General features: G+C 46.2%; 1 protein-coding gene across 3 annotated transcripts; it reads left to right on the top strand.

Moving 5' to 3' along the window:
* Positions 1-60,035: 60,035 nt before the first annotated feature.
* LOC135900157 (zinc finger protein 649-like) lies at positions 60,036-125,116 on the top strand. Of its 3 annotated transcripts, none has more exons than XM_065429607.2 (8): positions 60,036-60,145; positions 61,076-61,111; positions 65,900-66,196; positions 66,785-67,114; positions 83,252-83,587; positions 90,728-91,144; positions 110,076-110,528; positions 118,530-125,116. In XM_065429607.2, the coding sequence occupies exons 2-8, from the start codon at positions 61,100-61,102 to the stop codon at positions 118,815-118,817; spliced, it is 2,133 nt and encodes a 710-aa protein (XP_065285679.2). In that variant the 5' UTR covers positions 60,036-60,145; positions 61,076-61,099; the 3' UTR covers positions 118,818-125,116. The 3 variants fall into 3 exon arrangements, with proteins under 3 accessions (XP_065285679.2, XP_065285677.2, XP_070392973.1); XM_065429605.2 differs by having other exon boundaries at positions 66,785-67,118; positions 83,256-83,587; XM_070536872.1 differs by lacking the exon at positions 60,036-60,145 and adding an exon at positions 60,209-60,501.
* Positions 125,117-144,179: the final 19,063 nt, after the last annotated feature.

The raw sequence follows: 144,179 nt of genomic DNA, 5'->3' as shown, positions 1-144,179 counted from the left end.
AACGAGCTATGGAAAGAAGAACGATGGGCTTAATATTAAGGGGGGGGGGATAAGAAGAGAGCAGATTGTGTGAGGGAACAAACGCGAGTTAATGATATCTTAGTTGAAATCAAGAAAAAGAAATGGGCATGAGCAGGGCATGTAATGAGGAGGGAAGATAACCAATGGTCATAAAGAGTTACGGACTGGATTTCAAGAGAAGGGAAGCGTAGCAGGGGGCGGCAGACAGTTAGTAAGAAGTTTGCAGGTACAACATGGCCACGATTAGCGCATGACTGGGGTAGTTGGAGAAGTATGGGAGAGGCCTTTGTCCTGCAGGGGGCGTAACCAGGTTGATGATGATGATGACGACGATGATGATGATGCAAGGCATCCCTACCTTGCTTCGAAATGTATGAGCTTCCATTTGAGTTATCATAAATTGTTTCTTTCCTGATTTCGTTTTCCTGAATGGTTTTCCTGTACAGATACCTCAACAATCTCCCAGTCCATTTACTTTCTTCCATATTCCTCAGCCGTTCTACATAATCAATCTTACTGCGAGCTTCCCTCACCTCAGAACTAGTCCAGCCCACATCACCCTGCACAGCTTCATTTATTGTATAGTCTTCCCGTGAGCGCCCAATGCGAGGCGTCCCACTGACCTTTGGTTCCCACCGACTCCTGATTGTATCCCTTGTAAGATTTGGAGTCGGGCTTGTAGGACGGTCGGAAGAACTTTGGGCGACAGGACTAGGCGAGCAGGATTTATTTACATTATTTACAGTTTAAACAAGACATACATCGACAGTCCAATGTGGCTCCCAAATGGAGCCCGCAAGACGAAGCATACAGCAAACGAGCACACAGCTCACGAGTACATTTCGAGCACGACAACGAGCCCAGAGCACGACGACGAGCACACTCTAGCAGCCGACAATCGCTGCTTATAAGCGCTCCGTTGGACGTCATCGTTCGACGTCATCGCAGACTACACGCCTTTTTGGAGGAGGGCTCACACACACGTGCCGCACAGGTTTCAGTGCCGCTCTCTCGAGGGCCGACGACCTTTGCAGCGCAGTCGTCGTGGTATCCATTGTCTTGCGTCGCCATAGCCAGGTGGTCACGCCCGACCCCAGCCGGCGCCTCTAAATTCCAGAGCTGCCTTTTTTTTTTTCTAGTCGCCACGTGTGTCGGCAGACTGCGACGAATCCTGGGGCCCCCGTACCTCAAAGCGCCCTTTTGCCAGGGAGGCTCCCCCCTGCCGCAGAGAGACCATGACGACCCGGCAAATTAACCAACAATGCACGGGGCGCCAAACGTGGCCAGCCCTGCTGTTGTCAACGATCCTCCAAATGCCACGCATGGTCGCTTAGCGTTGTCGTCCTCGCTCGTTCTCTGAAGGGCGCCGCCATCGCGGGTCGGTCGAAGCACGTGCAGCGGGCTGAAATAGCCGGCACGTTGCCACCCCGGCAGGCCATTGCTAACACCCTGATTTAAAGCAAACAACCACATTTCCAAAAGTAAGGCCTGGAACCATTACACCTTTCCACATGCCTCGGAGCACCTCGTACGTATTGTATCCCCATAGCGTTCTGTGCTTTATTATGGCTGCATTTCTCTTCCCCTTCACTGTTATTGTTTTTTCCTGTGTTTCCATATATCTATCGCCTTCGTTTATCCGTATACTAAGGTATCTATATTCTCTTACCCGACGTATTTCCTGGCCCTGTATTGCCACTGTCTGTTCACTGTTTTCATTGGATACCATAACACCTGATTTTCTAACACTAAATTTCAAACCTAAATTATTGCATTCCTGTTCACTGATATTAACCAGACGTTGCAAATCACTTTGCTTAAGTGTTAGCTAGCAACACATTCTCATCCGCTTAAAATAAACCTGGAAGCTGCTGCTCTACTACTGCACTCGCCTGTTTGTATGAGAGATTAAACCCGATATTACTTCCTTCTAGCGTCCTCTCCATCCTCACCATGTACAGTACTCACGGATTGAAATAGGACATTCGGAGTGCGTGGCCGTCGCTACATGCAGCGCCCCCCGTGGATGCTCATAGAACCAAGGTGCTGCATTGTGGTATAGCGCGAGGGGGAGAACATCTACGGCGCAGAATTACTCCTTCCGGTCGCCAACGGGCCGGCCTGTGATTTACCACACTGCCTGCGTGGCGCTGCAAGGCTTGCGCGTTCGTGTGCCGACCGAAATGGTTCGGCGGTGCGCATTGCCCGTTTTGCGGCGGCGTCTGCTTGCGGATCTTGCTTGCGCGTTTTGGCGATGCGGCACGCATGCTGTGCAGTTAAGACACAGGATTAAGCTACGTGATAGCGCCGTACGTGCCTTCATTGACATGATCAACACGTGCACAAAAGAAAAGAAAGTTTATTTTGTCCGTTTTGTAACGACAAAAAAGAAAAGAAGCAGTCACAGGCCTGTCCTCGTGCAACATTTAAACGAAGTCTTAGTATTTTGTTGGTTCGCCACTAGCAGCGAATACGGAGGCAATTCTGCGTGGCAAGCTTTCGTAGAGGCTATCGCCCAAGGAAGAAGGCGCTAGCTTCTCCCATTCTTCTTGAAGAGCCGCGTACAGGTTGTCCGAAGAACACCTGTGGAATGGCCGACGAGACAGGGCCTTCTTTATTTCAGCCCATACATTCTCAATAATATTAACGTCCGCACCTTGCGGAGGCCAGTTTAGCACCATCACACACTTGTCTTCCAGCAGGCGAGTCACGGATGCTACGGTGTGAACTGGGCTCCGGTCGTGCTCGAAGTAAAACAAGCCGTCCTTAGATGGGCCAACCAGGGCGTACGGCATAAGGACAGTGTCGAGGAGGTCTAAGTATGCTGCGGCATCAAAGCGGCTGTCCGGGCGTACAAGCGGACCCAAGCTGTCTTTGCAAATACACCCCCACACGTTCACGCTACATCGACCGCTGCTTGCAACACGATGCAGATTTGGAGTGTCGAACCTGGCCGAAGGAAGCGGAAAGAACACAAGACATTATTTTACTTCACTGCGATTGATAACCGCGACAATAGGGGTCCGGCTCTTGAATGTTGGCAGAATGCACTGCTTTAGTGACCATTTCTACGAACTGCTTGTGTCCAACCCACGAAACAAGGCGCTCATGAAAAGTTTTTTGGTGTGCGCTCTGCTGACAGGCGCTTCTGCTGACGTCAGTACGACCAACAATGCCGAGTGTTATCATTTCGAGGCTGAATAAAGAAGGCAGTTTCTCGTCGGCTACTACACAGGTGTTCGCACGAAATAAGCTATTCTTTTGTGGAGATGTTTATCATATCTACGAACGCACACAAGGCGCAATCTCGCAGCTGGATTCCGTGTCTTGCTTGCACAGCATGCGTGCCGCATCGCCAAAGCACGTGCAATGAGAGCGTCGTCTGCTCGCGCAGGTGTGCACCGTCGAGCCATTTCGATCAGCACACGAAAGCGCGCAAGCCTTGCAGCGCCACACTGGCAGTATGTTAAACCACAGGCCGGCTCTTTGGCGACCGGAAGGAGTAATTCTGCTCCGGAGATGTTCTCCCCCTCACGCTATACCACAATGCAGCACCTTGGTTCCATGAGCATCCACGGGGGGCGCTGCATGTAGCGACGGCCACGCGCTCCGAGTGTCCTATTTCAATCCGTGAGTACTGTACATTATAAGCAGCAATGGGGATAAAGGCCACCCATGCTTCAGTCATGTGTTCATATAAACTTTCTTCTCGCTCCTCATCCCTTCCCATTCAACGCAAACGGCATTTTCTAGGTAAATCTCTCTCAAAAGCTGTAGACAATCGTGACCTAAGCCTTCCCCTTCCAGAATATCCCACAAAATCTTGCGGTCTACGTTGTCATACGCTCTTGTAATGTCTAAAAAGGCCACATATAACGGTCTGCTTTCTACTCTTGATATTTCAATACACTGAGTAAGAACAAATAAGTTGTCATCCAAACGCGTACCTATTGGGAAACCCTTCTGAAGTAATCCCAAAATGTCATAATTCTCTGCCCATGTTTGCAGCTTTAATTTGATTGCCTGCATTGCTAGCCTGTACATTACCGAAGTAATGGTCAACGGTCTATACGAGTGAATTCTATATTTCTTCCCCTTACCTTTGTAAATTAAATTCATTCTACTTTGTCGCCAACTGTCTGGTATTCGTCTATCTTTTGAAGCTTTTTCCACCGTTTTCAGCAGAGCTTCCTTACTTTTTGGGCCCAGTTCATTATTCAGCCTGACGGGAACCTCGTCTATCCCTGTGGCTGTGCGCTTAGGAATTTTCTCTTCGGCTTTCTTCCAGTTGAAATTTGTCAGCACCAGCTACTTTTCCACCTGGTTCTCTTTCATGCTCTTTTTTTTCTTCAAGTAAAACCTCGTCATTGCCTTGTAAAGATTCGGCTGTTATTTTTCGGGTGTAATTTATTGCCGCTTTCCCTTCCATTTTGTTTCCATCTTCGTTTAGGATATGTTGTATTGTTGTTGACATCCTGCCTAATAAATTTATGTAGTTCCAAAATATTCTAGGTGCGGCCTCCTTTTCCTCACGTGTCTCTGACAACCAACGTTCACTTTCACCTTTTATTTTTTGCATGCACCACTATTTGAACCATAGAATTTTTCTCCCCGTATATTTCCAATTTACTTGCTACTTTATCCAGCGGCAACTGCGCTTCTTTGCCTGCCTGTGGTCTCGAGATGCTCTCTGTCGTTCGGCGATCGCTTCTCGTATCTCCCTATTCCACCAGCTTTTCGGTTTCTTTTTTCCTTTTCAAGGAACATGTTGTTTCTCTTTCCTCTTTCCGTAGTCGTTATTAGACTGAGAAGCTCACTATATTCCCACTCTAGACAATTTGCCAAGTCCTTCCTCGACTCTAACTATATTTGTTATTTGTCCAGAGTTCAAATTTGGACTGATCATTTTGCATTCCTTGCTCTTTCCCAACTACATATCCCATTTTCAAAATGATGTGTTTATGGTCACTCCCTATGCTGCTATACTCTTCCTCATCAATGACCATTTCCCTCAACTTATCATGAATTCCTTCTGTCATCAGACAGTAATCAATAGTTGATTGCCGGTTTCCAACTTTCCACGTGATCTGCCCTTCACACTTAAGCCCTGTATTCACGATAACGAGTTTATGTTGCTCACAAAGGTCTAGCATTGACTTCCCGTTGTTATCGGTATAGCCATCTAAATCCTGTATGTGGGCATTTATGTCACCTAATAGGATAATTTCAGCATCATTCCCGAAACCCTTAATATCAGCACTTAAGCATTCCACTAACTCTTTATTATTCTCTGTGCAACTATTTCCTGCCTACAAATATATAACGCCCAGCCAAGTTTTTTCCCACTTATTGTACCTGATAACCACAGATGCTCTTGACATTTTGAATTTACTCTTTTCCGTTCGGCTCCCTGATGGATGAGCATTCCGACTCCCCCTCCCTTTCTTTACGATTTATTTCTGTTGCACCCTTCCCAAACATAATTCTCAATCACTGGCGGCTCTTCCGAGTCTCTGAGGTGCGTTCCTGTAACAGCATACACTTCTATTTGTTCTTTGTTTAACTCCTCCTCAATCTCTGCCCACTTTTCCTTTCTTCTGCCGACATGCAGGTTTATGTGGCCTATTGCATGGCGAGCTCTTTTTCCTCCTTTTTGTGTTATTGACAGCGATGCTATTCTGAGGTTTCCTTAGGGGACCTTCTTCATTACTACCTGCACTGGCCTCCTGAGTTTCTTCTGCCGACATGCAGGTTTATGTGGCCTATTGCATGGCGAGCTCTTTTTCCTCCTTTTTGTGTTATTGACAGCGATGCTATTCTGAGGTTTCCTTAGGGGACCTTCTTCATTACTATCTGCACTGGCCTCCTGAGCGCCCGTCGGCCCCTTAAAAAAGCAACAGCGCGACCGCAAGTTGCCAGCCCACTTCTCGTGCAAGCCTGTAACCGAAGTGAATCTCGTCTCGTTGAAAATGACCCCACCTTCTCACTTCCCTGCTTACTTCGACAACCTCGAAGACTTCCTCTCGGCTCATTTTCCATATCGCCTCATTAGCAGCCAGTACGGCTCTTTGTACGTGACTCACGTACAGGCACCTCCAGCACCGTGCACACCACGATCTGCACCTGAGGGAACAGGTCGCGGAAGTCGTCCATCCGCTTCGCCAAGTGCTCGGCTAGTCCTGTCCCTTTCTTCATTAGGACGTCATTTAGCCCACCTGCTACTATGACAAGGTTGCGTACCTGGGCATCTTCCGCGAGCTTTACTTTTGCTCGCGCCATGACAGAACTCAGCGTCCGCCCCGGAAATGTCCTTACCGCCACTCTTTTATCGCGTTTCACCCGCTCCACAATTGCTTCTGAGCATTTTGCCAGGTTTGAGTTGCCGGCGATAATCCCCATTTCACTCTAGCCTACCTCTCCCTGCTTCCCTTTGTCCTTTTCCGCCTGATTCGGACTCGACAAAGGGGTACTGACCCCTGCGCTCCTGCTTTTTCTGCGTGGCGGCCTCAACGTTGGTGCCGCTCTTTCCAGCTAACCCCTCACCACGTTGCACGCTTTCCACGTACTTTGCTGTGGCTCCCTCTCATTTCACGTCGGGGGACTGCGTTCCATTGTCAAGACCGTACTCGTTCACAATGGCGACCCTGTTCAGCTTTTTCTCGGCTACTTCAAGTATATTTTTCCACTACCTTCCGTGCATCACGCTCCTTATTTAGCTTATCAGGATGGATGGATGGATGTTGTGAGCGTCCCCTTTGGAACGGGGCGGTGGGTTGCGCCACCAAGCTCTTCCTATTATACTGTATAATGCCTACCTAAGTTAAGAAAGAAAAAAAAAACACTGTGAACTCCTACAACCAAATTTTCTGACTCCCTATTGCGAACTTTGCTTTTGTACGCCTCCGTTTTCTTTCGTTTCCCTGCTTTTCTTCCACCAGTCTTCCCATCGCCTCTTACTAATCTTTATTGCGGACATGTTTACTTTTCCACTGCCCTCGCAGAACCAAAGGGCTTCAAGGAGTCTAGTGGTGCCTAAATCGACCGCTGAGCAGACGTCTTCACATTCTAATTAAACATGCTCTATCGTTTCCCTATAGCTTAAACGCAGCAGGCACATGCTTCTTCTTCCTTCTTATATCTCGCTTTATAAGTACGTGTTCTAAAGCATCCCGATCTCACTTCGAAAAGTAATGAGCTTCTCTTTGAGTTATCATAAATTGTTTCTTTCCTGATTTCGTTATTTCCTCTTGAGTAGTTACTCATGGCAGGTTTCTTTTCCATTGCCGTCACCCATGAGATTATTCTGCCTTTCCGCTTGACGTTCTTTGTTGCTGTGTTTCCCACCCTACAGGCCGCATACTTGCTGTAAGCTTCCTAGTTCTTTTCCTAGACATGTGAATCAATGTTTTTGCTGTACAGGTACCTCAACAGACACTAGCGCCACAGGAGATCAGACACTAGCGCCACAGATCCCTCTAGTGACTATTGTACGAAATTATACGGTGCACATGCTCGGAACTCATGGAAAACAACACGCTCGCGATGGGATTGGTGCGGGCCCCTTATTTCCCCGCACTTTGCAGCACCCCCCATTTGCTATCTAGCATGACAGAGAACGCTGTGACCGTAAAATAAAGATGTCTGCATATGAATTGTTTTTCGCCACCTTGGTAAGTACGCTAGTTAACGGAAAAGCTTTAAGGCACAGTGAATGAGGTCCCGTTATGCAGGGTCCCTTCTCGCCTTTTTTTTTCTTTTTCGTTAACGTGTTGCTCTAATCGGCACGGGAATCGTCGATACCGCATAAAGGCACTCTTGTGTACACCGTCTAATTCCCCCATCTTTCTGTTTTGATCTCTTTCATGGAGATCGTGACTGCCTTCTGAGCCAGTCGTCGCTGAACGTTGACCGCGACCGGTATACAGTGGCCTAGAACGAGGGTCTCGAAACTTTTTTGGCCAGGGGCTGGAATATGGCGGCCATCTATTCGTAAACAAATAAATTCGTAAACATAACTAACTGTACTGGGCGTAGGACTGTAAGCATTAGTGCCCAATTAGTCGACATGCCTTCTTCAAATAACCTTTTATTTTAATTAGTTGCGTTGAGCTTCTGAGAAGGACCATATAACTTTTTTTAGAATTACAATTTCGCGTTTGCCGCCAAGTCTCCAGGGGCGTGTTGATTTGAAATAGGATTAGACATTTGCGGTGGCATACAAGCATGCTCACATTTCCCGGTGACACGCATTTTTCTTGCTTTTTCGCAGCAATCCTATGTGCACTACGCAGATATCTATCGGACGTTGAGGTTGTTTGGGAAACGCCACTATTCTTTAGAAAGGGCCCACATGTTCTGCTGGTGTGTCGGTGCCCCATGTTGCGTACTCCAGGGTAGCGTACCGTACTGCTGCCGAGAAGTAGCGGCGCCTGCCTAACGAAGCTCGACCGACATTACTTATTGGGTAGCGTGGCGTTGTCGGTGGACTGCAGGCATCCGGTAGACCATGGCGACCGAGCAAGGGCGAGACGTTTTGCTAGTGCGAAACTTGCACGGTTTATTCAGACGGTAGTTGAAAGAAAATAAGAAAAGCGTGAAGTATATAAAAGTACATTTCGGAGCCCCTTAAATAGGCTCTCTACAAGTGTGGGCGGGATCTTGCTTCCGTCGATGTCACGTGACAGGCACAGAGAGAGGGCCGCCAAGTCCACGAACGACGTGGACCGAAGCGGAAACTGTTTAGCAATATATAACGTGTTTCTATCATGACTGCGTACGTAAGGTCCCTCTATAATTTCCAAGGTAGCGCCATCTGCCGCGCGCGCCACCTAGGAAGTTCCTGTAGCAGACGGCGCCCACGCTAAGCCGCGGCATTCGGGAGGTGAAAAAATATCTGCATACGCGCGGAAATAAAACGTACTGGTGCCTGACTCTGGCGAAAAACGAAAGAAGGAGCCGAACTGCTAAATTTAGTCCTTTAATTTCAAATGAGCGCTCCAAGAAAATAGCTCAAGAGAGCGTAATGAGGGCTGGATCGCCTCGATTCTGCGTGTTTACATTTCGTTCGTTTGTGCTCAATCACCGCGCGAGCCTCGGTGACTGCTTGCGCTTAATCCCGTATGCACAGTGAAATCTTTTGCATGTAAGTGTGCTGCGTACATTTAGCGGTTGCACTGAACGAAGAAGTCGTGTAAAAATGAAGGCTGACAGTCGCTTGGACCGAAAAACTTTCGACATAACGTCGCTCAAACGCGCGATTATCAAAGCGCGCGACCCTCACGGCAACTAAACAACATCCTGTGTGTGTGTGGAAACGAGTGCGCCAACAGTCTTCTTGCCACTGAGTGTGTCTGTCGTGTAGCGATTACACGACGACTGCTGTGTCTTGTGGTTCAATGCTACGAGCCAGTGCAACTGTCGTGACATGATGAAGAGGCGGTATGGATCGTGTCAGCGTGTCTCCTCGATCGTGTTCTGGCTGCCAGGGCGATCTGATCTCGCGGCACACCAATATCAAGCGTAGTGTGTGCGCGTGTGTGAATGCGTTTGATTGTTCTCGTGAACCGTGCGACGTCGCCGCGTAAACTCGAATCATGACGCGCATTGTTGTCTTGATCCCTTTTCGCCTCCGTGCACCGCTAAAGCCCCGTAAGAATTAGAGATCCCTCATGCGAAACGGACGCGGATTGGCCCAGCTATTACTGCACTGTGTTTCGCTGGCAATCCGTGTATCGCTTGTGGCGTTTTCTTATGTTCATTTGCAGTTGTGTGTTTTTCATCAGTAAAATGGCATTGCCGATTACTGAAACATCTTCGAGTGTAAGGGAAACTTGGAACGAGCTCGCAGGCTGTATGTAATGTACTTTGGTATACTGTATTGCGCGTTATTATTTGACGGCCAGTAGCAGTGGCTATGCAGTATTCGTTTTTAAAAATAGCATAATGCAGGCACTTAGCAATATATTTATTCACATATGCAATGCACAAGATACGATTAGGATATTGGAAATTACTTTTTGGACATGTTGTAAAGCGCAGTTAACAACGCGCGCACAAACACAGGAAAGTGTAAAAGTAGAATTCGCTGCTGAATTTTATTTTTTATCGCACGTAACGCAATGCGGATATTTGTCAGCGAGTTAATGCGTTTCTGCCCCACTATTTACTTGTATGCTAGGTCATACTGCACTTGCTAAGTCAACGGGCTCGTAATGCACTAAAATCAGTAATCTCCACAAACTTCGGCCGTCAACATTCATGCGCGCGAATGGAATAATACTGCAGTTCTGCACACACAGGTATATATATACTTTCTCTCGCACCTTCATATCCCTCTACGTTACTTTCCTCGCATAGTCGTGCAGTTATATACCGACCGTTCAGTCTTTCCGTCCATTTCTATGCAACCAGAATTACCTTATGGTTAGGTTTTGTTTGCTGCGCGGAATGCAAAATAACTTCTTGTCGTCCTCCGTCTGATCTCGGCACCCATCCGCACAGCAACAAGGCATTTCGGTCCTTCGCATCCTAGGTCATACCGATCTATTCAGCGGGCTCACAGCGAACTAAAATAAATAATCTCCACAAACTTCGGCCCTCAACATTCATGCACGCGAGTGAAATACTATCACCGCTCGACACACGCACGTGTATACTTTCTATCGCACCTTTGTATCGTTGTATGTTACTTGCCTCGCATAGTCCTGCTGTTCAAAGTCCGATGGTTCAAAGTCCGACCGTGCGATTCTGTGTAACCATACTTTTCGTCTGGTTAGGTTGTGGTTGCCGCGCGCGATGCAGAATAACTTCTTGCCATCCTTCGTCCGGTTTCGGCACTCAACCGCACAGCAACAGGGCATTTCGGACCACCCAGAACGAAATTATCGCACCGATGTGCATAGCACAACAGCCTAGACGCGCGCACTTCGCCCGGCGCGCAGGAACTTTCATGGCGGCAAAGGGGCGGAGCAAGGTCACATGTCACCGATCAGCCTATCGCGGGCGTTGTCGGCTGGATCAAAGCCTGGCGGTACTTTTAAATGATTGAGGGACTTTATGCGTACGAAGTGAGCAGCGCCTAATGGGCTCCCAGCGGCAGCTTTCAAACGCTCGCTTATACGCGTCGTGCACGCCGACGGACGCGCCACTGGTGGCGGCCTTGCGCAGAACACGCGGGAGAGGAGCCTGGCGCGCGCCGTAGTTTGTTGTGTCGTTGATCGTGCTGCTCTGTCTTATTCACGTTTTCAGAGCAAGATAGGCAACACCATTCTCACGTGTGGGGTGTCCAAAGCTTGAGGGAATGTCGAAGAAGAATTGTTGCAAGGTGGGGGGCTCAAATACCGGTGAAAACGTGCCGGCGATACGGTTCTAATCATTCCCGACAAAGCCTCATCAGCGGGAGCAACGGTAGCAAAAATGGATCGTCGCTTTGAAGGGAAATTTCTTGTTCTCATCCTTTCCTTTGTCTCGTCGGTGTTTTTTTCCACTCGATCATAGTTAGACGCGTGAGCAACGAAATTCGTCTGCAGAGCAGCATGAGGTTTAAAGGCATTTCGCTAAAGTTCGGAATGCTGTTGGCCGCTTATATTGTTTTCCGCTTCTTATACCGCGTGGCGCTAGCTAGGCAGCACGACTGCACGAGCGCATTGCGTTGTATGTTAAAGCTACAGAAGTTTGCAAGAACTGAAATTGTTGGTTTCATTTGGCGCGGTAAATCCTCGCACCAGGTGTCACGCACTTCATGTTATTACATATATTTTATGCGTGGCTTCGCAAATGTTTAACTGCTGCTAGTTGCTCCATGCGCAACTCTTGTCGATTCTTTTGAGCTGCGAAGTTTGCACCCTGCCTTTTTTGTAAAGGGTATAAATCACGCTTTGTCTTATCGGAATGATACCAAGGAATTCAGTGCTTCTTTAAAAGCTTTATTCTTTTCGCCCGAGGGCATCTTAGATATTGTTTGCGTTTTTGGAAATGTGTTTAGAAAATAGGTAGTTCAGGGCAAGAATTGCTAAGAGCTGCTGCATATGGCATTTTTGTTCCACTTCTCGCTGAAAAGTTCGCGTCCCGTTGGGAAGTCATCACACCTCGATGTTGCCTGAGCAAACTTAACACGCCGAGTGATTTGTTTGTTTCACAACGTAGTCCCGTCTTGCATGTGAGTTTTGTACTCAACTGAATTATTTCTTATACTTACGCTGCAGACGACTAAACCGGGCCTAGCTTGCCGCCAGCGCTCATCTACTATGACTGGCGCTGCTCTGCGTTTAAATACATCATGTGGCACCTCTCTCTAGTAATATAAAAAGTACTGAAAAGTTAGTCAGTCTTTAGCTTTGTACGTTTCCAAGCAGCTCACTTGAAGAATTTAAAATTGCACAAACTGCAGCGGGAATGGTAGTTCATCGACGTATGCAGCAGAATTGCGTCGGCGGTACAGCACTAACACGCGCTTTTATTAACCCGTGTGTTTGGTGACTTCGTTGCCTAGTGCACGCGTTTCCATCAATAAACTGGCAATTACACTTCTTGAGGCGACTTCGACTGCACTTATTCGGCGATGTCACATGTATCCATCGGTAGAAAAATCACAACGGCATATGCAGAGATTGCACCGTGTGGATTGCACCGTGTGGATTGCACCGTGTGGAAGTCTGCACTAACGACGGGTGCTTATTACTCATGTACAGAAACAGCATTGCGGTAAGGGTAGAATAAAAAAAAACCGTCGAGAGATCGCATCACTCAACAAAATTTATCGGTTAGTGAACATGAGCTCCACGTCATGTAAATGGGGTTCATGGCGTTTGTCTGTTGGACACACCTTGCACGTATGTGGACCATGTTGTCCCAAACACCGGTAACATCGTGTTCATGCCCGCTCGCACAGAGCTCAGCATCTTCCCTACAGCTGTCACCGCAGAAAAAGCAGCCTGGCACCCGAACAAAGGAGAAATCGCAGCCGCGAACTTCAGCCATCCTTGCTGCAAAGGGTTGTCGTCTGCTACTGCTCCCGTGTGTACTGTTGGAAGCGTCCGCTAGGTGGCTTTCAGTGGCGCCTCTATAGGCGGCACACGAGGCGTATAGGCCGTGTGACATGGAGCTAACTCCTTTGAGGTGAAACTCCATTGCGGTCCTTTAAGGGAAGGACGGTTGAAGGAGATCCCAGTTGCCCGTGTGACACGGGTATAAGGCAGCTTAACTTGTTTAGATGACAACATAGAACAGAAGTATATTAACTTATCATCCGATATTCCATTCTCAACTTCTACAGACGCTCCCTCAAATATTTCACTAATAAATAAAAGATCTAGAATGGAGTTGCCACAAGTGTATTCGTGCACCGTTTTATCCAAGTTTAATGAAAACATGATATGTCGAAGTACATCGCTATGTAAGGAAGTTCCATAATTATTATGGTTCCAGTCCAATGAAGGCAAGGTAAAGTCGCCAGTTACTACAACGTTTTCCCCTGGTAGCCTCACAAGTTTGTCATATAGATTAGTCATGAACACAGAATCTACGTTAAGGGGACGGTATACCACGCAAAGGAAGAATGTGAATTCTGAATACCTGGCTTTCAATAATAAACTTTCGTATCCAGCGAATTCTTCACTTGAAGTAACTTCAAATAACCTTTTTACAATAACTGCTACACCACCAACCCGATAACTTCTATCACGCTGAAAGGTTTGTACCCGGGTGGCACAATTCCATCATCCCGTACAGATTCGTGAAGCCAGGTTTCAGTAATGACACAGAAGTGCGGATCGTACAAAAGAAGAAGTGCTTTTAAGGCATCTATATTATTTACCTGGTTTTGAGCGTTAAAAGAAATGAAGCGTAGCTGACTTGTTTTTAACTGCTATCTCTCGGTAGGGGGAGGACGGCTATAGTTTTGAAACATAGTTTCGTTATTCCACGCGTATAAGTGGTCATCTATGCACAGTTTGTCGTGAATGTGCCGAACTTTCTTTCCTTTCTTGTCATTTTTCAGTGCGCCAAAGCAATTTGAGTCTTCTAAGAGTGTCAGCGCTGTAATCGTTTTCGATGGAAATATCTGTTCCTTTCAGTTTATATGCATTGGTCAACACAGCTTCTTTTTCTCTATGGTCTTGAAAGCGAACGTTTATGGGCTGTTTCAGTGACGTTTCACCAAGCCTTTGTATGCGACTGACTCATGTCCAGCCGACGCCTATGATGCCTTCATAAGCCTCTGTAATAACCTTGTCACATAAGTCGGATTCAGATTCGTAACGGATATTCGGAATACCAAACACAACTAGGTTAGATATTGTGCTGTAGTCCTCTAGACTAATTATCTTGGCCAGATTTTTCTTCAGCATAACTTCTATGTCAGTGGTCTGTAGGGCTGCTACGTTTGTGTATATATATATATATATATATATATATATATATATATATATATATATAACTTGAGCAGTGCTACAAGGTAAACATAAGTATTTAATTTCAACAGTTCCGATCGATGGACCGCTCTTCATCAGGGTTTACAAGAAAATGGCACTTCGGCGCTGACAGTCGAGACACCAGACAGAGTGCCCGGTCGTTATCAGATATATCAAACAGAAAGGGACAGTTGTGGCAGTGATTGACTTTCTCTCGGCGCATTGGCAAATGTACGGCTGCCTTATTAGCAACGATGCAAAACAAAAGGAAGGCGGAGTCGCATGTATGTAGGACAAGGAGATCAGTGAAAAAAAAGAAAAAACATACAGGAGGAGGGAGACATAAGTAAGAGAGTGCAAGGGGGCAGGGTATAATGGCAGCTAGGTTCCCATTGACACGAGACAATTAGGGAGAAAACGGTCGCTGCGCTGCACCAGTGCGCGTGCCGCCATTGTAGCCGGAGAGAAAGCAATATTAATCGGGTGGCGGAGGGCACAATAGACAAGGGGCCCACAAGGAAGACATAAGAACAGCAACTTGTAGAAAGTAACACAGTGTCACAGTACACATATACAAGGCACTACCCGTTCCGGCAAATCTGTGGTACAGCTAAGGTGCGAAAAAAATATATAATTCGAAAAAGAATATATACATGGGATTCGCAAAGCAAGTGCGCCTCTGGGCTAAAGTTTAGGGAGCGAGTTAAGGAGCATCCTTGTGGTCCAGTTTTTGAACGTTTAACCGACAAATGGCATCACGTCAGCTCGTGCGAATTCCCAGAAGGGGCAATAGCTAGGTCACTCAGAATGACTGCTTGCGTAGCAGGGTCGAGGAAACTGATTAGTTTTCCGCTCACCCCCTTGAAGCGCACGTGGAGGGAGGAGCAAGCAGTGGCCAGCATCTCAGTTTTAGAGTAAAGAACATGTATTTGCGCTTTATATAGGAGGTGGTATAGAGGTGTATGGGTTAAGAGACAAAGCCTGCAAAATCATTACTAATATGGATGAGATAGCTGAAGTGGCTCAGGAGTTCTACAGAGATTTGTACTGTACCAGTGGCACCCACGACGATAATGGAAGAGCGAATAGTCTCGAGGAATTTGAAATACCACGAGTAACGACGAAAGAAGTAAAGAAAGCCTTGGGCGCTATACAAAGGGGGAAGGCAGCTGGGGAGGATCAGGTAATATCACATTTGTTGAAGGATGGTGGGCAGATTATTCTAGAAAACTGGCCACCCTGTATACGCAATGCCTAATGACCTCGAGCGTACCGGAATCTTGGAAGAACGCTGACTTAATCCGCGGTCAGCTTACTGTCCGTTACCTACAAAGTAATTACTAAGGTAATCGCAAATAGAATAAGGAACACCTTAGACTTCTGTCAACCAAAGGACCAGACAGGATTCCGTAAAGGCTACTCAACAATAGACCACACTCACACTATCAATCAGGTGATAGAGAAATGTGCGGAATATAACCAACCATTATATATAGCTTTCATTGATTACGAGAAAGCCTCTGATTATGTCGAAACCTCAGCAGTCATGGAGGCATTACGGAATCAGGGTATAGACGAGCCGTATGTAAAAATACTGAAAGATATCTATAGCGGCTCCACAGCCACCATAGTCCTCCATAAAGAAAGCAACAAAATCCCAATAAATAAAGGCGTCAGGCAGGGAGATTCGATCGCTCCAATGCTATTCACAGCGTTTTTACAGGAGATATTCAGGGAACTGGATTGGGAAAACTTGGGGATAAGAGTTAACGGAGAATACCTTAGTAACTTGAGATTCGCTGATAACATTGCCTTTCTTAGTAACTCAGGGGACCAATTGCAAGGCATGCTCGCTGACCTGGAGAGGCAAAGCAGAAGGGTGTGTCTAAAAATTAATCTGCAGAAAACTAAAGTAATGCTTAACAATCTCGGAAGAGAGCAGCAGTTTACGATAGGTAGCGAGGTACTGGAAGTGCTAAGGGAATACATCTACTTAGGGCAGGTATCCACGGATCCGGATCGTGCGACTGAAATAATCAGAAGAACAAGAATGGGCTGGGGTGCGTTTGGCAGGCATTCTCGGATCATGAACAGCAGGTTGCCATTATCCCTCAAGAGAAAAGTGTATAACAGCTGTGTCTTACCAATACTCACGTACGGGGCAGAAACCTGGAGGCTTACGAAACGGGTTCTACTTAAATTGAGGACGACGCAACGAGCTATGGAAAGAAGAATGATGGGTGTAACGTTAAGGGTTAAAAAAGAGCAGATTGGGTGAGGGAACATACGCGAGTTAATGACATCTTAGTTGAAATCAAGAAAAAGAAATGGGCATGGGCAGGACATGTAATGAGGAGGGAAGATAACCGATGGTCATTAAGGGTTACGGACTGGATTCCAAGGGAAGGGAAGCGTAGCAGGGGGCGGCAGAAAGTTAGGTGGGTGGATAATATTAAGAAGTCTGCAGAGACAATGTGGCCACAATTCGTACAGGACCGGGCTAGTTGGAGAAGTATAGGAGAGGCCTTTTCCCTGCAGTGGGCGTAATCAGGATGATGATGATGATGATGATGACGATTCGCGCTTCCCATACAGACTCACAGCATATTGCAGAGGCACGTCAGTTGTCTGGACTCTCATTAATTCCTTTAGCGTACGTTCAAGATTCTCTCTGGTCACATGCACGGGTGTGTTGGAAACCAGACTGCAAGAGCACAACGCTCACGCGTTGTGCGTTGGAGGAGGAGAAGGGTAAATTCAGGAGACTTTTCACATGCGCGCGGTGATTCTTGAACCGCAGTCGAAAAGGGGTCTCTCTTTGTCCGATACATTACTGCTTGCACACCTCACATCGAATTTTGTACACGATGTTACTGGAGTCAAAGTCAAGATTTCCGTTAATTTTGTACATGAAGGACGAGTTCCCTGGTGGAACGAAGTCGGAGGCGCGAAAGAGACAGAACAAGGCGTGAGGCGTATTGCGCAGATCGCCTAATGCCGAAAACCTCATTCAGTTTAAACAAATAAATCACAGGGAGGGCGGACACGACGTCAGGCAAAGAGAGAAGGCTGGGTGAGGTTCCTCTCCGGAATTAATTGATACACGCAGGAGGCAAAAGTGTGGAATGGCTTAAGAAAGCTAAAAGGACAACAAATCAATCCGCTGCCTCTGGTGAATGACGAAGGGAATACCTTGCAAGACCAGTCAGACTCTCTTGGGGAACACTTTAGGCGTGTGTCGAGCTCAATCCACTATTCTCAATCTTTCCTTAAATACTAATAAATAGAAGAACATAAGTGATTCGTAAGTAAATGTAGACACAACGAAGGATATAACCGGCCATTCAGTATTGCCGAGTTGAGAGCTGCCTTGATCTCATGCAAGAGCTCTGCACCGGGATCTGACAGAATCATGTATGAAATGATCAAAAACTTACAAAATGACACACAAGTTACCCTACTCGCACTTTTCAGCACTATTTGAGCGGCCAGATACCTTCCGCAAACATGGAAAGAGGCTATTGCGGTCCCTGTTTTGATACAGAAGAAATACCCTTCCATGGCGGCAAGTTATCACCCGATAGCTCTTACAAGCTGCCTGTGTAATCTTACTGAAAAAAAAAATGATTAATCGCAGACTCATACATTTCCTTGAACTCACCAATATACTTGATTCCTATCAGTGTGGTTTCAAAGAAGGCCGGTCGACAACAGATCACCTTGTGCGCATTCAAGGATATATCCGCGATGCATTCGTACATAAACAGTTTTTCTTATCGATATTCCGCGATATAGAGAAGACGTATGACACAACATGGCGTTACGAGATCTTTAGAGACTTGTCAGGAATGGGAATTCATGGCAGTATGCTAAACCTAATAGAAAGATATTTGTCCAACCGTACCTTCCGGGTAAAAGTCGTCAATGTACTGTCACGTCCTTTTATACATGAAGCTGGTGTACCCCAGGGAGGCGTGCTCAGCTGCACACTCTTTATTGTTAAGATGAATACGCTTCGTGCTTGATTACCACCTGCCATTTGTTATTCCATCTACGTGAACGACATTCAGATCGGCTTGAAATCAAGGAACCTCGCAGTATGCGAGAGACAGGTACAGCTGGGCTTGAAGAAGGTGTCCAAGTGGGCAGACAAAAACGGATTCAATATCAACCCCCCCAAAAGTTATTTTATTCTTTTTGCAAGAAAGAGAGGCCTGGTTCCAGATCGTTGTGTTCAACTGTGTGGAAATCAAATACCTATCAAGAAAGAACATAAATTTCTAGGCAATATAGTTGACTCTAGGCTTTCTTTCATTCCGCAATGAAATATCTTAATAAAGATGTCTAAGAACAATGAACATACCTAAAATTCCACACAGCATGGGGTAACGACAGGATGTGTGTGATGAATGTTTATAAGAGCCTAATTAGATCACGAGTGGACTATGGTGCCATCGTATATAACTCTGCCGCTCCGAGCGCACCCACGATACTAGATCCTGTCCAACATCTAGGTATCCGCATAGCCACTGACGCTTTCAGGGCAAGCCCTATTGAAAGTTTATATGCAGAATCAAATGAGTGGTCACTGCATCTGCAGAGAACTTACATCAGCCTCACATATTTTCTAAAAATACACTCTAACCCGAAACACCCATGTTTTAATACCGTTAACGATATAACTTGTGCTAGACGTTTCCGTAATCGCCCTTCTGCATGCAGGGCAGCCTTTCTAGCTGCGTGTGAAGGAGCTTAGCGATAATATGCATGTCCCACTCCTTGAGCTTCGCTTATTGCATCCAACCAAGCTGTTATAACCTTGGGAGTGGCAAGTGGTAGAATGTGATATATCCTGTCTAGAAATTACAAAGCACGCACCAGAGATTGAAATCCGATTGCATTTCCTAGAACTCTAGCACAAGTACTCCTGCACAGAGTTCTACACAGACGCTTCGTAGACAAGCCTCAAGGAAATTTCCAAGTCTCAAGTGAATCCGCAAGCCTCAAGCTAATCCGTCATCGTCTACCAAATCTGCAAACCTCCAGGGAATATGCAAACCTCTAGCGAATCTGCAAAGCTCTAGCGAATCTGCAAATCTCTAGCGAATCTGCAGACCTCTAGCAAATCTGCTAACTTCCAGATAACCTGCAAACTTCTAGCAAACTTGAAAACTTATAGCAAATCTCAAAACAAAGCTTACGGAATAATAAGTAGATACTACTTCTTCTGGCAGAATTATCAACCAAGATCCCTGCGCATTACACGCGTAACAATTGTTGGGAAGTGCCTTTCTTGTAGAATATGCTGAGCAGAGCGTTCGACATAAGCTTCCAGTTTAGCTAAACTTATTTTGTCGACAAGGCACTAATATTAGTAACCTCTCAAAATCCGATTTCTGCAACTGGTCAACACTGGTACAATGGCAACAATTTTTCAGGACATTATGTTGCGTTGACCGTTCATGTATTCATCTCCGTTCTCTTTGTTTCATTATAAGGTTGTATATATATATATATATATTGTACTGTAAAATAGGGAGCAGTGGGGCTGTGGCTAGGAGAGAGACAACGACGACGAGAAAGAACAACCTTGTTTAGGTGCTCGGTCGGCTGCACTACCTCTCGCTGCTCCAACGTTCTAGTCGCGAACGCTTAGTGCTCAAAGTGCTTCGCGACATTTGGTGGAAGGTGCTGGACTTATTACCAACCTGGAACTCCGAAGCCGGACGATCCCTGTCACATCTCCCATGCCTGAGGAGACTAGTCCTACCACGCCACCCCTGGCGCCGCCTCCAGTCGTCTGTCCTGGTGCGCCTCGCCAACGGGATCCTCCCATATTCAATGGCACTGATGATCATGACGTAGAGGACTGGCTATCATCATACAACCGAGTGAGTGCCCACAACAAATGGTCTGAAGCTGACAAGCTTGGCTACGTCCCGTTCTACCTTTCCGGGGTCGTCCATCTTTGGTTCCGCAACCATGAGGCTGACTTTTCCAGCTGGACAGCATTCCGAACGGCACTTCAAGATGTATTCGGTCGCCCTGCTGTGCGCAAACTTCGGGCTGAACAACAGCTTCGCTGTCGTGTCCAACAAAAGGGTGAAACTTTTACGAGCTACATTGAAGATGTAGTTGACTTCTACCGGCGTATAGACCCAGATATGACCGAAGATGCCAAGGTCTGGAACATCTTGAAAGGCTTAGACGATGACGCCTTCCAAATGCTCTTGGCAAGGAATCCTCAAACGGTCAACGACATCATAACGCTTTGCCAGAGCTATGAGGAGCTGCGCAAACAACGGCTTTCTACGCGCCAAGCACTCGCTCCGGACGTCGCGATTTCAGCTCTGAGTGATGGTCTCACTTCTACTCCTTGCAGTTCAGCATTTTTCGACAGAATCAAGCAATTTGTACGAGAAGAAGCGGCGCGCCAACTCTCTCTTCTACCTGTCGCTCCAGCCTCAGAGCCGCGCTTGTCTCCAGATCTCCGTCACATGATACAAGAACAAGTCGCTACCGCAGTACCACTTGCTCATCAACCACCTCCTACGCCTGTGCCACTTACGTACGCTGCCGTTGTCGCTAATCCAAGGCCTCCTTCTGCAGATAATCAATCCAGACCTACCAGCGGCTTTCCCTCACCTCCGCAAGCAGCTGCAACATATTCTGCCCCACCAAGCAGCTACTGGCCGCCACAGCAGCCCGTGCGCCCACCTCGGCAGTATTTCCAACAATCTCCGCCGGCTGTTCTCAATCCATGGCGCACCCATGACCATCGGCCTATATGTTACTCGTGCGGCCTACCTGGGCATGTGGCACGGCTTTGCCGCCGACGTGGATGGTATCCTTCTGATTCTCCGAGGGCACGCAGTAACGGTTTCGACTTTCCGTCCCGTTCTGCTACTGCCGCTCAGCCCTTCGAAGCCTCGCCTCCTCCTTCCCGACCCTTCAATACCCGTCGGTCTCCGTCTCCCCGTCGGCGTTCTCTGTCGCCGCTTATCCGTCGTCCTGAAGCTATCCGAGAGGAAAACTAAGGACCACAGTTCCGGAGGCAAGAACTGCGATCTCAGCCAACTCCTCAAGACCTCATTTATTTCCTGCGAACGTCCTTGAAGTTTATGCAGAAGACATTGCCGTTCATGCGCTTGTAGACACGGGAGCAGCAATATCAGTGATTTCGGATCAGCTTCGTCTTACCCTTAGAAAAGTCGCGACGCCATATTCTGCCATTTCCTTACGTACAGCAAGCGCTGCGCCGATTGAACCCTTAGGGAAGTGTACCGTGCGTGTTGTTATAAACGGCGCTTTATACAATGTTGAGTTCGTTGTTCTGCCTCGCTGTTCCCATGCCATGATTTTAGGATGGGACTTTCTGTCCTCTCATCATGCCGTTATAGATTGTGCCCGTGCTGAACTCGCGCTGTCGCCATTCGGCACCAACGTTTTTGAAGATACTGATGACACTTCTCGTCGTGTGTTCGTCACCACCGACACCGAGCTTCCTCCATACTCTGCCGCACTTGTACCCGTTTCCTGCGTTGGGTTTTCCGACTCCACAGTTCTTTTCACGCCGTCTAAGCTTGTTGCTCGCCGCCATCCTTTCTTGCTTCCTTTTGCCCTTCTTGCGATTCGACAAGGTTCGAGCGCACTTTATGTATCGAACCGGTTTCCTTGCCCTGCTAGGCTGCACCACAATGAGTGTCTTGGTTATGCCGACGAAATCGAACCAAGCTTTCTTTACGATGTGCCTGACGACCCGGCTGCTCCTCCGGTTGACGCTCTGGCCCTTCAAGTTTCTCCTCCCACGCCGCCGTGTGACCCAACATTTTACCAGAGTATTGATCCCAACCTCACTCCAGCGCAGCACGCCCAGATCGTCCATCTTCTAGACCGCTTTCGCACGTCATTCGACCTACAACAATTTCGCTTAGGCCGTACTTCCACTGTTGTCCATCACATCGACACCGACAACCATGCACCTCTACGCCACAGGCCGTATCGTGTATCCGCCACGGAGCGTAGCATGATCGCTGAGCAAGTTGCAGACATGCTCCAACGCGGTGTCATACAACCTTCACACAGTCCCTGGGCTTCCCCTGTAGTGCTGGTAAAAAAAGAAAGACGGCACAATTCGCTTTTACGTGGACTACCGGCGACTTAATAAGATCACACGCAAGGAAGTTTATCCACTACCCCGTATTGACGACGCGCTAGACTGCCTCCAAGGCGCTGAATTCTACTCCTCCTTAGACTTACGATCCGGGTACTGGCAAGTGCCAGTGGCTGAGTCAGACCGTGCGAAAACAGCCTTCATCACATCTGACGGTTTATTTGAATTCGCCGTGATGCCATTTGGCCTGTGTAATGCGCCTGCCACATTTGAAAGAATGATGGACAACATCTTGCGCGGCCTCAAATGGCAGATATGCCTGTGTTATCTGGACGACATCGTTATCTTTTCACCGGACTTTCCTTCCCACTTACTTCGACTTGAACGCGTCCTACAGTGCATCGCCGATGCTGGCCTCCAGCTTAACTTGAAAAAGTGTCACTTCGCTGCCCGGAAGCTGGTCATCCTCGGCCATGTCGTGTCGAAAGAATAAGGTGTACTCCCTGATCCGGCGAAACTACAAGCTGTTGCCCAGTTTCCCCGACCAACAACTTTGAAAGAACTGCGCAGCTTCATTGGATTAGCGTCATACTTTCGCCGTTTCATCCGCAATTTTGCCACTATAATAGCACCTTTAACGCAGCTTCTTCATGGTGGCCCCAACCTTTCAACCTGGTCACTGGATTACGATGCCGCCTTCACAAAGCTGCGTCGTCTCTTGACGTCACAGCCAATCCTGCGCCATTTCGACCCCAGTGCTCCAACTGAAATACACACGGATGCCAGTGGCGTTGGCCTTGGGGCCGTTCTCGCTCAGAGAAAGGCTGGCTTCGATGAGTACGTCGTTGCCTTCGCCAGTCGTGCACTCACTAAACCTGAATCGAACTATTCTGTCACAGAAAAGGAATGCCTCGCTATAATTTGGGCCATAACCTAATTCCGTCCGTATCTTTATGGCCGCCCGTTTGACGTCATAACTGATCACCATTCGCTGTGCTAGCTGTCGTCCTTAAAAGAACCGTCCGGTCGTCTTGCTCGATGGGCCCTTCGACTGCAGGAGTACGACATTCGCGTGCTGTATCGTTCTGGCTGAAAACACTCGGATGCGGATGCCTTGTCTCGTTCGCCCCTAACAGACGAAGCTAGCTTCCCGAGGGCCTCATTGTCCGAGTCTTCCCTTGCTGCCACGGACATTCTTGTACACCCACTAACAATCGCGCATTACGTCGCCAAGCACATCACTTCTCCATTCGCGACGGGCTCCTGTACCGTCGCAACTACTTCCCGGACGGCCGCAAATGGTTGCTTGTCATCCCGCGACACCTGCGTTCGGATATTTGCGCAGCGTTCCACGATGATCCCCAGTGCGCGCATGCGGGGGTACTGAAGACATACGCGCGTCTACGCCTTCGTTACTACTGGCGGGGGATGTATCGATTCATCCATCATTATGTCCGCTCCTGTCTGGTTTGCCAACGCCGTAAAGATCCCCCTCGTCGTTCAACCGCTCCATTGCAGCCTTTGCCTTGCCCAGCACGTGGTTTTGATCGAGTAGGCATCGACATTTATGGACCTCTGCCAACCACATCAGATGGCAATCGCTGGGTAATCGTGGCCATCGACCATCTTACGCGCTATGCGGAAACTTCCCCTTTGTCCAGCGCTTCTGCACGTGACGTCGCCTGGTTTCTCCTGCGCAACATCATCCTTCGCCACGGAGCTTCCAGGGAATTACTCAGTGACAGAGGCCGCGTCTTCCTCTCCGACGTCATCGAGGCTCTCCTCAAAGAATGCCGTATCATTCCTCGCACCACTACTGCGTATCATCCGCTGACTAATGGTATGACCGAGCGCTTTGATCGCACTCTTGGTGACATGCTGGCCATGTACGTTGCATCCGACCAAACCAAATGGGACCATGTTCTACCTTTTCTGACCTACGCATACAACACCGCCGCGCAGACTACCACGGGATTTTCGCCCTTCTTTCTCCTGTACGGACCCGAACCTTTTTCCACAATGGATACTATCCTTCCGTACCGCCCTGACTCCACGGAAACAACTACCCTATCCGAAGCTGCTGCACACGCAGAAGAGTGTCGCAAGCTTTCCCGTATATTTACATCAGAAGACCAGCAACGCCAGAAGCACCGTCGAGAAAGTTCCAATGCTCCTGTATCCTATGCTCCTGGCTCGCTAGTGTGGCTTTGGGTTCCGGCCTCTCCCACTGGACTGTCACCGAAACTCGCGTCGAAGTTCCAAGGCCCATACCGCGTGATCAAACAAACGTCTCCAGTCAACTATATTGTGGAACCCCTCGAGCTATCTTTGGATCATCGCCGTCGTGGACGCGAAATTGTGCATGCCCAGCGACTCAAGCCCTACTATGATCCGCCTGTGCTGTCCTACCCGTAGGTCGCCGGGACGGCTTCCTTCTCCGCGGGGGAGATAACTGTACTGTAAAATAGGGAGCAGTGGGGCTGTGGCTAGGAGAGAGACAACGACGACGAGAAAGAACAACCTTGTTTAGGTGCTCGGTCGGCTACTCCACCTCTCGCTGCTCCAACGTTCTAGTCGCGAACGCTTAGTGCTCAAAGTGCTTCGCGACAATATATATATATATATATATATATATATATATATATATATATATATATATATATATATATATATATATATATATATATATGTGTGTGTGTGTGTGTGTGTGTGTGTGTGTGTGTGTGTGTGCGCGCGCGTGTGTGTGTAAGGTGGGTTTTTGTGCTATTTTTCTCGTTTGCTACTTGTGTAGCTTTTAAAGTATGCACAGAACAAAAAGGTGCATGTGCTAGAATCAACTTTTTCCCATTTTGTTTGAAAGACTACTACGTTTGACTAAATGTTTTACTTGCCAAGGTTGCGGAGCACGCGATACATAACAGGATCACTGAACATATTGAAAACAAGGAGCTCTTTAGACACAACCTAATCGGCTTTAGACAGGCGTTGTCCACACAGGACGTATATGCTTTTGCTTAAGAAAGCAATCGTTGATAACCCTACTCGCGACGTGAGAGGAATCCTCGCACTGGACCTCTCCAACGACTTCGACAGGGTCGCGCATAAACACATCCTGACAGAGATTTAGTCTCTCAACCTGGGCCAGCGGTTTCATGATTACACCAGATCTTTCCTCGCGGATCGCTAGGCACACCTTCGACTAGGCATGGTCACGGGAGGACCCTACGAACTAGGCACCTGCGGCACCCCGCAGGTTTCAGTCCTCTCCCCACTCTTATTTAATATAGCCATGCACAAACTCTCCACTCGCCTCGCTGCAATCCCGAGCGTGGGTCACGCCATTTATGCGGACGATATTACGATCTGGGCGCTGGGCGGATCGCTGGCCATGCTCTAACGCTCGTTACAAAGCGCGTTGGAGGCTACCGAAGATTTTCTTTCAAACACGGGCCTTGAACTCTCCCCGCTAAATCAGAGCTACTGTTATACCGCCAGTCCAGACAGGGGCTAAGAAATCTTGTGCCTCTGGAAACTCTGCCGATAGACATTCGAGCTAAAAATGGGCATCCCATACCGAGGAAGGACTCGGTCAAGATACTGGGTCTCCTCATTGATGCCAAGGGCTGCAACTCGACGGCCCTCAACAGGCTCACTGGGGACGTATTCTGAAACGTTCGCCGCCGCGAATGTTTCGCTCTGGCCACGCCTCCGCCGTTGCGGCGCGCTCTGAATGGCTGTTTTGACAAAACCGGAAATTCAGGTGGCGCAAGTGAATTTCCGGTTTTGTCAAAGCAGCCTTCAGCGCGCGCCGCAACGGCGGAGGCGTGGCCAGGGCGAAACTTTCGCTGCGGCGAACGTTTCAGAATACGTCCCCTGGATAGGCTAGTAATGTCCTAAGACTTGTAGCCCGCGTCTCAAATCGGAGAAGCGGTCTTAAAGAGGATCATTTGCTGAGAGCTTATCAGGCATTCTTCCTGAGTCATGTCATCTACATCGCGCCGTACCTTAATTGGGGTAAAGCGGAAAAGGCCAAGCTCGACTCCCTGATCAGAACCGGTCTCAAGCGCGTGCTCGGCCTTCCGCAGTCCACAAGCACTGAGAAGCTGCTGGAGCTAGGACTCCATAACACCATCGATGATCTAATAGAAGCTCACACAGCGGCTCAGATAATGAGACTTTCATCCACTAAGCCAGGGATTGAGATTTTAGAAGAAGCAGGAATCCAACCCAGACATGAACCGGTGACCAAAGTTAGCTTGACCCGGGAAACCAGAGCTCGCATCATGGTTGACCCCGTCCCGCGAAACATCCACCCAGTGCATAACCAGGGAAGAAGATTCGCGAGAGCTAAGTCCATCCTTAAAAAGATCAATCAGCAGAAACTAGATGCCCTCTTTGTCGATACTGCCAGATATGACAGCGGGGATAAGTTTGCTGTCTCGGTGGTAGACGCGGGGGGCAACCTGGTCAATGCAGCCTCTGTTTATACTAAGTTTGCCCATGTGGCGGAGGAAGCGGTGATCGCTCTGGCTTTTCACAGCTCAAAAGTTCCCGCTATCGTCTTCTCGGAGTCGCGCACAGCGGTTAGATCCTTCTCGTCCGCCCTCATATCTGAACAGGCGTACAGTATTGTGATCAAAGCACTTCAAAGGACTAGGGAGAGTACCGAAGAAGGATACCAAATCTCGTGGTTCCCAGCCCATCTATATAGCTCAATTAACCCACTTGGATGTAATCCGAACGAGCAGGCCCATTGGAGAGCGCGTGATTTCACGCACCGCGCTGTCGCGGGTAGCCAGGCTTGGAACGAGGTCAACATCCGCAAAGATCCATTAAGTACATTCCACGAAATTGTTTCCCATTATCGACTAGGCAGGAGGACATTTCCGCCCTCTCACCCCAAATTGAACAAACCTCAGGCTACCACACTAAGACTCCTCCAAACCCGTTCATATCCCACTCCTCGGTCTCTTAACAGGATAGATCCTGAACACTCACAGTCGTGCCCCAAATGTGGTCATGACTCATGCTCCTTTGACCACATGCTCTGGCTGTGTCTAGCCCTTAACGCCTCTCCACCCATCACGAAAGAACAATTGCAGGAATCTCTCAAGAGCAGCAATCTCCAAATTCAACTCCAGGCTGTCCAGAGGGCCCAAGTCATTGCCGCGGGACTTGATCTCCCGGTTCCATCGTGGGCGGAACCACCGACTTGATCTTCGGGAGCCCTCGGTTTTGGCTCCCCGAGGTCTCAGTCCCTCAGGACTCAAATAAAGTTCTTGTCATGTCATGTCATGCTGTATGCCTTCTACAGGGGCCCGAATCTCTGTCAAGTGGAAACATTTCCACTTTTTGTTCGGGCCTTCCTTCATTCCCATTGAAATAAATTGAAGATTGAAGGATAAACCGACGGCTCTATAAATACCCAAGCATGTGACTTTGAAGCGTCTGCGTACAACTCTGTGCAAGAGTGCTTGGACTGTAGTTCAACGAATTGCAGTCTGGAAACGTGCAGCGAGCCTGAAAACTTCCTGCGAATCTGCATACTCCCAGCGAATCTACGAATTTCAAGCGAATCCGCAAACATCAAGCGAATCCGCCATCCTCAAGCGAATCCGCCATCCTCAAGCGAATGTACAACCCTCTAGCGAATCTGCAAACCTTTAGCATATTTGCAAATCTCTAGCAAATCTGCAAATCTCGTGCAAATCTGCAAAGCTCTAGCAAATCTCAAAAGAAAGCTTACAGAATAATAAGTAGACGCTACTTTTTCTGGTAGAATTATAAACCAGGACACTTGTGCGTGCCACGCGTAACATTTGTTGTTGGGAAGTGTCTTTTTGTAGAATATGCTGTGCAGAGCGTTCGACATACGCTTCCAGTTTTGCTGAACTTATTTTGTCGACAAGGCATTGGCAAGGCACCTCTGGTGCGTGTTTTGTTACTTCTAGAAAGGATATGTAACATCCTACCACCTGCCACTCCCAAGGTAGTAACAGCTTGGTTGGATGCATTAAGCGAAGGTCGAGGAGTGGGACATGCATTTCATAAATAAGCTCCCCCACACGCAGCAAGAAAGGATGTCGTACAGAGGGATGATTACGTAAAAGTGTAGCAAACATCATATCGTTAACAGTGTTAAAACATGGATGTTGGTCGTTGGAGTGTATTTTCAGGAAATATGTGAGACTGATGTAAGTTCTCTGCAGATGAAGTGACCATTCATTTGATTCCATGTATGAGCTTTCAATAGGACTTCTCCTGAAAGCGCCAGTGGCTACACGGATATCTAGATGGTGGACATGATCTATAATATTTGGTGCGCTCGGAGAGGCTGAGTTGTATACGACGGCACCATAGTCCAGTCGTGATCAAATCAGGCTCTCATAAACGTTCATCAGACACTTAATGTCACTACCCCATGTTGTGTGGGATAGAATTTTGAGTAAGTTCGTTGTCCTTAGACATTTTTCTTTAAGATATTGCTACACGTGTGTTTTATTTGCTTGTTTGAATGAGGCGCGTGGGCGCCATCACTCCAGAGAAGAGGAGGAAGAACAAACTGGGCTCGCGCTGTAAATCTTACTTAGGAGCCACACGTGCCACAGGCTACAACAACAACAACAACAAATCTTACTTGTTAGCGCTGCAACCGCTGTTGTAAATATAACCTGTAAATAGTTGCTCATCTTACTGACTTGCCCTTCGCGTAACATTGTAGTGGAGGTGGAACGTTCCCCGTCCTCGCCACGGAGCTCCGAAGCTGCCGCACCGTCGTCTTCTCAGCCATGGCTTCCAAAAGAACCAACCCGTCGCCACCTACACCTCTGGCGCCTACCACAACGTACGTTACTGTTCCTAGTCTCCGTGATCCTGGGACATTCTCCACCTAAAATGACGTTAACGTCGACGGCTGGCTCAGCATGTATGAGCGGTTTAGCCAAAGCAAACACTGGGCCCCTACCATCATGCTTGCCAATGTGACCTTTTATCTGGACGGGACACCACTTGTCTGGTTTCACACCCATGAGGACGAGCTCTCCAGCTGAGACATTTTCAAACAGCGGCTTCGCGACCTATTTGGCAACTCGTCATGTCGCCAACAGGCTGCGCGAAAAGAGCTTGCCACCCGTGTCCAGTAGTCGACCGAATCGTATGTCTCCTATATACAGGAAGTGCTCGCGCTTTGCCGAAAAGTTGACGAGCACATGACCGAGGTTGACAAGGTGGGCCATATCCTAAAAGGCCTCGCGGACGACGCCTTCAATTTGTTCGTCTATAACGACGTTTCTACCGTCGACGCCATCGTAAAAGAATACCGCCGCTTCGAGGTAACCAAAAGGCGCCGCGTCGTCCCGCACTTTTCCCGGCTCCAAAACACCCCTTGCTGCTCTCTTACCGCCACACGACCATTTCAAGAGAACGTCACCCGTATCGTTCGCAGTGAGATTGAAGCGGCGAGTCCGGCCCCCTTCATCCACGACCCCCTGAAGGCAGTGGCGTAGCCAGAAATTTTGTTCGGGGGGGGCTACGCCACTGGCCCTCTCTCTCTCTCTCTCTCTCTCTATATATATATATATATATATATATATATATATATATATATATATATATATATATATATATAACCACTTCACCAAATTTGAGGAGGTTTGTTGCATTTAAAAGAAAAAGTTTAATTCTCGTGACTACTGGCTTCGAATTTTTCATTTAGGTGGTCAATTATTTATGAAAAATTGGCCAAAATTGAAAATTTCCAGAAAACGAAACTATCAAGTTTAAAACTCCGTGACTCAACAATGAAAAATGATATCACAATTTGCTGCTTCATGATTGCACAAGTTGCTGCTTCAAAAAGTCTATCTGGTTCCGTTGAGCTGTTTTTTCGTTTGCCCCAAAATGTAGAAGTCGCATGGTGACAGGTCTGAGCTGTATGGCGGATGTTGCAACGTTTCCCACTTGAACTTTGCCACTTTTGCATTAACCACATAAGCGACGTGGGGACAGGCATTGTCGTGGAACAAGATGACCCGATTCGTCAATTTTCTACGTTGTTCGTTCTTGATTGCGGCACGCTGCCGTTCTGGAGTTTCGGAAACAATTGATAGCCTCTCAAGATTTAGCAAAGTCTATCAGTAATGGACCCTGTCGATCGAAAAAAAAAAGTCAACAACACCTTTCCAGCGGAAATGATGGCCTTTACGTTCTTTGGGCGTGGTAAATTCGAATGTTTCCACTGTAAGCTTTGCCGTCGTGTTTTAGGCTCGTAGTAGTGGCACCAAGGTTCGTCCCCGATCACAGTTGCAAACAAGAAGTCGTCATGCTCACTGTGATACCCGATCAGATGAGTCAAGGCAGCGCGAAACTTCTCCGTCTTCTCGCGATGGATAAAAATCTTGGGGATCCATTGCGCACCAAAGGGCTGATAACCGAGAAGCTCATGAATTATGGCGTGAACCGAACCGTGACTGATGTTCAGACGGTCTGCCAGTTCATCGATGCTTATCCTCCGTTCTTGTTTCAGCAGCTCATGAACCTTTGAAATTGTGTGGGGGGTGATTGCACGATGGTTTTGGCCCGGTCTTGGAATGTCTTTGCAATGTCCTTTGAACCGTTTGCTCCAACGCTTCACAGTGGTCAATGAAATGCAGTGTTAAACGTACACGGCAGTCATATGGTGATTAATTTCTGTTTTGGAAACACCTTCAGCTGTCAAAAACTTCGCGACACCGAGCTGTTCAGCTTTTGAAGTGTCCATTATGTGACGCAACCATATTCAACCCAGTGTATGAGAGCATCAAAGAACATTTATCTTCACACCTGCGTGTCACTTTTGTAAATGAGACATGCCGTTCTCCTACGCCCATGCCTCGCAGATAATGAACCGAACCATTATTGCGTGGTTAGGGTAGGCTCACTTTCATTTGACTCGCCCTCGTACATTAGAAATGCAAAGATACAATGGGATATGCAAATGCCAAAATACGGCTTGATAAAGGACAAAAAAGTGTCACTGGAAACAAAGTTCACTGCATGTATACACAAAACCTCGCAACAAGATATTTAAGTATACGTATAAGTCTCCAATGAGTCTATGTATGTAAGAAGTAACTGTACATAATGCGTCAAACAAGGCAAATAAACATGTTGCACAATCATAGATTCATTCAATCCCGGCCGCGGCGGCCGCATTTCGATGGGGGCGAAATGCGAAAACACCCGTGTGCTTAGATTTAGGTGCACGTTAAAGAACCCCAGGTGGTCAAAATTTCCGGAGTCCTCCACTACGGCGTGCCTCATAATCAGAACGTGGTTTTGGCACGTAAAACCCCAATTATTAAAAAAAAAAATCATAGATTCACAGAATCCTAGATTCCGCCCCCTTTCCATCCACTCCCCCCGATGTATTGCGCGCGACGGAAGGCGGCGCGCTTGCTCCCCGCTTTTCTTCTTTGCGCACACAAGACTGAGCCACCACCGTCGGCTCACCCATTCCACCTCCCCTCCTACGCTTTCACTCGCACATACAGCATGCAGCGCGTGGTCACGATGTTATCACCCTTGGACTTTGTACGAAACATCAGGGCGATGGCAGGAATGCGCCTGGAGTGTCCATATTATTGCTTTCGCAATAATGTAATAAACGTATCCGGCAACTGAAGCGTCCCGTCGCCCATTACTTTCCGCAAAAGAAATATCAAAATCGAACTTTCACCATGCGACAATTCGCTGCGCCGCAACAATGTATTTTTTTTTTCTGTGAGGCGGAGGCACCGAAATGAAAAAAAAACCCATAGGAAAGTATGTTGGCCAGAATCTAATGCCTTCTTCGGGCACTTAATGGGGCTACGGAAGGAATACCGAAGAAAACATGAGACGCTTGGTCCACTGAGAACCATACGCACACTGCTCAGTATCCTACAGCGGCGAAACAAGACTTTCCGGAAAGGTTCCGCTCAAGGAATGCGGTGCAATCCTTCGAGTCCCCACAATGATGGCGGCGAGCGACCATTGTTTTTTTTTCTCGTCTGCCAGGCAGAAAGCGTCCAAAACTCTGTCCGGTGAAAATCCACTCGGCCAGAGCAAACCGAACGCGCACCGAAGTGCACCGCACGGTGGTCGGGGCCATACGAGAAAAACGTATGCGCTCTGGCTGGCTCTGGCAGCCCGCGGGTAGGGTAGCGAGAACAAAAAAAAAATTGAAGAGGCTCAATGTGTCCTCGCGAATAAAAGTCAAAGTAGAAAAAATAAATAAGAACGTAGTTACTTTGGCTGGCTTTAGTGTCTTGACATGGATGTTCTGGCGTAGGTTAAAAAAAAATGTTGATATTTTTTTATGTGACATGAAGGCACAAATGAACCACCCCAACGCTTCGTCTCATTGGACCTCGCTGCCTGCTTTGTCAACTCGTCTGCTAGTGCGTTGATTTGGCTTCTCTCGTTGCATGTTCCGATGTAAGACTTTAGAAAAGTCAATATAGACCTTTGGCGTCAAATGTTTATAACAACATTAAACCCACAAAGTTCCGCAATTGAAAATCTAAAGCACAGCTTTGGAAATGTCAATGCACCTTTCACATCAAGAGCTTATGAGATTTATACCCATAAAGTTTCGCAATTGACATCCATGCGCTCCATAGATTCCGTGGCCTCAGTGAGATGCCGCGGCGAGCCCGCTCACCATCAAAGCGCCCTTGAAACTTTGTGCTCGGATGGGACTGCTTGGCGTTATGTGACTCTCGGTGTATGGGCGTTGCCACGAAATCCAGCCCGAGTTTGCAATCTTCGCGGTTAAATGTCTTTTCGAGCGTCAAAAAGACATTCTAGACAAAATCTAGAGTGATTTCCGTCGCTGGGGGTCGCTTTGGTCGGCGGTGCATGGACAGCACGAAAAAATTTCGGGGGGGGCTGAAGCCCCATAAGCCCCCCCCCTGGCTACGCCCCTGCCTGAAGGTACCTTTCACCAAGCGGCTCCCACTATTTCGGTTATCCAAGCAGTTGTGCGGCAAGAAATTGCACACCTTGGCATCCTACCACCTACGCTGCCTCGCGACCTGATTCGGCACTCATTCCTATATCCACAACCTGTAATGACCAGTATTTCGCTCCCATACCAAGCAATCCTACCGAATGGCGGACCCCAGACGACAAATCGATCTGCTTCCGCTGCCGCCGCATTGGTCATGTATACCGCTACTGCCGCACCACCTGGATGCTGCCGTACTGGAGCTCATTCCCTGCTCCTCGCTCATATGCCGACGCTCGCCGTTATTCACCTCACCGTCTGTACCCTACTTCTAATGCCCCTGACAGCCGCTCCTCCGTGCGATCGCCGTCGCCTCAACGCCGTCGCTCCCCGTCACCCCAGCCTCGCCGCTTTTCCTTGCCAAGCCGATTGACAGAAAACTAGGCCATGCAGTTCTTGGATGTAGTGCTGCATCACGTTCGTCGTGTCTAAATCCTCCTTTGACGCTCCTCACCAACACGAACCTAATTGAAGTAGACGTAGATGGTTTTCCGTTGACGCCATTAACTGATACTGGAGCCCAACTAATGAGCACTTACATATGTCGTTGCCTCAAAAAAGTTCTTACGCCTGCCATCACTCAAGCCGTACGCGTCGCAAAAGGCGCCACTGTAGCCGTCAGGGGTATGTGCACTGCTCGCATAGGAATTGCTGGCTGCCAAGTTCCAGCCCTGTTCACCGTGCTAACCAGTTGCCCTCATGACCTTATCTTCGGGCTCGACTTTCTGGCGACGCATTTTGCCCTCATCCACTGTTCCACCGGTAGGCTGTGCCTCGAGCTTCCTCCTCTTTCAGACGTTCGCCCCGAACAACCGAACACGCTCTGCACTACAGCGTTTGTTCGCTTACCTCCGAAAGGCCTAACCTTCGTCGAATTGGCCTCAACGGCAACCGTGCCTGATGGCGACTATGTTGTCGCACCTATTCGTGATGTCCTCCCTGCGCGCGACGTCTCTGTGCCACACTCCGTCGTAACCCCTGTCGCTAATCACATGTCTCCCCGTTATCAATTTTGGCTTGACGAAGCAAGTGTTACCTGGCCACGCTCCGGTCGTGGTGGCCACGCTCCGGTCAGTGACAGACAACCACGTCACTTCTTTCGCAGCCGACGCGTCTCCAGATCCTCCTGACTACCCGCAGGATGCCTTGAACCTCGACGGCCCATTACGACCCATGGTCGCTCCGGACCTCCCCCCTAAACAATCAGCCACCCTATATCGCCTTTTTGCTTTCCTACCGCGACATATTTGACACTGACAATCGATCACTTGGTCAGACTTCCCTTGTTAAAGGGCCCCTGAAACGGTTCGGACAAATTTTGTAGGCGCGTAGGGTACAGCTTAAGTAGAACATTCGCACCACAATTTAAGTGAAGCGTTACGTATTAATGGAGCTGCAAGCGATTAGAAGTTACCCTCCTCCCTAGCTATGCTTTTCCTCCTCAACTCGCTCGCCGAGCGAGCGGCTCTAAGCTCCGCCTTCACTGGTTCAGCGTCACGATGCGACGTCACATCGCTCACTTCCGGTTGTTTAGGAGCACGCCCCCTCTCGCGCGAGACCTCTCCGCTAGCCGCTTGGCCGTCGACCGAGAGCTATCGAAGCAGCGTGCGTTGCGAGCATTCTGTCGTAGCGCCGAACGTGTCCGGTACTCCGCTAAAAACAGGCAAGCTGGTCATTTCGGCAAATGACTGGAGGCATAAACTCAAGCAGATGAAGGAACTTTAGGGTAGACGTACGTGAGCAGCCTGATCGGTGTGCACGGTCCAGACACTTGCTGGCGCAGCGCTTAACCACTCAAACAAAGCGCTAATATTGCTCTAACCAAGTATAAAGCATTTTAAGCATTTATAAATCAACGTGTTGATGATTACACTCCTGCGAAAAATACACACCAGCAGCACAGAATACACTTCGTTGCTGCTACTGTGTATGGTTGAGCTCCGTGCCACCAGGTGGCTGCACCGTGCAGACCATTCACATTTGCCCTTCTGCTCATCTCGTGGCTCATCCCGGCACAGTCAAGCGGCCAGACCCTGTCCCCTTGCGCTTGCGTTTGCCCTAATACTGGACTCGCGGTTTGCAGGTCGATAGGTTTGCAGTCCACAAGGCAACAAAGTCGAATCATAGTGCTCGCGAAAAGACTGAGACCGACTCTGACCGCGGAGCTCTCGTCAAAATGGAGTACGTTGTAACACAAGCAGACGACACTTGCTGTGTGCCGGAAGTGCTGAAGTGTACTAAAAAACTATTCTTGTGTATTCTCTTTAAGTTATTTTCTTTTTACAAAAACAAAGTAACTAACATTCCAACTATTACGAGCATCATTTGTTCACCATAAAGTTGGAAAAATTATCGACCACGCGCCCTGGTCAGCCAATCAGATAGCTCGCCCATGTGACGTAATATGGGTTATTTGCATCATATGGGTAGGGGCGGCTTAAAATTCCGCCGAGCATTGCGCTGCAATCGGCAGCGATGTGTATTTTTAAAACCTTATAATAAATTACACGCTTTACGCAGAGCACTTAGGTGCATCAATTAATGATCAGAAGAACCTACTCTAACGACTCACTACGTTTGTAGAAAATCGCCAAAATCGTTTCAGGGTCCCTTTAAGCATCGGATAAACACTGGTGATGCTGTTCCCATTCACCGCCGACCGTATCACGTGTCCACGGCAGAGGGGCAAGTCATTCAGCAGGAAGTCAACAAGATGCTCGCCAGAGGCATTGTTGAGCCCTCGTTGAGTCCTTGGGCGTCGCCGGTCATGCTCGTCGAAAAGAAAGATGGCACGTGGCGTTTCTGCGTCGATTACCACCACCTAAACCGAATTACTAGAAAGGACATTTACCCTTTACCACGAATCGACGACGCTCTTGATTGTCTTCATGGTGCCAAATGCTTTTCGTCCATCGACCTTCGATCTGGTTATTGGCAGATTTCCGTCGATGAGCAAGACCAAGAAAGGACCACTTTCGTCACTCCAGATGGCCTCTACCAATTCAAGGTTATGCCTTTCGATTTATGCAATGCCTCCGCCAAGTTAGAATGGATAATCGACTCTCTGCTTCAAGGTTTCAAATGGTCAACTTGCCTTTGTTACCTTGACGACGTCCTTGTATTCTCTCCTACATTTGAGATGCACCTTGAGCGCGTCGCAGCTATCCTTGACGTCTTCCGCAAGGCTGGGCTCCAATTAAACTCATCGAAGTGCCACTTCGGGCGCCATTAGATTACAGTGCTAGGCCATCTCGTCGATGCTTCCGGAGTACAAACCGACCTGGACAAGGTTCGAGCGGTAACGACTTTTCCTGTACCTCAGTCTGTCAAAGACGTCCGGAGTTTTGTGGTGCTCTGTTCTAATTTCCGACGGTTCGTTAAAGATTTGGCAACAATCATTCGACCGCTCACTGAACTTCTGGAAACGTGCCTTTTACGTGGGGCTCCCCTACCGCATTTTTACGCCTTATCACGATTCTCACCAATCCACGGGTCTTGGCCCACTTTGACCCGTCCGCACCTACAGAGGTCCGAACCGATGCCATTGGTTTTTTGATCGGCGCCGTCTTATCGCAACGCCAACACGGACACGACTGTGTTATAGCCTACGCTAGCCGGCTCCTGACAACTGCAGAGCGCAACTATTCCATTACCGAGCGCCAGTATCCTGCTCTCGTCTGGGCTGTTTCAATGTTCCGCCCATTTATATGGCAAGCCCTTCTCAGTAATCACGGACCATCATGCGCTCTGTTGGCTTTCATCGCTCAAGGATCCTACTGGCCGGCTTGGTCGTTGGGCCCTCCGACTACAGGACTATCCCTACACAGGGACTAACAAGTCGGGACGCCAACACCAGGACGCAAATTGCCTCTGTCTCTACCCAGTCGAAGACGCGACCTCTACGTCTGATACTGACACCGACGCCTGTATTCTCTGTTCTTCCACTGCTCCATACTACCAACGAGCAGCGCCGTGACCCGTCCTTACGTGTCATAATTGACCGCCTGGAAGCGTCGCTCGCCGACAGTTCCGTTCGCTTATTCACACTTCAAGATGGCGTACTCTACCGCCACAACATTCACCCCGACGACCCTGCTGTTCTCCACGAACTTCACGACCTCCCCACGGCAGGTCACCTGGGTGTGTCACGTACCTACGACCGGATCCGCCTGCGCTTCTTTTGGGCAGGGCTCGCTCGCTACGTTCGAAGATACGTAGCTGCGTGTGAGAAATGCCAGCGACGCGAGACACCATCGACGCTCCCTGCTGGGTACCTTCAACCACTCGACATTCCCGCGGGATCATTCTTCCGGGTTGGTTTGAACTTACTTAGCCCTTTCGCTCTTTCTACCTCTGGGAACAGGTGGATCGCTGTGGCCACGGATTACGCCACGCGCTACGCCATCACCCGAGCGCTTCCTACAAGCTGTGCCACAGATGTCGCCGATTTTCTTCTATGCGACGTGATTTTATTACATGGAGCTCCGCGACGACTTCTCACTGACCGTGGTCGAACATTCCTATTAAAAATTATCGCGCACATCCTGCAGTCCTGTGCCGCGAGGCAGAAGCTATCCACGTCATACCATCCGCAAACAAATGGCTTCATGGAGCGTCTCAATCACACTCTCACAGACATGCTCGCGAAATCTCTTCAGACCCCACTGACTGGGACCTCGCTCTACCGTTTGTCCCATTTGCTTATAATTCCTCGTGCCACTACACAGCTGCTTATTCCCCATTTTTCCTCCTGTTCGGCTGAGAACCAGCGCTGCCCCTCGACACAACCCTCCCTACTCACGCGGCACCGACCAGTTAATACGCACTTGACACCATCGCCCGCTATGCCAACGCACGGGAAATTTTCCGTGACCGCCTTCTCAAGTCCCAAGAGAGTTAAAGGCGTTTGTTCGACCAGCGACAACGAGACGTGCGCTTCCCGCCTGGTTCTTTGGTGCTTCTATTGTCTCCGTCGCGTCAGGTTGGCCGGTCAGAAAAACTGCTGTCTCGTTACAGAGGCCCATACCGAGTGCTTCGAGTTGTGACTCCCATCACCTACGAGATCGCACCTGACGCCCCATCTGCTTCCCATTCCAGTGTATCGTGCATGTTACACGACTGAAGCAGTATCACCCTCCCAGTGATGACATTTAGACGCTCCGGGACGTCGCTTCTGCCACCGGGGATTGTGCTACACGCGTGTGATATTTGCTTGTTTGAACGAGGTACGTGGGCGCCATCACTCGAGAAATAGGAGGAAGAACAAATTGGGCTCGCGCTGTGAATCTAACCGGTCAGCGCTGCAACCGCTGTTGTAAATATAACCTGTACGTCCTTCGCGTAACAATATTTAATGTGCAGAATGAATGTACGCTTGGAGTCAAGTGTAATACCTAGAAATCTGTGCACTTTGTTGATAGGTATTTCATGTCCACACAGTGGAACACAAGGATGTGGAACCAGGCCTCTCTTTCTAGTAAAAAGTACACAAGAAATTTTTTTTGGGGGGGGGGGGGTTGATTTTAAATCCGTTTTTGTCTGCCCATTTGGGCACCTTGTTCAAGACCTGCTGTACCTGTCTCTCGCATACTGGGAGGTTGCAGGATTTGAAGCCGATTTAAATGTCATCCACGTAGACGGAATAAAAAATGGCAGATGGTAATGAAGCACGAAGTGTGTTCAATGTCACGATAAAGAGCGCACAACTAAGCACGCCTCCATGGGGTACACCTGTGTCTTGTGTAACAGGTCGCGACAATACGTTGCTGATTTTCACGCGGAAAACACGATTAAACAAACAGCTTTCAATTATATTCAGCATATTTCCACAGATGCTCATTCCCGACAACTCTCGCAAGATCCCGTAACGCCATGTTGTGTCATACGCCTTCTCCATATCGAGAATATTGATAAGAAAAACTGTTTATGTACAAATGCATCGCGGACATAATCCTTCAATGCTTACATGATCTGTTGTTGAACGACCTTCACTGAAGCTACACTGATAGGGATCAAGTATATTGTTGATTTCAAGGGAATGTATGAGTCTGCGATTAATCATTTTGTCAAAAAAGCTTACACAGGCAGCTTGTAAGAGCTATCGGGCGATAACTTGCCGCCAAGGATGGGTCTTTCCCCTGCTTCAAAACAGGGACCACAATCGCTTTTTTCCATGTGTGTGGAAGGTATCTGGCCGCTCAAATAGTGTTGAAAAGTGCGAGTAGTGTAACTTGTGTATCAGTCTGCAAGTTTTTGATCATGTCGTACATGACTCAGTCAGGTCCCGGTGCAGTGCTCTTGCATGAGATCAAGGCAGCTCTCAACTCGGCAATACTGAATGGCCGGTTATATGCTTCGTCGTGTCTGTATTTACGTACGAATGGCTGAAGTTTTCTATGTCTTTGTGTTTTAGGAAAGATTCAGAATATTGTACTGAGCTCGACACACGCTCAAAGTGTTCCCCAAGAGAGTCTGCCTGGTCTTGCAAGGTATTCTCCCTTGGTCGTTCACCAGCAGCAATGGATGGATTTGTTGCCCTTTTAGCTTTTTCAATACATTCCACACTTTTGCGTCCTGCGTGTATCAATTAATGCCGGAGTGGAACCTCACCCAGCTTTCTCTTTTTGCCTGACGTCGTGTCCGCCTTTCCTGTGATTTAATTTGTTTAAACTGGATTAGATTTTCGGCATTAAGCGATCTGCGCAATACGCCCTATGCCTTGTTATTTCTCCTTTGCGCCTCTCTACAGTCTTAGTTCCACCAGGAAACACGTCTTGTTAGTGATCCACCATTCGTCTGCGGGATAAACATTTCGGCTGCATCAATAATAAAGGCGGTAAAATATGCAACGGGATCATCTTTAGTAAAATTATTTATACAATCTGGTGGTAAATAAGATGACTCTTTAAAGTGCTCACAGTTATCAAGTTTAAAGTTACAGCAAAGTGTCACTTCCATATAATTTATTGATCACGGACCATTCTAGGTGAGGCAGAAGAGAAGAAGAACCAATTGCTAGATCTATTGCTGAATATGTGTTGTGTTTGACACTGTAATACGTCGGCTCCTTCTTATTAAATAGGCAGGCACTAGAGGTAAGAAGAAAATTTTCAATCGGTCGACTTCTCGCGTCGCATTGCGAATCTCCCCATATCGTGTTGTGGGCATTAAAATCTCCTACGACTATGTAGGAGTCAGGACGCTGATTAATTAGGTTATAGAAATCGTTTTTTTCTCAGATTATAGTTAGGCGGTATGTATATAGAACACACAGTCACCAGTTTGTTAAAAAGGATTGCCCGAACTGACACTGCATCAAGAGACGTCGGGAGGGCGATCTGCTGGCAAGCTACAGACTTGCCCGCAACTATCGCAACACCGCCGGAGGCGTTAGCCTCGTTGCGGTCTTTACGATAGATTATGTACTGACGTAGAAAGTTTCTGTGGGTTTCAGATGTATCTCTTGAAAACACAGCAACCTTGGATTACGTTTGTGTAGTAGTTCCCTAATGTCGTCGAGGTTACCTAGAAGTCATCGTACATTCCACTGTAGTATTTGTGTTTCCATTATAATAAATTTGTTGGCTGATGTGTGTTTAAGAGATTGAGATTAGTTCACGGGGCCTTTGGAGGCACCGGGATGCGAGTTTGGTCTTTTTTGGAGGGATCGACAGAGCCTCGCCGCTACTTAAGCACTGGTGGCGCCGCCTTGCTGGTGGTTGTGTCCATCGCCTCTTGCGAGGCACTGGACACGCGCTCTTCCGAGCGCTTTGTTTGACGTGAAGGCCTCGGCACGTTGGGCGAAACCTTTGGGGCCACCTGCCCGAAGGTAGATGGTGCCTTCTGCTGGGTTGGCGGAACAGCGCTAGCTGCAACCGCTGCGGGGGCAGATGGCGTAACTGCTCACTCACTCCTTGTGGGTCGGACAGCCGCCGGAAGCCGTTGTGTTCTTGGGTTGGTATGAAACCCACCTGCATGCCTCCTTGAAACTTATGTTCTCTTTTACTTTAACTGTCACAATTTCCTTTATTTTTCCTAGATGGGCACGACCGCGAGTACGCGGCGTGCTCGCCATCGCAGTTTACACAGTGGAGAGTGTTCTCTCAAGATTCAGAGGTGTGTTCATAAGAACTGCATTTCGCACAAGTTTGACGGCCTCGGCAGCTCTGCGAACTGTGGCCGAAACGCTGGCATTTGAAACATCGGAGGGGATTTGGCACGTATGGCCTAACACAGAGTTTGATGTACCCGGCCTCGATTGACTCGGGCAGGACACTTGAACCAAAGGTGATTGTTAGGTGCTTGGTTTGGATTTCTTTGCCAGGCCACCTCATCTTAATTCTTCTGACATTGATCACATTTTGCTCACTGAAGCCCTCCATGAGTTCCGCTTCAGTTAGCTCCAACAGATCATCATATGAAACTACGCCACGGGTGATATTCATAGTACGGTGTGGGGTTACAATTACTTGGGTTTCCCCAAATGATGCTAGTTTCGGAAGTTTCTCATATAGCTTCTGATTGCGGAGCTCCAGGAGGAGATCACCGCTTGCCATCCTCGTCGCCTTATAACCGGGACCAAAAACATAAGACTTTGATACAAGGAACGGTGAAATGGTGCGCACTGGTTTGTCGGGTTTTTCCGAGTGAACTACATAGAAACGTGGGAATTTGTGGACTTGGCGTCTGAAAAACTTGAAACCTTCAACGGTGCGCCCTCTTTTCGGAGGGCGGTCAGGGAGTGGAGGAAAGGAGCTATCAATAAAGGAATGTATAGTTTTCGGCAATAACGCTAGCCACCCACCGTGGTGTGGTGCCCAACAAGGGAATGCATGCTCTAAATGGACTGTAAAAACAGGTCTTGCTAACGCCAGCAGTACGTTATCACTATGACCAAATGTGAAATAATCTAGGTTGGCTTTTCAAACAAGGTTAACCCTTGCTGCCTGAAAAAATTGGAAGCAAAGGGAAGCCAGGAGAAGAGTGGAAAGGTGGAAAGTGAAAGAAAGACGAAGGTTGGAGAGAGAGAGAGAGACAGAGAGGGGAAAAGGCAACACCCGATTTCCCCCGGGTGAGTCAGTCCGGAGGTGCCTTCTATGTGAAGGAAAGGCCAAAGAGGTGTGTTGCTACCCCCCAAGATCCTCCTTTCCCCAGACACGGCTAAGCCGCGCACGGCTACACGCGGGAGGGTCCAACCCTCGTTTGCTGCTGGTGTCGTGGTGTCGCAGCACACCAAACGCCTGCTGACGCAGGTGCCCCAGCGGGTCATTCAGATTTCGAGCTCTGGAGCGTTCTTTGTAACTTGTAGAAAAGATATTTACAATCTACCACTTGCTACTCCCAAGGTGATAACAGCTTGTTTGGGGGTATTAAGCCATGTTGAAGGAGTGGAACACCACTTTTTTCGCAAAGCTACCTCACACACAGTGAGAAAGGCTGTCTTACAGAGGGGGGATTGTGAAAAAGTGTAGCACATGTCATATCTTTAACAGTATTAGAACACGGATGCTCATGATTACAGTGAATTCTGAGTAAATATTGTAACAAGCAAACGACAGTGTGCTATATACACGATGTGCATTTCGATCTCCAACAATAATGTATGGTTAAGGAGGTTTAGCGATGAGGCTTACAAAGTGCAAATTATGCAAAGCTTACAAATAATGAAATATAGCTTATTTCATAAACTATATTTTCACAATTTCTTCCTGCGCGATAATCTTATATGATATATCATCTCGTACCTACATTTCCTCTCGCATTGATCATAGCCATAACGTTGGAATCATTCAATGCCGCACCAGAGCCTGTAACGAATCATTTATTCCTAGGACCTCTCAGGGATGGAACCACCTTCCCGGCGCTGTTGATGCAATCAAGGACAACTCAAAGTTTCGTTTAGCCTTATCAGACATCATCACTCCCGGATACCATTAACTAATCAATTGCTGTAATAACTAACTATTTCCTGCTGCTTTGTTATTTACTTGTGTATGTTTTTACTCACTCCCCTCCGTAATACTTCGGTCTTGATGGTAGAATAAAATAAAAAATAAATAAAATGTCTGGTTAGGAAAGTTGATAATTAAAGAGGCTGTATAGTGAACATACGACGAGCAACATGTGAAAGATCACCGCTGAGATTGCAACTACCTCAACAGGAGTTTGGAGAAGTAACTGCTTACAAGCAACACCTTTTTCCTGTATGAATGCAACTCCACCCGACGAAGCGAGTGAGACGTCGCGGTCTTTCCAGAAAATAGTGTATTGCCTAAGGAAGTTTCTTTGTCTTCGTCTGAAGTGCGTCTTCTGAACGCACAGCACCTTTATATTGTATTTGTGTGAAGGTTCCTGCATGTCACGGGGTTGTAGATAACACCTCTCGCGTTCTGGTGTACAGTATGTATCCATATTTTTGGTGTTTTTGTGTTGTGTGTCAAAAGTAGTCAAGATAAAACCTCCAGGAATGCCCTGCCCAAACGTTAAGGAACATATTGAGTTTCATCAATGTATGATTTCTCGAGATGTTCATCGTTTCTTTCTTTATTTCATTATATCGCTTTTTTGTGAAGGAAATTGCAGCCATTTGTCCTGCTGCTCTTTTTTCAATTTGAATTGCTTGCGTCAAAATGAACGAGTTTACACACGTTATCCTTTGCGTGATCTAGTCTGCTCTTTACAAGTCGGCCAGTGCCGACGTTGCATGATAGGTACCGTAGTCCGCAACTTTTGGCATGATTTTAATTTTCGTTATTTTCTCGCTACAAATTATAAATTTATTTTTTATAGAAGCCTAATAGCGTCATCTCACTTGACTTAATATTTTGCTGTAGCATTCTGTTAAAAGTGCAGTGGAAGTTATTTATGGGCAAGTGAAGCTTTGGCTAAGGCTGAACTCCAATGCTGCCTATTCATATACCTGTAATACGTATAAATGCTTCACTGAAAAAACCCTAAATTGACTTTAATAAAATTTGCGGCATATGAGAGAGAAAGTTAAATTATATTGACTGTTAGAAGCAGAATTTCGATTAAGGGCCTGATCCTTTTAAAATATTTTTATTTGTAAGCGTGAAAAATAGAAGCAAGAGGTTTACAAATTTTTTGCTCTGAACCAATGGCAGATATCAGAGTCATGCAAACTTCATCCGTTGAATTATCTGACGCAGAAAACTTGATAAGTCAATTTTTATCTTGCGTGAATTTGTTACCTTGTTTACAAGGACTTTGCAAAAGCTCTACTCGCATATCAATCGTTTTTGTGAGAGCCGTGTGTAATATATCCATACTGTCTGCGTTAGATAGACTATTAGGGGCAATTGATAGAACTTTGATATTTTTATTGCTGAGGTACACAGTTGTAAAACATGCTAGTCTCGTCTTCTCAGAATTTGCGATTTTTTGCAATTTTTATTTTAAGGATTGATGACAAACAAAAAATTTCGAAGCAACTGTCACTAGATGGTATGCGCTTTCTTTCAAATGGAGCCAACCTAATCAAACTTGGTACAATGGTTCCCAAGGAAAATGATTTATCCTTTTCCATGTGTTTAGATGAGAGCCCTGTCCCCCCCACCCACCCCTCAAGCTAAAGCTTCCGCTTAATGGAGCCAGTTGCTCTTTGGGGCTCGGAATAATGTTACTTTGAGCTAGAGTACCATGTGGGTACTCTGTTAACTTGTTGACTGCTGCTTCTTGACGAGCGTATGAACGTCACTATCTTTTCGTTTGATGTGATCAATTCGCGATGTGCACCCGATGCTCCAACAGTAAGTTTTTTCCGTTTTGGTTCACTTTAGGCAGAGGATCTCTGCAATAATCACAGCTGTTTTGAACCGGATTCTGCGCACTAATGATGGTGTTACATGGGCCACTTTCGATCGTGATCAAGCCTGATTGAGACCAAAAGTCTCGGTTATGATTGGCTCCTTTCTGCAATATGGCGGGAGGGAGCCAATTTTGATTGAGAATTTCTATCAGGATGGGGCTCACTCATGATCAGAAATGGCCCTGTGACACCGGTGTAAGATTAGAGCCTCTCCTCTGTTTTTCATAATGTAAACACAGAACATGAGTGGCAGGGACATTTATAGAATGCAGTACCAGCTCTTTTCACGTAACATGTTGCCGTTATAATTGGTATTGTGGCAGTTGCTGATTGAAAGATTTGCTGCGTTTCAGTAAGGAAAATGGTTTCACTAACTTAATCGTATTTCCTCATGAAAAGACCTTACCTGTGTTACCTAGTCACACTGGTGTGTTGGTATAGATTATAGATGTGGTGCCACAACTGCGCGGGATTTGGCTAAACGTGGGCAGACTGCTTGGAAGAGCAATGTTTCTGGGTTCCCAGTGCTCAGCAAATGAACTCAACATAACAAAGGAACTATAAAGAAGCTTAATAAATTCAATTGTATTAGTGAAACTCACGTAATAGCAAAACAACCACGCTTGTGGGCTTTGCAAGGATGCAGGACGGGTGACTATACTGTGCTAAGTTCCATTACAATCAACTCCGATTTTGACACTGACTATGAGGATCTAGTTATTGTTTATGAATGAAAGGGTGCATCGCATTATACAAGGCAAACTAAACCCAACAACTGCACGAATATTAATGGTTGTGCTAGAGTGTCCTCAAACATTTTCTTCGTGAATTTCAGGCATCAAGCACATCACCAGGCCTCTACAAACAGTAATCTTAAATGTCGAGCACCTGGAAAGCCGACTAGACTTTATAAAAGAAGCTTTGTGACCGACAACTTCAGCCTGAAGCCGATTTGTTAGAAAAACCATTCTGCGACATCACTGTGTTCGAGCTGTTTTATCAAGACGTCTAAGAAAATGCTGCAAGGAAGACAAAGTTGGTAAGAATTTTCGTGGCGTACTGATAGGTTTTTATCTCTGCAGAAACAGTTATGCACAAATTTAATAAGCGTGAAGCTGACTCACATATCTCACAGTAAACAATTCCAGCTTTCTGCGTACTAAATAAGCAAGTATCCTTGCTTGAAGTATATATGAAGCACGTTCTGCGTGCACTTCAGTTCATAGTTCTACGTAGAAAAAGTGTTTGCCACCATTGAATCAGTGAAATGTACAGTCGCGAGCAAGAGTTTGGAGACCACAGCATCAACCAAAATTTTAATATATTCAAGCGCAGCTCCGCGGCCTGAAATCGCTTTATACATCGTATTTGTCAATGAAGCGCACTTATGCGTGCGCTTTGGATTTCAACCGAAATGCCCAGGCTGCAAAAAAAAAAAGAAAGAATTGTGTCACCTTCGTACCCTAAACTTTTGCTCGCCACTGTACCTTGCTTCTCACAATTAAAAAACAAGACTAATGTATAATGAATATATCTTAAAGGACTAATTTCGTGAACAGTGTACTTTTATATTGCTCACACACAACGAAATACTAATGACACAATACCTTTCAAAGCGAGCATTCTTGTCAACCGGTCTCTTGCAAACCTAGAGAAGGTTACTTCCTTGAACAGATGGTGCGGAAATTATTCATATCAGCACCTCCATGTGCGTGGACAATGAGCCCATTTGCAGAGCTTGTTGAGATTAAAGCATCTTGTGTTTGTCTTCATCATGGGCATCACTTCGTGTAGTAGCACTGAAAATGTGCTGCACATTATTAATTTTTGTCGAAGGTGCAGCAGTACATAATGTACGAAGTATCAATCTTTTGGAAAAATGGATGCAACAAAGGTATTATACGCTTGACACATGCTGCCACCTGCCCTCAGCTTTCCGTTATACCAAATATATTAGCCGATCGCTTCCTGTTTTTTTATGAGAAGGATGAAAGTTGGCCACGGTTGGGGAGAGTGGGTCTGAGGAGGGGATAGCAAAGACGTTAAGGCTTGTAATAGCATTATTGTAGGGCTTTCTAAGTGGATAAATGAAATAAAACAACACTACTTTGCCTGTCGTTTCCAATCCCATTGCACTTTTTTGTGAAATACTAAGCACTGATATCTGGGCTCTAAAACGCCTGTGAAAAGCATAGTACGACGCTAGAAACTTGTTGCATGCTGTTGGGTACAAAATTTGGATCTTGTTTACGATTTGTTATTCTTCTTTAAAATCTTTAATCATGTTTTACTGAACTTTGCACTGCAGCCTGAAAGTCACCATCAGTCAGTGGGTCGCTTGAAAATTCACTTGCTATAAAAAATTGCTTAGTGTTATCTGAACTGTTGTGATTCCTGTTAATGGTAAAAAACCTTGTAAACTGCAAATGTGGGAACCCCCTGCGTTAAAAGCGAGAAATGTTAGTTTGTCTACACAGCGCATTCTTGAAGCGCTCATGACCCAGGAAGTGGCTGTTCACTATAGTTGGCTCGGACAAAAAGGAGAAAAGAAGTTCTCGACGCTGACAATGTTGGCATATAGTAAGTACACTTGCTTGATTACGTCATTTTCATCGTCTTTATACCTGTACCTGGTGGTCACTGCATCCTCTTTGTCCACCACTGCAGTTATGTAAGCTACCACAAACATCTTTTATCAGTATCCTGTTTCCGCTTTTGGCAAGTTTCTGCCCCTTCACCCTGCAGGGAAATGAAGCTTGAGCATTCAACTGCACACATAATATGTGGCTTTCAGCAGGCTGCTGTGGTGAGCCTGAAGATAAGGATAGTTTTCTAATGCCCCAACCACTGGCACGCGTCGGAAAGCTTTGACACGCGCCGAAGCGTCAAAAGCGTCTGTCGACGACGCGCAGCCATTATGCCGTCTGCACGACCTACTGAACTCCATACCTGCACAGATCTCCCTACTCCAGCACGCCTCGTCTAGCTTGCCCATTTTGCCGCTAGGGTCAGAACGTATGAGCAGAGTGGCGCTAGTTGTAACCTGTACGCTGTCGTCTGCTTCGGTGATCTGTTCAGTGCTCGCGTTGCAATTTCGGCAGGCACAAAGCGCTTGTACTGGCAGTAAATGAATAAATTCACAAATATAGAAAGAAAAAAAATTTGCGAGTGCTTTGCGTTTGAATAGTGAAATTACAGGAGAAGGAGCGGGGCAAGAAAGGTAACAACGAGCATATAGGCGGCAGCTGCAATGCTAGACGGCCTAAATTTCCCTTTCCTAGCCTCCGTAAGATTGAAAAAAATTGTTTTAGAAGATTCATAGAATAATCTAGCTTTTGTGAGTTCATTACAGATAGTCTAATGTCGTAAATGACATTAGGATATACTGTGCCATAGGGAAAGGCAGAGGATCTGGTTAAAGTAAGTGCTGCGCCCGATATGTGCAACAAATTGATCGAGTATGTTCCAAGGAAAGGTGAGCATCACTTGTTTTTAATGTTGTTGGATGTCTAAATCAGTAGAAAGCTTTTAAAAGCGATCCCAGTGGTTTAAAACGTACTGCACTGCAGGCCTTTGTGTCACGGAACACTTTTCAAACTGCAAAGCTAGCTTTTCTGCGTGGTACGGCGGCAGCATAACGGTGGTGCGACAGATACGTAAGCAGTGAAGATGTATGCGCTATTCTCTTTTTGAACTCACGACGCATTCGCGGACAACTTTTGAGAGTTAAAATTAATGGTAATTGTTCTACAGTCGAACGTAACGGTGGTTTCCAGTTTCTAAGGGGCGCAGAAGTGAAGTTTAGAACGTACATACAAGGAAACTCTTGTGTACTCTATAACTCTATAAACAATGTGACTTATAATAATGTGCAAGATCTGTGCGGTTTGCTACTGTCTAAAAAAGGCTATAGGAGCGGCTATGTAACGCTACTTTAGAGAGTAGCGGACTACACGCACCGACATTTTTTCAGGTTCGGGCAGTCAACTTTTGCAACCAAGTGACTGACCAAAGCCTTGTGACGTCACTGTCACTGTGTTCGCAAAAATCATCAACTAGGCAAGCAGTTCATCACAACACAGCCTTTCTCTAGAGCGAGGCTGAAGACGACCAGCGCCGAGCAATTCGCCTGGCCGTTGAGGCCGTGAACACTCACCATCCTCAAAGCGCGGAGACTGCTTGCCCTCCCCCACTACCTGCGTGTAGGGTAAGAGGTGGGTACCCCAGTTCGGTGGAATAATAAAGTTTTCAATCAATCAATCCATCAATCAACCATCACAACCATCAGTCAACCGTAGAGTGGCAGACGAACAAGTTATAAAAGCGACACCAACGGCCAACGGTTGAACCAAAGTGGGCGCAAGCGGCTCCCGTAGAAATCGGATATCTGTGCAGGTCTGGAGTTCCAGTAGGAGGATTAAAGTTTACGAAGAAATTTCCTCAGCGACTCGTAATTCAGTTTCTGGACATTTCCTTGGTTTTCGAACAAAATCACGTTTGTTGGCAGTACTCCCCAAGATCTTCGAAGCCGTTGTTAAACTTTCAGTCCAAGCATTCCAAAGTAGTAAAAAATGGAATTGCCATGTCATGCCTTAAGTCTTCTCTCACCAGATCCTGCATGCACATTAAAACTTCTTTCTGGGCGAGTTGGTGCATACTTGACATAAAAATTGTAACAGAAAGCGCTTGTGTCCCGTCCTTCATATATTGTGGTTGCATGTGTTTGCGCTGTAACAATTTTTATGTCACGCCTGCATGCGCAAAATGAGCGCTAGTTTTAATGAACGGGTCTGGCGCCAATTAGAAGCAGGTGCGAATGAGATGAGATAACGCTATCGCATTCCACTCTTGAAGGCGAAGCTTAAGCGTCCTCCAATTTTTTTTTTTCGCACCGCGACGACGGCAGAGAGTTTTTATATGGCAACACATGCTGCACCAAAAAAAAGAATGCCCCACAGATAAATCCGACGTGTGTGAATGTCATGTTGAGGACGACGATGTATATTTTAATTCTTGAGAACAAATACATAATGATTCCTCACTGGAAACATGGACGCTTGTTCACGGCACGACGCCACGACTTATAGTTATTCCCGGTCTTCGCGAACACATCTCAAAGCCAATAAATGTGATGCAAAAGCTAAGTTCACCAACAGAAGCAGCTCGATCGAGTGTTGGAAGGCACTTCGGCGGAAGCTTGCAGGGATGCACTTCATGCAGGTGGCAAACCAATTGTACATGAAATGGTGTTGCACTTGCCTTCGAAATATGCACTACTGTGTTCGCGGCCGTGATCTTGCCTTCTGTACTCTGAAAGATTTAATTTATTGAAGATGACGCTATGCAGCAACGGTATGGGAATCGTTTTACGTGAATTCAGCAACCAGTTCTTGGGCTGAATCTTTTGAGTTATGGAAAGTATTGTCGTTGAAGAGTATCGCACCTAATTTGCTGCATGAAAAGCTGCAACAAAATCCACAAAATGCTATTTCAAGCGGCTATACTACTTTCAAAATCATAATTGAAATCATCCTTAGGGAAGCAGACGGCTTGACAATTAAGCACGGCCCGGTGTGCATAATATCAAGCCAAAGTAGAACAGCGACATACAAGATCATATGTGCACCACAAACAGTGTATAGTGCAGTACTTGGAAAAGCTTAAGCGTTATGTGTTGCAGAGGCAACTTTGTTCCGAGCAAGCCTCCAAACACAACCCTCAAGCGACTACAGAAACATAAGTATGGGCAATACGATGAAGAAAAAATGGCTGTGGCTTAGGTAAGGTTAAGCCCAGGATGCGAAGCATACTAGCCTTTATTTTAGTTGTTGAACCACTGTTTAGCCTGGTGAACTGCTGTTGCTTGGCTATATTTGGTTCGGCTAGACGAAGAAACAACTCATGCATTACTTCTTCGCCTTCAAGAGTGGAACGCGACAGCGTTCCCGTCGACCCGCCAAGGGGTGTAAGACAATGGGCTACAGGGCAGCGACTACGCGCCCCGCATTGGACGCGGTGAGCGTCGAGCAAAGCAGCGTTCGGCGCGGCAACGAAATGTGCGCCTGAGCAAGAGACGCACGCCTTAGAAACAGCGCGTTTCTAAGGCAACACCGCATTCACTAGAGGCGCTTTTGTACCGCTTTGAAGCGTTGTACTCGTGGCTCAGTGGTAGCGTCTCCGTCCCACACTCCGGAGACCCTGGTTCGATTCCCACCCAGCCCGTCTTGCAAGAGTTGAGCCAAAGCCACTTCTCCTCTGTCGTGACGTCACGGTGTCACGTGATTTCATGGTCACCGCCGCGCCTGAGGAGCTGGGTTGAGCCCTCGTAATATGCTTCGCATAAAATGCCTGAAGCTTCAAATGAACGTGATGCTGTACAGGCCAGTTCGTGCAAACGACGCATCGCAGCTAGAGCAGACGACGCGCGGCGCGTGAAGAAAGACGCGACTGCAGCGCCTGTAGTTCCCGGGACAGCCGCTGTGGCCACGTCGGCCAGTGGGAGCTGGAAAACTGAAGTGTGTCTAAGAACGTTGACTGGGGCTGGGGGCGGCGCTGTATTTAGAACGGCGAGTGTTCTGTTGTGAAGAGCTGCTTGCATAGTTGATGGTTTTTGCTGGTTTTTGCTAACACAGTGACAATGATGTCACAAGGCAGGCTTTGATCGGTCGCTTGGCTCCAAAAGTTGACTGCCCGTACCTGAAAAACGCCAGTACCTACAATCCGCTGCTCTCTAAACCAGCGTTAAATAGCCGATCCTATTGTCTTTTTTATTCAGTAGCAAACCGCACAGCTCTTGCGCATTAAGTCACATTGTTTATGGAGTTCACAAATTTCACAACAGTTTCATTGTATACATTGTAAAGATCGCTTCTGCGCTTTTTTAGAAACTGGGTTACCACCGTAACGTTCGACGACAGAACCATTACCGCTCATTTTAACTCTTAATTGATGGCCGTAAATGTGTCGTGAGTTCAGAAGGCTAATTACGCGTACAAGTTCACTGCGTACGTATCTGTCGCACCACCGTTATGCTGCCGCCGTACTACGCAGAAAAGCTAGCTTTGCAATTTGAAAAGAGTTCCGTAATACAAGGCCTGCAGTGTAGCACGTTTTAAAACACCGAGATCGCTTTTGCAAGCTATCAGCTCTCCTAGGCATCAAACAACATTTTTAAAAGGCTATGCTCACCTTTACTTGAAACAGACTCGGTCAGTTTCTTGCACACATTGCGCGCAGGAATTATTTGTCAATACTTTACCAGACCCTCTGCCTTTCATTACGGAACACAGCAGTAAACCCTAATGTCATCTCTGACATTAAGCTATCTGTAATGAACTCATAAAAGCTAGTTTATGCTATGAATCTTCCGAAACAATTTTTTCAATCTCTTACAGAGGCTAGGAAAGTGAAATGTATGCCGTCTAGCATTGCAGCTGCCACTTGTGCTCGTTGTTTACCTTTCTTGTACCGCTGTACTCCTCCTCTGATTTCGCTATTCTAACGCAGACAATTCGCAAATTTTTTTTTGCATTTTATTTTTGTGAATTTATTCATCCACCACCAGCGCTGTGTGCCTGCCGAAATGGCAGCACGAGCGTTGGAACAGATCGCGCAAGCAGACGACAGCAAATCAAATCAAATCAAATCAAATCAAACATGTTTATTTTGCACGAAGAATACAAAATTTCCCTGCGGGAGGCAAAGACTAAAGGCGAGAAAGCCTGACGAGGTCTTGACCCCCTGATCAACAAAACAGTCTACAGCAGTTGACATGACTCAATATACACTTCCTTAAGTACAATGCATCTGCTTCTCTACATCGGATCACATACGTATTTGTTTATACATGTATATGCGACACGCTCTACAATACATTATACATTTAAAAAAGATACATTGAAATGGAATCTAACAATTTTGTTAAAATTTTTGCGATTTCCAGCAAAAGAAAGACAGAAATTCATCTCAAAACATACAAAACATAATTTGACAACATTTATGGATCGACTATGAGGTTAGTAGTCAGAAGGAATGATTTATAATTGCGCTTGAGCTTCTTGGCTTGTAATGTAAGGTCAATATTCGATTCATGGAGGTTTAATAATTGCACTGCTTTATATTCAATGGCCTGTTTGCCATAGTTCATGCGTATTTTTTTAGTTTTTCGGCTAGAGCTTCTGAACTCATATTTCGTGGATACAGTGCTTGGGAAGGCATCCTGTAATTTGTGTTTATGTATGCGTTGCATCAACTTTAGATTATATACTTTTTTGCGGATAGGATTTTATGTTTGAGAAAAAGTGGTTCAGTGGCTGGGTACTTGGCATGACCTTTATATTTATCCAGGATACGAAGCACGCGCTTCTGCAGGATTATTAACCTATCATAATTTGTTTTAGTTGTCGTTCCCCACACCAGCATTCCGTATAGTAGTTTCGAGTATAATAACGTATAGTAGAGTGATTATTAGAGTAGTAGTAGAGATTAGAGTAGAGTAGAGATTAGTTGAGTATAGTGAGTGAGGCAAAAAGGAGGCTGGAGACAAGGCAGAGGGGGAATATGGCATAGGCACTAGGAATATCAGGGGGGAGTTATTAGTAGAGTTTGCGGAACAGAATAATATGAGGATAATGAATACCTTCTTCCGCAAGCGGGATAGCCGAAAGTGGACGTGGAGGGGCCCGAACGGCGAGACTAGAAATTAAATAGACTTCATACTCTGCGCTAACCCTGGCATCATACAAGATGTGGACGTGCTCGGCAAGGTGCGCTGCAGTGACCACAGGATGGTAAGAACTCGAATTAGCCTAGACCTGAAAAGGGAACCGAGGAAACTGGTACATAAGAAGCCGATCAATGAGTTAGCGGTAAGAGGGAAAATAGAGGAATTCCAGATCAAGCTTCAGAACAGGTATTCAGCTTTAACTCAGGAAGAGGACCTTAGTGTTGAAGCAATGAACGACAATCTTGTGGACATCATTAAGGAGTGTGCAATAGAAGTCGGTGGTAACTCCGTTAGGCAGGATACCAGTAAACTACCGCAGGAGACGAAAGATCTCATCAAGAAACGCCAATGTATGAAAGCCTCTAACCTTACAGCTGGAATAGAACTGGCAGAACTTTCGAAGTTAATCAACAAGCGTAAGACAGCTGACATAAGGAAGTATAATATGGATAGAATTGAACATGCTCTCAGGAACGGAGGAAGCCTAAAAACAGTGAAGAAGAAACTAGGAATTGGCAAGAATCAGATGTATGCGTTAAGAGACAAAGCCGGCAATATCATTACTAATATGGATGAGATAGTACAAGTGGCTGAGGAGTTCTATAGAGATTTATACAGCACCAGTGCCACCCACGGCAATAATGAAAGAGAAAATAGTCTAGAGGAATTCGAAATCCCACAGGTAACGCCGGAAGAAGTAAAGAAAGCCTTGGGAGATATGCAAAGGGGGAAGGCAGCTGGGGAGGATCAGGTAACAGCAGATTTACTGAAGGATGGTGGGCAGATTGTTCTAGAGAAACTGGCCACCCTGTATACGCAATGCCTCATAACGTCGAGCGTACCGGAATCTTGGAAGAAGGCTAACATAATTCTAATCCATAAGAAAGGGGACGCCAAAGACTTGAAAAATTATAGACCGATCAGCTTACTGTCCGTTGCCTACAAACTATTTACTAAGGTAATCGCAAATAGAATCAGGAACACCTTAGACTTCTGTCAAGCAAAGAACCAGGCAGGGTTCCGTAAAGGCTACTCAACAATAGACCATATTCACACTATCAATCAGGTGATAGAGAAATGTGCGGAATACAACCAACCCTTATATATAGCTTTCATTGATTACGAGAAAGCATTTGATTCTGTCGAAACCTCAGCAGTCATGGAGGCATTACGGAATCAGGGTGTAGACGAGCCATATGTAAAAATACTGAAAAATATCTATAGCGGCTCCACAGCCACCGTAGTCCTCCATAAAGAAAGCAACAAAATCCCAATAAAGAAAGGCGTCAGGCCGGGAGATACGATCTCTCCAATGCTATTCACAGCGTGTTTACAGGAGGTATTCAGAGACCTGGATTGGGAAGAAATGGGGATAAAAGTTAATGGAGAATACCTTAGTAACTTGCGATTCGCTGATGATATTGCCTTGCTTAGTAACTCAGGGGACCAACTGCAATGCATGCTCACTGACCTGGAGAGGCAAAGAAGAAGAGTGGGTCTAAAAATTAATCTGCAGAAAACTAAAGTAATGTTTAACAGTCTCGGAAGAGAACAGCAGTTTACAATAGGCAGCGAGGCACTGGAAGTCGTAAGGGAATAGATCTACTTAGGGCAGGTAGTGACTGCGGATCCGGATCATGAGACAGAAATAATCAGAAGAATAAGAATGGGCTGGGGTGCGTTTGGCAGGCATTCTCAGATCATGAACAGCAGGTTGCCATTATCCCTCAAAAGAAAAGTGTATAATAGCTGTGTCTTACCAGTACTCACCTACGGGGCAGAAACCTGGAGGCTTACGAAAAGGGTTCTACTCAAATTGAGGACGACGCAACGAGCTATGGAAAGAAGAATGATAGGTGTAACGTTAAGGGATAAGAAAAGAGCAGATTGGGTGAGGGAACAAACGCGAGTTAATGACATCTTAGTTGAAATCAAGAAAAAGAAATGGGCTTGGGCAGGACATGTAATGAGGAGGGAAGATAACCGATGGTCATTAAGGGTTACGGACTGGATTCCAAGGGAAGGGAAGCGTAGCAGGGGACGGCAGAAAGTTAGGTGTGCGGATGAGATTAAGAAATTTGCAGGGGCGACATGGCCACAATTAGTACATGACCGGGGTTGTTGGAGAAATATGGGAGAGGCCTTTGCCCTGCAGTGGGCGTAACCAGGCTGATGATGATGATGAAGGGAGAAGGGAAGCGATTCTACTGAGACATCTTACAGAGCGAGCCAGATCAGTTAAGAGATATTTCACGTGTGGTGTCCATGACAGGTGTTCATGGAACCAGACTCCCAGGAATTTCTGTGTGTTTACTTGTTCGATGCGTTGGTCATTATAATAAATTATTACATTACCGCGGATGTGCTTGTTAATAGGCCTGAACATAACAAATTTAGTTTTCTTGTGTTTAGTTTTAGTTTATTTTTTGTTAGCCAACCTGAAAGTATAGAGAGGTATAGTTTTGCTGAAGCTTCTACTTTATGAATTGTAGATCCTGCGAAGAACAGGCTATAACTAACAGAAAGGGTGTTAACCGAAGGGCCAGATTTTTATCAATCATACTACGAGAAGCCAACAAACAAAGACACCAATGAAAACACAGAGGAAATTACTTGTACTTGCTAATTGAATTAAAGAAATGATAAATTAACGGCAGCGAAAGTGGATAAATAACAACTGGCCGCAGGTGGCGAACGATGCCACGTCTTCGCATTACGCGTGCGAATCCACTTTCATTGCCATAATTTATCATTTCTTTAATTCAATTAGCAAGTGCAAGTAATTTAATTCGCATGTGTTCCTTGGTGTGTTGGCTTCGCGTGATAAGGTTATAACTAGCGCCACTCTATCCGTACATTCTGTCCCTAGCGGCAAAAGTGTTGAACTAGACCACTGTGGAGGTCTGGTGGAGTTCAGTAAGGAGGTCGTGCTGGCGATATGATCTGTGACAGCGCGCGCGATCTCGGAAGTCGCGCTGCATCGCGGCCATGCCGCGGTTTCTCTTCCTTGAATGCGCACTTCTTGGGCAAGCGCTTGGGGACTGACCTAATGATGCTGACAAGAAAGCTAAACAAATGCCGCTAACGCCAACGTAAACACACCTGAATCAACGCGAGGTGCAAGCGAGTATCGAACGAAAGCCGTGTGTGCATCAACTAAAAAAGTATATGGGGTAAAAAGAGAGGTGACGTAGAGTGTAATGCTAAGCTGCTGGAAGTGACGCGGATCGCTTCTTGAGCCGCGGTAAAATAAACCGAGTAAAATATTTAAGCTGTCACAATCGACGACCACCGCAGCGAATCATTTCATCGCGCAAGTAGACATGCAAGCGCATGCCTTGCATTCTACGCCACCACCTAACAGTACTGATGCGCTCAAAGGTGGCTCACGCCGAAGCGAACAACGGCCCGTCTGGATCTCACGAGCGCAGCGGTCCTTGCGGGCGACCACTATTGGCGGCGAGGAGTTACGGAGTCGCCCTCTATCGGAAGCGCCTCGCTGGCGTAGTATGAGGGATCACGTGGGGCGCTCCTCATAGGTTTTGCTGTCAGCGCTCACTGAAAACACCACGCGTGAGCTCTCCCGGACATTTCTGTGAGTACTTTCGAAACGAGAGAAGTTTCTTACTGTCTAAATAATAATCTTGGGCAAACTGAAAACACACAATCGTTTACAGCCGCTATCTCTTTACCGAATACGTACAGTGAACGCCACTGCGCGCGGTCGCCGCGATGGAGTCTCCCGAACCGGCTTCTTGCGTGAAAGGTAGGTAAACGCTGAGAGCAAACTATGTGAAATATGTTCTTATAGTGTTTGTATAACTAAATGGAGCGTAATAGAATGAAGCCTCAATGCAGCGATCGCGCAGATTCGCAGCGACCGACTGCGCGTCTGCATGCTTGTCCGCGCACTGTTTCGCTTTCTGCGCGCGCGCGTTTTCGCACCGTGCCATGAGCTTAAGGCCGCAGAATATGAGCATTTGACAGTATACAAGCAACCATTGTTGCGTGGGCGCTATCAGAGCTGTTCAAAAATAATTTCATTGTAGAGACTTCGACGCCTACGGGACTGTGATGTGCCGTCGCGACGATTCAATCTTTTTTTCTTCTAAATTCTTTGTCCTTTCAATACTATTTCTCTAGTTGCGTCGCACTGTATGTTTATCGGCGTTCTCAGCGTGCAATTTCCCGCTGCTCCTTTTTTTGTAATCCAGCGCATTAATTCATAACACAAACATGACCATATGCCATGCTTTCTTTAAATGTGCTTCTTACCGCTGCCTTTCCACTCCACTGAACTTGCCAGTATCTATAGTATCGACAAGTTCATAGACTAAACCGTCATGACATTAGTCGGGCAGCGGACTCGGGCGAGCGTCTCAGTGCGCGTTTCCAGAACATCGCAGGCCCGGCGCCGTAGCAGAAATCTTCCTTGCGTCTGTGCTTGCTGCATACCCGAGTTGTAGCCGATGTCTGTTTGCCGGTTTTATGTTTCGCGAGCCAAGCTTCACACAGCTTCTTGTCCTGCGGCTACGTGCGAATAAGGTTGACACCGGCCTCCGTTACGTGCGTCCGGCTCTGCGGCACCGAGCAGTAGCCCACCATGTCGCGCGCCTTCAAAGGCAGCCACTACCTATTGTAGTGCTTTCAAGCGTTGTAGAGGAGACACTCGAAGCGTGAAAATTTCGCCACTAAATGAAAACCGCAGCGTACGAGGGAATTTAAGCTCGTTTTCAGCTCGCTTCGGCGCGCCCGAAGCAGACGACGTGGCCGCTATGCCCACGTGATCCCTCCTAGCACGTCACGCCGACGGTGGCGCCAGCTTTTCCAGTGGTGGAGCTCGAGGCCAATAGCCGTTTACGAGGCACGAGGGAACGCGTCCAAGCGTGACCGACTGTTGCGTGCGTCGAGCGCTGTCAGCTTTCCTCGCAATGTCACTTCCCTGCAGCGAGCTTCCTTCTACAGGAAAACAAACCGAGCAGGGGACGGCAGCAGACTCTAACCTGCGCCGGTTATCCGCTCTATTCTAGTGTGGGTCAGCTTTCCACGCAAATTTCAAATTAAGAGGCTGTCAGGGCGTAAGTGTTCCGATGTACACTTCAGATGTCTGTCATTTGACACGGCACTGGCGCAAAAGTAAGACCCACTCGCAACCATCCGCTGCCGATAGACCACGGCAACAGTGACCCGAAATCCGGTTTTCGTGACGAGGTTTGCACCATACCGCCGTTTAGTACGCTGCCTGCCTTACCGTACTGAAGCTCATACAGAAACGAATAAGATGTTACTGCTGCGGGATGGAGGCGGACGCAAATCCAGAGCGAACTGATATTCCGATTAATCTTCCATTTTCAAACACATCACTCGTCTCTTGCAGCGTCACCACCAGCTGAAGTTTCAAGTGAATGAATCTGACTATTAGAAGAACTGCGGCAATAATTTCGAGGCCAAAAATTACGAAGGAATAATTTTCTGATTCTCTTGAGAAAGCGACCAAGCTAACCAACATTTCGCGACAAATTTAACTGCGATGTTCGTTAACGACTTCTAGGCACATAAGGAGTCCTAAGTTGTTCGCTTAACACATTCTTAAAACCATCGGACAATTTTTTTTTGTTTGGACGTTACGGTCCAAACAGTCGCACGGCGACAGAACCACCCAGAAAATTGACACGGCCGCGAAAGCAACGCAGGGACTTTCCTCTAAAAAGCCAGGTGGTCGCCATGGTTGCTTACAACCCAGCAAGCAAAACGTGGCTATGCTGGCATTGACGTGCAACTCAAAAGTACGTTCGCAAATAATTTGGCTTCAGAAATAATTTTGACCGAGTTAAATTAGAAACTAATATTTTTTCAGGAATAAAATTGTAAAATAAGAAGTAATAAAAGGAAATTTGTTCTGCCGAAGGGGGCCTCGACTAGGTGCGTGGCGGCGCTGGAGGTCACGCTATAAAGTTAACTTTTTTTTTTTATTATTCCTTGTTTTATTTGTTGTGTCATTATCGCGTTAGGACTCGTATATAGGGTAAGTTTGGACGCCACTGTTTTAGAAATTTCACATTAGCGCCGTAATTTCGCGACATTCGTGGGATAACGATCGTTGGTTTGCCGCGAGGAGCGGGTCAAGTTTTTAGGCTTTGCACGCTCTCGTTCGCGTTAGCGGAGCTAGGTCACAGGGCGCATTGTCCGTTGGCTTCGAAGCTTCCCAGGAAACACGGTTAGGCGGGCGCGGGAGAGATGCTTTAATTTAGCACTTTGCGTCGTGTGCGCGCGATCTATTCGTATTTGTCGGCAACTGTAGAACTCGAGTCCAAAGCTACGCGAACGGCGCCTCGTTGTTTTGCACTGACGAAGCCGTGGAAGCCCCGTCAAAAGCGACCGGTAAACATCGCTGCTTCTCCCTACGGCTTTGGTGATATGGTGGAATGCCTATCCCAGCAGCCACAGTTCGGTGATGGCGGACGAGTGTTTTTTTATCATCGTTGAGAGCTTGTTCGGTTCTGATTTGCCGCTCTTGAAATTCGATTTCGACGAAAAAACCGTGCATCTCGGTCCGATTGTTGTAGCTGTATTTGCGCCGGCTAGCGTACCTCGCCAATGTTTGCATGCCCGGGTCGCGCCAGTTTAGGAAACAAATTTTCCCCGTCTAGGCGGTTTCAGCGACGCGTTAGCCAATGCTTATTAACGCTCGACCTGTATTCTAATCAGAATTGGCGCCGATTCCGAATGTCCGCAACTGATTTCACAGAACCTTCGGGCGATACTTTTTCTAACGAGCTGCAGCTTGTACCGTGCCGTCTTAACGCGGTGTTTGCCCCTCTGTATCGCTTTGTTATTACATTGCTCGATTGCTTTCTTTCGGACACTTATTATTGCGTACCGTTGCTGTTTATTCCTTATAAATCTTGAGTTATGTCTTGCTTACACGCCTTACTTTCTTTTGTTTTCTTTGTAGAACCGAGCCACTTTTTTATTAGCCATGGATAAAAAGGTAACGCAGCCACTTTTGTTCGTTACTTTTCGTTAATTAATTTTTGTACTTTCATTTCTGCACATTTCGTCTTTTTTTGTCGCATTCTCACTATTTTCACATGTGCCTGAGCGGCGAGGTTGACATGCGTGTGTCGTGGAATTCTAACTCTCTGGAGGGAAAGGAAAAAAAAAAGATAAAAAGCTTGCAACATTTTAGTGTCAAATGCGTCACCGTATATCTCCATTGTGGGCTGCTTTTCTTGATGCTATAGTTGGTAAGACCGCGTGGAGAATAAAAGAGGCGACCGTCTTCCGAGTTTCGCAACTCTTCCCATATGTAGTTCGCACCTGCACTGCTTCTCTTAATGTGCAACACGGTTGCTTGGCCTACGTGGCTCTTGGCTTCATTGTTCAGTTAATGTGATGAATCGCCACTCTACATTAGGCAAGTGTTCCACAACTAGGTAGCTTTCAATCTCCCTCTCCTTCTCTCTTTTTAATAGCTTGTCTAAAATCCTTAATATGCTGTACTGTCACAGTGATCAGGGATTGCACACAACTAAGTATATAGCAGCTTACTTAGTGAATGTAATAGTTTGGGAAAACGTGTGTGACAGAAGCAAGTGTTTCGGTTTCAGATTTTGGTCTTTTGCTTAGAAAAAAATCTAAATGCAGTCGTTAATCATAGAGCATAAAATAGACTTCCACGGCACACCCTCAGGTTGTGACATTTTCTTTTCACAAGCTGGTTCGCTTTTGGTTTCCCAGAGTTGGATGATGTGCATAACATCGCAACAGTGTAGACAACTTCTGCATGGTGATCATTGAAGCTAATCATAACCTACAAGGACATTAACAAACAGTCACAGTCAGCCACAGGAACAAAAAAGGGCTAAAGGAGCAGAAACTTCAGTGCATCTGTTAACCCCTTCAGGGATCTTGACAACCTGAGATTGTCATGAGCATTCGTTACTTTTCCACTTATGATGATCTCGTCATAAATATTTTGCCACTTTCTGCCCCACTTGTTGCATCCATAGGAAGCAGGGCTCCATTTTTTTTTTTTCAAAGGGTAGATAGTGGCAGACGTTCTATAATTGCTTTTATTTAATTACATTTTTTTCAGTACTGCAGTCATATCTCTGTGTTCGATATTATTCAGCATACTACTTCAAAAAAAAAGGGGGGGGGGTATGTTTTTTGTCCTTCTTTATGAGGCAGAGGTGCTGAAAAAATCTTTAAGAGGATAATGATAGCTGGAGTATAGTGACAGTTGTCCCCACCTTTGGTGCATCTCTGGTTACCTTATTGCTGTGATGACCTTATGCATAGCTTGGTCGGGAAGCAGCTTCGCCTGTTAACAGCAGCATCAAGGTTCTGGTCCGATGGCGCTCAATCACTTTTATCCACTCTAGCTTTTTACGATGTATTAAATGTGGTACAATTTATTTGATGTGTTCTACTTGTAGTGTAGCCGCGTTGTTTGCAAATATTGATAGATATATTTACATTAATTTGTTCTCGGGCAAGTTGATTGATACCTGAGGAAGCCAGTGTAACACAAACAAAACACGGAAGACAGGACACCACAGTAGCACTTGTGGTGGCCTTTATTTTTATTGCACTTCCCATTACTTTGAAATCACTCTTTGCTTTCCCTTTGGGATTGCTTTTACCATGCTACTGCTTACAATATCAGTCGTAGAGCCAAGCTGTGTTTTAATTGTGACATTAGATTAAAAGAGACATGCTTATACTAAAATTCTTTGTTATGGCTGTTAGTGTTTGTTACCAGCGTCAAAGAAACATTTGAACAACCTCGACGCAGGTAACCGAAGCAACAATGTAGGTTGTGTGTGTGTGTGTGTATGCCCGTATGACTTGGCACAGTCACCTGATACAAACATGTAAAGATATGTACTGTTGTGTTCATTTAAAAAAAAATGATCTACAGTAGCTTTGCTGTGTTTGAACCCTGGTGTAAGATACTCTTTAAGTGTGCACAGGCACGCCTTGCAGGAGGTGCCGATAATGTTCTCAGGTGCTAAATGACGCCACAAGATGACTCTGATCATAGGTCTGCGAGAGGCGGTGATGCTTTTCTATGGGAAATGTGCACTGTTTTGGAGTCTTTTTCATACAAATTGTACACAGTCGTGTGGTATAACTGTCAGTGGGCACATACATTGTTCCAGACAGCAGCGGAAGCTAGAACCATGGTGGGCAGAATGCTGCCCTTTCTCTGCTGCCGAGTCAGCCGAGTGAAACATGACAGTGGGTTCACTGGGCTTCTTGCAGCCAAGCTGAATGCTCATCACTTGCGTTGCTCGCGTCTCTGGGAAATGCGCTCATGAAAAATGTGATGCATGGTGATACTGTGATCACTAGTCTGGGCAGCATGAAAGAGTGTTGTCTGTATCCTCTCCTGGAGATATAAATCTTATGTCATGTCCTGAGCTTTACCATGCATCTTTACCAGATAGCTTAGTGGCAGAGCCTTTTGTACTAATGAGAGTAAGTACAACTTTCTCGCTCTGTATTGGCACATGCTCTCACGCAGAAATGCACATGTGTTTCACAAGGCGCAGGTGTCACAACTTTCAGGTGTTTTGCAAACGCGATGCTTCAAGTACCTATTTTCTAATTCGATAGTTGCACCAGTTTATAGTAGTGCAATAGCTAATGCTGTGGTTATACTATCCCTAGAAGAAAACTGCTCATTGCGTGAATGTTCTAGTGAACACTCAACAGCCCGAAACTTGCTTTTACTTTTCTTTTTGTCTTGTTTAGACTTATTTGTGCCAGTGAAGAATAGGTTACGTAGTAATGATTGTGCCTGCAAAATATTACCCTTGTGCACATAAGCAGTTGCAGATTTAAATAAAAGCATTAACACTATAATTCGCTGAGCTACCAAAACATGAAATCACATGTCCTCTCTTCGGTCGCCATTCCCAGCAACAATGTGAACCACTCGCGGATTTTTGGGGAACACAACAGCTTGCGAAACTGCCTCTGGATTTGGGCTGTGTAGCAAGAAGAGAGGAGGCACCCGCGACATAATCTTTGAAGGGAATTGCACGAAAGGCAGGACAAGCAAGTGGTGAATGCACATGCTCAGCACTCAGCACAATGTGTTGGCGGGCTAGTTGGTGCGAATCCATGAATACTTTGTTTAGCGCTGAACAACAGACACAAGAAAGACGACAGGACTTGTCCTGTCGTTTTTTCTTGCGTCTGTTGTTTTGCGCTAAACAAAGTATTCATGGATGCTCAGCACTGTTGAGACAAGCGCATTCTTCATGATGGCGAATGAAAGAGTGCGTTTCACCAGCTTAGAATGGTGCAAGCTGAAGGGTTATGGTTTACGCTCAGCATGTGGCGAGGGTTGAAGGCACGCTCCAGTTCTAGCCGCATTATTTACTTCCTGTCGTGTCTCCAATTGAGGTAAATCGTAGCTTCAGTGGGCTCAAACAAATAAGACAACACAGTCGTGTAGGCTCCAGCATTTATTACTAAGAGCTGTAAGATAAGCAGTAAACACTTGTAGAGGGAAGTCAACTCCGTAATAGTTACGAGCTGGCTGACATCTTGTCTCACGTGGTCGACTGGGTGACAGTATCACTTGCAGGACAGGCATGCAATCTTTCCCTGGAGATGCCTTTTTATTTTCGTGAGAGGGCATTCCTGCTCATGGAAAGATGGGCACCTTCTGACAAGTGGGAACCTTCTGACAAGTCTGGTAAAAATGCATGTTGCAGTGTTGCATAGGTGGTCGGAAGGGGGCGTAGTGTGCTTTCTCCATACCTCCCACCGACTCCCGGTGGGGGTCACAAAGTGCCATCATGAAACAGCATGGTACGCTGGAGAAAACAAATGTGTGTGCTTCCTGTAGGGCAGAAGGCATTTCTTGGAATGAGCAGCATACATCTAGCAGGAGTGTGAAGTGCAGGTCAAAGCAATGACGTGATTGTGCTTTTTAACAGGAACTTCCTTAATAAGAGTCAGTCCTGGGAACTTTTTGCAAAAGTTTGATATTTCTAATTCTAAGGAAAGGTGCATCTCACAGGTACGCCTGTGAGATACACATTATTTCAATTCTCTTTTGCGGATTTACGCATCTTTATGGTCAATGGTGGGCATTATTCATATTTGTACAAGTAAAAGTACCCCCCCCCCCCCTTATTTGCATAGAAAAGTTACCTTGGGTCGCTCCCCCCCGGAAATAAGTCCAGCATGCATGCCTGTTGCTGACGATGATGATGCCTTCTACAATACCTAAAACCCTCAATGTGAAAGCAGCTCTAAAAGCCAGGAAGCAGTCAAAAACAGAAAATGGGCAATGACACCACGTTCTAGTATGTAAACTTGCAGCTTGCATACCAGGTCATCGCACCTTTTAGGTGTGGTTAATTATTTCGTTATAAACATGGATCACACTGCATTCTAAAGGAACCTAATTGCTTTTTAGGAAGCTTTTCAGTGCCAACTTGGCATAAGTGTGAAAAAATATTTAGAAATCCGTCCTCACATTGAAGTAATGGCACTGAAGTTTTCATTGCAAAATTCAAGAAAGGAAAGTTCTACCTTCATCTTCTCAGCTAGTGACATTTTTCTTTCTAAAGGACTGAAAATTTAGTGCAGCTCCTTGGAAAGGGACAGTTTAGACATGTTGTATTCAGTGGAAAGGATTCTTTCACTCTGTGTCTGTTCTGGAGTGCTACCAAGGCCTCAGTATCTTAGTTGTTTGTCCGTGCGGGAAGCAGTGATGGGATATCTGGGCACTCATTGGCTGTTCATTGTCTAGCGGAAGGGCCGGCCCCCCAAGGCCATTGCTGCTGCAAAGGCCAAAGCCGTGAGCACCACTCCTGCAAAGGCCGCAACTCCTGTCAAGCGAGGCCGGGGAAGGCCGCCTGGATCGGGCAAGAAGAAGTTGGCAACAGAGGGCAGTGCCAAGAAATCCTCGCCCGTGTTGCCGGTTGCTGCCGCCACTCCCCAGAAGAATGGCACTGGCGGTCCCGAGTGTGACCGCTGTTTACGGACATTCTCCACCGAGCGAGGTCTCAAGGTGCACCAGCGCTGGCCCTGCAAGCTGGATGCTGCCGTGAGTGTGTTTTCACGGCTGTGCACTTGAAGCACATTCCTTTCTTTCTTTCTTTTCTTATCTTTTCGACCACAAGTTTTTGTTTCAGTTGTCATGTGTGTACACTGTCCTTAATTGAAGGACACCTGCAGCCAAATTTACCTTTACTATATTGGTTACAATGGAGTTGTACAGTCCACGCAAGCCTGTTACAACAATTCCACGTACAACATTCTTTCAGATGTAACAGACCACTCTTCTCACCTGGTTTGGTCTGCCTATAATTTTTCCTGCAGCAAATTACCCTTTTAATGGATACAACTAAAACAGACTTATCGGGTACGACCACAGGATAGATTCTCGGCCAGATTTAGATTAGGTGATATGCTGATGAGCCAGTAGCTTCAGGTGCATGTTAGAGAAACCAATATGTGGTCAAGTTCATCCAGAGCCCTTCACTACAGCATATATCTATAATGTTGCTTTGTGACATTAAACCCCCGTGAATCAAACAATCAATCAGTAGAGATAATTACTGCGAGTCCCTAGTATTATATATCTATCATCTGCTTACCATGTGTAAAAGAAACCATCGTATTTGCTTTCTAGAAAGACGATGATGATGATGCATCAGGCGGACTTCCATTGGATGATGTTATGGACTCTGATTCCGACTCCGACGTGCCGCTGGGTAAAGTGGCAAGCGGCAGAGGGATCCAGGTCAAGGCTGATCTCGAGGACGAAGTCGAGAGCAGTCCGGACCACCCCAAGGGCAGGCTCGCCAGCAGGCTCGCCAGCAAGCTGGCTTCGGGCAAAAAGCCGCAGCTCATCTGCCAGCGCTGTGGGCTCAGCTACGACCCCAAGCGGGACGGTCCACGCTGCAAGCACTGCACGCGGGACAACGAGCACAGTGACGAGAGCGGCGACGAGGACGACAAGGCAAGTGGCAGCCGCTCTCCGCGCTCTTGGCAGGAGGAACTCTATGGGTGGAGTCAGCACAACGATCCCTCGGCCTTTGATGGCCTTTTTTCGTTCACAGCGGGCAAATTCGCACCACTCAACGTGTTTGAGTAGTGGTGCTATTGGCCTCCTTTCATTTTTTATTGTTTTTGTATTGCATTCTGACTAATGTATCATCGGCATCTAAGGTGAGGCCTCGGGATGGCACCTGCTATTGAGGTGTCACATTCCCCGTGAATCAAAACCCTTTTGGCTGCAGCTTTGCAGGTCACTAGTAAAGTTCCTCTTTCTTTAAGGGCTGAGGTGGCTCTTTGACCAAAAGTTTTTTTAAATCTTTACTCTTCGAAGTATAGCACTGAAAAGGTGTGCATGTATGTAATGTTATGTGCTTATTTTGAAAGTAAGATCTATTTTCGTTTATCTCGTTTGGTTTAAACTTTATGCAAGCTTCCTTTAATTATATTCCACAAGGAATTGCAATATATGTGTTCATTAGGTATTGCTGAATAAAGTATGGGTGGCTTCTGTATGATACAAGCAATGCAATAAGACCAACCTTATTGCTCTGCCATACCTAGAACAATATCATAAGAAGACCCTCGGTTACCCCCTCTCTTCTCGTTCATACCTAGAACAAGGTTTTCTAGACTTTTAGACGTCTAGAAGTTTTCTAGAAGTTAGTTAACAGAAAAACACTTTTTTGAGCCTCAAATTCAATACCTCGCAACTCGTGTTCTTGGTTAGGCAGAGAAACAAGGTTGGTCTTATTGCATTCCTTGAATTGTGTAGAAGCCATTGATACCCTATTTAGCAATATCTAAGGAACACATATGTTGCAAATTTTTGCAGAATATATTTAAAGGAAGCTTGCATACAGTTTTAACCAAACGAGGGTAAACGAAAATGGACCTTATATTCGAAATAAGCGCATAGCATTGCATATATGTCAAAGTGTTCAGCACTATACCTCGAAGAATAAAGATATAAAATATGTTTGGTCTAGGGCCCACCTCCCCCTTGAGGGGTCTAGTCTTCGGCATTCTGATGACATTTTTTTATTTAAAGTTCAATACCATTGTTTAGTCCTTGCTTCTTATGAAGAAATTATTGCGCTCACTGACCAAATGTAGGTGTTAACTCCATAACTGGGCATAATTTTTCTGACTGCCTTTGTCCAGCGTAGGGACCAAGAAAATTGTAAGTGCTTCAAACATTTCTTAATTTGTAGAGTTTCTACAGAAACTACTGGAGGGCACACAAATGCTGGAATTGCTTAGCTGCCGTGTAACTGATAGTTGACACATGGATTTATCTGATTTATCACACTTCGTTTGTAAATTTCGAAGTCCTCATAGTTTTGTAAACGCAACACTGCAATAAGTGCTTGTGCATAATCAGAGCTATTTGTTACATCTGTGACGTAATATTGTGAAGAAAATGACCAATTTGCAAAGTTGCAAAACTGTATGAGGCCACAAGAAAGAAGTTAAGGCAAAATCCACATACTAACAGTGCCGGCTAAACCACCAAACTTGCAGCTCTTATCGACAGTAGTGTCCGAGTTACGTTTATTCATTTCTGTAAGAAACTGTTTTCATTAACAGTGTCACTTAATCATCAATTGCAATAATTTCTTAACAACATCTGACCTAGTGAATTTTTATCAGACCCTACATTATATTTAAAAAATTGGTTGAAGTACGTACAATAGGCATTGCCAAGTCATGCCCGGCAGCTTACCGCCATCCTTGAAGAGATAAGTGTTCAATGATTGCATTCTGCCGATACCAACACATAGGGCAGAAACTCGGAGGTTAACAAAGAAACTTAAAAAACAAAAGGTAAGGATCACTCAACAAGCGACAGGGAGAAAAATATTTGCAGGATTTGCGAAATAGCTGAATTACTGCAAGGCATGGGCACACAGTCCCAAAATCAGTTTCAGTCTGCTATTAGCTCTTGCAACTGACATAGTGATCCACTGATCAATTGGATTAGAACGGCCATGCTTTAGGAGAGGTTCACATTTCTCATGGAACCAATGCCCCGTAAACTTTTGTGGCCGACTGCATATTGCTGGACATCTGGAGCAGTGTATCTCTTTTCTATGTAACTAACAACTTCATTAATGCACAGGGCTGAGGTAAACTGTCTGTAAATGGGAGCCATTGACAGTATTATTTTGTGGAGTTCTCATGCCAGTTGATGTGTGATCATTTGAAGGTTATAGTGTGAGAGACATTTTGTAGGGCAAGCACTCAAGTTGCTGTTGCCATCCTGAGGCCCATCCTCATTTACCACTTTTTTTTGTTGTTGTTGTTCCCCTCGCGGTAGTCATTTTTGTCGACCGCACCATGCATTGTGCCATGCATACATATCATTGTTCCAGAATTTGTATTTTGTGCGGTTGAAGACACATGGCTGGCTTATAATACGCTCGTTTTATGTTTACTGTCCTTGTTTGGCTAGAGTACTTGAGCATTTTCTTTTTGTTTTATTGTTTCTTTATGATTTCATTGTGTGCAAGACAGAGTGCTAGACATTTATCTTGTAAGAAAGTTTTTTCTTAGTTGACTTTAGCCAAGAACGTGGTTGCATTGAAATGGCAAAAGACAAACTTGCCGCTCTGGATAGATGACCATTAATATACTGTTGTTGCAGTTGGTTTGTTCCTGTTAGAAAAGAGATTATATAACACAGTTGTTACAGAATGCTTTCTTCTAATCCTGAGCACCCAAACTTGACTGTGGCTTTTTTTCTTTTTTTTTCAAGCCAGGTTCTTGATCAACTGCTGTATGGAATAGAAGAATAGCTAATCTTTAGATGTTTACGCAGTCAGAACTCATTTACACACGCAGTCAGACTTGCTTATAATGAACCAAATAATACAGACAATTGATTTTTGTGTGGACAGCTTATAGTGTCTGAACTTTCAGTCTCAAAGTATGTGAAAAGCAAAGATAGGGCAGCTGATAAGAAGTCGAGCAGCTCATGGGGGAATAACATCCTGAAATTATTTTGTTATAACCATTGCCATTGCTTCATTATAACCATTGTCCAGCTCTCGTGGCCAACAAGGACGGGTGTTACCACCAGGTGAGCCAAAGCCAATGCAAACGCCTTTTCCACCCAATGCTGAAGGACTGCAAAACAAACGAAAAAAAATAAAAGAAGCACCCATGGTCATGCACTTTGAGTGCAGCCTCAGCGAACTGCCATAAATGCACAGTCATGTCAACGAGTTCATGAGTTTGCGTCCTGCTGTCGTGCCCTTACAGCTCATTTCGTGAGTGCATTGGCAGAGCACTCCAAGCCTCCGATTTCGTTCAGGGCTCGTCACGGAATGTGAAGACGCGCCTTGACATCAGCAGTAAAAAAACTTTTATGCACGTTTGCGTCATAATGCAACTTTGTTCAGTGCAGCCAGTAGCTATATGTGGATTGTTATAAATTGGCTTAAACTGCACTGAGTAAATGAGTTGTGACTGTGAAACATTACCTTCTATTGCCATAGTTACTGCATTTTTATAGTATATTGGTTTCTCACTTAAAATTGCATAGCATCAGCAGGCGGTGTGCTTGACGAAAGACGCAGCGGGATACTTGTGAGAATCTTAGTGCTACGGCGTGCCTAGCACACCATAGTGCATGGCTTGCGCGTGGTCCAGATCGAGCATCTTTGGTGGTAACTGAAGTGTAAATTGCAGGTGTGCAAGTTTATAATGTGGCGTGCTTTGTAATTGGATATTTAACGGCAGGTTCCACTCGGCACATGCCATATTCATTGCTAGGTCTTTTCATCTTGTGCTGTACATCTGACCAAAACCTGTGATATTGCATTATGCAACACTGTGTGCAAGATAACTACGGTCACTTACAAGCTAAGAGTCTAGCAGAAGGTTGCAGGCTTGATTCCCGACTTCTGTAGCTGCACACTCACAAGGGTGAAATACGAAATCACTTGCCTGGCATTCGAGCATTGCATACATCTTAATGAACCCTAGGTACAGTCGCATAGCCAAAAATTTTTCTGGGCAGGTGTCAGGCCCCGCTTGTACAGCTACAAAAAAAATTGCAGTAAACAAACAATTTCAGTTACTTATAGGCCTCAAAGCTTTCGTGTTATTTTTAAGACATAGTAAAAAAAAATTTTGGCGGGTGTTCGTTCACCCGGACCCCCTCTAGCTGTGCCCCTGCTTGGGTGGTCAGAATTGTTGTGTAGCCTTCCACTATAGCATCCATCATACCCCAAGTACAGTAGACTCTTTTTAAACGGAACCTCGAGGGACCAGGGAAACTGGTTCCATTTATCAGTTCCATTTACCGAGAGACAAAGCTGAATACAATTGCATGAATACAAAACCAACCGACCATGAGATGGTGTTCTATTTAAGAGGCAGTTCCATTTAAGCGATTTCCATTTATTGAGGTTCCACTGTGTTCTATAAACAATAAACCCCGTAGGTGAATCGCTCATCCATCCTTCCTAACAATCTATCCTTCCGTTCTCTTTGTGTGACGTGATGATCGGAATGTCCTGGGTACAGGGCGTGCCATTTATTACCGAGGACATTTATTTATTTGTACTGAAATCAGGATATGTCTGTATGCTGTACTTCATACTTCACATCATACATGTGCTGCCTTCATCGCACATCCACCATCTGCTGTTCTGCTCCTCTGTGTGTTGTAAGGATTTTTCTAAGCACGTCGTGTTAGGCAACAGCTATAGCATGCATTGGCTGGCAGTAAGAGCTGCTTGTAAGTGGCTGTAGTTTATTGTTGAGTCTGAATGCCTACGTTGTGTATAGTACAAAATTTAATATATATATATATATATGCGCATGCTTGTGTGTTGATGTAGCTTTTTGTTTGTGCATCTGCACTTATGTAGATGAGGGTAATGCCTTTTCCCTATTCGTGTTTGGCAGGGTACTTGTAGAAAAGTATGTCAGCATACTCCTTCTTTAGGTTTATTGCTTTATTAGCACCGTTCATTCTTTTGAACTGTGGCAACGAATCGTCTATATTGGTGTTCCCTTGGGGCTTGGCTTGGGAACTTCAAGAGTGTTGCAGTTGCGGATGAGTGCTGCAATGTGTTTAAACTGTCATTGTTGCCAAGAGTAGAGCTTATGTGGTAAAATTATGTAAATGTAGGTTAGGGTTGACATTGCCACTGGTGTCGACTCCCTTGACATTTCCCACTTGTAATTGGTAAACTTAACAATTGGTGTGCTTGAACAAAGCAGTTACTTCGCGTTTCGTCATGAAAAGACATGCAAGTTGGAAAATTTAACTGGATTTGAACTCGCTGGTGCTACCTGTTCACATTGCTGTGATGGCATCTTGATGATGATGATGCTGATGATAATGACATCCAGTGGCATCCCCTTTGTATCTAAATAATGACAAACATAGTTACTGAAGTGTGGTGCCGTCTCTGTGTGAACATGCGACTAAAAGCAGGTGGGAGAACCTGGTAGAGCATGGCCTCAGAGATAGCCAACAAAGAAGGTAATTACATAGCAATTCAACATGCAAGTGCATCTTGGCTTATTTTACAGGAATGTGGTGCCCTCTGTACATGAGCATCTGACTCGTAGCAGGTGCTAGCAAAGATTGCCAAGGCAGCTATGTAGCGATCCCATTCGTCTCGGGCGATTTGAGTCGTGGAATTGTGCAACCGCCTTCAGTCGCGACTTTCTCTGCGACCATGTCACTCATAAAACAAATGTTGCAGCATTTCTAGAACTGTAATCCTACAGTCTAGATTGACCATTGTTTGCATTTAGTGCCTCCTTAAGAAAATATGCACTCTAACAGACAAATTGGGCACCCAGCACATATGAATTAGTTCTGATACATTAACTAATTTGTGAACCAGTCAGCCCATCTAGTCAGTGGATGTTTAGTGCCATTACTACTTGAACTAGTTATTGTGAGATGTAAAAGAAGACTAGTCATTCCTAATGTCACTTGGGCATTACGAGAAACTAGAAAAAAGGCTTTAGTTCCACACGACATAGTTACTACCGGCCACTGAGCATGAAAAGATGATGACATGTCTTTTGGAGGATGAGCAATACTAGTTAATCACTATTGTGGTAGTGGTGAAGCAAACACCTGCAATATTGTCATGCTGTCCCATATTATTAAAAAAAAATTATGCACGCTTTTAGTGTGCTGTTTGTGGTAGTTAATACTAACAGCATCATAACTTTCACAACAGAAGGCAATGAATGCCGATAGCAATTTTTTAAACACAGTGCAATTAGTGGCATCATCCTAGATGTCACTGGTTTCTGTTCCTAAACATAATATGTAGCTTGCCTACATAACATTTAGTGAACATAAGTTATTTTTGTATCACGGCTGCAGTGTACTTATTACAGTCATGTCACATATCACTGCCATTTCAACAAGTCCTTTGCCTGTTAAACGAGACATTGACGATATTTGAATGAAGTTGTGTATCCAGTTGTTGTGGTGGCAGTTTACACTTTGTATTTCGGCCTTGAATGTTTATCTATTTAGATTTTGCTTTCTAGAAACTCAGCTTGAATTCATATTGGTGTTTACCAAAGTTATCTTTGAAAGCTCGTGTGCCATGCACGTTCATGTTCATTGCCTTGAAAATTTTGTTGTTTCTGAGCATGAAAAATTGTATGCATCCTGTTCTTGGAACTAACCGATGCCTGAGCTACTAACTCGCGTGCGCCTGCTCTTCTCTAACCTACACTGATAGCTTGAAATGTGAAGGGACTCATATGTGCCTTGGATCTTTTGTCATTGGTGTTGAAGCATGTGTTCTTTTTTTCCCCCCATTTTTTTTCCCTTCTCAACATGTGAAATTCGATTCACGAATCGAAATGCATCACGTAGTTCAGCAAATCTTGCCATGCATCACTGTGCAACACCATCCTGTTGCTTGACATCAACTCACACTTTTTCCAACACTAAGTTTTTCTTGTTTTTCTGGGTGGGGGGAGAGGAAGAAGGAACGGGGGTGTGCAAATTTGCCAGCCTACCTACCACAGGGTGAAAGAGCGCGAGTGCAGGAGATATGGTGTCAGTTCGATTCGAGAACCGAATATTCACTGTTGCCAAATTGGGCTCTGTAATGCAGCGGGTCGGGAGATTTGCCATGTGTGCTCGAATTTGTCACGACGCCTGTGTCATGTTCGTGCAAGATTAGTTGTCAAAACATTCGGGGATGGACCTACTTCATGTAGCAGACGGCTTGTCAACATCGCAAGCCGTGCAAGGGGCCAGTGAGTGTTGCTGCCTCTGGACTCTATAGGAGATGCCGCGTACTGCTTGATGAATTCAAGCGCTTGCAGTGCCGAAGCATAAGTTCTCGTGCACACTCGAGAGGGTGGACTGTCAAGCTTCTTGTGTAGTGCCCGCAACATTTCTCAGTGACACACATCAGCTCAGATTGTGGGAGAACTTTGTTGCGGTGCGAAGAATGGCGGGACAGGGAGCTGGCGAACTCGCGCACGCACTGTGCCAGGAACCACTCGGCCGCACGGAGGGCCTGAGCAAAATGTGGTATGTCTCACCGTAAACATATATATTTTTTTTCCTTAAATCTTTTTTTAAGCCTTGCTTTGTTAGTTTTTCATTGACCGCTGCATGCAATGGCACAGATACTGTAACTGACAGGTTGTACGTAAACCACGTGAATTTGCACACCCCCGTATCTTTTTGGGTTTCTGCCTGCATGCTGTGCAAGGAGGTTCATTTGATGCATTGTGTACTTCTCACAGTCAACCTGACATTCTCCACGCTGCGGTACATCTGTTCCAAGTGACCTCAGTGGCACCAGAAAGGGTGCTCAGATGCATTTTGTGCTCATTGTCCCGAAGACGAAATTCTCAAAGCACCAAGTACACAAACGTACAGCATACTGTTGCACATGCTTCGATGGCCAATTCTTTAAGCACGAGTTTTTTTCCCTTCATTTCTCCTCATGTGTCATGTCTATGTGGTGTCCTCTGTCTGCTCTGCAAATTCCTGGCCTTTGCACCATCTTTCGCATAGGCTTATGCTTTTTACAGGACTGTACATTACTGGTTCTACGATATCTCAAGCGTTGGCACATCACATAATGTTGAAATGAATTCCAGGATTATTTTCTACCATGAAGCTAATTTGTTACGAGGTCATGTACAGCATTACGATTATGATGCAATACCGCTGCTGCATGCAGCAGTGGCGATTGCATTGGTCGTGGTGTGGTAACAGCGTAATAACCTTAAACTTAACATTTAGGTGCTCAAGGCACTGATTTTCCATTGACATGGATTGGTTTATTACCACTTAGTGTCTTTCATCCTAGGTATAGCAAAAGGATGGTCAGGTGAAAATGTAGTGGCACTTGCAAGAAATTGTCCTTGCCTGCAAATGCATCTTTGGAACTTGCTTTTTCAATCCAAGCCTCACTATAAGTGCATCAAGGATGAAAGAAAGAATGGTCTGAGCATTAACATTATTTTATGCACTTATTTCCTTCGTATTAGTGATATCTACAACGCACCATCTTTGCTCATAGGATATTTAAGATCCTTTCTGCTTTACTCAACACATTCTTTGTCCAACTGTTCATGATTAGTCATGTTAGTGAAATACCAGTGCCTGGTGCAGGAATTCTGCAAGGTGTGTGTTGACACAGTAATTTCATTTATAGTTGTTAGCATAATATTCAGTTCTCTTAGTGCTCATTTCCATGTATATTGTCAATTCTGAATACTTTATATTGCCTTGCTAGCAGCATGCCACCAAGAAGTATCTCGGACTAACCTAGCTGAGATTATGTGGAATTTCGCCAACTTTACTTGAGGTCCTTGTTTATGCTGCATAATTGATAAGTTTATGTCTCTAGACTCTTCATTGTTCAGTGTGCTTGTTCTAGCACTCGCCTTTGGGTTTTAGCGTAGTCGGTCAAGTTTTAGCATGTGGAGTTGGGTTTTGGCACTCTCAAGTTTTAGCAGTTGCTGACAATTTTTGACATGCTCCATCAATTTTCAGCGCTTGCTGTCAAATTTTAGCAGTTGCCATTGATTTTTCTACATTTGCCATCAAAATTAGCATTCTACTCTGAGCTACTACCAGTTTTCTTCAAGTTTTTGCACTGTTATCTTTTAGTGCTAGCTATCAAAATTTAGCACTTGTCAGTTTGGCATTCACCATCAAATTTAGCACTCTACATAAAATTTTAGCAGTTGTCTTCAAGTTTTGTCACTCCGAGCCAAATTTTAGCGCCTGCAATCGGTTTTTAACATTTACGGGCAAGGTCAGCAGCTGCCATGAATTTTACCACTTTGTGTGCCTAGCACTGCCACAACGATGACTGCTAAACTTGGCTTGCTTTTCCTTGCTGAAGCCAACTAATTTATCCCTCTCTACAGTACCTACTTTGTAAACCTAAAATTATTGTGTGTGGATTGTTTGTCCTGTGTGCTCTATTCAGTCATTTCATCTTTTTTTCTTTTCTGCTCTTCCGTTTGCGATTCTTTCTTGTGTTCCCTGTTTTCATATATCATAAAATTGCAAAGGAAAAATCTTGTGCTTAATAATTTGAAAATAGTCTAGATTTTTTTTTTAGTATACCTTGCTCAGCGGAAACTGTTTTCTCAAGTTTTCTGTACAATGAGAACATTTGGAAGCTGATCTTAGAAAGTCAAAATTAATCGATTTTGCTTTTGTGGAGCTATTAGCTGTGTTTATTTAGTATATTTATACCATTCGTCATTTTTAGTTCACACGCTCAAGTTGGTTGAATAGATGTTTATTAAATGTTCTTCTTTGTTGGGACAGAAGCACAATTTTCTTTAAATTGACCAAGTACCAATTTTTAAAGGCCTCCATTTTCTAGCACAGTAGAAACCATGTTATCCAAAGAACAACTTGAACTGCATCACTCTTGCCTCGATTATGGGTGCATAGTATACAACTCAGCTCGTTCGTCCTACGTGAAGCAATTACTAGATCCAGTACATAACTCAGGTCTGCACCTTGCAAGTGGGGCATACAGGACATCACCCATAAACAGTCTATATGTCGAATGTAACGAACCAGCCCTCGCAGATAGAAGAGCCATGCTCACATGTGCATATGTCCTAAGAACCCGTTCACTACCAAAACATCTCTGCTACTCCATAGTTACGAAGTGCCCGTCTAAACAGCTTTTTTTAACAACAAACCGAATACGACGAGACCCCTTATTCTCTGATTTGAAGAAATTTGCCAGGAATTAGGTATTCTAGACACACTGCCTGATGTTGCCCAGAGACCCGAACCACTGCCACCTTGGCACACCTTTCCCAGTGCAGATGACTACACACTGACACAATTTCATAAAAAGCAAACTCCACGTGAACATATAATACAAGAATTTTCGGCGCTAGACGAAAAGTACAAAGAATACACAGCATTTTATACTGACGGTTCTAAAACATCACTCTACGTCGGAAGTGCTGTAGTGCAAGATAAATGGGAAAAGGTAGTCAGGTTGCCTCAGTGCGCATCAATTTTCTCAGCTGAATGTTATGCCATTTCGGTGGCTGTATCAAAAATAGTCGAGATGAACATTCAAAACAGCGTTATCTACACGGACTCGCTGAGTGCAATCACAGCAGTGAAAGCCAGAAACGTAAGGGAACCTTTAACAGGAAATATAATCCATGACATAATAACTGCTCAAACTCAAGGGCACAAAATTAAGCTCTGTTGGATACCAAGCCATCATGGAATTAGAGGCAACGAGAGAGCTGACGCGTGCGCTGCTCAAGCCTGCCATAAGGATGTCAGTACTGTAAATATACCCTATGCAGATTGCTTGAAGTTAGTAAGAAATAAGCTTAAAGAAAAATGGCAGTGTACATGGAATAGCGAAGAAAATAACAAACTACATTTAGTAAAACCTATTCTGGGAGAATGGAGCTCATGCAGGCATCAGGAACGTCTTATAGAAGTAATTTTATTACTTGTATAAATACACACACACACGTAACACATAACTTTCTGCTGACAAAACAAGACAAACCCTTATGCGAAAAATGTGGAGATGAACTCACTGTAAATCACATTTTATTCTCATGCACACAACTCGAACGGCTAAGGAAAAAATATTTTACTGTATTTTACAATGAACGCATTCCCTTCCATCCCAGTCTACTTTTAGGAGATAACCAACCTGTAGGAACTTCATCTGTTTTTAGTTTTTTGAAAGATGCAGCGCTCTTAAACGAAATATAATACATCACAGAACTGCTAATTCTAAATATTCTTACCCAGTTTTTTCATGCATCTTATGATGCACCTCACCCACTTTCTCAGTTCTGAGAAGAAGGCTGAGGTCTCCATTTGATTTATTGGGCTCCTCAGAGTCCTTGTCCGGACAAGGACCTTCGCTAAGGATACCCAATTTGAAATAAATTATACCATGTGTTTGGCGCATGATAGCCTGAGTTGCTTATGCGCCATAAAACCCAATACAATACAATAATTATCTTGCAAACCATGTACAAAATACTACCCTTATTTCTTCCTTCTCCCTCTCTCTTATTTATCTTTGCAAACATTTTCAGTTTATTCGTATGTGTATAGCTGCCGGCAGCACCGGCAAATGAGCACAGTGGTGGTACCACCGTGCAAAAAAAACAAATTCTGGAAGTGGGCGTGATTTTACAGCAAGAAATTATGTATTTATTGAGGACTATGTTGTGACCTTGACAACAATATTTGTTATGTAGTGGGCTGCTACTGCGATTGCTACAACAACAGACATTTCTCTTGTTAAACTGTGCTCTGGCCCCCACCCGCACTTTCTTTTCTTGGGTCTAGAAAGAGGCCAATGCCTTCAGGACACCAACAAATGTTTTTTAATAGACCCTGCAACAGCCTTAACAAAAGTTGTGGAATGCATCTAGTATAGAATCATACCTCCTCCAAAATCTTATTCGAACCAAAAGTTTTTAATGTAGCTTGTATTGTCAAAGTTGTCCGCAATTGAGTGCTGCTGCTACCGCAGCCTCACAGCCTCTCCCATCTTTCCATCATTCCAACTGCACTCAAATTTGTGTGCCATGACATATACATGGAACAATTCCAGCCGCACTCTGTCCATTGTTGCATTGTGCTTTTGTATTGGCCTGATCCAGAAATTGTGTGGCATGGCCTTTCATCATGTTGGCCATCTCCGAGGCCATATTATTGGCTCATTGGTATCGTTCCCTGCCACCAATTGGTGCCACCAGCCCATTACTGATGACACATCTTTTTGCTCCTACTTTTTCCGGGGGCACTGCTAGGAGAAGGGCATGTCTAGGAGAAGTCTGCCAAAGAGCCTTTGTGTTTAGTGTTCTGCAAGACTAAGGGAGAAAAGTGGAGGGTTCTTTTCAAAAGCTGAAGGATAGGGCAGGCAGCCTTTCAGGTATAATTTGGGCTTGTAGCTGCTCTATAGGAATATTACGGAGCTCAAGTGTTGATGATAGCATTGCCTTGATGGATGTGCAAGTTCGTCATGTTCATTTAAGTGATACTGGGCTTTTAAAGAGAACCTAATGGTGAGTAGATAACATGATTCCCAGTGAGTACAGAGAGCAACAGAGAAAGGGAGCATTGAGGGAGTAGACAGCTGCAAGTGAATATCAGGGAATGGTTACTAGGCGATGGAAATGGTAGAGCAGACAGTAATGCATTATGTTTTCTTTCTGTATTCGAATGAAACACCATTTTTCAGCACTTACTATTTGTAGACCACAAAAACTCGGTTAGAAGGGCCATGACATTGTATTTTCATTGTGAAAATATTTGCATCACCATGCTCTTGCGATATGATAACTCTGTCATATTTGAGTCACTAATCGCCAACTAAATGTTCTTCAAATGTAATTTTTTTCACTTGCTAGTGGACGCCCTAATAGTCTGGCAGCTCTCGTGAGTTCACAGCCACTGTGTACAGAGTAAAAGAAGAAAGAATGGTTGATGCAGTGCATGCCCATCTTTTGGCGACAGTCATTGTGGTGCTTGTGACCACTGCAGGAGGTGTTCTCACCACACACAGCTGACATCACAGCTTTGACATGACATGAAAGCTTGACATGACAGCTTGCATGAATCGTTTGTGATACGACAATATTTACTCGCTTAATTCTTGTACTCACATAATGCTTGTACCCCCTACATTGGCCATAAAACAAATGTTGTTTTTTTTTTTCATGAGCAATCATTGCACCCTCAAAAATTGCTGCAGTGACTGGTGTCTGCTTGTTCCAGCTGGTGATAACAATAGCACGTGGCAGCCGATGTGTGGACTAGCAATCCAATCCAACTTAAGCCACTAGTGGCAAGGTTTCTGCAATTTTGTAAGTTTCTGAGTTTCACATGGATAGCTAATGCCAGCATCATTTGTCTTCGTGTCACTTCGCCATAGGGCCATATGGAAGCTAAGTGGCTGGTTTCAAGATGAAGGCAGACATCAGTGTTGGCAGTGGCAACACAGCCACCTATACAGAAGCAATACGTAACATTAATGTTGACATTGACCTTGAATAGGTCGGCCCAGAATAACATTATTTACTGATTTAGCAACTCCAGGTTCAGCTGCTGCCTGCAAATAAGTGGCCTTTGCAAGCCCTGCTAGTGTAGAACTTGCGTTCTTAATACAGAGGTGAATGTTGCCAGATGGTAATATTTTGTTTGAACTTACAGTGGCTGGCATAGGAACCGCAATTTAAAGTCATCACAGGTCTCATTTTCCTCTTTAACACCTTGAGCCTTTCCTCTTAAAAATTTCTTCGTTTGATTAATGCACCCCCAACTTCGGATCAATTCTCCGCTAAAGGAAGTGCTAGCATTATGTGAGTAGATATGGCACCTCCGGTTTTCATAATGTAGCAGGGCACTCTTAGTACTAACAAGAGCGTCTCGTTAAGTTGTTGGCACACCCTACAAAACGAAGCTGCACTGGTTCTTGCACTGATCTTGAAGTGGTCGTATCAAAAAGCAATAAAGTATGAAATATTTGCTGCGCATTCAAGGAATTCCAGCACCTTACTTTCATACAGGGTTGGCAACTGTCTAGCTTAGCACATAACGCTAAATAAAACTACTACTTTCAGTATTTCTTTAGAGGTCACTTGGCAACATTGTCGGTGTAGTGTAATGATTACCTTGCGACTGCCTCTCAATAGGCAGTTTTAATTTATTATTAGCATAATATTGGGGTTAAGGGAAATGCCATTACTGTTTCCCAAATGCGGATTGCGAGTTTTAGCATAATGTGCTAGTGTAGTTTACGTGCAGGGTGCTATTCGATTACACTTTGAATTTCACATACATAGTGCACCTAAGTGACTCTATCGATTCACCAAGCTTTGTGCGTGTGTCCAAAGAGTGTGACAAGCAACACAATGACACCAGGAGCACGTTGTACAGTGTATTTTCCATGTCTGCCGATCTGTTGCCAAATTGGTACAAGCAGTACAAGCTGTCAACCGTGGCCTCCAAGGTCTCCCAAACTCGGAGGCCGTACGCCAAGGTGCCTATCTCCCGACTTTTCCGATAAATGATGCTACTATTCAGGCAGTTTCTCTCGTTAGGCCTTGACGCGTTCGAAACAAGAAGCGATCTCCAAGGCTCTGCAAGGTTATCCATAATACTCTGTCGTCTGAGACTCTTAGACTAAGCGAAAGCCATTTACAGAGTCATTTGCGACAAACGAAGTGAATTCCACAAAAGTAAAGCCAAGTGGGTGGCAGGAACCACTGCCATGTTTTATGTAAACTATGCAAAGATGGTAACATTAAATCTGAGAAGTAGCGTGTGTACACTAAACGCTGCGAGTCATTTAACATTCAGCACATGTGAATTTCACACCCACTATTATACTAAACACACCAAACTAAACCTTTCTAATGACTCCGTTAGGTGTGGACTGGCGTTATCTATACATAGTGTGATGAGCATTAAATACGACTGTGCCTCCTTGAGTCGTCCCTGTAAGTGCTGCAAAGGTAGTTTAATATTGCACCAGCAGCTCATTGTGACCTGTTAGCATTGCATTGGAAACACTCGGAGAGATGCAATTTGTGATGTCACACACTGAGTGTTGTCGTGACAGTCCTGGTAGGACGATATGGCAGGTTGTGATCTGAGTCACTCGATTTGTGGTTAACTAAAGTGCGTAGAGTTGCGAAACATTTCAGGCCCCTATGCGTTTCACTCTCGTGTCAAGCTCCAATATGTCTGTCTACTGTGTCATGGCTCCTCTATGAGTGCAAAGATGTAATTGGTAGTGAAAGTTTCTTCCATTGATATAAATGCATTTGAGGTCAACTAAGGCATGCACATTAATGTGTGAGGTCACCTGGTCCGACATAGGGTGTCTCTCCTTGTTCAGTTTCTTTCTCTACTGTCTTGGGCAGTTTTAAAATGCTACAGCTCATTTATGGTACATCATGCTTGTTTTCATAAATGTTAGACATATCCATCTGCTCCATAATCTCTCTAGACATTCTTTTTTTATTATTATTGTTTGTTGCTTATCTGTTTGCATACTTGTGGCCACTGTGTTACCATAAATCAAGTTAAGTGGAGGGTGGGGGGGGGGAGAATGTTATACCATCCACAAATGCAAGTTAAGAAAAAGTAAACTACTGTGTTATACCAGTAGATAAATTGTGATGGGTGAGTTAAGATCCGTGTACGAGTGTGATATCTAAGTAGTGTAGAAGCTGAGACAAACACATTATTGTTAATTTAGTTGTTTTTTCTTCCTTCTAATGATAGACATTGGTGCCACGACATATTTGGGCACACACATACAAACACTGTTCAACTCCAACACGCATGCCAAAAAACTAACGCAATTGTTGAAAAAACTACCTGTAGCATGAATGGAGTGAAAATGCACAACATTCTTGTGTGCTCTTTAGCAATGCTTCAGTGTGAGTGGTACTATTGTGCTCAGTATGAGCTACAATGTGAAAGCGCGTGACAAGGCAGTTGTGCATTAGGTGTTGTATGGCGTAGTGCCAGGGGAGAGATCCACATATGGGTGAATTCATGGAGAGCCTGACATAGTCCTTCTGTGTGGCTGGTGACTTCTAGGAAGGGGAAAATGAAGACTCTGCTCAAGTCAACGGTGGCTCCCCTGAGAAGGAAAATGAAGCAGAAGGGGGCGAGGACGGCCCAGTGAAGAACATCCAAGCAGTAACAGACGTCATCAAGGCTGCCAAAGCTGAACAGCGTCTGCAGCAGCTGAAGCGTCGAAGGCGGGGGTCGCCTCCGGACGACACCATTGAGAAGGACCTGGACTGCCCTGTCTGCGGCAAGCAATTCACCAAAAAGTACTACTTGCAGCGCCACCTCCAAATGACCGTCTGCTCGGGCAAGCCCCCTCCCTCTCATCCCTGCGAAGTGTGTGGAAAGGTCTACTCCCGCAAGGTGAGTAGGGCGTGGCACAGCTGACTGCATGCACTGTTGTTTTGGCCACTGCAGAAATGTGGTTCCACTGGTCAATGCAGGTTTCCTAAGAGGGGGTTGTGACATTGTGGGAGTGTCGGGATGTGGATACTTTGGCTCGTCTTTGATTGACAAGTGCCTTGTTCTGGAACATGGGTCCTGTTAGGTGTAAATACAGCTTTCTTAAAGTCATGTCTTAGTGGCAAGTCTTCATTCTCTCGTGGTACACGTTGCAATAATGTTTGCTCACATATGACGTAGAAATTAATGAACACGGAAACATTTCACTGCAACCGGGTGCACGGTGATCGCAGGACTTACCCTTTTTCCGGACTTGGCAACCTGTCGGTGAAGCTGCACATACAACATAACTCTGGAGCCGGTGCTTGTGTTTTAGTTATGAATGCTTACACACACTTATGCAGCAAAGAAACCACTGCACTGACCATCGTAAGCTCGGAGAGCGAGCCATTGAGACGGATCACCAGGCGGCATATCTCTGGGGCGTCCTGGCACCCCAAAAAACAAGCCAATCCAAAGCCCTTTACATCCTAGCATTCCCATGCATGCACAGCACCGAAGTGGTACTTTTAGGTAGTTTTTGTAAAGAACACCAAAAACCTAGCCTAATGGCATAGCATTACAAGTTGCTTTGAGGAGTTCCTTTTATGTTGATGCATGTTGATGCTTGTTAGACGCGATGAACGAAGCTTGATTGCAGATGCGCTTTACATCAGACCAGCTGCGGTGCCTCACTGGCCAGGTTGTGGGTGCGGTCAATCAATCAATCAATCAATAGAAGTTTATTCAAAATAGGAAAGTACACAGGAAATGTTGTACAGGACATCTGGATCCCTAGCTCAAGGCTAGTTGGGATCCATGCTAGTTATTAATTCACAATCTCGCTGCTGCAATGGCATTTTGATGGGGGCAGGATACAAACTAATGTGTACTCATATTTAGGTGCACGTTAAAGAGCCTCAGGTGGTCAAAATTCTTGTACTCATATCAATGCGACGATTTGCCGACTGAGCTTATGACTAGCAATAACATTTTCTTTTTAGATAAAGGGAGAGCCACTGCTAGACCAAAATTTGTTTTGACTATACTGAGATCGGTTCAGTATTCACGCTGATGCATAGTTAAAATATTTGAAAGTAGTATTTTGTTTAATTTATTTTCTGCTGTGTTAATGTCCTGCAAAATTTATTGCAAGCATTTTTGTTTTAAGTGCTTTTAGATCGTGCTCTTGCTCTATGTTCTTAAATTGGGTAGCATGCCCACTTGCTTGGTAGTCGCACTGCCGTTTATTTTGTATTGTTAAATTCATCTGGAGTCCTTTCACTGTGGCATCTCTCACAAGTCACTCAGTCCCTTTCAATTGCTTTTGATTTTCGGTGTCGCTCTTGTCAAGTGCTTTGACAGGGCAGGCAACTAGCACATTGTGTCGTAACAAGTGGCCGTCAATATAGTTACATAACTTATTTAATATGCATTGCAGGATCCTGGAAGGGACAATGAGTAAACAAGCTGTTAAAGCAAATGCAAGCATAAAAGTGCAACTTGTGGTAGTAGGAAAAGAAAAACATATGTTTATGAGCAAAAGTAATTGTACAGGTCAAACTAACTTTACGACATAAAAAAGCATAGTTTGACATAATAGTTGTGCGGAAACCCACAAGGGGGAGAGAAGTAATTAAGGGAAAATGAGACATCCACCCAGTCATAGTAGTTGTTACAATGGAAACCCATAGGGGTTCCTCGAAAGAAAAGCCTCGCGATTGAAGAAAAATTCGTCCTGGTCCGGGACTCAAACCCACGACCACGGCCTTTCTGGGGCAGCTGCTCTATCATCTGAGCAAGCGGCTAGCAGATGGCAGGGCGAAGTTGAATTTGTCAACAAATCAAAGCAAATGCAAGAGGTTGACGTAATAGTTCTGTGGAAACCCACAAGGTGGAGAGAAGTAATTAATTAAGGGAAAGTGAAACATCCACCCAGTCGTAGCAATTGCTACAAAGGAAACCCATACAGGTTCCTCGAAAGAAAAGCCTCAAAGCTGAAGAAAAATTTGTCCTGGTTCAGGACTTGAACCCGGAACCACTGCCTTTCCGGGGCAAATTTTTCTTCACAGCACTTTATTCTCAAAGGTGCAGTGGTGGCGTAGAGGTAGAACACCCGCCTCGCGTGCAAGAGATCCGTGGTTCAAATCCCGGTGATGGCAATTTTCCACCGGATTTTTTTTAAAGAAAAAAAGAAAGAAATCTGGTGTTGATAAAATTGCATAAACAGGCCTGGAGTGTGGCCTGATCCCGGTGACCAGAACCTGTAACGCACTCCCTCACCAGAGCAGGATTGGCCGCCCTGGTGCAATACTTGGCCACAACCTCCTATATGAACACAACAATCAAACCCCGGCCCTCAGTCCGCAGCAGCTGCGAAGCAACTGTCCACGGCGGCGGTCAGACCTGCGACGCAGCAGAGGGTGCCAAGAATCACTGGCTCCGGACAGGCCGCCATTGGAATATGAACCTGGCAACATTTAACGCTAGAACGTTATCTAGTGAGGCGAGTCTAGCAGTCCTATTGGAGGAATTAGAGGGCAGTAAATGGGATATAATAGGGCTCAGCAAAGTTAGGAGGCCGAAAGAAGCATATACAGTGCTAAAAAGCAGGCATGTCCTGTGCTACCGGGGCTTAGCGGAGAGAAGAGAACTAGGAGTCAGATTCCTGATTAATAAGAATATAGCTGGTAACATACAGGGATTCTATAGCATTAACGAGAGGGTGGCAGGTCTTGTTGTGAAACCTAATAAGAGGTACAAAATGAAGGTTGTACAGGTCTTCGCCCCTACATCCAGTCATGATGACCAGGAAGTCAAAAGCTTCTATGAAGACGTGGAATCGGCGATGGGTAGAGTGAAAACTAAATACACTATACTAATGGGCGACTTCAATGCCAAGGTAGGCAAGAAGCAGGCGGGAGACAGGGCAGGGGGGAATATGGCATAGGCACTAGGAATAGCAGGGGAGAGTTATTAGTAGAATTTGCAGAACAAAATAATATGCGGATAATGAATACCTTCTTCCGCAAGCGGGATAGCCGAAAGTGGACGTGGAGGAGCCCGAACGGCGAGACTAGAAATGAAATAGACTTCATACTCTGCGCTAACCCTGGCATCATACAAGATGTGGACGTGCTCGGCAAGGTGCGCTGCAGTGACCACAGGATGGTAAGAACTCGAATTAGCCTAGACCTGAGGAGGGAACGGAAGAAACTGGTACATAAGAAGCCGATCAATGAGTTAGCGGTAAGAGGGAAAATGCAAATACCAACTACGGCCAAACTGAAGTTCTTCTGAAGGAGGTAAGAGGGAAAATAGAGCAATTCCAGATCAAGCTACAGAACAGGTATTAGACTTTAGCTCAGGAAGAGGATCTTAGTGTTGAAGCAATGAATGACAATCTTGTTGGCATCATTAAGGAGTGTGCAATAAAAGTCGATGGTAACGCCGTTAGACAGGATACCAGTAAGCTATCACAGGAGACGAAAGATCTGATCAAGAAACGCCATTGTATGAAAGCCTCTAACCCTACAGCTAGAATAGAACTGGCAGAACTTTCGAAGTTAATCAACAAGCGTAAGACAGCTGACATAAGAAAGTATAATATGGATAGAATTGAACATGCTCTCAGGAACGGAGGAAGCCTAAAAACAGTGAAGAAGAAACTAGGAATTGGCAAGAATCAGATGTATGCGATAAGAGACAAAGCCGGCAATATCATTACTAATATGGATGAGATAGTTCAAGTGGCTGAGGAGTTCTATAGAGATTTATACAGTACCAGTGGCACCCACGATGATAATGGAACAGAAAATAGTCTAGAGGCATTCGAAATCCCACAGGTAACGCCGGAAGAAGTAAAGAAAGCCTTGGGAGATATGCAAAGGGGGAAGGCAGCTGGGGAGGATCAGGTAACGGCAGATTTGTTGAAGGATGGTGGGCAGATTGTTCTAGAGAAACTCGCCACCCTGTATACGCAATGCTTTATGACCTCGAGCGTACCGAAATCTTGGAAGAACGCTAATATAATCCTAATCCATAAGAAAGGGGACGCCAAAGACTTCAAAAATAATAGACCGATCAGCTTACTGTCCGTTGCCTACAAACTATTTACTAAGGTAATCGCAAATAGAATCAGGAACACCTTAGACTTCTGCCAAGCAAAGGACCAGGCAGGATTTCGTAAAGGCTACTCAACCATAGACCATATTCACACTATCAATCAGGTGATAGAGAAATGTGCGGAATATAACCAACCCTTGTATATAGCTTTCATTGATTACGAGAAAGCGTTCGATTCTGTCGAAACCTCAGCAGTCATGGAGGCATTACGGAATCAGGGTGTAGACGAGCCGTATGTAAACATACTGAAAGATATCTATAGTGGCTCCACAGCCACCGTAGTCCTCCATAAAGAAAGCAACTAAATCCCAATAAAGAAAGGCGTCAGGCAGGGAGATACGATCTCTCCGATGCTATTCGCAGCGTGTTTACAGGAGGTATTCAGAGACCTTGATTGGGAAGAATTGGGGATAAAGGTTAATGGAGAATACCTTAGTAACTTGCGATTTGCTGATGATATTCCCTTGCTTAGTAACTCAGGGGACCAACTGCAATGCATGCTCACTGACCTGGAGAGGCAAAGCAGAAGGGTGGGTCTAAAAATTAATCTGCGGAAAACTAAAGTAATGTTTAACAGTCTCGGAAGAGAACAGCAATTTACAATACGTAAATTACATCTACTAAGGGCAGGTAGTGAGGGAATACATCTACTTAGGGCAGGTAGTGACGGCAGATCCGGATCATGAGACGGAAATAATCAGAAGAATAAGAATGGGCTAGGGTGCGTTTGGCAGGCATTCTCAGATCATGAACAGCAGGTTGCCATTATCCCTCAAGAGAAAAGTGTATAATAGCTGTGTCTTACCAGCACTCACCTACGGGGCAGAAACCTGGAGGCTTACGAAAAGGGTTCAACTCAAATTGAGGACGACGCAACGAGCTATGGAAAGAAGAATGATATGTGTAACGTTAAGGGATAAGAAGAGAGCAGATTGGATGAGGGAACAAACGCGAGTTAATGACATCTTAGTAGAAATCAAGAAAAAGAAATGGGCATGGGCAGGACTTGTAATGAGGAGGGAAGGTAACCGATGGTCATTAAGGGTTACGGACTGGATTCCAAGGGAAGGGAAGCGTAGCCGGGGGCAGCAGAAAATTAGGTGGGCGGATGAGATTAAGAAGTTTGCAGGGACGGCATGACCACAATTAGTACATGACCGGGGTTGTTGGAGAAGTATGGGAGAGGCCTTTGCCCTGCAGTGGGCGTAACCAGGTTGATGATGATGATGATGACTTTATTCTCAACCCTACATCCTCGCTGTTAACACACCTTCGCTCGTTGCCACACGCACCTGCCTTACGCCCTCTCCCCTTTAGAAGCACCCCACCTATATATACTGTGACGAGGAAAGCATATGTCGGCTTGAAGAAGACAAGTCCCCTTGTCCAAACGTTTCCTCCTGCTTTCACCTTGTTCTCATTTTGCTCATCATTATGCAATGTAAGGCAAACAAGCGGGAAAGAAAAAATATGCTCAAACAATTCATCACAAAATGCTACAGAATCGAATACATATATATGTTAGCGGCAAGGCTGCTCTCTAAGTGCATGACATGGGCAATGCAAATGGGCTGAATGACTGACTGAACTTTGACTGAATGTGCATGACAGCACACTGAAAAGCCAGGTTCTACCATAGTGAAAATGCGGCTGGAAATGTGCAATCAAAGCTACTCGTCAATACCTTAGAATGTGTGGAGAGTTAGTCAGGCACATTCTTTTTTGTCCAGCTGTCTGACTTGCAGTGATAACAACCCCTAATATTTCTGGTCTGTTCAGGAACAACACCATGCCCAGTTTTCAAACTCGATTGTTAGCCAGGCTTTGTGCGAGTTCCTCCCATCTTTCATCTTGACATTATGTGATGCCTCTCTTAATGAACTTAGTTGTCTGGCATCTAACTCGAGCATTCTTTGCTTTTAATGCTAAATTAGCTGCTGGTATGTTGATTAATGGTCATTGTGAGAAAGCAGTGCGCATAGAGAAATAGCAAGGCTGCGTTTCTTCTTTGTCTTGTCTTCGCACAGTGATAGCAGTTAAGCACGTTTCACATGGTGCAGTTTTGCTTGTTGTTTTGCACGTGCAACATTGCTGTTGTGTCACTCTGTGCATGCGACTTTTCAATGTTTCGAAGTGTTGAACTCTGCTGTTTAAATCACTTGTGTGCCGTGAATGGGGAACCAGCAAGAACACAGCTTGTCACACAAATCGTGAGGTTTTGCGGGAACTGTTCTTAATTAGTTCTGCCTTGCTTTCAATCAATGTGTACTTATTAATCATCAGCCTATTTTTACATCCACTCCAGGATGAAGGCCTCTCCTAATGATTTCCAATTACCCCTGTCTCGCTCCAGCGGATTCAGAGTCATGCCAGCAAATTTCTTAGTTTTATCACACCACCTGATTCTCTGCCACCCTTGGCTGTACTTACTTTCCTTTCCTTGGCACCCATTCTGTAGCTCTAACAGACTACCGGTTATCTGTCCTACTTATTACATCACTTGCCCACATCCATTTTCTTCTTTTAATGTTAGCTAGAGTATCGTCTGCCCGTGTTCGCTCTCTAATCTACATTGCTACCGGTCTCTTAACATTATGCCTAACATTCTTTGTGCCATTGCTCTTTGTGTGGTCTTAACTTCTCAAGCTTTTTGTTAAACTCCAACTTTCTACCCCATGTCTTGGTACTAGTAGAATGCAATGTTTGCACACTTTTCTTCTCAAGGATAGTGGTATTTAATAAGGCTACAATAATAACATAGTGCACTGAATAAACCACACAGTGACTCTTCCAAAATGTCATAACTGTAGTTGGGGCAGTTAGTGCATGCGAAGCTCAAAGGTAAGTCTGCACATGCCGTTGATGGGGCTCTGAAACCGCTGTGCAAGAAAATTGCTGAGCTCGAAACAGGCTTGAAACATGTATGCCTTCTCCCAGGACAACCTTCGGGAGCATCTGCGGGCACATGCCGGTGAGGTGACACGGCGGAAGAAGTACAAGTGCGACCACTGTGGCAAGACCTTCCACGGCATCTCGCTGCTCAAGATCCACATCCGCGTGCACACCGGCGAGCGGCCGTTCCCCTGCGACTTCTGCAACAAGGGTTTCCCGTCGGTCACGGCGCTCAACAAGCACCGACGTATCCACACGGGAGAGAAGCCGTACGCCTGCGCCGAGTGCGGCATGCGATTTTCACTCAAGGGGACGCTCAACCGCCACACGCGCATCCACACGGGAATCCGACCGCACAAGTGTCCGTACTGCGGCAAGGAGTTCATCCAGGGTGGCGGACTCAAGGCGCACCTGTTCCATCACACGGGCATGAACGGTTTCAAGTGCACCGTCTGTGACAAGGTGAGCAGCTTTGCCAGTGTGCGTGTTGTTTCACCTTTTGCCAGTGAGTGCATTGGTCGGTGTCTCGTGTACCATAGTCGGTGACAAGTCGTAAGTGAAGTGGCGAGTGCCCTACTGTTCCATGGTCCCCATATCCTATGGGAACGTGCACAGTGCGTTTGATGGATATGTATACCCAGTTAAAGAGAGTTGTGAGTTTTTGAAAAGACAGGCTGCCTTGTCTCTGTCGCCCCATGAAACTATTAGAGTAAATTGGAGTGCTAGCCTGTTGCGCAAGAGTAGGGCCTTTCGGACTGCACGGACGCCAGATCGTATTGTGCCAAGACTGATAGCAGGATGACAGCGATAACAGCAGAGTTCAACTCGGTGATAAAAACAGTTATCAAGGCAAAGACTGACTTTCACAACCTCGTGTTAAGGAATTTCGCTTACTTAATATAAATGCACGTAGTGTTGTAAATAAATCGGAGGCTTTGGAGGCTATCTTGTTGATTCACAATCCACACGCCGTAGTTATAACCGAGGCTTGGCTGAGAGATGATATTGATGATGAAACTGTTTTCCCCCGCTCTTATCAAGTTTTTCGCCATGATAGAGCAACACGTGGAGGGGGATTGCGGTCCTGGTGAATCAAAACACAGAGGCACACATGTTACAGCAAATAGCTAACCATGAAAGTGTGACTTTAAAACTGTCGTACGGGGGTAGATCGTTTGTGCTTTTTGCTGTATACAGACCACCTGATTCACCACCTCAATATTTATGTGATCTGGCCGATCACATGTCTAAATTTCACCGTGATAAAATATACCTTGTCGGTGATTTTAATCTCCCAAATATTGACTGGAATAGTCCCTTCCCTAGTACAAACAATGACATAAATGCTTCATACATGTGTGATATTATGCTGATTCATAATTTGCAACAAGGAGTTAAGCACCCAACGCGCATACACGGTGAAGCTGCATCTATTCTCGACCTCGTCTTTCTCAGCCAAGAAACAGAACGTTTTACTGTTTCAGTTGAAACTGGGTTATCTGATCACTGCATGGTGGTTTTTACTTGTCCCATTCAACAAAATGTCGACAGTGAACCAGCAAAAATTATTTCCACGAAAAACTTCTCCAGAGCTAATGATGAAAGTGTGTTAGACTACTTCAGCTTACACCTTGACATGTTTCGAGGAACTAATGTTGATGAACTCTGGAATAAATTTAAAGAAATCTGTACGTACTGCATTGATAACTACATTCCTAATAGAACAAAGAAAACGTGTAAAAAAACTCCTTGGATCACGCGAGAAATAATACATTTGAAAAGAAAAATCAAACGACTGAAGCGTGGGGGTGCCTGTCGAAATATAGTTAAAATACATCAGGCTAACTTCACAAGCGCTTTGCGCCAGGCTAAACAAAATTACTTTCAGTATACCCTGCCAAATTTTCTTCGTGACTCACCACATAAGTTCTGGAAATTTTTATCGATAAAGAAAAAAACAAATACGCGCATTTCATGTCAAGGTGTGCAGCTTGCTGATAAATCGCAAATCTCTGAGGCATTCAATAAGTATTTTCAGAGTGTGTTTTCCCATCATGGTTTATTTGTTCAACCCAGTACCATGTCTCCCAACTCGACCCCCGGCATTGTTTCTTCATCTGGCGTATTCTCCATGCTACTCAACCTCAAAACTAAAGCGTCCGCTGGACCTGACGGGATACCAAACATTTTTTTGCGCCGTTGTGCAGAAGCCATCACAGAGTTCCTGGTTGTTATTTTCCGCAAATCATTTGAAACAGGAAGCATTCCTTTCGACTGGAAGCGCGGATTGTGCCCGTGCTGAAAAAGGGTGATCCTGCCTTGATTGCTAATTATCGTCCCATATCAATAACTTCCACATGTTGCAAACTTGCTGAGCATATCATAGCTAACTACATAACTACATTTCTAAACGATAACAAGGTACTTACCCCCCATCAGCACGGGTTTCGAAAAGGCTTTTCCACTGTCACTCAGCTAACGTCTGTCATTCATACTTTTGCAAGTGTACTAAATAGCGCTGGTCAAATGGATGTTATTTTTTTAGACTTCAGCAAAGCCTTTGATGTTATTTCTCATGCCAAACTAATTTACAAACTTGAACTTATTGGTCTTCCTAATTTCATAATTCGTTGGATTTCCTCATACCTTTCTCACCGCACACAATTTGTTTGTATTGATGATTGCTATTCAAACCACCTGCCGGTCACTTCAGGCGTCCCACAGGGAAGCGTCCTCGGACCTCTCCTCTTTTTGATATATATCAATGACATTACTAACGTTATAACTACCCCTGTTCAAATTAGATTATTTGCAGATGACTGCGTTTTATTTCACCAAATTACTTGCCAAGATGATCAAGTTTTACTAAACTCCAATCTTCAGAACGTACATACATGGTGTAATAAATGGGACATGAAGCTAAATTTAGAGAAAACAGTATACATGACGATAACTAACAAAAAGGCTTCCTTCTCATTTCCTTACAATATTTCATCTCACCTTCTGACCGAAGTCAGCGAGTACAAGTATCTAGGAGTTACAATAACGAAAAACCTTAGCTGGAATAAACATGTATCAAACGTATGCTCCTCAGCCTTTTGTAAACTCTGCTTTCTTAGACATAAACTAAAACTTGCCCCACCTGAACTTAAAAAATTAACCTACTTTTCAATAATAAGGCCATCACTAGAATATGCGTGCACCGTCTGGGATCCCTACACTAAACGTAACATCGAGGCCCTTGAAATGATTCAACACAAAGCCGTCCGTTTTATTTTTTCAAAGTATCGTGTAACTGACTCACCAACGACCCTCATGCGAACTCACGGTATTGAAACATTACAGCTGCGCCGGAAAATTCAAAGACTGAAACTACTTTTCTTACTAAAAAACCATAAACTGTCTATGAATGCAGACCCCTTCCTTAAACCTAACACTACGCGCCAAACACGAAATCATCATGCACAATCATTAACCCCTTACAGTGCTAGGATTAACGCCTTTAAATACTAATTTTTTCCACACACCATTGAGGAGTGGAACAGGTGTCCGCCAGATCTTTTAACCAGAGCTGATTCTTTTGACTCAATGTTTTCTTCACAGCATTTAATTTGAGAGCCATTTATTTCTACGTTTACTTTTTGTATTTTGCATCTAAGCCTTGTATTTATTGCTGTATTTTGTGTTACAACTTGTATTTAACATTTTTCAATTTTGCTAATCCTGTTCTTTTTGCATATATTATGTATTCGCCCCTCCTGCTTGGGCCTACCGTAGGCCTGCAGTATGTTCTAAATAAAAAATAAAAATAAATAGCGGCTTCCCTCCGGTCAAAGCACAGCGTTGTGTGCATTCTAGGACAATCTGTTCCCTGGTGCCCTATTGGCAACCACTACATTTGTGAACATATAGATAAAACTGCTTTGCTTTCTGTTTTGTACTTTTTTCAAGGTGTGTTAGTAGTCCACTGTTGAAAAGGAACACATCAGTGCAGAGTGCGTGCGAATTTTTCTGTGGTAAGTTCACCTGTAGCAAGCCACTTGTGTTGAGTGGTTGCTGGCACCTTCCTATGCCGCAGTGCATAGACATGTGGTGGCTTCGGCTGAGCCACCCTGGCACTGTGGCAGTGCAGCAGAATTTACATCGAACACCGCCCGAGTTTCGCGTTTTACTACCTGCCAGGCGAATGTATGAGCCACCAAATGCGAGTTTGCGACTGTAGCACCCTCTGCGAAAGACATGCGGAATTCGAAACTCGGTAGACGACAGCTTAGCTGAGGCCATATGGAATTGCACTTGCCCTGATTCTCAGCAACGTAAACAAGGTCAAGTTGTTTATTGATGAAAAATGTTTAGAATGTGTAATGACGAATGATTCTTAAGGTACTGCAATATTTCAGGCTGCAGACTGCGTTGGCAGCACATTGCATGTACTCCGACTAAGCCAAAACTGCCTTCAAGACTGAAAAGAAACGATTGAAATACAAAAGTTGCAGTATCAAACGCAGAACCTAATAGTCCAGCTTCATGCCTCCTCAACTACCATATTTACTCGCATAATGATCACACTCGCGTAATGATCGCACCCCAAACTTGTCACAGAGATATGTCGTGTGCCAAGTCTAGCTAATGATGATCGCGCTTACCCTCTGTCGAATGCCACACGAACGACTCTTGAAGACATACCAAGCGATCTGCTCGCACCAAACATTCTTAAGCAGATGCTCCATTTCATTCCTTTCATCACTTTACGCACTTCCATGAAGAAAAACCTACAACCAAATTTACCTTGGCTTTATTATTTGTAGGCTTCCTAATGGTTCTGGTCAACAACAACAACAAAAAAGGCCTTTCGATTCTTCTCGTCTGCACTTGTGGGCACGCAACAAATCGCGAGCGACAACGATAGTGGCCATGTTTACGCTGATACGTTAGCAGTGTACTCTATTCATACGCCGATGCTTGTAACACAGCTACAATATTCACCCACCCTTAACAGAAACGTGCCATATTAGGATAGTAGTGAAGACAAACGGCCACAGTTTCCACAGCATGCCTGCCATGTGTTTCTATGCCGACCTCTGTTTCTGTCTCCTAAAAGTAGACATGGCTACATTACTGCTGCAAACTTGCCAATATTTACGATGATATTCATTACTAATACAGAAGAAATTGTTTCAGTATGCGTTATGTACTCAGGAGAAGAAAAAAATCGCATTCGTCGCGTTCGACTTGCTCCGCCGGCCGCCATTTTTGTTTTGGTGTCCCACACTGTTCAGCAGCAGCCGCTTGCTTGATGACCGGTTGTGATCTCACAGCAAATGTGGCATTAAAAAAATTGTGTTTTTCTTTTCGCGGGCAATTTAACCCGTGTAATGATCGCACCCCTGAATTTGCGTCAATTTTTTTTTACAGGAAAGTGAGATCATTATGCGAGTAAATACCATATTTAGGATGCCGAAACCTTGGCGACCTTTGACATTTGCTCTCGTCAGTGCTCTAGGGTAGCGGCGATAATCAATTTCGTCGTCTTCGTTGACCAGTGAGCTACTGGATTCTAGCAGCAAAAGCGCTTTTGTGCAGGACACACAGCGACATGGCTTCCATCTTAGCCGTCTGCTACGAAATGGAGCCTGAACTGAACGACCCCCCTCTTCGCCATCTGCAGGCGTGCTCTGCACGACAGGATCATATCGCGCTTCACCGCCGATCTCTGCGATGTGGTGCGAATGCGTGTTGTGCTCGCCCCAGCCGAATGTGCTCCACCAAAATAGGCGTGGCACCCAGACGAACATGCAGCACCACATGAGTGCACTGATAACATCACGAGTGTCGTCAACCGAAGGTACCAATAGCTTCAGCCAATACCCGCAGCTAGTGAGTTGCTTATTACAGCGTTCTCTCCAAAAGTGTAGCACATTGCACGTGCACCAGAGGATCCTGTCTCTGTCTCGTTCTCAGTCCTACATGTTGCTACAGAACAGCACTTGCAATGCCGAAGAGGCGAGCAGTGAGAAGACGACAACGATTAGAGGACAGCGCGGGCTGTTGCCTTTTGGCCAAGTGTGGCGTATTCCCTTGTAAATATACTTGTATATAGCTTTTTGTCTGCGTCTTCCTACGTAACATATCTGGTGGAGGTGCTGGGTCGCAGTACTGGCACAACACTAGCACGGCACCGACCCTGTAATCGCTTACGCCATCAGGCTCCTCTCACTCTCGGAGCGCAACTACTCACTGAGCGTGAGTGTCTGGCCCTAGTTTGGGCGGTTGCAAAGTTCCGCCCATACTTAGTATGTGGCCGACCCTTTTCATTTGTCACAGACCATCACATGCTTTGCTGGTTATGCTCACTGAAAGATCCTACAGGAAGACTTGGTCGCTGGGCCTTACGCCTCCAAGAATATTCGTATACTGTCACCTACAAATCTGGCCGACTACACCAGGACGCTCACTGCCTGTCTCGCTACCTGGTAGACAAGCCTGACGACTCCGACAGTAGTACCGCCAACAGCATTTTCTCTGTGCCTGCCTTTGCAAAAATCGCCGATGAGCAGTACCGAGACTCGTCGAGCGTCTGTGCTCTGCACCCACCGACACGTTCTTTCGCCGATATTGACACAATGATGTGGGGTTCCCTCACCACGAAACGGCACGCGCATAGGTTGGCGCCATGAAAGACGATAAAGCGCGTGAGCTGCACATTCTTCTTCTGGCCCGCCATTAAAGAGAAGTGTCTGTTTTGTAAGACTCCGTCTTATATCTACGTTACATTTTTCTGGTTGAGGTGCTGGGTACATGCTACCACTCCCAGATCGAACACCGCCTACAAGCCCAGTACGAAGTCCGGTCGAGCTGACTCCAGTTCATATACGGATCAGCCGTCGACTTCAAGGACTGCCGCCTGAGCATGAGCCTCAGCCCAATCAAGTAAGAAGGATGAATACATCGGTTCCACCTTCTTCCTCCACCGCGCTGACCGAGGGCGTTCTCAACCATCCACGAATCCCCACGTCCTTCCAAGGGGACATCTTCGAGGACGTAGAGGACTGGCTTGATCACTTTGAGCGTGTCGCAGAATTCAACGGCTGGACTCCAGAGCGCAAGCTACGCAACGCCTACTTTGCCCTCAAGGACTATGCGCGGACCGGGTTTGAGAACCGTGAGGCGGCCCTATCGACATGGGACGAATTTTGACGGCAGCTAATCAGCACGCCAGCCTTGATCGCAAGGAGCGAGCTGAATCTGCAATTCAGGCGAGAGTACACCGGCCAAACGAAAGCGTCGAAATGTTTGTCGAAGATATGTGCCGACTTTTGCGACGCGCAGATCCATCCATGCTGGAAGAAAAGAAGCTCAGGAACTTGATGCGCGGCGTCAAGCAAGAGTTATTCGCTCGCCTAATAATCAACCCACCAAAGACTATTGCACAGTTTCTCGCGGAAGTCATATCAATGGAAAAGGCACTGCAGCAGCGAACAAGGCAGTACAACCGCGATGTGTCCAGCCTATCGCATGACACTCTCGCTGTGCCCTTGGACAATACAGACGCCTTGCGGGAGCTCATTAGGCTTGTTGTGTGAGAAGAGCTTCAAAAGCTTCAGGTGGCTCCGGTATCGGTACCGCGACTCGCTCTGGCTGAGGTCATCCGGGAGGAAATCAGGCAGGCAGTCCAAGTCCCAGAGCAACGCGAGACACCACAGCAGGAGGTATGGCAGCCACAGCCTCGCATGTCGTATGCGGGAGCTGCACGAAGTTCGTTGTCCCCGACTTTTTACAATGTGCGCGACGTCCTGGACTTTCATGGTGTGGCCGCCGTTGAACAAGCAACTGGCGACTTCAGGCCTCGCCGCACGCCACTCATGGCTGAAACACGACCACCCCGTAAGAGTGACGTATGGCGCACTGCAGACCGGAGGCCCTTGTGTTTCCATTGCAGTGAAGCCAATCACCTCTACAAGGTGTGTCCTTACCGTCGAGCTGGCCTCCGTGGGTTTTCACTGACTTCGCCATGCCCGCGCAATGGTGAACGCCCCCTGGAAATTGAAGCCTACATCGCGGACACCAGAATCTCGTTCGCCCCACGATTCCGTGTCCCTCGGTCACCGTCACCCGCCCGAAACAGGTCTCCAGCCCCGCTTTCACGCCGAGTGCAACAAGGTGTCGCTCACCAAGCCCTGCCTCCTGGGAAAACCGAGTTCAGCGACCTGCGGAGCTGAGGTTGCTGACGTTGCGAACGCTGAAGATCCTCCACTACGACTGCGATATGATGTAATTGAGACACAGAAAAAACAGTGTAGTTCGGTGTCAGTATCTTGCGACGTACCGGTTACCATAGATGACCACAAAGTCACGGTGTTAATCGACATGGGTGCGGACACGTCTGTTATGAGCCAAAATCTTGCGCATATACTGAACAAAATTTCGACGCAATGGACCGAAACTCAGACTCGTACTGCAGGAGGGCACCTCATAACTCCAATGGGCCGGTGCCCGGCACGAGTCAACATTCGGGGCTTCACGTACATCGGCGACTTCGTCATTCTTCCTGAATGTTCAAAGGACCTTATACTCGACATGGATTTCATTCAGGTGAACGGTGCCATCATCGACTTGCAAGAGTCTAGAGTCAGCTTCGCTACTACACAAGCCATAGCAAACAGCAATGACGACCGTGACATCGCGCTTCGCGTAGCTGACGATCACGTCACGTTGCCACCCAAGAGCAGCGCGCTTACCCTTGTACGATGCGACATGGAGGACGACGCCGAAGGAATTGCTGAGGCGAACATCCACCTGCTTCTTGAGCGCCACATCAGCATAGCCAGAGGGCTTTTTCAGGTGTGCAACAAATGTTCAGTCGTCTTGCTAATAGATTTTAGCAACGAATATCGGCACGTACCGCGAGGAACGACAATCGCATTTCTTTGCAAAATCATTGACGTTACTGACATTGCCACATTAGAAATCGCATCGTCTCAGTGATCTGAGTTACCCAGCACCTCCACCAAATAATAGATTGAAGTCTTACAAAACAGACGCTTCTCTTTAATAGCGGGCCAGAAGAAGAATGTGCAGCGCACGCGCGCCGTCTCACGTGCGGGAGCCCCACATCATTGTGTCAATACAGTCGCCGACCGTTTATTCGGACCTCACGGGGACTGCGAATATGTCCGAATAAACAGGTGTCCGAAAAAGCAGATTAAGAAAAAAAAATGAAAGCCTTTATTTCCACGCACTTATTCGGGCTCGGCAGTAGGCTTGAAGAAATCGTGAATGCGCCGTTGCACGCCGTTCCGTTTAAGCGCAATCAGATAAGCCTGATCTCGGAGAGGGTCGTACGATCACTCTAGGTGGCTGAAAGCACAGTCACTGCTTGTACACGCTCCGCATGCGACGGCAGCGTAGCACATGGTGCGTTCATCTTCCGACTCAAGTCATCGTCCAGCGGTGCAGCAGAAATCTGACGAATGATCTCGCCGTCGTCGAGTTCTGCGCACGTCAGTACAGCAGTGTCGGCACCTGTGAAACTGTCAAATGAAGCGGTGTCCGGAGTCGCAATGCAACCACTGCGCATGTCTCGGCAGAACATTTTCCGCGTCAGTAGGGAGCACATCGGAAGGCGACAAATCTTAGGCCTCCCGGCACCCGCTTGCCGGCATTCCCCAGCGCAGTCTGTGCGCGCACTGTCGGCACCATTAGACACTTGACGGGATGTTTCCGTATGCCGCGTTGGATCACCGAAACCTCGACACAGCACACAAAGCAAACACCACCGTGCCGACACCAGTCGCACAAATGAAAAACGCGGCATGCTCGCAGCGTCGTGCACGAAGAAACAAATCAGCTGCTGGATTGTCTTGACATGGCTTACTAAGCTAAAACCGGAACTGCTGTAGAGCCACTCTATTGAACCAGTACAAACCACGACCTACTGGAACTCCAGACCTGCACAGATATCCGGCTTCTATGGGAGCAGCTTGCGCCCACTTTCGTTCAACCGACGGCCGTAGGTGGCGCTTTTATAACCTGTTCGTCTGCTACGCGGTGGGCGACTGTGCGGCGTTGTAATTAGTACGGCAGCTGTTGTGTTGTGACGAACTGCTTGTCTAGTTGATGATTTTTGCTAACACAGTGACAGTGATGTCACAAGCCTTTGATCGGTCACTTGGCTCCAAAAGTTGACTGCCCGAACCTAAAAAATGTCGGAGCGTGTAGTCCGCTGCTCTATAAAATAGCGTTAAATAGCCGCTCCTATTGCCTTTTTCAAGCAGATTATTATAAATCACATTGTGTATAGAGTTCGCAAAGTACACAACAGTTTTATTCTGCACGTTGTAAAATTCGCCTCTGCGCTCTTTAGAAACTTGAAACCACCGTAATGTTCGACGACAGAACGATTATCACTCATTTTAACTCTTAAAAGTTGTCCCTGAATGCGTCGTGAGTTCAAAAAGTGAATTACACACACAGCTTCACTGCGTGCGTATCTTAAGCACCACCGTTATGCTGCCGCCGTACCACGCAGAAAAGCTAGCTTTACAGTTTGAAAAGAGTCCCGTGAGACGATTTAAGGCTTGCAGTGCAGCACGTTTTATAGCACTGGGATCGCTTAATTTTTTGTAAGCTTTCTACTGAGCTAGGCAACCAACGACAATAAAAACAAGGTATGCTCACCTTTCCTTGAAACAGAATCGATCAACCTATTGCATATATCGGGCGGAGGACTTATACTCGTGAATACTTTTACTATATACTTTTACCAGGTCATCTGCCTTTCACTACGGCACACAGCAGTAAATTCTCATGCCATCTACGACACTAGGCTATCTGTAAACAATTAAAAAAAAAACTAGATTACCCTATGAATCTTTTTAAGACAATTTTTCCAGTCTCTTATGGAGGCTATGAAAGGGAAATTTATGCCGTCGACCTAGCATTGCAGCTGCCACCTGTGCTCGTTGTTTACATTTCTTGCACCGCGCCTCCTCTTGTAGTTTCACTATTCAAACGCAAAGCATTCGCAAATATGTTTTCTTTTGTATATTTGTGAATTTATTCATTTACCGCCAATACAAGAGCTTTGTGCCTGCCGAAATGGCAAGACAAGCGCTGAACAGATCGCAGAAGTCGACGACAGCGAACAGGTTATAACTAGCGCCACTCCGCTCGTACGTTCTTTCCCTAGCGGCGAAAGGGGCGAACTAGACTAGGCGTGCTGGAGGAGGGAGATCTGTGCATGTCTGGAGTTCAGTGGGTCGTGGTACAAACGATGATGATGAGCGGGGATTTCCAGTAGCGCCACTTCGTGGGGCAGCAAGGAGGCTCCGTTCAAAACAAAAATGGCGTTCAGCAAGTCGAACCATGCGCCGGTCAGAGTCGGTGCATGGTGCTCTCGATTGAGTTGGCTCAAGGAGTGTCCGAAAAATCAGACGAGAGGTTGCAAGGTGTCCGAACTTTCGGCAGTTGTTATACATTATGGTCTATGGGGAGAATGGCGGTGCCGCGAAGCTGACCGAATAATCGGGCATGTCCGAATATTTGGAGTCCGGAAAATCGGTCGGCGACTGTATGTCCTCCAGGGCGGCATTCGGTACCGAAGAAACATCCTCCCTGACGGATCTGATCTTGTCGTGTCAAAACATCACGACAGACTGTGCTCTTTGAGGTGCATGACGCACGCACTGCAGGACCTCTTGGGGTAACCCGCACGTATGAGCGCGTCTCACTCGCTCTGTTCGACGCTATGTTGCTGCCTGTGATCCCTGCCAGCATCGGAAAACACCTCGGGTGCTACCTGCCGGTCATCTCCAGCCGATCACCACCCTTGTGGAACTGTTCTTTCGTGTTGGATTAGACTTCCTCGGTCCCTTTCCCACGTCATCTTCCGGGAACAAATGGGTAGCCGTCGCAACTGATTACGCCACCCAATACGCTATCACACGAGCTCTCCCTACCAGTTGCACCACTGACGTCGCCTACTTTCTCTTGCGTGACATTATCTTGCTTCATGGCGCCCCACGACAGCTGCTTACTGACCGTGGCCGTAACTTCCTCTCGAAAGTTATTGCCTACATTGTGCATTCCTGTTCCACTCAACACAAGCTGACTACCTCATACCATCCTCATACCAATGGCCTCACAGAGCGGTTAAACCGTACTCTTACCAATATGCTGTCCAAGTACATTTCCAAGGGCCACCACGACTGGGACATTGCCCTTCCGTACGTCACATTTACATATAATTCTTCCCGGCACGACACCGCCGTATTTTCTCCATTTTATCTACTGTACGGTTGCAAACTGACCTTGCCTCTAAACACGGCACTTTCTCCTGCTGCGATCTCAACAAGTGAGTATGCGCGAGACGCCATCGCCCTCGCCGACCATGCACGCCAGCTTGCCTGTGTTCAACTGACAGCCTCGCAAACCACTCAGCAGCGTCATTACAACACCCGCCATTGTGACATAGTTTTCGCCTGGTGCGCTCATGCTCCTGTGGTCGCCCTCTCATCACGTCGAACTTACAGAGAAGCTCTTTTCGCGATATACAGGGCTCTACCGCGTGCTCCGCCAGGTGACACCTGTGACATACGAAATTGCTCCTGTGCGTTCAACCTCGTCCTCTACTCTGGCATCTAGTGATGTCGTGCACGTCAGTAGGCTCAAGGCCTACTACACTGCTTCCTAGACCGGCCTTTAGTCGCTCCAGGACGGCGCTTTTGCCGCCGGGGGTAGTGCGACGGAACAGTATTTCCAATGACGAAGAGGCCAGCAGTGAGAAGACGACGACAACGATTAGAGGATAGCGCGGGCTGTTGCCTCTTGGCCAAGTGCGGCGCATTCCCTTGTAAATATACTTGTATATAGCTTTTCGTCTGCATCTTCCTACGTAACAATATTCACGTTCCCACTTTCAGCTTTGCCATGTGCATCGTTGCCATGGGACTTCTCGCACCCTCCCGAGGGGAGGAGCTTTCTGTTACTGAGCTGCAAGTCATAGTCATGTCTATTAAGGCAATTCAGCCTTTCCTATTGTTTGATGCCGGTCGTGGCGGGTGCATTTCAATAGAGGCGAAATGCAAGAATGCTCAAGTACTTAAATGTAGGTGCGGGTTAAAGAATTCCAGGTGGTCAAAATAAATTCATTGTCCCCCTATATGGCATGCCTCATAATCATACTTGAAGGAAAGAGCGCTACTTGTCCGTCGTACATGTTCCTCCTTTAGTCCACATCTTCGTAGCGCTCAGCCTTTTTTATTGGTCTCATAACATAACATAATAACATAACTCCCCGCATATTGTGGGGTGTTGTTGAGGGGCTACTTTGTGCAAGAGGTCATCCAAATTCATCTTCTAATCTCCCATTAATACGGCCAGTTCATGCTGTGCACTATCTTTGTTTATTTCCCCACATTTGGTGATTTTGGCTGTGTGTGCAAGGACACTATTTTTCAAAGAATAGAGTGAGGGCAGCTAATAATCCCGCATTCTTGAAAAGGAGCCTTGACTCCCAAAACTTGACATGGCTATAAACACCTTAGAAATAAGTTGAATTGAGCTAAATGGTACGTGTGTCTTCTTGGTGTTGCTGTTTGTTCGCACTGTTTTAAAGGTATAAACACCTACCTTGTGAGCTGGTAGTTTTATTCCTATGCCTCTCCCATTACCTACACTCCACCATGGTAGACTGCAGACGCCCCATAACCTAAATCATGTGCTTTTGCCTCTGAGATTGTTGCACCTACTGCCATCGCAAAAGCACCCTGCAATGACGATGTCTGGCCTCATAAAAGACCTTGAAATTACGCTGTATTTGTCATGTGCGCTTCATTAGTGCAACGAAAAGACCGCATACACACGATGAATGTCGGCTAACTAGCCTGCTTATCTATCTTGCTGCTTAATGCTACATTCCTCTACACTTGGGTAAAGAAATAAAAAAAATTTAGTTTGAAGCTGAAGCAAAATATATTGCCTTTTCGGTAGCAAACTTAACTTCCAGAAACCATGCGGGAAGTACTGCCAACTGTGAGAGCCATCTGCACAACTCCCCTGAGTTAAAGGCAGAATGAATGTGCTGCTTTGGCAGGATTGTCATTACAGCATAGACCACTCATAGTGCAAGTCACCAGAGCCTTGAATATCTACACTCTAAGCGGTATCACACTGCAACCACAAGAACATTTTTCAAAGGCTGCACACGTGCAAGACATTATAGAACAAGCAGCTGCACGTATCTGAGAACTGATAATCAAAGCTTGCAACTGGGATATTTGCGTCCGTTTAAATTAGCAAAGGCTTAAAGGTTTTTGTCCAAGTATCTGTGGTCTTTGCATGAAGCAGACAAAGTAACACTGGAAAGAAAAAAAAACAAATGGTGGACTAAATTCTCAGGTCGGGTTGATTGCCACATTTACTCGATTCTAATGTGCCCCCCTCGATTGTAACGTGTACCCATTTTCCATGACCAAAAGCAAAAAAGTCCTTTACAGTACTGCACGCATCATGCTTTTATACAGAAATATAACTTTCTCTTGTTTCGAAAAACAAACATTACTCCCAGTGCACTAAAGTTGCGATTAATAAAGAAAGTCACAGTTTCACCCAAAAGGTGCAGCATCGATTGCGATATCAAATTAGTAGACAGCTTTACGAAATAAGGATAGTAGTTTTATTGGCCGTATAAACTTGTAAACATTTGCTTACTTACTAAACTAACTAGCATGGTGTCATGCACATAAGCAAACATGAACATGTCTCGCTCGATGACTGCAAAAAACTCACTATCAGGGCGTTGTAGTAAGGCAGTGCGGTAGCGGGAGCGAATGAATTGACCTTGGTGCTGCCTTGGTACACGAAGTGACAAGAACACAGCGCACACGAAGCTATCGGCCCTCGGTGTGCCTCGATGCGTAGGCTCTGTCCCCGTCGTAGATCGCTTTGAAAATAGGGTCCACGTGGCTGTGCCATACACAGCAGCTGCCGGAGTAAGCCTCTCCTTCTGTTTGCGCCAGTCTCGCATACAAGTTTCGAGAACTCAACTCCCGTGTTGCTGCCCGATTTCTGTTGGTCTCCACACACATGATGATCACTTTCTTTTTTAATGTGGCATCATGATCAACTCGGCATGTCTTCACAATCGGCACTTCCACGCTGATGGAGCAAACGCAGAAGACGGGAAGACGAATGGTGGACTAATCTAAGCACACGTACGACAGCAGAAGGAGAAAGCTATGGCAGCTAGGCTCCAACCGCATATGAGGCAGCCATTTTGAAATGCTGATGGCAATATGGTAATGTAGATTTCGGGTCGTACTCAATGCTAACGGCATGCAATTATTGGACCCATATTATAGGGGGAAAAATGCGTGTTAGATTCGAGTAAATGCAGTATTTGAAGTTCCCCCAGCCTTGCCATCAATTCCACAGAAATAATGTAGGACAGCGACCAAAACTTTAGACGCTGTACAATATCTTGTTCGACTTCTCAGACTGAACCACGAGCGCTTGATGTAAAAAATATGGCAACCACAGACTTGCTGGAGGTTGCTCCACCCACGCACCGCCTTTCAGCTTAGCTCAAGAAACATAACATACTGTACTAATTCAGTAAATCATCATTCACAAACAAAGCACAAGACGGCATATTTATGCCATTATTACACATTATACCATTTAATTTCCATTCAGATATAGTGAGCTCTTTTGGAAGTATGTTTAGAACATTAAGTTCGGTCTGTGTTAATTTTATATATAGTAGTTTTCAAGTGGTAGTTTCAAGTACAGTCAAGCCCGGCTATATCGAACTCGCAAAAAGTGCCTATCAGTTCGATATAGACCATAATTCGATATAAGCCTGCTAAAGAATTGGATGTCGTAAAAGCAGATACCATTTATAAAATCACTTTATTGATGAAACTAGCTTAGTCTCCCATGGAATAGTCCTGTATTTTCTTCTGCTTGGGCAATTTTGCTGCCTGCGACACATGCACTTCTTCACATTGTCTAAGGAGTCGGAGCAACTGAGACCACAACCACCTTCCGCTTTTGCGCAGAAGCACCGGACTAGTGTGAGTGCACCAGTCACTTCACAGGACGTGGGCAGAGGATGGTCATTGCTTTCCTCATTGTGCCCACTTTCACTTGCGCATGGTATGATGTTGGCAATGTAGTCTTCATTTTCGGGCTCTCCCGTGGTCGTTACTTCGTCATCTGCACTCACAAACTCGTCGACTGTTGATTCGTCAACAGCTTCCGGAAATTCTGACGGCTCACTCCAAACTTCGGCAACGCCGGCAACGGCTTCGTCGCATTCATCAGAATTTACAGTCATCACCGAGCACGTGGAAGCCGGCACATCTGAAGCAATTTCAGATGAACCACTTGTACCCAGCCGTGCGTACGCGTCGGGCACCAGGGGCACCGTGTCACAAGTTTGCCGTGGTGGCAGCCGGGTTTGGCCGCCACCATGAGGGAAAGCCAACTTTTGGGGGCACTTTTCCGCTGCTTGACATTCACTATATCAGGAGTCGCTGCTATTTTTGTTCAATGTAAGCGTAATTTTTGCTGTATATACTCATATATATGTGTTCAAAAATTGTTCGATATATAGAATAATTCGATTAAACAGGTTGGATATAGTTGGGTTCGAATGTATTACCGTTTCCTCTGGTTAGTTGGAGAAACCTAAGCAATGCCGAACTTAAGATGGGGCTTCCAGAAGCGCAGAGAGGTTTAACATTTCTCCAATTCTGACAAATGCAGGTAATTTGGCCAGATTGCTGGCTGAGTTGTAGCCATAAACATGAGTGGTTGGAGTGGTGACTTCACCTGATGGCACAGAGCCCAACCAGACGAACACAGAGGCATTATTGCAGTTGCCAAGTGCATCCTACTTCACTGCTGGTGAAGTAGAACATATAAAAACTCAACTTGTCCACAATTACACTGGTGATGAAAATTTACACCAGCAGCAAAGTAGAATACACTTGGTGACTGCAATAAGAGTTCTGTGTTTCGTCGATCTCTGAGCCGCCAGGTAGGGTCACCACTCCAGTCGCCTTGGGGAGCCTACATGCAAGCTCTGTTTTATGGTGGTGCCAGCCTTTCTAAAAGTAATTGCCACCGCCAGCTATATTGGCAGGTTAAACTTTCCAACAAGGTATAAGTTGTGGGAGACAAAATGGCGAAGGACCAGCCAACAGGCCGTGTTCTCCGCAACCCTTGGTGACGTGAAGCTAATTTTTTTTTACTACACTTTGGCTTCAGCAGCCAGAGACATACAGCTTGTCTGAGTGCAGTACATGGCACATCTACATTTTGGTTAAACAGGCTAGTAAGCACAGTGTTCATTAAAAAACACTTTGAAAAACACCCTTTATATGTTACGCACAAGTGAAAGGCTACGACAATGCTTAATGCAGCTCATGGTCATGGCGTGAGATAATACTGCCACGAACACATCACCCTGCTGTATATCTTGTTGCTTTATACGTGTCGCACGACATGCAATAGAAAAAATATGTTTGATGTTTCAAAATAAAAGAAAAAGGCATTTAGTACATTAAAGATGCATGTAGGTCTCATGTGCGCATTGGTATAAAGCTGAATTAACGAAATTTAAAAGATTGCGTGCCAACATCAGTACAGCAGAGCATGACAAAAAAGAGCAGGAATGCGCCGCAACTTCTAGTGAAGTTAGGAACCAAAATGGCTACTCACCAAATTCGGCATTAAATGACGGTCAAAATTTTGGTGTTGTCACCACATGAAAACAGCGCTTGCGTCTAGGCTCCCTAGGTCGCTCATTTTCGCGCCTCCGCTCACTTGGCAATTCGCCCGAACGGCCTGTGCTTCCAAGAATATCAGACATGCTAAAACTCCCTATTAAGACCCAACAGTCAGCAGTGAAATGTAAATGGTGGATGTGACGTTACGGGAAGACAAGATGGATTATAGAGAAGCAGTGGATCAGAGAGAAATAAGTGTGCTAGTTGGGCAGGTCACATAAAGGGTTTAGCAGAGTACCAGAGCAGCAGAATAGGCGCTAAGGAAAAGGAAATTCAGTCAAGTTACAAGTACGTATAAAGGTGGGATCCCATAGCTCGCGTAGGAGCCGTGAAAAGGGTCCCTAGACTAGATAGTTTTATATACAAAGACATTGAGTATGTGAACGAAAGAAAAGTGAATGTTTGCGACCCTATAAAGCAATTGCTTCTTCATTTATTGAGTAATGCAAGCATGAAAGAGTGAAGGTTAGTTATGTAACCGACAAATTATTGTTGCACTGTTTGGTCTGTCAGTAATGTCTTGCACAACTCATCTGCATCATATGAAAAGGAAAATGACCCATAATTGGTGTAGGCATTCGGTACAACTAGAATGTTGTTGATTGCTGTGGTATAGAACATACCGTATTTAGTTGAATCTAGGCCGGCCCCAATTCTAAGCCAGCCACCAGATGTCCGAAGCCCGAAAAAATTAAAAAAGCTCACCTCGAATCTCAGCTGAACAAAAAAATGAGGACATCCGAGCTCACTCTACGTCGTCATCGCTGCTAGCCTCATTCGCATGCTCGTACGCTTGCGGATGCCCGCAAGCTCACGTCCACTCCCTCACGCATGTGCAGACAGTGCTCGTACGTGTTGAAATGCGGCGTGATCTCGGTCCTTATTGTCCTTATCACTGTCATCTCGTTTGCGGCTTCCGCAAAAAGCATCTCCTCGTTTGCGGCTTCCGCAAAAAGCATCTCCCTTTGCCCCTCCAATGACGAATGTTTTTTTCGTCAATGGTGAAGTCACACCTGGCTTGAACGTTTGACGATGCCTCTGCGGCTAGCACAACTTTTCGTTTGAAAGCAACACTATAGTGGTATCGCCTGTTTGGTGCCATTACGATAATGCCACGGCGCACGCCTCTATAACACAGCTCAAAATGGCGGCATCGCTTGTGTACTTCACTTGGCTACTGGCACGACTAGTAGCGGTTGTGATGCTAGATGACTGTTCTAGATGGCGATAGATACGCACCATATTTATAATTTTCACTTGCAAACTGGCATGTTTGTTAAAATCTTTGAATCTAAGCCTACCCTAGAGTTTGGCATATGATTATTTGAAAAAAAAAAACTATCGGCCTAGATTCCAATAAGTATTGTGGCTTCCTTGTGATCGTCTACAAAGCGCAACCAATCTTTCCAAAAATTTCTTGTTGGGCAACCAGGGATTGTTGGGAACCAGGGCAACCAGGGATTTCCAGCAGCCTCCACGGAATAGGCAAAGCGGTGCTTCAGACATGTTTGGATTAAGTATGACAGTGACTGTATATAGATGAGCTATCGATAAAACGCAGTGCGTATGCTCATGGCCACATTTTCCTACTTTACGCGCAGGTTTTCAACCGCAAGGCTCGGCTAGACCTGCACATGAAGTACCTGCACCTAAAGGAAAAGCCGCACGTCTGCGAGGACTGTGGCAAGGGTTTCACGCGGCGCGAGGACCTGAACCGTCACTCAGTCCTGCACACGGGTGAGAAGCCGTTCCAGTGCCCGACGTGCCACAAGCGCTTTGCCATCAAGCCCTCGCTCAAGATCCACATGGTGACCCACACCAAGGAAGAGCCCCGGTCGTGCCATGAGTGCGGTCGCGCCTTCATTCGCAAGGATTGCCTCATGCGACACATGCGCAAGCGCCACCGTGACCTGCTTGACCGCATTCTGCTCGACGAGGAGGATGACCGCTTCGCCCCGACCCCCGTCGCCACTCCGGGAGGCACGGCCAACACGGATAGCGGCATCAAGCTGGGCCCCCAGGCTGGCACTGTGGCCCGGATCCTGTCGGAACAGGTACGAGTGTGTGTTCTCGCTTTGATTGGACTTTTCGTCCGTATTTCAATCACTGTTCTGGATTATTCACTTTGCAGAGAGTCACACACTCACCAGAAGGTTAAGTGACAGTGGCCATAGAAGTCACTAGAAATCCTCATAGGAATTACTATAGTCGCTGACTGATCATTCGGCCAGCCCATGGCACCGCCACTAGCCTCACAGGCATTAAGGATGACCGAAATTTGACACCTTACAGCGCATTGTGCAATAATTTGGACTACGACTGCACAACCGTGTGCTAATTTGGCCACCAAGTTGTCAGAATTACCTATATTTTCATTTTGAGATGTCGCCTGCGTAGTTGTCGGCCATGTCACCAACGGCTCTGCGATACCGAAATTTGCAAAGCCTAGTCAATCTTGTAGACCCCAATGAGAACTCGGTGCATGCATTGACTGTACTTTCATCTGTCTGTAGCGACATCGTGACAATGGCGGAGATATGGGCCTCAGTTTTGTAGTGATGCCTTCCGCTCAATGATATGTCACTCTTATTATCCACAGTTCATGGCCGGCTGATACTGTTGATAATTCGTGTGGGGCGTCCTCCGATCACTGACGAAGTGTGAAAAGCGTAAAAAGAAATAGTGTGAGAGATATTGCTAGAGAATCATTGCCACGGAATGTCTATGCCAAAGGCAAGTGCTTGTGCGCGCAGCTAAATGTTGTCAAATTTAGGCTGTATTCGATGATCACTTTCAAAGATACTTTAATTTTCACGTGACAGGTAGCAGCACTGTGACAAGATAGCGTGCTTGGTACTATGTCAGGCTTGGCGTGGTTCACTCATGTCATTGCGTTTTGTGCCAGTCACATGAAAGATAGCATGCGAGCCACTTTGCCAAAAATGCTGTTGCTTGCTGGTGCCAACACGTTTCACGCTAGTCACATGAAATTAAAAGTATGTCTGAAAGTGGCAATCCAAAAATATGGCTCGCCTTTTTCTGCTCGCTTATATTTAGGCAAATCTGGTATTTCAGACTCTTGATTATTTAAGCTTTTTTGTGCTCCCTGTCGTGTCCAAATTGTTGGTCGGCAGCTGTAGAGGGAACGGTGGTCTCTTTACAAGATTATGTCTAGTATACAGTAGGTGACCGATTTTCCGGTCCTCGGGGACCGAAAAGTAATACAAAAAATCGAACAGTCCGAAAAACTCGTTCACTCAAAAAATAAAACTTATTACACTTAGAGCAGCTTAAAAAGATCTCTAATAATGCCCTACTTCATACTACACATGGAGGTCATCAGACTTGCTTGGATTTGTGCAACAGTGATGTCGTCTCCGTATATATTCTGACAAGAGCGTCACTGCGTTGGAAATCTCTATTGCCGGAGACCGCCATGGAGATAGAAGAAACGAGCCACATTTCTTCACACCACTTGGCTCTCGTGAAGACACACAAGGTGGTGCCAATCACACGAGTGCAAAGCTGCTAAACACACACGAAGATGCAATGTCTTCGAGGCGCGTCTGCTCTACAGACAGCACATGTAAAAAGAAACTGAAAGATTTTTAAAAATTTTATCCCGCAATAAAAGGACACTAAAGGCAAATACTAAGTCGGCGTAAACTGTTTAAATACCATTCCAGAAACCTCGCAATGCTTGTTTTGTGCCAAGAAAAGACTAAGCTTACGAGAAAATTGTATCTGAAAGGTCGGAATACGTTCTTCGAAATTCAAATCTCCCGCCACCCAACCAGGGGAGTGGTGACGTTGCATACGCCACCACCGACCCTTTCTGCCGTCGGTGAGTAAAACGGCGCCCGACAGAAGGCGGCACCGAGCCAAGACAGACCGGCGGATTCACCGCTGCAGCTTCTTTTTGGTCAAGTGCCGGGGACCGTTCGGGCATCCCGCCCCAACGTCTTCTAATCTCATATTATAATACAATTTGAGGATGTATTTTGCAATGAGTATACTAGCGGCAGAATTTAACTGAGCAGTGCTTTCATCATCGAACAAGTGCTTGAATGTTTCGAGGGAGTCTCAAATCGTGTCCTGCATTTGCCTCGATTTCGCGATTAATTAAGGTCCTGTTCGCGATAATTTTGACGCCTTGGAGATTCTTGAGCACTAATATATCATTTTAGTTTGACTTAGTATTTCCCCTTAGTATACCTTTAAGTGAGTATGACAATAGCGCTGACCAGAAAAAAAGCATTTTGTCAGCCAAAAGGAAGTGGGCACGGCCTCTGATACCGGGGACTGTCGCGTGCTCTCTATTGAAAGCAAGTGCCTTCCAATCTAGGAGGCTATAGAGCGGGCCACCGGAAGTCAAGCCTGGCCAAGCCAGCCATGAAATCAAGGTGGCAGCTCCCAAGATCAAGTAGCATGGCTCAAAACGAGCAATTTAGTCAGGAAAATCAAACTTTGCAGCCTAATGTTCTAAAAAAAATCGTTTGCTAAGATGCATTAGCTCTATGGGAACCCTGACAGTGTATTTATGAAGTCCCGAATATGCATCAAGTCCCAATTTTTGGAGTCAGGAAAAATCCGTCGACGACTGTGCAGTGCAGGATGGCAGTGCAAAGCACAGGGATGGAAGTGCTATGCCAATCCCACCAAATCGTCGAGCTGCACCAACCAACAGCAAAACACTGATTTCGAAAGAAGTTGCCAAATTTAGCAGGATGTGCATGTCCAGTGGCAACCACACAGCCATATGCATACACACTGGTTAGCACTTAGCCCTGCAATCCAAGCCTAAGCAATTCTTTCTAGCATTTGCATTTTTGGAGTGTGTTTGGTTTCATAATTGTAACTAGGCTACAAGAAAATTAAAACTGTTTTATGCTATACAGTGCATTACAAATATTTTATAAAAGTGTTACGTGTTTGCATATACGCGGACCAGCTAAACGTGAGTTCAGCTGGTGCTCATTTAACGGGGGCAGTTGGGAAGGAAAGCCACAGTGAATGAATACGGGTCGTACAATCTGCTCAGTGTGTAGCTCATCAGTTTCGTTGCACATTTTTGCACTCGAGCTTGCGCCCTATTTGTACACCTGCGCCAAGTAATGGGCAAACGGTGTGACATTGCAAATCTATTTCACACGTGCACCACATCCGCTTGCCGAGTTTATAGTACGGCATGGGGCCGACAAACAACCTACTTGCTTTCATGAAACTTCTTGGTCACAAATATCCAATGGCAGCCGCTATCGTCACTCAATTTGCGCCCAGGCTACACTATTTTCTGCCCAGCCCTAGCACACAATATCAGGCTCTTGCCGCGTAAAGTTTCATATTTAGTCAACCTTAGCAGCCAAATTGTGGTCATAATTCAACGTTCAGAGAAACTGCAAACCTCCGAAATTGCGCTCGCAGCAACAATGTTTACAATATGACTTGTGCAGATTGAGTCCAAAAGCTTTTATGCACTATTGTTTTCCAAACAAAAGCTCAATTGCCGTTTTACACTGGCTTTATGGTGCCTGTGGCGGAACCGCGAATAAGCCTGAAAAATAGAGCTTATTCAAAATATTAAACGCCGATGCACAACGGAAAGCCAGTAAACGTTTTCATCCTTTTATTGTTTTGAAAAATATGTTGGAGCTTTTTCTCGGCAAGCAATGTGAAATGCCAACGAGCGTGCAATCACCAGTATGGCACTACACATTTGTTCAACTGTATTCTGCTATCTTAACTGTAGGTCATCAAGAATTAAAAATTACCTGAGGTCACTACGTGAACGGTGTTCACTCTACCTTGGTGGGCATTTATGGTGACCCGTGTGAATATTTCGGGTTCATTGTGTACGAGTACGTTTAAGTAGCTAAATTTATAAATTCAACTAATCGATAAGATGCCAATGAAAAAGTCGTGGATGACGTTTACTAACAACCGACACTGGCATTTAAAACAACCTAGGATTTGCAAAGAACCCGCTGTGGTAATGTGTAGTGGCTTTGGTGTTGCGCAGCTAAGCCCGGGTTTGCGGGATCAAGTCCCAATGACGGCGGCATTTCGATGGGGGCAAAATGCAAAAAAACCCGTGTACCTTGCATTGAGTGCACGTTAAAGAAACCGAGATAGTCAAAATTAAACCAAAGTCGCCCACTATGGCGTGCCTCGTAATCGTATCGTTGTTTTGGCCCAGAGTTTAATTTTAATTTCTGAAGACATTTTTGTAACAAGAAAGAAAGCCCGTGAAATAAATTTTTATAGAAATTAAAATAAAAAAGAAATGCTGTGACCATGACAACAGTTCTGTGCACCGAAGATTGTATCAATCTTTACGCAAACCTCGTCAAATAAGGCCACTGGGAACGAGCAGCTGCATGTTATTCTCGCCACATCGGCAGTTTTTTGGCGCACATCCTCGGTGCCTATCACACGTGAAGTAGCGCGATCTTGTAACGGTTTGCTTTCCAAACCGTTGCAAGACCCTGGCAAGACCGTTGTCCAGGTTTGCACGATCCTAATATACACAATGCATTGATGACAATGTTTGCCTCTGTGGCCACTTACATCACTGGTGCGGGGACGAGTTGTCATGTTTTCTTTTTCCCCTCTGTTGTTGGAAAAAAGGAACGAACCATTATATACGCTGTTATCAGTCATTTCTCAACATTTTCACAACTTATGCATTAGCACCTTGTTGAAAGACTAAGGTAATAAATGTTAGTTCATGGAAAGCCCTCTGTTATTTTCTTCTTGGCTACATTTAGTTGACACATGTAGCACGCAATTTAATGGTGGTTTCTCGGAAACCTGTGCGAGTTTCCTTCGTAGCTTCATGCCACAGTCGGGTGGACGACAATTTTTTCCTGTTATGAATTTTGCTGACACTCTTGTCAAGGCCCTTTGACCCTCAGGTGGCCAAACAAGCACAAATCAGGTCCTCAGCACTCTCCATCAGTATAACATTCAGCCCTCAATTTCTTGTGTGCTTACTTTGATTCATTTGGCTCCATTTCAAAACTAGCTCTAATTTGGACTCCTTCATTCTACAAGAAGTGTGTAGTGAAATCATGATGTCAAGACAAACTGAAGGTGACAAAAGTGATGGCAAAAGTTCATGACTCCAAATGCCAAAAGTGACATTAAAAATATTATGCTGTTGGCTGGCTCCCACTTTTTACAGCAAAGCTATATACCCTCCAAGGAAATTTTCGTGTTGTGAGCAAAAACCTCCCCATATGTGGGCCAATCCCGAAGATAGTGCAATGCCAGGCCGACGCACGGCGGAGGTGAGGCAGGCGTTAAGCACTCCCCATACACAGGCCAATCCCAAATATAGTGCAATACCAGCCCGACCTGCAGTGGAGGTGAAGCCGGCGTTAAGCATTCCCCATACATGGGCCAATCCCAAAGATAGTGCAATGCCGGGTCGACATGCAGCAGAGCTGAAACAGGCATTAAGCACTCCCCATACGTGGGCCGATTCCGAAGATAGTACAATGCCGGGTTGAAGCGCGGGTTGAAGTGTGGCATCCCGAAGATAGTGCAATGCCGGGTCGACATGCGGCAGAGGTGAAACAGGCATTACGCACACCCCATACGTGGGCCGATCCCGAAGATAGTACAATGCTGGGTTGAAGCGTGGCGGAGGTGACACAGGCATTACGCACACCCCATACGTGGGCCGATCACGAAGATAGTACATTGCTGGGTTGAAGCGCGGCGGAGGTGACACAGGCATTAAGCACTCCCCATACGTGGGCCGATCCCGCAGATAGTACAATGCCGGGTCGAAGCGCGGCGGAGGTGAAACAGGCATTAAGCACTCCCCATACGTGGGCCGATACCGAAGATAGTGAAATGCTGTGTCGACATGCGGCAGAGGTGAAACAGGCATTAAGCACTCCCCATACCTGGGCCGATCCCGAAGAAAGTGCTATGCCGGGTCGACATGCGGCAGAGGTGAAACAGGCATTAAGCACACCCCATACGTGGGCCAATCCCGGAGATAGTACAATGCCGGGTTGAAGCGTGGCGGAGGTGACACAGGCATTAAGCACTCCCCATATGGTGGCCGATCCCGAAGATAGTGCAATGCCGGGTCGACATGCGGCGGAGGTGAAATAGGCATTAAGCACTCCCCATATGTGGGCCAATCCCGTAGATAGTACAATTTCGGGTTGAAGCGCGGCGGAGGTGAAACAGGCATTAAGCACTCCCCATACGTGGGCCGATCCCGAAGAAAGTGCTATGCGGGGTTGACATGCGGCAGAGGTGAAACAGGCATTAAGCACATCCCATACGTGGGCCGATCCCGGAGATAGTACAATGCCGGGTTGAAGCGTGGCGGAGGTGACACAGGCATTAAGCACTCCCCATATGGTGGCCGATCCCGAAGATAGTGCAATGCCGGGTCGACATGCGGCGGAGGTGAAATAGGCATTAAGCACTCCCCAATGCCGGGCCGATCCCAAAGAAAGTGCTATGCCGGGTCGACATGCGGCAGAGGTGAAACAGGCATTAAGCACACCCCCATACGTGGGCCAATCCCGGAGATAGTACAATGCCGGGTTGAAGCGTGGCGGAGGTGACACAGGCATTAAGCACTCCCCATATGTGGGCCGATACCGAAGATAGTGAAATGCCGTGTCGACATGCGGCAGAGGTGAAACAGGCATTAAGCACTCCCCATACGTGGGCCGATCCCGAAGAAAGTGCTATGCGGGGTCGACATGCGGCAGAGGTGAAACAGGCATTAAGCACATCCCATACGTGGGCCGATCCCGGAGATAGTACAATGCCGGGTTGAAGCGTGGCGGAGGTGACACAGGCATTAAGCACTCCCCATATGGTGGCCGATCCCGAAGATAGTGCAATGCCGGGTCGACATGCGGCGGAGGTGAAATAGGCATTAAGCACTCCCCAATGCCGGGCCGATCCCAAAGACAGTGCAATGCCAGGCCGACATGCGGCGGAGATGAAACAGGCATTAAGCACTCCCCATATGTGGGCCAATCCCGAAGATAGTACAATGTCGGGTTGAAGCGTGGAGGAGGTGCAACAGGCATTAAGCACTCCCCATACGTGGGCCGATCCCGAAGATAGTGCTATGCCGGGTCGACATGCGCGGAGGTGAAACAGGCATTAAACACTCCCTATACGTGGGCTGAACCCGAAGATAGTGCAATGCCGGGTTGAAGCGCGGCAGAGGTGCAGTTCGTCATTAAGGGGCCTGCATACACAGCTTCGCTGGTCATCCTTCACAGAGTGGAAGTGCACTGATGTTATTTTTTGTTGTTCTCTTTATTTCCGTCTTATAGGCTGTCTTTTCCTCCGCCCTTGCAGAGTAACTTCTAGATGAATACTCCCCTTTCTTTTTTAAATATTGATTGCCGTTCTTCGACATCATACAGAGGGAACTGCTTGACACACACTTACCTAGCACAAATTCAGATTTTGAGAAATAGGAAAGAGGTCAGTGTTCGTGAACTGTCTACTTAAGGTTCCTTTAGCACTGTCCCGCTACCTTCAACAGCCAGCGGAATACGGTTGCAATTTTCGTGTATCAATGAAGCGAGACATACTTTCTCGACAATAAATGCAAACAGCCCAAGCGGTCCAAGCTAATACTGCTAAACTGGCAAAGCTCTCTGCGTTTGAATAAAGCACTCTCTGTCACTCATTTACAGTGTTCATAAAAATGACAATAAATTTAGAGAAAGCATAGGGGAAGGTAATGTTCAGGTTTATTTGAAATCTGTAAATAATAGAGCAAAGGAAAACGAAAGTGTACAAAAAGATCATTTATTCGACAAAACCCACATTGCTGCATTATGCGTGTGGTAGTCTACCTGTTAAGCTACCGCAGCGCTATCACTCCAGCCATTATCTTGCACTTTTGCATACAAGATTGGCCCTGAAAATGTTAGGCAGCAAACCCTCGTATACTATCTCAAGTCGTCAAAACTGCCAAGGAACCGAGAGTTCTCCCATCCTTTTCACTCGTTTACCATGTGTAGCCCTGCTTATGCTCTTGTCTCATTTTTTTTCCGCAGGCTCTTTGCGAGAGCATCCGTGAGCTGCTGGGCCTGCTTGTTGATGAGCCAACGTTGAAGGGCTTTGGATACCCGGACAAGCCCGTGGACGAACTGCTCGAAGCGGTCATCCGTCGCTGCGGCCACAGCCCGGCTAGTCCCGACGACTACAACTACATGGACCGGCTGCGTGAGAACTCCAAGCTGCTCTTCACAGTGGTCATCGACGACAATGCTGTCAAGACTCTGCTCAATAACCAGACTGTCGACGAGGTCATTCTACACGTGTTGCGTCTCGCAAAGTCCTAGCTTCTCATTGTCGTCATTCCCCCCATCTCGTTTCAACTAACTGAGGGTGCAGAGAAGCAAACAGATTGTTTTCTAATTGTAATAGGATGGCACTCACATGGGTTGTGCGGGCTGAGCTTGTTTGATTTCCACGTGCTGTCATAACAAAAGGGACCACAATATGTTAGTGCTGTGCGACTTTTAACTATTTAGCTAACTCCTACTGCAGACAGTAGCAGTCAGTTAAGTACGCATTTGCTAGTGAAAGCCCTTGGAATTTGGAAAAGCATAATGTCAGCGGTCTTGTTACGCATTGCTGCAAACACATTTCATGGTTCCGAAGATTTTCAAGGGACTGCGCACTTGTAGCTAAACAGAATGGCTTTTCCTGCTTTCACATAAATACGCATGACCAGTGCTGTCAGTGCTGCGGACTGCATTCGCTCTAGTCGTAAACGCATATTATGCCTGTTTATTGGCTCAGTAAATGACAATAGTTCTTGAAGCAAGAAAAAAGAAAAAGACAGATAAAGAACTGGAGCAATGCTTGGAAACAGGTTGGGCCTGGCATTGTTTTTTTTTTTTTTCTGAACTGGAAAGTGGCAGTTTCTGGCTGCTGGCATAACTAACTTGGCGAGTGCCCATAAGGTCATGAAGTCACAAGAAAGCCACCGGCAGAAGGTAAACATTGATGTCAAGTTGAACAGAAAGCTCATAGCACACACTACGGTGCCACAAAGCACATTTGCTTCTTTGCACCCTCACTTAACCTCTCCTGTGCTTTGCGCACCATGTATTCTTTGTCTTCACTCTGTATCATTCTTTGTTACTGCATTGCACAATGCCCATGCTTAGCTGGGCATGAACAGAGCAGCAGGCAGTTGGAAATGTGCTGGGTTTTGTCGTGAGTCCTGTAGGTGCGTTTGTGTATTCCAGGGGGAGGGAGAATCCAGTCTAACAACATGAAGATTATCACGATCATGGGCACGCACAATCTACACCAGCCTGGTAGCCCAAATCGTACGAAAAAACTTAACTGCATTCTCTCCCATTTGATGTTTTTGAATCTTGTGGCACATTCCCACACCTGTAGCAGAAGTTGTAGGGGAGGGTTACTGGCGAAAGCAAGGCGTCTCCAAGTCTGTCGGTTTTCTGGCCACTTTGCAAGAGGAGTGTGAGTTACATGATGCACCCTTTGTGCATTTTAAGTGTTTGTAGCAGTTTTGTTGTAAGGCAACTTTTGCACAACATTAAGTGTGAGAACATCAGCCCACATAGTATGAGGGCTCTGTGTGATGGTTTCTTTGTCGGCAGTGTAGGGAAAGCCCGACTTGACAGGTAATGTGATGTGCCAGCCATTGAGACATAGAATATTACTCCAAGAAGAAAGCGCTAGATGTGCCCATGTTAGTGAAATTAAGATGCCCAAACTTGTGCCTTACCGTTACGGTGCTTCAGTGTTTGTCATGTTTTTCCTCATTCAGACTTTTTTTTTTTCACATACGGGGTAGTGAAAATTGTAAAAAGAAGTCATTCATTGTGTTTCCATGCCACAATTGTAGTAGAGTGCATTTTAGCATTCCTTCCTAAAGGCAGGAAGGGGGTGCAGTGCAGAGCACTTGTCTTTCCTTGAAGTCGTGAGATTAACGGCATCTTTTCCTTTGGGTAATGGCTAACATTGAAACTGCGGTAGGGTCACAGCTAGTAGTGGAAGCTAATAAAAATTTAGAGATTTAAGATTGCTGGTAATGTTGTAGACAGCTTTTGTCCTTTATGACTACAAGCATATCGCTTACCCTTCGCTTTCAGTCTAGCCAAATGTCACATGCTCAAGGAAAAGCAGGCCTGCTTATTTCTGGGGCAAAGCACTGCTTGAAGACTGGAAGCTGAGCATTGCACAGCCATGACTCAGAGCAGCGAACAAGTGAACCTAAGTGAGCCAATTGTCAACTACTACTAGTGCAAAAACACTTAACATAAAACAAGCAAAATTTTTGTATTATGTATGCTACCAATTTCTGGTTCAAAGTGTAGTTGTTTAATGGAGTCTTACAATAGCTTCAGTAATTTACTGATTTAGCTTTACACAAGGTCTGCTCTTATATTGGAGGTTAGTGCAACAAGAACATAGAAACCTGCACAGGCCATTATTTGACCGTAAGTAGCTCTAACATTCTTTTTTCAACTTTGAAGCGGAAAAGTAGCCAGTGCTACGCGTACCACATACATCTGTTGCTGAAATATTCACCTGCAGGTTCTCGCGCAAAATTTAAGTTGCTGTGCACACTTGAATACTAATGAAGTCTTGCACACAAGTGGCAGTGTTTACTCGTATGTGAAGTTCAAGATTAAAGTTACTTGTTAGATTGTATTTAGATATTCTTGGGGCTTTCACTGTTTTATCGCACTCTTATGATTGGTGCAGCATGCTGCCATTATTGCCTTTACACCTCATGCCTGTCATACAGTATGATCCACTTGTAGTTTAAGAAATGAGCCATGAAAACTGTAATATTTCTGAAATATCTAAAAAAATGTGGCTGTTGTGACATTAGAAAGTTGTGTGTGTGTAAAAATGTAATGCACAGGCCTTCATGTCAGATACTACCAGCTGTGGTTAGTTGCGCAATTTTGACTAGGTGGTCTGCTTAAAGAGCCCCCTCACCAGGCCTCATATCAAATTTTGGTTATATGCTGAAAGTTATTACGTGTCCTCTAGGGAGCGTCCTGCCAAAAAAATGTTTCACGTCGGCTCCTTAATAGCCAAGATAGAAATATTTCAGTGCCGCAAAACCATGTTTTTAGCAGGCAGGCTCCACTGCCAAGCAAGACACTCTCTCCGCTCGCCCCGTCTACCCTTCGCTGCATTCCTTCCCTGCGTTCTCCCATACCGGACCTCAAGGATCGCGTTTTCAGGCCCCACCTTCATTTTTTTTCTCCTCGCTTTTCCTGAGCTATGCGTTTCCGCTGAATGCGCCACGTGCGAGCTGTTGTCTTGTTTGCGCAGCGCACGATTTTGTGCGCTGGGCACAAGGACACATGACTAGCGGTATAATTCAGTGCAACACGAATACTGAGGCAGAACAAGCAGATCACAGAGCATGATCAAGCACTGGAACACTGTAGAAAATAGCATAGTTTCAGTACCTGCGTACGTAACCACACGACCGTGGGAACAAGCAGACAAACCAGAAGTACATCTCTCTCGCTTCTGTGCGAAGTAAAACAAAAAACACGCGGACATTCCATTTGCATGTTTTATTATTTCTCTAAACCCCTATTCGTCAATTCAAGCAACAGATTACACAGATAATAGATGTTGTCTTCAATAATTCTCGAGGTCACGTGCTGCCACAAGCGACATCACACTGCAGACAAGATTATGTAGGCGCACGGGCATGATTACGTCACTCTCCGGCTTGGAGCGTGGCGGCCGCGAGTGAAGAGGGAAACAGCATTTGGATTGAAATTTCAGAATTTCAGACGTAGCAATGTAATACTGTGCAGACACGATTGTTGTGGTGCAATGTATGCTACGCCCTTGTCAGCTCAATATGGCCACACCTGGTGAGGGGCCTTTAAGAGGACAATACTGTAAGACGATTTGGCTCGGAACGGTGGCCAAACTTTCACAGCTTGCGTTCTGCGATTGCTGACAGCAAACAGAGTATGAGGTAAACAAGTTGTCAGCAGCTCCTAGCAGGTCAAGCACTAAAACAAGTGCTGTAGGTTTTGGCTCATATCCTAATTGTTGAGACTTCTGTAACATACATTGTTTTACAGTGTTGAAATGACATTTGATTATCATCTAATCACTGATAAGTGTGGAGTGGTGCTTCACAGCTAACATCCTCTGCTGAAAATAGCCGCTGCAGACTGGGAGCGCTGTTCATACGAGAGTTTTCTTGAGCAGATTAACAATATGAATATTGATTTCAGGGCGAGGAAAAGTACATACTTGCTTTGTACCATTTGAGCAGCACGTTTCTGTTGTATCCATATTGCTAATTTTTAGTTGTTTTTCATTTTTCCCATTGCTGCCTCGTGTTTTTATCAGCTTCTGCAAGGCAGTCGACAGTACCTTTCATCTGATGCGACAAACTTGTGATTAGCAGTTAGTTGTGTTGATCATTGTTAAAGATTTTATATACACTACATTGTTGTCGGGCAGCACGAGATGCGCATCGGTATTTTTAGCTAAAAAAAGTGTTATGATGGCTTTTGCCCATCTTGTACAGTCAACCCCTAGATGGCTCCAACTGACACTGTCCATCAGTCTTTACGTAACGGAATATCAGTGGGTCTCTTCAGGGGATGCACCAGCCTGTGCATTTGTCCACTGTTGCCACACGTAGCCTTATATAAAGCATCACACAAAAGCGTTAAGAAGTCAGACCGTGCCTTATTTTCTGTCTGCAGTGTAATAGGAAGCTTCGGCTCAGGTCCGACTATGACTTTCGCACTGAACTGCGATAGAAATGAAATAAATACTTTCATTGTGAAATGAAGTCTAATTCCAGTGACTATAAACGTATGCAGAATGCCACAAAAATTTGGGAAATATTAGTTTATAATGAAACGGCAGGTTCTTAAAAGTTCTGTAACCGCAATACATGCTGGTACCACAGCTCTGTAAACAGCAGCTGATGGTACTTAGAGCAGATTACATCATTTTACACTACTGTGTGCATGCACTTGTGTCTGTCAATAAGCATTTTGAGGAAAACTTTGAATTATGGGATACAGTGAAGTCTAAAGCCATGCAGAATGTTTTAGCTGCCCGATGTTAATGCTGTAGCCGGTTCGGTATAGAAAATTGCTATATGCATTCTTGTGAAGCCGCACAGTTGTGGACTCGGCATTTCAGGTCTTTATTCATTAAATAATCAATTGTGCAAATAACAGTTTAGCTCTAATCAGTCACTGGAGCTTAAGTTCCTCAATCATATGCGACAAAGTTGATTATTGAGACCATTTAAGGGTTCACATACTTTCTGGGTTTCCCATTGTATCCAGTAGAAACATTTTAAACGGCAGTTCCGTTTACCGAGATAGATGTGAAGCCTTTTGTCATATGCCCTCTTAATGCTGTTGTCAGAAATGTTGAGTATTAGAAGCGAATCTAGCAGCTAGCTAAAAAAAATAGGAAAATGACAAGGTGTATGGCATTCAAAATTTTATGCAAAATTTAACTTTCTTCTCAGAAGACAGACGTTGCAAAAACATTTCACATTCTGGTTCTCCTTGGAACACAATTCATTTAGATACTTATTCTGTGGTTCCGTTTATAAGGAGTTGTATACATTTTGGTTCCGTTTAAGGAAAGTGTTTTTAAATTGTTTAAATATGAAGCCAACCAATTGAGAGCATGTTGCTCCGTTTAACCAGCAATTCTGTGTAAGTAGTTTTCATTTACCAAGATTCTGCCATACTTCAATGGTGAAATTTCCAGTTTGGCTTGATGCTTGAGGCTTCCTCATAAACTGTTACTCATGAGCAGCTTGGGCTGGTCAGTTGTCATCTGTGTGTTGTTGCACTCCCCAACAACAGCAAAGTGCCGGCAAATTTTACATTCCACCATTAGCCCTTTCGGTGCCCTTTGAATGTTTTCGACAGCAACAGTTGTAACCTTCTGCCCTAAGCCGTCGTCTGAATGGTGCTAATGAGCTCAGAATGGCTCTTAGAACATCTATGACATTTCCTAGCGGATTAGTTGGCTATGCATTCTTCGTTCTAGAAAGACCTTGGAACAAGTGCCTTGCAAGTTGTTTCACTGTGCCCTTGTCTGCTCGTGCACACAGCTAGATTCATGTCATAACAAAGGAGAGAAGCAAACCATCATTTTCCTTCGCATTTTCATGATTTAATTCTGTACTTTTTTCTCTCTCTCTCACTTTCTTGTGGACTTGTACACCGAGCGTTGCGAGCAGTTCTGCATTGTCCGATGAGAAGGTATGATGTATATAGTTGATCAGAAATGGTGTCAAGAAGTCATTTTGTGCCTTATTACAAGATACAATGGATTTCGTGTGTCTGTTTTAATACTGATTTCCAAGCAGTAATACTTGCACGAGCTTTTCATGTTTCATTGTCTTTATCGGTCCTGTCATTGTGTGTGCTTCTCACATTGCTTTTTCCTCTTTTTTTCCTACCCTTGTACCAGTTTTACATTAATTGCAAACAGGAGCAATTTTTTTGTCTGTGCACATCATTCATTTTTTGCTGTATGAAAATATATGAAGAGCAAATTACTGTACCTGTCCTGGTGTGGCCCCTTGGTTTAACTGACAGATTAAAGGGGTGCAAATATCTTGTCTTGATTTTGTAGTAGTCTTTTACGGCACGAAGCAGTAGTGACCGTGGGAACCGAACTTGAGCTTGATGGATCCCTCACCCTGTTTGAGCGTTGCAGATGGACAAGTGTAGTGGGTAGATTGCGTACCAACAATATTTTCTGCGACTGGCCACTCCGATACACATTGTGAAAACAGTAAAATCAAGTGGCATCCTGTATTCCCTTTGAGAGAGCCTTGCTTCCCAGCTTGGTGACAGTGTCACGTTGAACACCTGTAATGTTATCAGTTAAGGCACACGACAACGGTAAATCATCCCGTGCAGAACACACAAAAGCACCGCTGGAAATGCGCCACATAGCAGGAAAAGAAAATGGAGGCAGGTTTCGTGACTTGGTCCCTCGGCTCGGGTGTGGGAGTTGGCAGGGAACGAATGTTGCTTGCCCTGTGACCTGTGGACGCTAATCGAGGGAAAGGGAGAGAGTGCTCACGTCAGCGAAGCTGGCCTTTTGACAGAATGGTAACGCAACATTTTAATTTCTATTTTCTCTAATAGTGAAGCACTTTGAATGTGTATTCCACTAGGACGCTCCCTTGACAGCACTTTACAACTCTCATTGCGTAACCAAAATTTCCTATGGGACCTGATGAGGGGGAATTTTTTACACTGTAGTGCAACTTCAAAGCGCACTTTAAGTGCACATGCGACTGGTTGCCTTCGAGCAATTCTTGCAGTGCAGTTTACATTTGGCTGGTCAAAATCAAGCGCTCAGAACACATCCATCTGGTTCATTCAAAACGCAATGTTCCAGCTCAATGCTCGGAAACGTTTTAACTTTCAAACTGGGAGTGAAACTGCAATCTTATACTTGGCTCCTCCGAGTGCTCTGGGAGCAGCTAAACACTTGGCTGGGACAGGCTCTCTCTTGCTCCAATCTCAACACGGCTCCGCATTCGCATCCCACTGAGTTGGAGCATGGTAAGGACCGCTTGAATGATATTGTAGATCTTTTCATGAGTGAGCCAAAAGAGATGTGAAGGTGCGACTTGGAGTAGTTGACTGAACTGAAGATATTCGTAAAATTACAAAATTGTGCAGTGGTCAATGTCGTTACCTCTCGGACACTGTGGCCTTGTGCAGCACAATTGTTAGCAGCATGGCTTGGCTCATGCTCGGCAACCCTACCGCAATGGCAGCTCTTCACCGACTTAGACATCACTCAACAAAGTGGTGTCCTGTCATCATTTGAGAGGTTTAGATTACAGGACCCAAGATGCATACATTAAAGGGACGCTAAAGGCTAATGTTAAGTCAAGCTAAAGTGATAGATCAGTGCTCAGGAATCTCGGAGGCGTCAATATTGTCATGAACAGAGCCTTAATAATCAAGAAATTGAGGTAAATGCAGGACATGATTAGAGACTCCCCCGGGACATTCGAGTACTCGCCCAATGACGAACGCACTCCTCAGTTAAATTTTGTCGCTAGTACTCAACTACTCCTTGCAAAAAACATTCTTCTTTGTATTACAAGACGAAGTGAAATGCTACTTGCCTAGTTCTATTTCATTTACAGAAAAAAAAAAACTTGTTGAAACTTCCCTTGGCAACGATTTCAGCGGTCGAAAGGTTTCGTTTTTGCTCAGCTCTGCAGCGCCCACGCTTTCACGTTCCAGTAGTTTCATTATTGCATAGTGCTGCGCTGGTTTTGCTGGCTCGCGAAACTCGCACGAACTTCAAGTGGCAGAGAATTCAACTTCCATGTGATATAGTGGGATGCCCGAAGGGTCTACGTCACTTAACCAAAAATACTTGCAGTGGCATATCTTGGCTCGGTACCGCTGCCTTACTGGTACCCTTTTACTCACCGACGACAGCATAGGGTGGTGATGGCGTATGCAACATCACCACTACTCGGGTTTTGTGGCGGGAGATTTGAATTTCAAAAAAAGTATTCGGACCCTTCAGATGCAAATTTCTCGTAAACTTAGTCTTTGCATGAAACAAGCGTTGCGACGTTTCTGCAATGGTATTTAAACAGTCCACGTCGACTCAGTATTTGCCTTTAGTGTCCCTTTAACATAAAGTTTCAGACAATAAAGTTGTGACCTTTTCGGTGGATAAACGCACACACATTTCATGAGATTACACACGTTGCGTAGCATGAAAGTAAACAAAATTGTATGCACTGCCCCAATATTTCTTTTCAATCGTAATTCATAACCCTAAACAATTGTGAGCAGATTCACATGGACTACCATGCAGACTTAGTGCGATTGTGGGTGCTTGAATGCCACTCAGTGCACTATCCCAGTTGCACCTGCCGCACTGCTAACAGATTGCAGTTGTACTTTTTCTGTTTCTTCCAGACATGCTTAACACCGAACACGCTAGCGTTTAGTTGCTTATTTATTTGTTTATTTACCAGAGTACCCATGGTGCATTCAATTGTCATTACTGTGGAAGTGTGGGTGGGGGGGGGGGGGGGTAATCCCACAAAAGAAGAAAAAGATGCATAATACAGGCAACATAGGATAAAACAAAACATGTTCATGTCTATAATATTAAATCATGAAGCAAGTACATGAACGTTTCATTTGAAGTTATTTTCGCAATATCGCTAAGTAACGGATTCCTGTCTCGAGTTGTCTTGGGGAAAAAGGACTCCCTAAACACATTAGTTTTACATAAAGTGTGTGCTAAACTCTCATAGACATGTAGTCGGGAATATGCAAATAGTTCATGTCATCGATACCTGTTCTTGAATAAAAAGCATGGAACAGTTTTAATCTATGAATTAAACATTTTTTCAGCATGTTCCACCCAATTTTCTTTTTAGCCTTTGTTACACTAAAATTTCGTGTGTACTTTTAAAATGCTTTGTGCACAGCCTTTCTCTGTACTCATTCCAGTTTGTCTATGTTCGTTCACATTCAAGGTTCCCAAACTGTGCTGGCATATTCAAGTATTGATGAGACACTGGAAAGATACGAGTAGAGCCTTCGCTTTGATTGGAAATTCTCTTGCATTTCTTGTCATAAAACCTAGAACCCTAGATGCTTTAGCAGTAATGTGATCAATGTGATGTGTCCAAGATAAATCAGTGGTGAGATACACTCCCAAATATTTAAATTCTGACAGTCAACAGCTGTATATCATTAATATTATAATTAGACTTAAGTTGTCCTTTAGAGAAACACATGTGCACTGTCTTTTTTTTTTACGTTGAGGTTCATATGCCATGTTGAACACTACGGTGTGATCCTGTCAATGTTGCCTTGCAATGTTGCACAATCATTCAAATTCTTAATAACCCTGTACAATACACAATCATCTGCAAACATGCACACGGAAGAGTTAATATTATCAAGAATGCCATTCATGTAAATCGGAAAGAGCAGTGGGCCAAGCACTGACCCTTGTACTCCTGACGTCACGTCAGTCTCGCCCAATTTCTCTCCTTTCATAACAGCCCTCAAATGTCTAAGCTGCAGATAATTTTTTATCCAATTCATTACTGTAGTTTGAATACCATACCGTGGCAGCTTTTCTATTAAGAAATCACGCTTAACAACATCAAAAGCTTTCTTAAAATCAAGAAATATACAATCGATCGTTCAGCCTTTATCCAATGCACTTGCCAGGTAACGCTTGAATGCTTGAAATTAAATGACCTTTTTTTTTTTGTCGCACGGGCTAGGTAACTAGTCATTACATGAAGAGAGAGAGAAAGCTTAGTGACACCTGAAGAGGTTAGCCTAGCAAAAAGCCTGGCGTGCTGCTCCAAGTGAGATGGTGCAGGGTAATAGAGAGGGAGTGAGATAAAAGCCAAACACACTAGCAGAAAACTTATTTACAAAGGTCTCGCTGAGGCCTCGAAGGAATACTGTAAGCGCTTTATTGGGGTGGGTGCAGTTGAGAATCCGCACATTTCCACGGTACAAGAACGTGCCGCTGACCAAGTCACGTGCCGGGTCTGCATGAACGGCACTCGGGCGAGGCCCCGATTGTCCCCAAATTTTGTCCAAGGTTGAGCGCCTGCAGTGTATAGGCAGGGCATATTTTTTTTTTTGGGTACCCATCATCACTTGTACGTCTTAAGTTTGGGTGCAGGCACGTGAATACGTCACTGTTGAAGCAAGCATTCGTGGCCCTGTCAGTGTGGTGCAAAACGATGCCATGAGAGTACGTCAGATCGAACGGAACTGTGCAGACATCTTTCACGCTCCCGGCGCGCGTCCACTTGAGGTGTGAATATCTTTGTCATGCGAGGTAGTAAAGTGTGGGGCAAGCAGGGGAATAGCCGGAAATAAGGGCACGATAAACCGCGCCTCTTCAGGAGCGCGAGCGAATTGTTTTTCGCCCATTCGAGCGCGCTTGTAACGCCTTTTGTTCCCGGATTCGTTCTCCGCGTGAGGCCGGCACGAACCTCACACAATCGCTTTTTACGTCCAATTACATCCGAACGGATAGAATTGAACATGCTCTCAGGAACGGAGGAAGCCTAAAAACAGTGAAGAAGAAACTAGGAATCGGCAAGAATCAGATGTATGCGTTAAGAGACAAAACCGGCAATATCATTACCAATATGGATGAGATAGTTCAAGTGGCTGAGGAGTTCTATAGAGATTTATACAGTACCAGTGGCACCCACGACGATAATGGAAGGGAAAATAGTCTAGAGGAATTCGAAATCCCAAAGGTAACGCCGGAAGAAGTAAAGAAAGCCTTGGGAGATATGCAAAGGGGGAAGGCAGCTGGGGAGGATCAGGTAACAGCAGATTTGTTGAAGGATGGTGGACAGATTGTTCTAGAGAAACTGGCCACCCTGTATACGCAATGCCTCATGACTTCGAGCGTACCGGAATCTTGGAAGAACGCTAACATAATCCTAATTCATAAGAAAGGAGATGCCAAAGACTTGAAAAATTATAGACCGATCAGCTTACTGTCCGTTGCCTACAAACTATTTACTAAGGTAATTGCAAATAGAATCAGGAATACCTTAGACTTCTGTCAAGCAAAGGACCAGGCAGGATTCCGTAAAGGCTACTCAACAATAGATCATATTCACACTATCAATCAGGTGATAGAGAAATGTGCGGAATATAACCAACCCTTATATATAGCTTTCATTGATTACGAGAAAGCGTTTGATTCTGTCGAAACCTCAGCAGTCATGGAGGCATTACGGAATCAGGGTGTAGACGAACCATATGTAAAAATACTGGAAGATATCTATAGCGGCTCCACAGCCACCGTAGTCCTCCACAAAGAAAGCAACAAAATCCCTATAAAGAAAGGCGTCAGGCAGGGAGATACGATATCTCCAATGCTATTCACAGCATGTTTACAGGAGGTATTCAGAGGCCTGGAGTGGGAAGAATTGGGGATAAAAGTTAATGGAGAGTACCTTTATAACTTGCGATTCGCTGAGGATGTTGCCTTGCTTAGTAACTCAGGGGACCAATTGCAATGCATGCTCACTGACCTGGAGAGGCAAAGCAGAAGAGTGGGTCTAAAAATTAATCTGCAGAAAACTAAAGTAATGTTTAACAGTCTCGGAAGAGAACAGCAATTTACAATAGGCAGCGAGGCACTGGAAGTCGTAAGGGAATACACCTACTTGGGGCAGGTAGTGACGGCGGATCCGGATCACGAGACGAAAATAATCAGGAGAATAAGAATGGGCTGGGGTGCGTTTGGCAGGCATTCTCAGATCATGAACAGCAGGTTGCCATTATCCCTCAAAAGAAAAGTGTATAATAGCTCTGTCTTACCAGTACTCACCTACGGGGCAGAAACTTGGAGGCTTACGAAAAGAGTTCTACTCAAATTGAGGACGACGCAACGAGCTATGGAAAGAAGAATGATAGGTGTAACGTTAAGGGATAAGAAAAGAGCAGATTGGGTCAGGGAACAAACGCGAGTTAATGACATCTTAGTTGAAATCAAGAAAAAGAAATGGGCATGGGCAGGGCATGTAATGAGGAGGGAAGATAACCGATGGTCATTAAGGGTTACGGACTGGATCCCAAGGGAAGGGAAGCGTAGCAGGGGGCGGCAGAAAGTTAGGTGGGCGGATGAGATTAAGAAGTTTGCAGGGACGGCGTGGCCACAATTAGTACATGACCGGGGTTGTTGGAGAAATATGGGAGAGGCCTTTGCCCTGCAGTGGGCGTAACCAGGCTGATGATGATGATGATGACATCCGAACGTACCAAGAGTTGCAAGGAGCCCAGGGGGGCCGTGGCAGAAAGGGACATGATTGGTAAATGCGTCTGCAGAATACCAGTCCCAGCTTTACTCTAAACGGAAAGCAATATCAAAGTATTAGGTTATCGACACGAAGTAGGGTTAGCAGTTTTATCGGCCGTATGTAACAATCTTTCGCTTAATAACTAAACAAGCATGCTGTCACTCGTGCACAGACAAATGTGAACAGGTCTCGCTCGATGATTTCGAGCACTCGCTTTCGCAATGCTGCCGTGATAACAAGGGTGCGAGGAGTGAGCGATTCGTGTTGTCGCTCACTTCAACACTGAGCGCGCGGTGAGACAGCGCACATCGCAACGGCCATCTCGGCTTCGAACCTTGACCTTGAATGACCTTGAACGCCAGGCGCGCGAGCCGCATCCGCGGCCGAGCTGTACAGCAGGTCACTGTTAAGTTTTGCACAACATTTAAAAGTCGCCTGTTGCAGACAACACAATTGTAGTCCTTGAACTAGTCTATTCAGAGAGGCGGACATTTCATCCACGCGAAATCGAAACACCGAGTTTGAACTAATTTTTAAAAATCGCAAATTATTTACTTTACGGCACATATGGCAATTTACGAAATGCAGCCGGTGAGCTTGCAAGGCATATCCGCTTGATATTGATTTACAGACTAACACCAGTTTGGAGATAAGCGGTAAGAATGCACTAGTAGAACTCTTGCTTGGGCTAGTTGGTTCATGCTTGAAGTAGTAAAGGCAAAGCGCAGAAGACCAGGACTTAGGAAGAAGAACACAAACGACAAGACCGGCGCCACTCACAACTAAGTTTATTTTCGCAACAAGCCTGCCTTATATAGGTGATTCACGCCGAGTCACGCACTTTTACTTTTACTTCTAAAGTTTTGTGCGTGACTCGGCGTGAATGACCTACACAAGGCAGGCTTGTTGCGAAAATAAACTTAGTTGTGAGTGGCGCCGGTCTTGTCGTTTGTGTTCTTCTTCCTAAGTCCTGGTCTTCTGCGCCTTGCCTTTACTACTTCAAGAATGCACTGTTGTTCCACATGCCTTTTTAGCATACGGATATTTTATACACTGAAGCACAAATGTCCCACATTTTTGGAAAAAATTCAGAACCCCTCCACTATGTGAAGGTGGAAGACCAGCGAAGCCGTATTGCTCATATGATATATTCAGCTCTATATGGTGTCAGTGCTGCATTCGTTGAAGAAGGGCACAAACACATAACTTTTTCGTCTTTCTCATTCTTTAATTTTATTTCATTTTGACTTTTTGTTACTTTATATATATACGCTGACGTTTCGGCACGCATCGTCATAATAAAATGAAGGGTGCGTTATAGGTCCCCGACCCCAAAGGGGTATGTGCCATTGAGCTTGGAGCCTTTCAGCACGATCGGCCCACACGATTCGTTTTTTTTTTTTGTTCAAGGTCCAGCCACAGACAGCTTGGCTGTAATAATTTGTCCGGCAGCACATACTCAAGTTGGCGCGAAAGTTGTTAGTTGATGAGCGGCACGTGCAAATTGGCCCCAGAAAGGAGCGCACACATTCAGGGGCGCATGCGCGCGGGAACGCGTCCGTCATTTTAGGCTGCCCCGCCTTCGGGATCGGCCCACGCATTTTGACTGCACTGTCTTCTGGAACGGCACACGAAAGCGGTCGGCAGATGGTCGTTAGAGAAAAAAAGCCGTTAGTTGAACCATTGTTGAAATTCGCCAAGAATTCTTCGCGTCGAAATTTGACAGTTCGCGCGAAGCCCCGACAGTGGCGGCATATATTTAGTGCATCACTCGAACTTCTCGGACGGTGTTTTAACATCTAAGCCGCACGCGGGTGCGACGTGTTCTCACGGCGAAGCTGCTGCTGCTTGCCAGAAGGAACGGCGCTCCGCCAGCTGTCGGGCTTGTCGCGACATCAGAGCGACACCAGTGCCGTAATTACCAGCGTCGCTGAATCTTGATGACGCACGAGGTGAGCCGGAAGGGAAACGTTCGGCGTTTTAGTCGGCGCAGTGAAATGGGCAACGTTAGCTTGACGCCAACTGCTCAGACCAAGGCGCACACACAGCAGGTATGCTAGAGTGTGATTGTAGTGTGCGCGTGCGTATGCAACGCTCTTGGCAGACCGGAAGGCAGGACGTCGCCATTGCCTCGCCACAGAGTGCATTGAGCGTAGCGCTGGAGAGACGTCCCACTTCGCTTGTCTGCGACCGAACGCGCTTCGCGTCTCTCGTGATCCTCGTTAAAGGGACACAAAAGCGAAACTATAAATCAGTTTAGACAAATGAAGCATTGACAATAACGCAATGACAATAACGTAGTTAAGACAATAAAGCACAAATAAACATGGGTTGGAGAACTCTTCAGGCAGTCATTTCAAAATAATAGTTTGAATATTATACGAGAAAATGAAGGTCAAAGTATCGGTATTTGAATTTCGTGCCGTAACCCTGATGTCACACTATCCAAACTATGTTTTCGCATTTGGGCCGGGTTGGCTGAGTAAAGGTTCCCGAAACTTGCCATGTTTAATGTTTGGTTCCTTTAGAACACAATGTCGTTAACCTGTACCGACATATACTTAACAAGGCCCTAGAAGATGCCTCAAAATCCATGACGTCACAGCGACCAGGTGCGGGAACATCAAGGAGGCGTCGCCACCCGTCTTTCGTTCTTGTGCTTTTTCTCGCTTACCCAGCGTCTTATCGTGGTAAGAGCAGTGTTCTTAATGTTGTTGTAATCTCAGCGCTGACGCCCGTTGTTGCAATCGGACCGCTGGCACGAGTTGTTGCAAATGGGTCGCAAGCCCCAAGGGTAGCGTTGGCCTGGGGCACAACTGGAAGCATCCGAAGGTCCTGGTAAAGCATGAGTCGACTGCTAACAGAACAACTTGTTTATTCTAGCATCGCAAAAGCGGGCGGTCAGGTCGACCGAAGTGGAGCGACGGGAGAGCACGTTACTCGACAGAAGAAATCGGAGCCTCTCTCCTGGCATCCGGGGGCAGCTGCTTTTATACTCTCGGAGTTGAGGGCAAGAAGGAACGTCACGGGACGAGACCACGTGACGGTGGGGCACCGACACGCTGAGAGACATGTTGAGACGAGTGTAGTGACGCATCCGCCGAGCCAGCACCGGTCAGACCTCCTCGCTTCACACTTGGGGAGCTCCTCTCCCCGGCTGCCGCGCTTTGACAAGCGTGGGCACCAACATGCACACACACGCACACTTGAAGACATGTGGCATTGAAACATGCCTGCACGCGCTTGGCGGGGAGGCGTCGGGGCAGCGCTGAATGGGCCAAAATGTCCGCTGCTTTGAACGAAGCCCCGGCGTCCGTTTCATCCGCGCCGGCAATACCGCGCGTCGTAGGCGAAACGTAACAGACCGCCCCGCCGGGGGAAGGAGATCCCGATGGTCAGGGGACTGCATCCGCTGTCCGGAGGGATGTCGCTCGATGATGCTCATAACCAAAGTCGGTCGACCCTCGGCGTTTCTTGAGCGCAGCGCACAGAGAAGGCCTCGTTCTCACGTTCAGGTTCACACAGGACACTGCAAAGTGACTTCGGGAGAGTTGCTATTTTTCTCTCGTTCCCAGCAAGCGTTAGAACTACGCCGAAACTCAACCGCTCCGTCAGCAAGCACGAAACAACCCTCACTAAGCCCTGCCAGGCTCTTTCCCCTTTTATTACTACTGCCTAGTTCCTTACAGTAGTCTAGCATCTAGCAACACTCAGAACGCGTCCACAAATTGGAAAATTGCACTAGAAAGCACGTCATCACTTTGAAACACTAAACAAAACCAATATGGTAAAAATCCTGCCTCAGGAAGAAAAACATCAATAACAAACAACTCTGAGGCTGATTCCCACGTTAGGGGCTTCGACTTAAGCCATCGGCGTTACCGTTGAGACTCCCCTTTTTGTAACGCACCTCAAAGGAATGTTGTTGCAAAGTGAGGCTCCAGCGCAGGAGGCGGCCATTTGTGAAAGAGATGGTCTGCAGCCATTGGAGAGGGCAGTGATCCGTTTCGAAGCATGCGAAGCGGAGATCGCAGCGAGCGACCGTACACCAGCTCAGCTGGCGAAAACCCCGTAGCCGCAGGCGGCGCGGTCCTCAATGCAAACATCACCCCAGGCAGAAACAGCTCCCAGTCAGTTTGTTGTTCAAACCACAATGCTCTCAACACGCGCTTCATGACGGAGTGGAGCTTCTCAAGGGAATTCGACAGTGGGTGGTACACTGAGTTGTGTAACAGCTTTACCCCGCACCTTTCGAGAAAGGCTGTCGTCAAAGCGCTAGTAAACACTGTGCCCTGATCTGATTGGATTTCCGCAGGAAAACCAACTCGCGCAAATATGGGCAGTAGTGCATTGACTATCTCAACTGAGCTGAGTTCTTTAAGCGGCACTGCTTCAGGGAACTTTGTCGCTGGGCAGATCACAGTCAAAATGTGTCTGTACCCCGTGGTTGTTGCCGGCAGAGGTCCCACTGTATCAATAACGAGCCGTCTAAAAGGCTCCGTAGTGATAGGTACCAACTTCAACGGCGCGCTCGCTTTGTCCCCTGATTTGCCCACCCGCTGACAGGTGTCACATGTCCTCACAAAGTGGTCTGCGTCCCGAAAACACCCTGGCCAATAGTAAAGAGACGGTCCTTAGTTTTCTTAACTCCTAGGTGTCCGGACCTCGAACCCCCATGCGACAAGCGCAACAGATCCTGACGGTAGCACTGAGGCACGATCAGCTGATCGAACTCCACTCCCCTGCGGTCTAGATACTTCCGGTACAGGACCCCACCTCTTTCCACAAAACGAGCATTTTTCTTGGCGATACCTTCCTTGACATTGTAGCGGATGTTTTCTAGGCTGCCATCCTTTTTTTGCTCGGCTATCAAAGCCGACCGGCTGACTTTTAGCAACCTATTGAGTCCATCTGACGTAGGCGCGATGAGCAAATCTGCAGATAGCTCTTCTAACTTTCCCGTGTCGGGCATTTCCTCTCCAGTACCTGGTGCCTTCAACGCTACAGGCTGAATTTTATTCAGTTCGGACGTGCTCTGAATATCAGCTTGCTGCGCCTCTGACCCTTGTTACGAACTTGCACCGCTGCACCACGATTACGGCTTTGTGGTCCCGTAGTGCTCGTCACCCGTTTCGTGACAGAGCGTTGGTAGCGAAGACTCCGAGCCTGGCGTCGATGAGAATAACAAAAGGGACTTTATACATTATATACAGGTTATCATACAGGACATGAACGGGTCGGCACTGGGGCCGAGTGCTCACAACAAACGCGACTGTTCTCGCACGACGACGTCCGGCGAAAACGCGTTACACATCTCACCCCAGTCGGGAGCGACACTCTCTCCCGGTGGGGTCGGCAGATCCTGTTTTCGAGCGGCGTGTCGCTGCTTTTATAATCCCCGAGGCCCATTGTCACTCAAACGGCCCAATACAAAGTCAGCACACGACGGTCGTCCGAGGGGTCCAACCAGTGACCGCGCTGGCCACTCGGTTCAAAGTTCGCGCGCGCGGTGACCTCCAGGCAAGGGAGGTGCGGCGCCGGGCCGTCGGGCACACGCGGACACGTCAAAACACGCTGCTCCGCCGAGGCTTCTCCCGCACGAAGGCGCAGCATCTTGACTTGTGAAGGGAGAATTATGGCGCTCGCAGGATAGATTCTGCATCTTGCAGATTCGGGATCCGGGCTTGTGGTAATGGCACAACAGCATCCCCGCCCTCAGATAAGGCGCCGGGAAGACGAGCTGCCTCCACGTGGCTCGGATGCCAGGCGCGCACGTTCGTCAGGCTCGTCCAAGTTCACGTCCAGTGTCGGGACGCCAGGTAACTTCACGTGCCCAGGTCCGACTCGCCAGGACAGGAGCTCTGCTCACCACGTCGTCGCCAAGGCACCTTGACCAGCTCCGCTCGGGTCGTTCCTAAGACCTTGCTTCTCGCCACTGGTCCCGCTTGGTCGTTCTGCAGCTTGCAAAACCGACCGGCAAAAGGCAACACCCAACACGAACAAGTGCCCTCTGTCTCCCGTCAAACACCAGACAAGGCCATAATTCAAATCAACCTAACTAAATTGTTTTCCCCTTTTTTTTTCTCCCGCTGCAACAAGAGGCAGGTGTACGATCTAGCACACAAGGCTCAAACAATCAGTTTTCAAATCAACAACTCAACAAAATAGAAACAATTATTAATCAGCAATAATAATTACAAATAGAATGGTCCCCTTGAAATCACTTGGACCGAAAACATACTTCTGAGGAAGCAAATGAGGTCATTCATTTTTCCCGGCGATATTTTCGCGGAATCCGAAGCTGCTTATATTTGCGACCCTGCTTATCCGTGTAGCGGCGGTACAATAAGCCAGATTCCTTGCCAAATGAAACCTCCTTTTTTTTCACTCCCCGTTTGACGCTCTTCCTCAGATCGGCTAGTGAACAATCTTCCTGTTGTTCGCGAATCCGAGTTTCCCTTTCAACTGCAGCCTGCTCCTGCCAGCTGGCGGAAACCGGAGCGAGTGTGGAGCCCGCGTCGCCTAATTGCGGCGTCGCGTCTCTATCGCGGCTAGCACTGCACGCGTCACTCCCACTCACCTCCAGGACCCGCTCGCCTAGGCCAGCCTCCGAGCTCTGCCTCTCCCGTGACTGCTCGCCACTCAAGTTACCGTGATCGGTCCGTGTGCCGCACCGCCTTTCGCTCACCGACGCTAAGTCAAGTTCCCTCGACAGCGGGCGCGCTTTGGATCGCGTGGGGGCCCTGTACGCCACGTCGGCAAAGAATGATTTGCCGTGATCCCTTAGCAACTGCTCCGAGCTATTTGAGAAGAGGTAGGAAAACTGCTCCGGGAGGGCGGCTGACACAGCGGCTTCGGTGTTAAGTTTCCCAAATTCTCCTTCAATGCTAACCGTTGCGATCGGTAAACAGACACTCTCCTTCTCGGCCACTTGCCGTATCCTAACGCACTCTCCCGTAAAATCACTAGAGGAGACGAAAGACGGGTGAACAACGTCCATAGTTGCTGCAGAGTCCCGCAGTGCTCGGCACTTCTTGCCGTTTACCTTAATTTCCTGCACATAGGGCTCCAATAGACGTATGTTCTTGTGAGTTTCCTGTATCGTTGCAAAAGCAATTCTCTCTGGGCAGCTTGCAGCGATGTGCCCTTGCTTTTTGCAATTGTAGCAGGTTAAACGGTTTTCGCTTTTCAAAAGAACGCGTCGTATCGTTTCGCTGCTTGGGACCATCGTTAGCATTCTGAGATGCATTCTGTCCTTCCCTTACAGTTTCTTTGGTAAGAGACTCATCTTTCCGAAACTCGCGACGCGTGATTTGCTTCCGTTCATCGGACTTCCCGGAAAACACATCTCTTCTATCAGCTTTTTCTACGCGCACCGCCTTGCTGTGCAAGCTGCGGCGGGTGTAATACTCTTCCGCTAACTCTGCTGCCTTGTTTAGCTTAACCTCCTTTAGCCTATCTTGCAGCCAGAGCCGGACATCCTCATCAATGCAACGGTAGAACTGCTCCAACGCGATGCATTCGACAATTTTGTCGCGGTCGTCGTAAACCTCTTCGCCCTTCAGCCATTCCACCAAGTCGGCTTTTAGACGAAACGCGAAGTCAACATTCGACTCCTTACCCTTTTTTGCATACCGGAACCTCTGCCGGAAAGCTTCGGGCGACAATTTGTACTTCCGCAGTAGCGCTTCCTTCACATCACTGTAGCTCTCAAACGCCTCTTTCGATAAGCAAGTTATTACGTCTGATGCCTCCCCAGGAAGCAACGCTAACAGATTCTGTGCCCAGAGGGATCGCTCAATGCTATTCCGTTCGCACACGTGCTCAAATTTCACGAGGTATTTGGCCATATCCTCTCCGACGACAAAGGGTGGAAGTTGATCGCGTATTCTTGGAACGTTAGAAGTGAGACTAGGCGCTGGCGAGCTATTTCGGGTCTCCAACTCTTTCATTTTAAGCTCGTGCTCACGAATCTCTCTCCTTTCCTCCTTTTCCTCCTCGCGACGTTGCTGTTCTCTCCTTTCCTCCTCCTCGCGACGTTGCTGTTCTCTCCTTTCCTCCTCGCGACGTTGCTGTTCTCTCCTTTCCTGCTCGCAACGTTCCTTCTCCTCCCTTTCCCGACGTTCATTGATACCCGCCAAGGCCTCAGCGGCTTCCTCAGCCGTTACGTCCCCAGTCCTCATGACCTCAAGGATCGCATTCTTTCTTTTGGTTGAGCCCAACTCAATGCCCAACTCCTCACAAATTTCGAGAAGTTCCTTCACCTTGTACTTCTCCATCGTTCACACTGTCCTCCTGCTGTTTACCCTTTTTGAATATACCTGCCGTACGCTACTATAACACTACTAGTAAGACATATGCAAGTATATCACACACTGCCCTGTTTACCCCCTCAGCATCCCCTGGTTTTCAAAACACTCTTACTAGGCTTGAAACACACAAGGTTATCACAATGCAACACCAAATCCTTCCCTAAGCTACTATAACCTGTGTCAGAGAAAGTCTGGTGTTTGAGGTAAACTTCAGGCACTCACCGTGCCGAGGTAGCTGATGCCGGTCAATCCCGTAGCTGCCATCCAGTGTTACGAACTTCCAACCGGTGCCACCAGTATTACGAACTTCCAACCGGTGCCACCAGTATTACGACATCCAACCGGTGCCGCCAGTATTACGGACATCCAACCGGTGCCAGCAGTGTTACGAACTTGCACCGCTGCACCACGATTACGGCTTTGTGGTCCCGTAGTGCTCGTCACCCGTTTCGTGACAGAGCGTTGGTAGCGAAGACTCCGAGCCTGGCGTCGATGAGAATAACAAAAGGGACTTTATACATTATATACAGGTTATCATACAGGACATGAACGGGTCGGCACTGGGGCCGAGTGCTCACAACAAACGCGACTGTTCTCGCACGACGACGTCCGGCGAAAACGCGTTACACATCTCACCCCAGTCGGGAGCGACACTCTCTCCCGGTGGGGTCGGCAGATCCTGTTTTCGAGCGGCGTGTCGCTGCTTTTATAATCCCCGAGGCCCATTGTCACTCAAACGGCCCAATACAAAGTCAGCACACGACGGTCGTCCGAGGGGTCCAACCAGCGACCGCGCTGGCCACTCGGTTCAAAGTTCGCGCGCGCGGTGACCTCCAGGCAAGGGAGGTGCGGCGCCGGGCCGTCGGGCACACGCGGACACGTCAAAACACGCTGCTCCGCCGAGGCTTCTCCCGCACGAAGGCGCAGCATCTTGACTTGTGAAGGGAGAATTATGGCGCTCGCAGGATAGATTCTGCATCTTGCAGATTCGGGATCCGGGCTTGTGGTAATGGCACAACACCCTTTCTCATTGTTCGACAACGTCAGGGAAGGCCTGAACGCTAGCCTCACCAAACAAAAGCCCCTTCTCGCGCAGGAGGTGATCGGACCTGTTTGAAAATAGGCACGGATACTGGGGGGGGGGCAGCATAGATGACACTGCGGCCTCCGTCTCAAGTGCTCCGAAAGGTCCTTCAATAAGCACTTTTGCTACGGGCAGACACACGCTATGAGCTTCCACGGCTTGCTTGATCCATGCGCACTCGCCCGTGAACATATCGGGTTCTACGTAAGAGGGGTGAACTACATCCATTGTAGCTGCGGAATCACGAAGCACTCGGCACTCTTTCCCGTTCACGAGGAGGTCTCGCATGTAAGGCTCGAGAAGCTTCATGTTCTCGTCAGTGCTGCATAATGACAAAAACAAGACTTTTGTTTTTGTTTCTGGGCACTGCGCCGAAAAGTGACCCGGCTTCTGGCACGTATAACAAATGCGCGCTTGCCTCGTCTCGAACCGCTTTCTGCGTTCGGCTTCGGTTGCCGCCGTCTCCTTACGTTCGGTCGGACTGCTTTCACTCGCATCCGCACTACGTGTGTCCCCCTTTGCTGTCATAGGCGTGAACTTCGGCCTCTCAAACATGGAGCCAAATTCACCCTTTTGACCGTCCTTAGCTCCGTGAGCCCGACGCGTCACAAACTCTTCGGCTAGCTTAGCGGCTCTCGCCACCGTACTAACGTCTGGCATATCCAAGGCCCTTTACCGCACGTTCTCAGGTAACCAACTATAAGACTGTTCTAGCCCGAAACACTGCAGAACTTTCTCGTGGTCACCAAACGCTTTCTCTTCTTTGAGCCACTCCTGCATGTTTGACATAAGCCTGTAGGCAAACTCTGTATATGCCTCACTTCTGACTCATTTTCCCGAAGCTTCCGACGGAACGCCTCCGCTGACAGCCTGTACTTTTTTAGCAGACTCGATTTCACTTTGTCGAAATCCTCTGCCTCCTCTCTCTTCAAGCGAGTGACTACGTCGGCCGCCTCGCCGGGTAACAAAGTGAGCAAGCGCTGTGGCCACGTTTCCCGAGAGAACCCCTGCTTCTCGCACGTTCGCTCAAAGTTAACCAGGAACAAACCAATGTCCTCTCCAAGCTTAAACGGCCGCATCAAGTCAGTCACTTTGAACAATACTCGTTCTCCTGCACCGTGTGCCTGACTTCCATTACGAGCGCGTTCCATCTCTACCTCGAGACGCTTCATTTCCAAAGCGTGGTTACGCTCTTCTTTTTCTTTTTGCTCTTTAAGTTCGCGTTCCTGTTTCTCTTTTTGCTCTTAAAGTTCGCGATCCTGTCTTTTTGCCCTCTCCTCAATGGTCTCAAGGCATTCCGACAGCTCGTCATCCTCAGCTTCTAACTCAAGAATAGCCCCCAGTAGTTCTGGTTTTCTGAGTTTGTCTGAGACATCCAGACCCAACTCTCTTGCAAGCTCCAGCAATTTCGGTTTGCGCAACGACTTCAAATCCATGGCTGCTCTGAATGCTGCTTTCTCTACTCCCTACTATTGTCTTGCCGCAAACTAACCCGGCAGCAACGACAGCTACAATTACCAGCTCTGTTTCTGACACTAACAAAAGCCTGGCAAAACTCAGAAGAAGAAAGTCCCGCGCTCACCAAACCTCGCAGCCAAGAATTCAGCGCAGTCGTTCCGCTGCAGGCAACCAGTCATCACAAAGGGCTCGTTGATCTGCTCCCGGATGGTCGTTGTGCTGCTCAGCGTACAGTCAACCGCATATCTTCGCTGCTGGCCTCCGTTGTCGCGATCTCACCTCCGACAACCAGTTGTAATCTCAGCGCTGACGCCCGTTGTTGCAATCGGACCGCTGGCACGAGTTGTTGCAAATGGGTCGCAAGCCCCAAGGGTAGCGTTGGCCTGGGGCACAACTGGAAGCATCCGAAGGTCCTGGTAAAGCATGAGTCGACTGCTAACAGAACAACTTGTTTATTCTAGCATCGCAAAAGCGGGCGGTCAGGTCGACCGAAGTGGAGAGACGGGAGAGCACGTTACTCGACAGAAGAAATCGGAGCCTCTCTCCTGGCGTCCGGGGGCAGCTGCTTTTATACTCTCGGAGTTGAGGGCAAGAAGGAACGTCACGGGACGAGGCCACGTGACAGCGGGGCACGGACACGCTGAGAGACATGTTGAGACGAGTGTACTGACGCATCCGCCGAGCCGGCGCCGGTCAGACCTCCTCGCTTCACACTTGGGGAGCTCCTCTCCCCGGCTGCCGCGCTTTGACAAGCATGGGCACCAACATGCACACACACACACACACACACGCACACTTGAAGACACGTGGCATCGAAACATGCCTGGACGCGCTTGGCGGGGAGGCGTGGCGGCAGCGCTGAAAGGGCCAAAATGTCCGCCGCTTTGAACGAAGCCCCGGCGTCCGTTGCATCCGCGCCGGCTATACCGCGCGTCGTAGGCGAAACGTAACAATGTCGTAGGAAAGTAATTTACTGATGCAGAAGAAATCATTTTTCTGTTTAGTGTCCATTTAAAGACCACGCGCGCGAGCCGTGCATTCGCCGTCAATGGGCCAGCGCCACAACTGCATGCGGCGAGCGCCGACGGCACGAATGCGCCCCGAGCGTCCGCACAATTTGCCAACGCAATGCGCAATCCGTGCCAGGGCTAACTATAAGCGGTGCTGCGGTTCTTGCGCAGTATTCGCAGTGGAATACATTGCGCAGTATTTTCTCCGACAAATAAATGCATATATATTTGTATTCTGTCTTTTTTTTTTGCATTCAATATTTACACATTTCGTATCTCACTTGTACAGTATTTCACGCGGACATAAGTCGACCTTGTCTTCTTTCTCGCTGACTTTGGTTGACATGTCCTTTTTTTTTTGGCCAAGAGGCGAGCTTCGTTGATCCTGGAGATAGCGAAGTCTATAGTGAAATGTGATTAATTTTTGACAATGCTGGCGCTAATTACGCCCGTACGTTAGCTAGACATATTTTGCGAATAATTCTCGCTTCTTGTGGGTGGGTGCCGCCGAAGCCGCTTTCCAGACATCATTGTCTCGCGTGAGCCCTGCTTATTCCAAACTAACTCGCTCAATTTCCAAAAATGTGTCGTAGGGCGGCTTTGCCTCAACGTGTCTTTATATGCGGTGGTGCACCCTTTACAGGGGTAAAGTGCAATGTGGTTATTTTTACGTATTGACGCTAATTAGGCTCGCACCGTCCATTTTACCTACTCTGCAATGAATTTTCGTTTCTTGTCTCGTTGACAGCTTCATTTCAAAACCTCTTGCGACTCGCTACGGCACTCTGGAGATGCGAAAAGACCTTTTTTTCTAGAAGTGGTTACAAGATCCCCAAATCCTACATACGCCAAACCCATGTAAAGTTAGCTAAGTCTTCAATAAAGAGGGAGCACTACGTCATGCAGCCAGCCTTAGCGAGCTAACTCTCCGTGAAGTCGTTCCTTTCGCTTTCTCTTGAAAAGTCGGC

Source organism: Dermacentor albipictus, chromosome 4 (genome assembly GCF_038994185.2).
Source record: "Dermacentor albipictus isolate Rhodes 1998 colony chromosome 4, USDA_Dalb.pri_finalv2, whole genome shotgun sequence".
NCBI lineage: Eukaryota > Metazoa > Arthropoda > Arachnida > Ixodida > Ixodidae > Dermacentor > Dermacentor albipictus.
This window is presented reverse-complemented; position numbering and strand designations above follow the sequence as displayed.

Coding starts and splice junctions, on each gene's coding strand:
- LOC135900157 (XM_065429607.2), top strand. Junction 66,197..66,784: donor CCTGCAAGCTGGATGCTGCC/GTGAGTGTGTTT, acceptor TTTGCTTTCTAG/AAAGACGATGATGATGATGC. Junction 83,588..90,727: donor GAAAGGTCTACTCCCGCAAG/GTGAGTAGGGCG, acceptor GCCTTCTCCCAG/GACAACCTTCGGGAGCATCT.